The sequence below is a fragment of the Typopeltis vanoorti genome, chromosome 2 (genome assembly GCF_054136105.1).
Source record: "Typopeltis vanoorti isolate ZY-2024b chromosome 2, IOZ_Tvanoo_1.0, whole genome shotgun sequence".
NCBI classification, from domain to species: domain Eukaryota; kingdom Metazoa; phylum Arthropoda; class Arachnida; order Uropygi; family Thelyphonidae; genus Typopeltis; species Typopeltis vanoorti.
In genome coordinates this window covers 92603467-92747645 of record NC_143550.1, presented here as the reverse complement: position 1 = coordinate 92747645, position 144179 = coordinate 92603467, and the positions used below count along the sequence as shown (strand labels likewise).

General features: G+C 34.2%; 1 protein-coding gene across 1 annotated transcript; it reads left to right on the top strand.

The window, feature by feature from the left end:
• The first annotated feature begins 53825 nt into the window (after positions 1 to 53825).
• LOC150109253 (uncharacterized) lies at positions 53826 to 134053 on the top strand. The gene is made up of 4 exons (XM_090406716.1): positions 53826 to 53880; positions 78436 to 79484; positions 95207 to 95324; positions 133540 to 134053. Exons 2-4 carry the CDS (start codon positions 78495 to 78497, stop codon positions 133641 to 133643), a joined length of 1212 nt encoding a protein of 403 aa, XP_090262842.1. The 5' UTR covers positions 53826 to 53880; positions 78436 to 78494; the 3' UTR covers positions 133644 to 134053.
• The last annotated feature ends 10126 nt before the right edge of the window (positions 134054 to 144179 follow it).

Below are 144179 nucleotides of genomic sequence, written 5' to 3'. Positions count from 1 at the left end.
GGTCATTGCATAATACTTAAAATGTTAAGGATTAGGAATAACATAATTTATTATTATTATTATTACATAACGCCTCCAGGGAGTCCAAAGACTCATCAAGGGAGGGCATCTACTCTACAACTCTCCGTTTCCACCACTTCACCAACCGCAACTACCTTCATCTACAGGACCGCCATCTACCGCCGACCACCACCACTAGTATTTTCACAGACAACGACAAACATCCATGCCTACGGCGGGATTCGAACCCGCAGCTCTTTAGCTGGAGAGCGGATACGCTACCACTCGGGCGACTTATGGTGCCTGGGAGAGTAAAATGTTTACGAACATTTTTCGATTTTGTGACTCTAATAATAAGAAAAGTAAGTCTATGTATAGTAGTGCAATTGTTTTTTTTTTTCCTTTTATAGTTCAATATGATGTACGATGAAAAATCTGTTTGAATTTCTATTTATTAATAGAAATTTGCAAAAGGAAACACGAACATTCCCCGAAGAAATCTATTTTATTTCTTTTGATAGGCGTGTTTATCAAGCGATGATCAATATTGAAGCAAGAAAACTATAACGGATAAACATAAAGAGTTGCAACCTTGCAGTCGGAAGTCCTTTCAGAGAAAACACAAAAGAAAACATGGACATGTAAAGCAATAAGGTGCATCGCAAGAAGAACTAGTATGCGTGGGATCAGACTGTCTTCATAGCCTATGGGTATAGGCTATTCACTAGAGTGGAAGAGAAGTTTTCGTGAAAGAATGGAAAGTATTTGAATTATTTCTTAGTTGACGCGCACACTTTTCAGAAAAGCTTAATGGATATTGATGGCGGTAAAGAGCAACGATTCACTGATACCCTTGGGCCATAAGACTTCCTAGAAGCGTCTTGTCTCTTCTCTGTTTATAGCGATAATTATTCTCGGAGTGTATGCAGTAACTACCTTCAGGATATTCTCGGATGGTTAATTAGCAGTTTTTTATCCACAAAAACAACTAATAATGTTTAGAAAATGATAATTTTTTAAAAAAAATCCTGCTACACGGTAAGAACTTCGAGTTTTCTTTGTATTCGCTTGGTAAAATCACTTCTAAGAAATGCTGATAAATAAATTCAAGTTTCGAGGGTGCTGAAAGCTGGCGACATGATTTTCTCAAAGAAGAAGAATCTATTCTAAAAGACTTATGAAATGTTGCCATCGTGTACAAAGTGTATGATAAAAATAAATATCGAATATGGTTATTTAAAACTCTTGTACCAGGACACAAGTAATTTATCTACTAGCGAAGAGGAGACATGAAATATTTATGTCATATTTCAATCCTAATTGTGTTCAGTTGGGGCTGAATATTGATTGCCATCTTTTGAAAGAGGATTGATGACATTGAACTAAACGACCTTTTTTTAGTGGAGTAAATATTTTAATTTTAGATTATTATTTATGTAATTCTGGCATAAACTTTCAGTTGGTTATACAGACAGTTAAAAAAGTTTTTGTTTTATTTTATTTGTTTAACTCCTCAGCAGATTTTACCGAAAAGATGGAATGGACAGAACTCATTTTACAGAAACAAAAAGGGCTGATCTTATCCATTTGAGTAAATCTGTATTTGAAAAGTGATAAAAACAAGAATAAAAAGTAAGGACCTCAGTGGATCCACAATTTTATATAATGAATCTGTTAATTAAAAGTTTAATCAATGCAATATTTATAGAACCAAAATTATCATTTTTACTTATATTATCCGATCCGTTCACTCAATTTAGTTTCATCTGCACATTCTGATGTTCTAGGTGATGCGTTTCATCACTTTTAGCGTTTCTATACCACGATAAGCAATGAAGAATAATGAAAAATATACCCTTTCTTATTTTAAACTTTCCCACAAGATGGCAGCATGTGTTATCAAACAATCACTTTGTGAAAACTGAATGCAGCTGAAAGCCAAACACCATTTTGCATATAATGATTTGGAGAGTCCAATAAATTGTACAAGGTCGAATTCATAGTAAAGATCCAAAGGTGCAGCACTTGAGCTTCGAAGATATAATGCGCTGGTATTAAACAGCAATATTTAAAGAATAGGAATAAGACAGGTCTGAAAGGATGAAAATTATATTTATTGTAGATATGTAGTATTTTGTTTGAAGTGGACATAAATACTTAACATCAACATTATTTTTGCCTTTCGGAGTGCACGTAGCTCTCCAGAACGAAACCTATTTAATTGTTCAGAATTCAAGTGTTTGCGTATGGAACTGAGACATGAGCAACGGCTTAAAAATAGGAAGCTAATCCATCTTCTATCCAAAACAAATTTAACGATATATGTAACAAAAATGGAGAGAATTAGAAATAATATGATAGAAGGATGATCCGCGAAGGTTTCACAAGCGATACTGACCATTAGCTAAGGACAGAGGCGATTAGAAGTTTATGGGAAGGGCTATATCTAGCAGTAAGCGGAAAAAAACTCAACAAAAACTGAGTCTCAATAAAAGTTAAATGTGCTCAAAAGTAGACCATTCCCGTTCTTTTGGATGGTGTGATCTATTTCGAGCAAGATTTAACATATGAGCAATTTTAATATATGTCAGTTTAAATTCACAACTGATGCAAATACAAATGTTTCAAGCAACTGATGCATTGATATGAATTCCGGTTTATAATTGTATTGGCTAAGGGAGGTGAGATGCCGAATGACTTCTCAAAAATATTTGAGTGCTCAAATTTCACATTTGTTTGCCAGATTACATCTAATTGCAACAACTCTCCTAACGCAATCGATCTTTTCTTCACTAACAGCAATTCAAGGTATATCGTTAGCTCTTGAGGTAACTCACTAAGTGCCCGTTTCCTCTTGTACCGAGCATCTTTCTCATTAACACCGTCGGATGCTGCTTAGCACTGTGGCAGTGTTAAATAGATCATTTCCGTCAGTTCCATTCTTGTTTTCTCTGGTTGGAGCGATTTCGATTTTCTTATCCAAATATTTACTTTCCTTGAACTGTAAAGCAAATACTGAAATGAAAACCATCATTCGTTATTCCACTAAGCTCTGTTTCCTTTACTCAAAGTTTTGGTTTTTCGAAAACACGTGCGGATAAGATTCAAAATGTTCTGTTTCTATTTAGAGATTCACTGAGGATGTCAATTGCAAAGTAAAAAAAAAAACTTGGCCATTAATAAATAATACAAAAGTTTTATGTCTCAAAAAAAAATGAGGAAACTCCACGTGTTGAAAATCATGCAGAGGAAGACACTTCACTCTAAAAGTTAATTTCGGACAGTAATTCCGTCCGAAACTTAATTAAGGTTACTCATCAAACTTCAGAGTAGAACCTTCAGTATTAAACGCTGCAGTTAAATTAGATTTCTCTAATTTATCTGCCGACGTAGCAGCATCGAAAATTACTTACGTATTGACTCATTAAACATTCTCTTTACAGTTTCCTTGACATTTTGGGGTGTATAACTAATCTTAATAACGCTTTGGTATTTTTACGTTTGTGACTTAGTAGAACAAGTTCATTGGTCTATTTTCTTTCTTTCTTTCTTTCCATTTTTTTATCTCTGTTTGTTATGGTTCATGTGTTTCACTTTAAACTAGATGTCGTATTTTCTATGGGTGGAAAAGGGTTGAATTTCGCAGCAATGCTATTCTGTCACGTGATGTGTCTCTTGAGTAAACATTTGAAAGTGGTTTTCTTTGGTATTCCAATGGGGGAAGCTACGCATCTCACTGATAAGACGTTCCAGTGGGTTTGCTGTAAGTAAAAAAAAAAAAAATACTCCAAATTCGGAAGCTCCTACCACAGAGAAACTTCTGCAAATATTGTCAATTCATTTTATTTGAAGGTTGAAGCCTTGCCAAGTGTGGAGTAGAAATAAGAGGTAGACAGTTCACTTGAAGGTGAAGGAAGCTGAAATGCACTTGCAGGTACTGCTCAGGTAATTGACAACTTTCAGGCAAAAACCACATATATAATAAAATAGAAAGAAAAACAACATAACAATCATACAGAAATTTAAATATCATGAAAAAAAACCATTGATATCCTCACACTTAGAAGAAATAAACTTGAAAACCTTTGTGATATTACTATCGAGTGTGATATTGTGATATTGCTACGACTTAGCCAATATTTTCGAAACTTTTTTTCCGAAAACACCCGCGCACCTACCCATCCAACCCCCTCCCCCAAACACACACACACAACATTTTAAATTAACAACCACTGATGATAAACCATATAAACTGGAGTATTCATGACTTAGTAGTTATTGACGATGCCCATTGGTTAGAGCCACCCGGGGTTCGAAACGTGAAGAATAAAATAACATAAAGTTCTTTGTATAAAGAACGTTATAAAGGAACCTTGTAAAGAGCCTCTTATCATTGAAGTAAACGTGAGTTAGTTCTCATATGGAGGTGATAGGGCTTTTCAGCTTCAAGCAAGAGAAAAAATCCCTACTGCGTCCATATGAGACAGACAAGAATGGTCACCTGCTGCATAAAAGAGGCTTGAATACCCTTAAAGGGGAGGACTAAACCCATTATCATATGGAAGAGATGGAGAAATGGGGAGCGAAAGAGAAAGGAGTTTTCCAATTTCTTTTCTACTCTTCAAAAATTCGAAACTCCCAATTCTTTTCTAAATTCCTAAAGATGTCTTCATTTCATGAAAAAATAAAAATTTCCATAATGAAAGAGAATGCTCAGTAAGCAAGTCTTACACGCAGAAGGTTATTGCTTCTAAAGTATTATAAAGAAACTTGCCGCAACATTTCTCAGTAGTTTATTATAAGCTAATAAATACGATATTTATACAAAAACACTTTGAATTTAATGATAAAGAGAAAGAAGTCTGCTAGTCCTTCTTGTCAATGGGGAAATCCAAATTCTTTATCTACTAAGCGTAGGAACTCAAAATTTTATCGTAATTCCTAAATATTACATGAAGGATTTATTTTGCGAGAAGGATCCCCTTTAGCTATTGTTTTAGATCCCCTTTTTATAGCAAGAATGAAATGCACTTCAGAAATATTATCAATGAGTGAGTGGCATCCATTTTTGAGCAAATATAGTAAGAGATAAACAAATAATCACTCTGTCTCTGATCAATATTCGATGCCACGTGGAAAACTAACATCGAAATGTGTGTATTTTAGTATGACTTATGTTTAACTTTGCTACCAGCTTCGTAAGTGTGGTGCCCTGCAGCCAATCGATACGTGGACAGCTACGAGATAGATACAGTACATGTCAACGTCACTGACATCAATAGTTGGGTGGGAAACAGCCATGAGGCTGCCAGTGCCAAAGAAATGACTTTATATCAAACTTAGTGACTTCTTGGGCATTATAAAAATATAACAGAACTGGAAGGGAAAGTGTGCGTTATGATTTTAAGTTAATGTTATTTTTTCTTCACTGTTACTTTAGACTTGAATTAATGTTTTCTTCTCAAGTATTGAAAACTTTATCGGAAAAGTAAGCAAATATTGACTTTTGTTATAAAAAGGGGAGCGTGTACGGCTGGAGTTTGATTGATAACACAGTAAGTAGTAACCACAGAAACAGAATAATAACATCACGCCTTTAAAATTTATGAGCAGACAAATGGAGGACAGGCGTAGAAAATTAAGCTGCATTCAATGGTCGCTGGCATGATTTTAATATGAAATTTGTTTATTATGTTAATGTAACGCAGTTGCGTGTATATAATTATAGCAGTACAATAATTTGTTATATGATGGATAATAAAGACAGACGAAAGCTTGTCTCCTTTGCGCATGCGCCACTACAAACAACGTATGATGCGCATACATTATTATTATCTCATGTCATCCCATCTTCCCCTGTACCTTCCTCAATGACAAGTCACGTACAAGTAACCTGGCATCGTAAAACTTAACGCTCTCATTCGTCACTTCACACTATCTACAAAATCTGTATATCTGTCAAAGGCTATATTCAATGGCCTGTTTTTTCTGTCTCTGCGGGATAAACACCCGATTTTCCAGGAGAAAAATTTTTCTGCTACTTCCCTATGAAACGGACTACCTCACCTTTGTTCGAAAATACCTGATAAAGGTTCTCGTTCTCAACAGAAGTAGGTCTTTTTCCACACAATGGAGTCGTCATTAACAACTGAGCTACTGTTAGATTATATATATATATATATATATATATATATATATATATATAATTTACATAAACTTATAATGTGAAAGCTGTGCCGAACAAAGCGGCCTTTTGCAGCTGCCCATTTTTTAATCCATCTAACTCGAGTGTTTCTAGATGTTTTTTCAATGATTTAGCGATGGCGCCTAAAGCACCTATTATTATGGGAACAACTTTCGTTTTCTTTTGCCAGATTCGTTCAACTTCAATTTGCAAATCCTGATACTTCGTAATTTTGTCATTTTCTTTGTCGTCAATCCGACTATCTCCTGGTACTGATATTTCGATAAACTTAACACCCTTGTTTTCACTTTTTTCAACCACTGTGATATCGGGTGTATTCCATTCCAAGTCTGGATTTTGTCAGACTGGATTTTGAAATTCCAAGAGTACTTTTGGCTTTTTCATTCTCAACCACTTTCTGGTGCCCTTTATGCTTCCAATAGTCTTTAGATACTTCAAACCCATACGTTTTACATAAATGCCAGTGGATTATCTTAGCTACGTTATCATGTCTCTTACAGTACTCAATTTGTGCGATTTTGCTGCATCCACTTATAATGTGGTCTACCGTTTCTTCCTTTTCTTTGCACAATCTACATTTACTATAGTCTTGAATTTTTTGTATTTTTGCCTTCATAACGTTGGTTTTAATGACCTGTTCTTGTGCTACAAAAATTACCGATTCTCTTTCTTTCTTTAGTGCTCCATTTCTCAAGCATTGCTAGGTCAAGTTACTGTCAGCGCTGTCCTCTATACTGTGAAGGTATTTTCCATGTAATGCCTTATTTTTACGTCTTTCGGTTCTCAATTTTACTTGGTTGGTTTTGTATTCCAATTTTGTCTGCAAGGGTTTAAATAAATCCTCTTTCCTTACCTCAAATAGAAATTTTTCCGTTGTTTGCTGCAGATAATCATTTATATTTCGTTTTTCTTCTTCAATGACTTGCTTCACTTGTATTAATCCCCTACCTCCTTTTTTGCGTGATAGATATAGCCTACAATGTCACTGCGAGGATTCAGGCCATGGTGCATTGTCATTAATTTTCGAGTTTTTCGGTCTAAATCTTCCATCTCTAGCTTTGTCCATTCAACAATGCCTGCTGAATATCTCATAACAGGTATGGCCCAGGTATTAAATGCTTTTATCAAATTTCCAGCATTAAGCATTGACTTAAGGAGTTTTCTTAATCGTTTTATGTATTCTGCTATAGTTCTTTCTTTGATCGTATTGTGCAGAATTTGTGATGCTTCTAAAATTCCCAAATATTTGTAGCTGTCTTCGAATTTTATTACCTTGATTATTTCACCATTGAGCAGCTCGATTTCGTTCATATCTTCAAACTTTCATCTTGTTATTCCAGCAATTGCACATTTGTCTAAGCCGAAATCCATTGATATATCTTGACTGAATATGTGCACAGTGTTAAGATGATCCGAGTTCATTCTCTGATTTTGCATACAACTTCAAATCATCCATGTATAAAAGATGAGATATCTTTGCACTCTTTTGCGCAGTTTGATAACCATGAGCAGTGTTATTTAAAATTTTAGTTAAGGGGATCAATGACAATATAAACAACAGAGGAGATAATGAGTTTCCTTGAAAGATGCCCCTTTTTATGTTTACCTCTCCAATTTCTTCTCAATTTAGAACAAATGTTGTTTTCCAATTTTTCATGCTGGATTGCAAAATGTTTTGTACGTTTTCGCTAATACCGAATAGTTCTGTGCATTTTAAAATCCAACTAAGAGCACCGAATCAAGCGCTTTTTTATAATCTATCCAAGCCATATGAAGGTTGTTTTTTCTACGTTTGCAATTTTAAGAATCATTTTATCAATCACCAATTGATCTTTTGTGCCTCTTGAATTTTTGCTGTTATCTTTTCGTTCAATTGGGAAAAGAGAATTTCTTTAAGATAGCTGTATATTTTATCAGCTAGTATGCCTGTGAGTAGCTTAAAAGTTGTTGGCAGGCAGGTTATTGGTCGGACGTTTTCTGGGTTTGGACCTTTTTCTTTATCCTTTATAATCAAAAACGTTTTCCCTGCTGTGAGCCACTCTTCTTTGCTTTTTCCTTCTAAAACATCATAAAATTGGTTAGCAAGTCTTTCGTGTAAGCCTGGAAGATATTTCAACCAGTAGCCATGTAATTCATCCTCCACGGGTGTTGACCAAATTTTTATTTTTTTAGCTTGCTTTTGAACCATTTCAGTTGTTATTTTCAGTTGGTTCATTTTTCGTTCTTCAGAGTCGTTCGTAATTTGTTCAATCCACTTTGTCATGTTATTGTGCCTCTTAGGGTTGTCCCAAATGTTTTTCCAAAACTTTAGTGTATTTTCTTTGTCTCAGGTATTTATATTTATATTTTCTTTAAGGTTATCATTCCTGAAGCAATCAATTTTCTTGTAAAACTGGTGCTGATTTGCGCGAAATATCGAGTTTTGCTTGTACTGTACAATGTGTTCACTGTATCTTCTTACTTTAGCTGCAACTGCAACTATTTTTTGCTTCACTTCCTCTAATACTTCATCAATAGGTCGTGTTCCAGTATTATATCTCATTATGAGGTTATTTCGGATTTTTGTGTTTTTCAGCTTCTTTTCCTTAAGGTTTTTCAAATTGCTCACGTCTGATCTGAGTTTAAGAATTTTATTCTCAGTCGATGCTTCCATTTTGGTTCCTGAGCTTTACCGATTTTGGGTTCACTAATCTTATGTCCTAATTCAGATGTTACGACGTAGGCTATTGAGTACATAAGTTGATTCGTTTGCCCTATAGTTCTAGTATGAATATCCCTTGCAGCTTTATTGGCCTCTTGTAGGAGTTCCTTCAGTTTTTGTTTAGGTACTTGTCTCAATACTGGAAGCCTAATTCGTTCCTGGGTGCTGTTCATTTGCTCGATAATTTTTTGCGAAAGTTAGCTGGTCTTGGGTGCAGCCAGAGTAGATTACTATATATATATATATATATATATATATATATATATATATATATATATATATATATATATATATATATATATATATATATATATATATATATATATATATATATATATATATAGTAATCTTTTCAAGCGAGCTTGGTTTTAATAGAGTCCTACGCAGAAAGCACAGCGGAGACAATTTATTGAGCACAATGGCATTATATGCGGCTTAATTAATCCAACCGTTCCGATCTCTTCCCCCCCCCCAAAAAAAACGATAGTACTCGGATAGCATGGTTCAGCAGAAAAAGGACCAGATGATGATTTCTATCTGGCTGAGATTGTTGTAACTATGTTGTATTCACTCCTGAAAGAAATCATTCATTCGTATTACAAGACGTGAGTCGTATCCATGGGCTTGCGAAGGAAATAGAACGTGTTTTGCTTCATATATAATCTGTTTCCGACCAACTTGACTACAAGCATAAAAGAGCTATTACATCACTGCGAATCTACAAATGGTATTTTGTTAAAGATTTGGGTGTTTATAATTTTATAATCTAAATGGATATTCTTGTTGATTTCCTGTTTCTAACTTATTTTAATATTTTATGAACAGATTAATAAGAAATATGTTTTTATAATATTCGCAGAAAGGTTTGAAAAAGAATAAAAAAATTGGTTGTCTATTTCTTTTTTAGATTACCACAGGGATATGATGTAAGATTTGGCGTTTGGAAAAATGGAATCACACTGATTTTCACAGACCTAATTATAAATGGATCAATATTCAGTTTACCAAAGGGAATCACCATTACTTTGATACGAGTACTAAATTTATTGCTGAATGTGAATTTTAACACAATTTAGGACGAATTTCTTTGGCTCATAGCTAAATCTATTCTATCCTTAATTTAGATGGGAATTATTTCCTGTAAAATGAACTACCAGTAATAATACAGATACCTATTCTTGAAACTAACTACCTTTAAATGTACTGTTGAAAAGTGTGGTAATGACGAGTTTTTCTACATGTTAGTCAAGGAGACCTCTATCGTGTTTTTACTATTATCTTAACAGGCAGGTCATCAGCATCAAACATTTTGGTCTGTGTTTATTTCTAGTTGGAAACTAGTGAACAATACAAAGGGAAAGTTGATGAACCTGACTGTTTTCCACCGCAAATTGTTAACAAAATCACCTATTCATATGGTTTCGTATGACCAAATTTTAGCTTGTAGTTTTTTTTTTTTCAAGTACTTTTCTAAAAGGAAAACAATGCTTTCTAAAGACGAAAGGAATTCAGTCCAAGACTAATAAAAAAGTAAAAAAAAAGTTTTAAGATTACTTAAGTTATCTTAAAACTTAAGTTAGAAGATTACAACTATAAATAAATGAATATGGAATCGTTTGTAGCGATTTCCGTCCCCTGCAGTTTCCAAAAACAGGGAAGAAAAATCCTGCTAATTTCCATGTAATACCAGCTAGCTCACTCACAATTGATGGGGAAGAATACCCTTTGATTTTATAGAAATGGAATTTATGAACCAAACACAGAGTAGACCAGTTCACTATTGACATAATCGCAAAGCAGAACTGTATTCGCCTTTGAATGCATGAGACAAAATGAGCATCAGTACACGAGAAGACATGCTTAGACTTGTTTAACTAAACATTTATAATGGTGACCTTGAGAGAGCATTCTGACATGTATTATTCTTACATATAGTTCGTTTTACATTTAGATGTCTTCCTCGTATAGCCTACAAGACGATCTCACAAATTAAGGATTCCTTCTTTAAAAGGTCAATTAAAATTTTAAACCTGTTCTTTTGTCTACGCTTGCGCGTAATCACTTACAGTTTAAGCACTGCCTGCTAAGCACCAGATTATGCAGAAAATAAGAAACTCGTTGACAGAATACAATTTCTGTAAATTACTCTTCGACACCTAGTGGAAAACACGATTATTCAAAACGAAATTAAAGATTCCTACCATGCAAGTCACGTAACGAAAGGCGTGGGGAGAACAGCCGGAGTGGAAAGATTTGCGGGCAGCATTTGTGCTTTGTTTCCGTTTCATTCGGTCTACGATGACACGATCCCGCTGCGGCCGATCGTATCCTACTGAGTTCCACCTCTCATTACGCATCCTGGAGCCGAGATTACCGAAGGATTGGGATTTTCTTCGAAATAATCTTCAGTCCATCAGCTTTATCAAAATGTCACGGAGTCGGGAGTGATAAAGGCGAAGAGGATGTTTCAAGCTGTGGAGCTGTTTAGTTAGCGAAGACAGGCAGCTTGTGTTCTGCGAAATAGCATCGGGGGAAGGAATGGAAAGGCCGAGGCTTTCCGGTGATTTGTAGTGTGACAGAGGCTGAGTACGCCCTTGGGTTCGGGCAAATAATCTCTTCCTCTTACTGGGAGGCGATCTCCAATGTCGTCGTTATCAATCACTAGGCAGCTGCCTGGAGGTGCAAACCTTTAATAATGAGTCAGGCGAGGGATGGAGGGAAGCACAAAACCCACACGCAGTAGGTAACGTTTCCTATTTAATGATAAAGATTCACCCCCCCCCCGTCCTCAACGCGCTCTCTGTGAAATGTTGGAAGAAAAGACAAAAGTTGGCAAGTCATTTGTTTTCTGTGTTGTATAGCATGGAGGCAGCTGTTGCTTAGCAACACAGCAGCTTCATCCGTGATCGCCGTTTAGCGCATGATTTGATCCGTTGGGAGGTACACTCGTGACAGTCGCTTCTCCCCGGAAACAAGACCCCTCTTAAGCAACCGATTACTACTAAGGTCGGGATTTTTTTTTCTCCCAAAAGACTGGAGTGATGAAAAAAGTACTCGCGAAAAAAAAAGCACAAGTTCGCGGATTAGATCCTAGCCATGTACATCCACTTGTTCTCTTCTTTCAATTACTCAGAAGCTCCATTCCTGAAAAATTGATATTTGAAACTTTTAAAATGGTTGAAAGTTATACATACCGCTGGTGAAAGTTTGAAGAAACCTTGAAAATTACTGCAGATTTTACGCCATAAATCCCATAGGAATTAATGACTATAAAGTACGCCATAATTAAATGAGCATCCCAAAGGGCACTTTTATAGGTGTTAATAATGTGTGTGATATTTCCGCAACACCCAAATTTTGCATTTATCATTCAGTGTCTCACATGGACTTTACTCATCTGGCTACATGAATAATCGATGCAAGTCTATTTCTGTCTCGCATCCATCGCTTGCTCTTTGTCTCAGCAGTGCCTTTGAGACCTTCATCTGTCCGCTGCAATCTCAAGTAATAACACAAATCACTAGTATTCGTTCCTAATATCAGGTAGGGCATTGTAGATGACGAATAGTGATTTTCCTTAGAGCAAGTCTAGGATCCATAAACACCTGAGTGCAGTACTATCCGGATTTATATTGCTCAGGACAGAAATTCTCTGTGAAGTTATTTGTATGTGAAGTATATGTATTTAAAGAGATATGGAAATATAGTTGTGCTAAATAGTTTAATGCGCAACATTTTTAATAATATCTCATACAAAAAATCAGTGTCTCACACTTTACGTATTAGGCCTAGTGGCCTGTTACGGAAGTATTAGGCTAATGGCCTAATCTTTCCAACCAAAGGGCTGCGTCTATACCGAATGAGCTATGGAGGCTCTTGGGTATCTGTAAAACTGATAATTAATCTAGTAGAGAAAAATTTAGGGAGCTTGCAATATAAAATATCACTTGCTATGTGAATAACTTCGATATTTTAAAGACGGATTCCTTAGAACAACAATTTAGGTTATTTCTTTTTACCCTAACTTTAATATAAATTGATTTAATATAAATCAATTTATATTAAATGTATTTTAAGGCACTGAATCTAGACTCTTACTATCCATAAGCGCCTGAAAGTCAGAATAGCTTCAGATATGTACAAATAATCTCATATTTGTTGGGATTATCAACAAATATGGGTTTACCAAAAAAAGAAAAACAAAATATACCATTAAGAGAGAGAGAGAGAGAGAGAGGACATTGCACACAAGCTTTCCTTGATTTTTGGAATGAATAACGATACAAATATTTAAAAATATTGCTACCCATTTAATTTCTTATCTGCAGCACTTGCGTTGCAAGGAACTGAACAGTGATGGTTTGAAAACGCTGCGCGTGTGCGTGTGTGTGTGGGCTTGCAATTTAATTAACATATGAATTTAACACGAAAAAAAAAAAATCTGAGATTGCATTCGAGCTTGGAATCTGCAATAACACCAGTGTCCCCTTTCCTATCACTCGAGATGTAGCAAAAGCTACACCATCACCAGAAGATATTCCGTTACTCTGAATCTCGTTCTTCCGAAGTAAACAGGAAGTTCAGACTAAAGCATTTAGGAAAACATGAAACTGTCAACAAACCTCAACATCGATTGAACAAAAAGAATTAAACAATCCTGTAAGAGATGTGAATTTATTTAAACAGCAATCGAATTTCCTGGTAGCTCGTGATCAAGAATGATTATTAACTTAAGGAACAAATATGGGATTACCAAAAAAAAAAAATACACCATTAAGCTAGAGAGAGAGAGAGAGAGAGAGAGAGAGAGGACATTACACACAAGCTTTTCATTGATCTCAAGAAAATATTTCTGCTTCCATTGCACTTGAATGACCACTTGGTAGTACAACACCAAGTGGTCATTCACACTTGGATTCGCCGATAGTTTTTCGGTATATATGAAACTCATAGATTCGTAGTTCTCGATCTTAGAGTTTTGCTTACTGGCAGTTGAACAACAAGGGATTTGTATCCCCTTAATTATTATGAAGAAAAAGTATATTTAAAAAATAGTTGATTAGTTGAACTTGTAAAGTACTGTTCAGTGGATATTTTCGCATAATCATAACGAAATTACTTCAGGTCTACTTCTTTTGAATTTCCTTAAAAACAAGATATTTTTTATCAGAACAATTTGCCAATAAATTAATAACATTCCCTTCCACACACACACACACACACGCGCGCGCGCGCGCGCGCGTCCGCATGCGTGTGCGCTTAGATATCAAGTTTTAGGTATACATTAAACAAATATTATTTATATTTTTTTATCACGTGCTATTTAAAGGAAAATTAACATTTTTTCTTCATTTTCCTTCGTAGTATTGATTGCCATTAACTGCAAGATTCAAAACCGTTTTCTTTTGATTATAACCTTAATAACGGAGAACCGGCTGCCTGCTAAAGAAAATATTGTCAGACAAGCTAAGACCCTTTATTTGCAGGAGGCTCTTTTAAAGTGTCAGGCTTCCTTCATCCTTTTCACTATCACCCCATTAAGTTGATAACTTGGCGGTCGCAATGCTTTTCAGTTGTGAAGCACAAATGATAAATCAATGGGGGCACTTTCCTTTACAGCGCTACCTTTTTTTTTTTTTCGGCATGATTGCGCATCATTTTTAATAACAGTTTAACTGTTAAAAGGTGCTCGGTTCGCAACGGTCTGCAGTCGGTATGACCTTCTAACCAACCACACAGAATAACGGTGAGATGAGGTGTTTTGTTACAGAAGATGTTCCTTTCTTTTCCATACTATTCTTAGGTGGTAGTTAGTCAGCGCGGAAAACAAAAAAGGAAGCAAAAATGGAAACAAAGAGCTACATTGTATGCGGTAAAACAATGAGCGAGGAGAACAAAAAACGATATTGGTGATAAATGAGAAGAAAGTGAAAGAAAATTATATATATACAGTATATATATATAGACAAACATACACAACATTTTCCTGACTGCGTTCTCTTCAGATGATAAACAGTAATATTTCGTTAGTATAACTTTCATTCTTTCAACAATAAACAACTTGCTGCTTACATCACTATTAGTTTGCCATTATTCCCTATTGCAATTGTCAGTTTGTCATAATAATTTTCACACCATTGTTCTGCGATGATCGTTCACTATTCTGATGTTTCTAATTTTATTGGAAACAACAGAATATTTACTTAAAATATCTTAAATTAAGAACATGTTAAAAGTCTACTTCAAAATCAATTTTAAACATATTTTTTAGGTATTTGAAGTCTTGTTTTCAAAAACTTGTAAAAGTTATAGTGAATTTAATATTTATATCACTTACAGTTTCAATAAGGCACTTCGATATGGTAAGAATATAAGAATATTATTATCGTTTTATTTTTATGTTTATGACATGTTTTTTTTTTTTCATTTGGTTTGAGCAAAGAACATGTAACCATGATCTGAACGACAGACACCCCATTGAGATTGTGGTGAATGCTCCAGTAAAAAGGTACTATACGCAATAAAAGGGCAGCCCAAGTTGAGACACTAAATATACAGGAGCATTGTCATGGTGAAGTTTCTAATCAATGAATGTGATTTTCTATGTTTAAGCAGAATTCGTGCTTCATCCAGCTTCCTTCTTTATTCACCGCATCTTTCACTTCTTTTTGAGCTTCTTTCTTTATATCGGAATAAAGGACGTCTTTGAAACTTGTTTATATTGTTCTCTAATAGCGCAATCATTATTACATCTTAAGTGGCATCTTCGTATTGAAGAGGCCCCAAGAACCAAGTGCAGGGGAAACGTTCCCTATATATTTTTGACTGTAGATATTGCGGGTGTTCACGGGACCGGTTTTCTTGTTCTGAGGGACAAACAAACCCCAATTTCCCGGTGAAAAAAAAACCCTTTACCGCTGTATGAGACCGGTTAACTCACCTTTAGTCAAAAGAGACCAGATAAAAGTTCCTCACGTCATAGACGGGGAATCGAACAGAGGTCTTTCTGACCAAAGGGCTTCGTCTATAACGACTGTGCTACGGAGGAACTAATAGTGCAATAATGAACGAAAATAACTTGCAGATGGTCTGGCGTTACTATGTGTTCAGTAGAATCACCTTTCAAGAAAGAATGGAGCATTTAGAAAATGCATAAACTTTATATTCTTGATTTCATGGATAATTTCATAGAATTTCAATGTGGTTTTATCTTAGTAGAAAACAAATTTTGCCGTACAGGTAGTCGCATTTACATACACACCACAATTTACTGTATCGCAATCAAATGTATGCCATTCTTTTTACACATCAAGCCATTGTGGTGTGTAATAACGGAACTTTTCTCCCTTTCCCTTCTAGAACATGAAGACTCTTTATAAGGACTTTTCAGACGAAGTTGAGTTACTCGGTCTTATACGGTGATGAAGGATTTCCTTCCTGGAAACTCAGGTTTTATATCCTACAAACAGGCGCACATATTGGATAGACGTTATATATTAACTTCATACTCAAACAACAACATCAAGAAACTCCCGCTTTATTGAATCCTCCCTGCGACTATTGGAAGGACAGCCTTCTCCTTGACTTGGGTCTGAATATTCAAAGACTCAATGATCGTTTTCTAAGCAATTCAACGTAAGACGAGTTTAGGTTTCAGGTTGAGGCGAATTTTGATTTTCGTCGGGAAACCGAGACGTATCCAAGAACAACAAAATAATGAAAAAGAAAATTATCCATAGCAGACGGACAAAATTCATTACATCTGATTGGCGTTAGCCGTTTCGACGGTAATTCTAAACTTTCATCGAAATTCAATCCCTTCCTGTTTAAGTGATTCTCCGTAACATAAATAGGTAAAATTGCAGTCTCATATAATCTCAGTTTCGATGATAAAAATGGCATCTAATCACGTTCAGTGCGTCAGCAGCATTATTTTGAGTTTCTTCATTGGAGCCGTCGAATTAAGTTCTCGTACTTGTCATCCAATACTCCCGAATATAGCGCAAACCAAGCCAGTCAAGTCACTAAAGTCTTATCCCAACGACAAATTGTTCAAGGGAAAAGGTTCACCTAGAACGACACTCCTGTATCAAGTAATTAACCATCAAGCAGGTTTGCATGTGATTAACGTATGACGTCATCAGCGTAGTGACACCTTCTTGTCGGATTACTGTAATTTATGTTACATGACACTTTCCTGTAGGATGCGGAACTGAAGGTTCAATCCCTGACAAGACAAAAGGATAGTTAGAAAGAATTAAACCGCCGCCTACTTCTTTTCAAAAAATTTACTTCCTGTCTTCTGGTTCTACAATTTCACTTGCCTTTTTTTTTTTGAGACTAAAATGAATTATAATTAATTTTTGTCCTCTAAATATGCGTTTCCACTTCTTAGCTTCTTTTTCACTCACTCATTTGTTTGGACTTTCCTTGTATTTTTTTTTATTTTCTTCTCCCTTTTTTCCCTTTTTTTTTTTCCTTTACTCGCTACTCTTTTGCTGTTCTCTTTCTCCCCCTTGCCAACTTTTTCCTTAGCACGTCATTTTTTTCTAATATATATACATACTTAAACATCACTCTCTGTGTACAGAATATTTACAGTATTTCTCTATTCTGGGATGCTTCTGTTATTCACCATCGATTTAAACTTTCATTTAATATTTTTCGTTAACCAAACTGCGATGTTAATCGGATTCCTTGCGTTGAACACTCATGATATTCTTAATATAATTGCAGTTATCTGTCTATCGTTTCATACTATTGTTGTGAAGTAATGCCAAATATTAGAAAGCTTCTCTCTCTCTCTCTCTCTCTCTCTCTCTCTCGTGCGAAGAAAACATCCACGAGTTTTTGTGTTTGTTTTATTTTAATTTTACACAGCGGCGACAAACAAAAGGGAAAGAAAAAGTTCAGTTGCCGAAATAGCGAATCCACAGGAGTAATACATGCAACCTTGAGATAGCAGAATAGAAAGGTCTCCTATCTGTGCCACCACTAAAGATCAATACCGAGTTCTGTCCGTGGTTATAAAAAAGGAAGTGCAGTAAAGAAATTCCGGCAGACCAAGCGGAAGGAAAAAATACTTTCTCCGTTTAGAGCAGGCTACGAAGGAAGAAGTGGCGTCTAAAGGCTCTTCTAAAAATAGCAACAAGGAAAGATTCGCTCTTGGATGTTCGGGGAATAGTTCAGAACTGATGAAGATGGCTGAGAGAGAGAGAGAGAGAGAGAGAGAGAGAGAGAGAGAGTCATCCTTTATCATCACGTAACTTTAACACATTGTTCAAATAAGCGGTCAAAGTTGATACGCCCTGCGATAAAACAAAACAGGCATGCATTTTCTGGGCAATATTAAGTTTAAACAAAATCCTGACGCCTAAAAGGATGCCGGTAGCGGTGAGGTTACAGTTTAAATTTAGTAAACAAATGCCGTGCTAATGAAACCGAATTCAAAATTTAATTAATCTAACACACTCATACACGTATGTTTATTACTGTACACATACGGTATATATAAATATACGTACGATGCTAGTGAGAAATATATAACAAAAGCGTTTGCAATGCCAAAAAAAATGAAATCACATGGCTTACCGTATATGACTGCAATAAGATACATCTAACGTTGATTGAAAACTGCCATTACAACAGAACAGTATGGTGACATTCAAAGTTATACAAAGTCAGTGTTCGTCCGTCGTCAACCTTGGACCTTGAAGAGATTGCTTATGATTAACCGAGGTGCAGATTTATGAAAAGATTAATACTATTATTAATAAGATTCTTTGAATCATATAACTGGATCTCTGAAAGAATAAAAATGGTTAGACTTAAATTAAATAAGAAATTTATTACAATCATAGGAATATATGCACCTGAAGAAAGGGAAAAAATCGGAAACAGAAGAATTCTATAAAAATCTCCAAAACGTAATTCAGAACACAAATAAACAAGATTACTTAATCATTACAGGAATTCAATTTCAATGCTAGAATTGGATCAAATACATTTAAAGATTTAATTGGTAATCAAAGAGAAAACACCATACATAATAATGGAGGAGAACTCAGGGAATTTGTGGCCTATAATAATTTGAAAATCACGAAAGCTTTTTTAAACATAAAGATATACATAAATAAACATGGAAAGCCAGAGGATACAAAGGCATCATTTACTATATAATAATGGGTGAAAAACTAAAGATGATGCTAAGAAATTGCAGGGCATACAGAGGATTCAATATTGACTCAAAGCATTATTAATCAGTACTATTAAGATCTCAAAGAAATAGAAACAATACAAGAACACAAAAACAAAATCAGGAGCAATTTAAGATAGAACTGTTACAGCAAGATAGTATCAAAGAACTATATCAAAGAAGACTTACAAAATCATACAAAGAAAATAAATGAAGATAAGATACAGAAAATGAATGGCAAAACATTAAACAAATAGTAAAACAAGCAGCATATGAAGCCATAGGAACATAACGGCGAAGAACAAGGAAAGGACTCAGAACCTGAAACCCAGAAATAGAATATTTAATAAGAAAGAAAAAAGAAATGTACCTTAAAGGGTTAAACAACAGAACCATAGGAAATGAGATAGAATATAAAAGAATCAGAGTAATAACAAGAAGAGAAACTAGGAAAAATCAGAAGACAGGACAGGGAAAAATTTGTATCAAGATTAGAGCATGACATAAATGGACCTCAACTAAAGAGCTATAAAATAATAAAAATATGACTCAAGAAACAAAGGATAATCTACAGTTAGAAGGCCCCTCCACAAAATAATGGACCAATCACTACGCCCAGTTTCTAAACAATAATAATCAAATTGAAATGAAACAAGTAATAAGTCAAAAAACAAATGAAGAACTAATACAGTTAAATGATCTAAAGAAAATATTGGAAAAACTAAAAAATAGAAAAGCTACAGGAGAAGATGGAATAAATTCAGAACTATACAAATACAGCTCTAAACCATTTCAATTACGATTAACATGCAAGTCATTTCTAAACAGAATATGGGAAGAAGTAAACATCCCACAAGAATGGAAGACAGCAATAGTCATAAACATATTCAAAAAGGGAAACAGAAAGGATTGCGGAAACTACAGAGGAATATCCTTATTAAATACGTGCTATAAAAATATATATAATTAAAAGTAAATTAAAACCATGGGCAGAGGAAATTATTGGAGTAGAACAATGTGGCTTTAGGAAAGGAAGATCCTGCACAGAGATCCCACATTTACACTCAAACAGATTATAGAAAAAAATAATATAATTTCGCCTGCCAACATATACGACCTTTCTGTATTATGAGAAAGCATACGATCAAATCAACAGAACAAAATTAATCAATCTACTGTATGAATTGAAAGGTCCACCTCAAACCACAAAAGCAATAGCAAATAACGGAAGAATTTCCATATATATATATATATATATATATATAAACTTTCAAAAGAGTGGAGGAAAAATAAAATCATAGAAATTAAAATAGGAAATAAAGAATTAACCAGCCTTTTGTATGCTGACGATCAAGTTATTTTTGCTGAAAATGAAGACCAATTACAGGAACATCTGCACGTATTGAACAAAACAATAAAATAGTATGAAATGAAAATCTCAATAAATAAAACGAAATCAAAAGCATTTCAAGGTAAAGAAATTAAAAGACGCAAACTAGTCGTCCACAACAAAGTAATAGAACAAACGAACAAATTTAAATATCTACGAAATTACATAAGTCCCAATGGAGAAATCGACATTGCATATAAAAAGCAAATGCAAAAATTCCTAACAGTAATCGGAACTTTGAATAGACACTTCAGTAAACAAATGTCTAGAGCAACCCAAATAAAATCATATAAAATAACAGCCAAACCAATTTTGAAATATGGTCTTGGGGAGAACGAGATAAAAGGCAAGTGTAAACTGCAGAAATGAAGTTCATGAGACCGCTCGCAGGCTATAAAAGAATAGACAAGATAAGAAATAAGAAAACAATTATCCATAATTAACATAATCCATAATAATAATATGGATAATTATTGGCATAATGATCCATAATTAACATAATTCTGTTATCCAGAATAACAGAAGACATCACAAACTATAGAAAGAACTGGAAAACCTACGTAAAAAGAATAATGATGACAGATGGCGCAAAATATTGCCCAGAAATATAAACCAAAGGGACATTGATCAAGAGGAAGATCCCGGAGGAAATGGACTGAAGAATTTTTAAACCCTTCACAACGTTACATCCAAACAATCGCCTAACACGCGAAACCAAAAAGAAAAAGAAGAAGAAGATAAAATTCTTACATTCAGATATTTCTGTGTAATCTCTCTAGTCTCAAATAATTTCGAACATAATCTTGAAAACCAAATATTTGTACAGAAATAAAACGGAACTGGAGCATTTTAGCGAAAGAGAGACCTTTCTGTTTACAATTATAGATTCTGAAGGATTTTAAATGTTAATAAAAGTAACTTTCATTAACATCGATGAAGCAATTATTGAAAAATATGTATGGAGACTTATACGCAAACTAATTTCTTGCATTCCGGTTATTGTCGTTGGAGTGCGTCTGTGGTCTGGTTTCTATATACAGTCATCCCTCGACTTACGTCCGGGTTCCGTTACACCCGGCAGGACGTAAGTCGATACATTAAACCAACAGAGTTATAGGGGTTATGGACTTAACAGTAATAAGTATACTGTCATTTTAATTTTTAAACCTTATTATAAGACTGTACTGTGTGATACTGCCACTATAAAACAGGAGAATAATCACCCAAATCTTCCTCTACAATCACATGTTCATTACTTTCCCTGCGTGAACGATCAGGCTGTGGCGCTTTTGGTGTAATCTTTGTTTGTTTGATTTTTTTGATGAAAATACCCAAAGTGCTTTGCTTATTCCTCTTCTTTCTTTCATCATAAATTTGTTCATAGCAAGCAGATGCATCATGTACTTTCTTCGTTTCTATTATTATGTCGCTTTCGACATTGGGATACATGTCTTCAGCTATTTTGAGAACATCACTAACTGCAAAGAAAATTTCCGCAAGACCCTTCACTGTAAATTAACTATCTCTTTCTGTTTCTCTTTTCCCTCTTGATTTTCTCGTGTTTTTTTTTTCTCTTTCCGCAACAGTTGTTCCTCCAGTTCGACCAATTCTCTGTTGGTCAACTCTTCAGAAGAACTTTCTATGAGTTGAATTATGTCGTCATCATTCACTTCGACATTTAAATAGTTTGCTAGTCTCACTATTACAAACTTCCAAAATCATGCAGAAACCTTTTTAATTTATTTTTCCATATGCCACTCATACATTGAGGGATCACTTCGTCCCAAGCCACGACAATATTTTTAATAGCATGATAAATATAAAATGTTTTCCAGAATTGCATGAGAGTCTGGTCATTTCCTTCAGTAGCATAAATGGCTTGTGAAAAAGTTCTCCAGAGAAAATAAGCTTTAAACACTGCAAGAACAGCCTGATCCATCAGTCGGATCAATGAAGTAGTGTTTGGAGGGCAGAAACATGACCTCGAACTTGATGAAGATCACTGCTATGTCATATAAGACGGATGACCTGGAGTATTATCTAGAATTAATAAAATTTTTAATTCCACATTTTCTTTCACACAATAGCGTAGCTTTTTATTTCACTCGCATAACAGCTGATTAAGACATCTTCAAACAATTTTTGAGTCATCCACAACTTCTTATTGCGCCGATAATGAACTGGGAATATGCTTCCTAACGTTTTTGAAGATTCGTGGATTCTCACTGTGCCATATCACAAATGGTTTCAGTTTACATCCAGCCATTACCCGTAACAGAATCGTAATACGGGCATTAAGAGCTTTGAAACTAGGTATAGATTTTAGCTTTTCGTGGATGAATGTCCGCTCGGGCATTTTTTTCCGAAACAAGGACTTCTCATCCATATTAAATATGGATGAGAATAATTTTTCTCTGTATTAATTTTATCCAATTTTTCCACAAACTCCTTGGCAGCCTTCTCAGCACTTGCAGATTCCCATTATGCAGCTTAAAACACTGCTTGAATCTCATGAACTAACCGGAAGAAGTGTTGAATTCGTAGTCATAATCGGGTTCTGCTTTCTCCTTCAACACATGTTGAAGAGACTTAGCGGTTATGGGAACAGTGCTAAGGGGTATGCGCTTTTGGTTCAGGTCCACTATCAATGATGCAAGTAGCTTTTCTATATCACCGATAGGACCTTGCCGTTGCTTCGTCAGTATCGTCGACTTAATGGAAGCAGATCCTTTCACAGCGTCTACGATTTCATCCTTATTTTTCAAAATGGTCGTCGCTGTAGAATGAGACCATCCGAAGTCATGTGCGATCACAATGACGGGCTTACCAGCTTCATGTTTTGCTTTATAACTTGCAACTTCGTTTCAGGTTCAATTGCTCGCCTCTTTTCCTGTGATTCTTCACTAGGTTTTTTGATTGTGCATGTAGGGCCATGTTGCACAAAACATCGCGAAATATTTAATGATAAATACACGAATAACCTATTTCTCAAACACAAAATCAACAGCGGAACTGTTGAAGACAAGTGCCAACTGCCGAGGAAGATTGCCGCTGAAAGCGCTGTTGCCATTGTGCATGTTTTACCTTACGCTCGCTTGCGTCTTGTTCGAAAGCATATCCAAAAATGTTATTTATTCCCTTATGGGATCACGGACGTATCTTCCAAAGGACGTAACTCGAACGGACGTAACGAGGCATGACTGTAATTCATTTCGTTTACATCAGCGGTGATATGTGGCCTCTCTCGACGAATCCTTGACTTCCTGAAGGTCTTTGGTAATAATAATAATAACAATAATAATAATAAACTAGATATAACCAGTTGATGTATATATAACATGAGAATGGGCTGATAATAAGTTGCGATGTTTTCAGCTAATTTCCAAATAAAACGTTTTGGATCTTCGAATTGGTGACAGTCAGAAAGAATTATATTTTTAGTCGAAGATCCTCATTGCTGAGAAAATGAAGTAGACTTCTCCTAAATGTTACCGAAGTTTTAGTTTGTTCTGTAGAAAATTACTTAGGAGGTTCTTTCATTTACTTCCATTTACTTTTGTTGTTGTTGGTAACTAGCAACAATAATTGCTCTTTCCGTCTATGGAGATTTTTGATTATCAATTAATATTTAAAAATTAACGTTTTTTTTTTTTTTTTTCATTTTAGAAGATGCGGTATAAAAACTTCATAATGTATCAGTTTGATTTTCGCCTCCTTTTTCTGCTTCTGTTGTAGTTAATATTATTTATGAGCATTTTTGAGTGCGAACATTGTAGTTCAATTACGTTTTTTTAATTCTTTTAATTATAAATAATAACTCTTAATGGATAGATTTCATCGGAATTAACAGAAAACCTAAAGAACTGTACATACTTAGTGTGTAATTTGCTCCGTTTTACAAATTTAAGAGACTAATGAAAAGAAGACTCTCCGCGTGATATTTCTTTCTGCATCCTACTAGACACTGATAGTAATCCGCTATGATGCTACAGTTCTTCATCCTTAGCCATCATTAGTAATTTAATTCTTCATCACAACAATCTTGTCGTTGCGGATGGCTATGAGAGACTTGACAGAAATTATGCTGGAAATAATTTGTTTAAGTTTAATCTTATTATCATACTCCTTCCTGTAAGTGGCATAATTTTTTTCAATATCATTTCAATATATTTTTTCAATATTTTGAAATTAAGATAAAAAAATGAACTTTTCGAAGCTAAAACGTGAAACAAAAAATCCTAAATAGAATGCTTTATTCTAAATCAAAATTTATTCTATGGAAAAGTATCTGTTATAATTTTATTTATAAATTACATATGCATTGAATTACAAAATACATCATACTCAGAAAATTACCGTATAATTAAATAAAATTAAACCACGATCAAGTTATATAAAATATGAATTTTAATTATAAACGTTACAAACATAAAAGATTAAATGTAATTTTTATAATTAGTTACGCGAGAGACTGAGCTCGCTACAATTAAGGGGTCTGGTGTGATTCCATGAAAATTCATCGAAAACCGTTAATCGAAAGAGACTTTACCGAATGGCAATTCATCGAACGTCAGTTCACCGAGAAAGCAATTCGTCCAATAAACAATTAATCGACGAATTGCGTTTCGACAAATTGTGTGTTCCATTAACTGTTGTTCGATTAACTGTGTTTCGATTAATTGTTTATTCGAGTAATTGTTGTTTTTTTCTCTCGATAATTTTCCTTTCAGTGAATTATCATTCAATAAATTGCCTTTTTCGATGTATTTTTGGATGAATTTTCTGGATGCCGTCTAGAGATGGAAGAGAAGACATTGAAAAATAAATAAAACTTGAAATCTCTGAAGCATAGGCTACGTGAAAACCTAAACAGAAAACTAAAATAAAAAAAAGATTTAATAAACTGATATTGAACTTTTCTTTATTAATTTCTTCGGTGTGATAGTGAAAACAATCAAACTGTTATACCAGCAGTAGACCTACCCGATTCCTACACTTCTTATTTGAAACTTAAACCAGAATATATCTTAATTAAGTGAGTTAGTTGATCTCTAAAGAACTAATTTAGTAAACATCTGCAATTATTTTTGTGATTCATTTGAAACTAAACAGCCTGCGTTAATTTCTAAAGGTTCGTTAATTGTTGATTGAATTGTTAATTGTTGCATTATTAATTGCAATAATAAAACTGAATAATCTAAGAATAGAGAAATCTAACAATTAAGCGATCAAGCTGTCTTTTGTTATGAAGGAGAGGTAAATAGGGCAAAGGGAATTAATTATAAACGAAGTACTCGTCTGATATTAAAAGAATGAGACGCAAAGTACGAGCTACGATGAAGTTTAATTAAACAAATCGTCCAGATTTCTGATAATTGAGTTACTTGATGTGAAACTTCTACGTGAACGTTTTGTTAAAATCCCCGATGACAGCTGTTAAGAATACCGTGTGGTGAGAAAGGTTATCTGTTACCATTTTAGATTATACTAGTAGACGCCTAACCAATCTTCGCCACGTAATACATTTGCATGCTTTGTTCTTATACGGAAAGTGATTAAAATTGCAAAAAAGAGACTTTCAGACTTCTGACAAACAGCAATTTATTCCTAGTCAGCCGCTCGTGAAGGTATCTCTCTCTCTTGCCATGAATAATTGAAAGCCCTTTTATGTTATGCCACTCTCACATTATTCTGAATTAGCCAAGCGTTTTAAAGGGTTCAAGGAAACGAAAGCGGCTTCTGCAAGAATGCGTTTGTTTGTTCATTTAATGAGTGCCGTCAATGTGATGTTTTTATTTCGGTCTTGTTTATTCACTTAATAAGAAGATACTTCATGCTTCGACATCACTGCTCGTTAATTTCTTGAGTATGTTCTTTATAAATAATAGATCATTGATTGTTCCACTTAAAATGCGGCATAGGTGAATCCTACACTGATTCACCTACACCGCATTATTGTGTTAAACTAGATCAACCGTTGATTTTCCCTTTCAAATAAACAATTCGCATTGAATTGTTACATTGTTACGTCCACCGCTTTAGTAGGAAATCAATTACAATTGTGGGTCCGCACGGTTAGCCTAGTGGCTATGCGCTTCGCAACCATATGCCTAGGGGAGTGTCCTGGGCTCGATTCCCATCGCCGACGTGAGGAGCTTAAGGATTTTCCTCAGCCATAGCCAAGTTAGCCGGTCTTGGGCCTGGACAGCAGGGTTCTCCCCCTTCCAGTTTATCTGGGGTTTTTCATCCCGCAAACAGGCAAACCGGCCCCGTGAACACACGGATCTACAACCAGAAATACTTAACCCCCCCCCAAGAGGGGGGGGCTCATCTCGCCCCAATAGGGACGGAGGAGAAAAGGGAGGAATCTCCATACGAATAAATAAATAAATTACAATTGTTAAGTTGACTGTTATTGGTAGGAAATCAATTGTTGCAATACTTCTAACAATACAGAGTAGCATTGAATTTCTATTAGTAGAGATAACCTGAAACAGTAAAACATTATTTTCCAAATGATTTTGCTAAACATGGTTAATTTCGACAATTATTTCGTGGCATACAAAAAAATATGTAAAAAGTGTATATAATCGAAGACATCTCAAACCATATCATATTACTTAACCTTCTGCCGGTCGTGAGAGCGTCGCTCTACCAAGCGAGCATCAGGTTACCAGACTACCATTTCCCACAGTTTCCAGTTACTGATGAGCCTATTTTTATAAGTAGATGAGGGGCACTAGCACTGACACATTTGATGGAGCGATCAATGACGTGACCGAAGCTGCATCATGGTCAACATTTTGGTATTTCTCCACGAGTTGTTTGAAGTATACTTCAGTATCCGAGTTTTATTTTTATTTATTTCCATCCCTATACAGTATTAGTTTTTTATTCAATACTTTCGTACTTAAAAGTAATATTTAATTAAGCAGAACCTAGACACGAATTATATTGAACTGACAGAGAGAGAGAGAGAGAGAGAAATCAGTTTTCATGCAAATACAAAAAGTGTTGAAGATTTAATTAATATTTATTTAAATATCTATGTTACATGGGAATCTCGCTGGTGTGTACATCAGCGAGATTCCCTTGAAAATAATTGGCTGTTTAACCTATCCACATTCGCTGTGTTGCTAAGATGACTTTAGTGTCACACATGAATTCATAGAAACATGCTGATTTACGCGTTGTTGAAAAGATAACTTCACTCATGAATTCAGACAAGCATGATGTTTTATCAAGTCATTAAAATATTTGAAATTTGATTGTACCATACCTGATATTATACAATTCACAACGGATTTGTGCATTTATGAATTAGCTAATATACAATAAATAAAGACAGAACAAAATTATGAAACTGAAGGCTTTGTAAAGGAAACCCAAATGTGAAAGGAGATACGATAATGAAGCGTGCATTAAAATATTATCTTCATCCGATGTTATTTTGTCATACTGCTTTGATCTTCAATCAGATGCTTCGATCTATATTGGAAACTAATATTTTTTTCACCTTCCCGTGGTAGTCGAACTTTGGCATAACCAGCAGTTTTTTTTCTCAGAAACTCAGCTTTTAATCCCGCAACTCAAAGAAAAAAACAGTGACATTCATAATATTACAGACAATAATATGATTGTTAGGACTTAGGACCACGAGATGGTTAGAGGCCCTGATTCGTTAATAACTCGGATTCACTATCAGGTAAGCCATGATGGATGGGGCTGGCTGTACTTTTATCTTCAAAATGTTAGTTAAGGCTTTTAAAGAAACTTTGCTTTTTCCCATTTGGAAAATAAAGGACATTAACGTATTTATTTATTTATTAAATGAATTATTAAAACATAAACTATAATATAAAAATAAATATATAAGTTATTTTTAAATTTACTGGTATATTTTTATTATATTTCGAAATAATAAAGAATGAACAAATTGTTATTGACACGAACAAAAATTATTAATAGCATATTCTTATTATTTTCGTTTTAAATTTGAGATTTAAAACGAAACTTTTCAATTTTTTCAACTTTTCATTCATTTAAACATGAATGAAAAGTTGATGCTTCTTTTGTATCTTCTGTTCTTATTTTCTGAGAGTTACAACAACTCAGAAAATTTACAGATCAATGCCTTTGAGACGACTGGTAGTCTACTGATCAAATGCCCAATATATGGTTGCTGCATTCGCCATTATGGTGTAGTTAGGTTTTATTTAACTGCATTATAAAGATTAATATTTTCGCTGTCACTTTCTACTTTTTTATGCTTGTTTTGTTTTGATTTACTCTACAGGAAATGCTTCTATTGATATAGCTAAAAGCATCAAAGTAGTCAGAAATAACTTTGGAAAAACTACACTAGAAGGTCAAATATAGCGAGTTCCTACCATAGCCTACGGTCCATGTACAATTTGGCGGTGATTGCTAAAACGGCGCAGTTTTTATAACGCTCAAATGGATAAACAAGCAAACAAACAAAAATATTTCTTTTTATATACACTTGGGACTCGTACTTCCATAGGAAGTATCCATTGCTCAACACTACCCTCAGGCTGCGCAAAAAAAGTAGATCTAGACAGTGAACAGGGGTTGAAGATCGTAATTTATTTATTTATTATTATTATTATTATTATTATTATTATTATTATTATTTTGAATAACTGAAGGTTTCTTAAGAAACGCTGTGTAGAAAAAAATATTCCATAGCATAGAGGTAGAAAGTATGAAAAAGGAGAATAAGAAGTTGGTTAGTATGTTTGGAGCTGCACAGTGAGTTGACCAGCTGCTGATCGTGTGTTTATATGGGTTTCAGGGAAAGTGGAGAAATGATGTCATCCAGTTTGGCAGAACAGTAGCTATGAAAATGCTTGTTGAAGAAGAATAAAACAGAAAATGTCCACGAAACAACGGCTGGAATTAGACTAAGAAAAGAGTCACCAATTAATAGGATCGCTCTTCTCGAGAGCATGAAGCAGTTTTAGAAAGAGAGAGAGAGACAGAGAGAGAGAGGAAGTGATGGGGGTAGGACTTATTAAAGTTTTGAACAGTAATTAGGAACTGCATAAGTAATAAAAAGTGGCTTGATCAGTAAAACGATATCTGGTATTGGGAGCTATGGCGATGATGTGCTTATAGGAGAGACTGAGAAAAAGTAAATCAGTCCAAGAAGGGATATCTCATTTTTCATGACGATTTAAGTATTATCAAAGTTGAAGAGAAGTGACGTACAGTCTCTCTTGAGAGAAAGAAGACAGTTTTGCGTTTTGGTGGTATTTAAGTTAATAAAGGCTGTCCTTATTGAAATATAGTACAGAGTTTAAGGCATTACTCATGAAATATCTTATGGCTTGGGATGATACGTGAGCATCAAGGTTTATTGAATGAAAAACACCAACAAAAGGTTCTGAGTGTGCTGTTCTGAACAAATGACACGGTGTGAACGACCCAAGAGGAAATTGGTGATCGTATTTCAAACGGTGGAAGATAGACAATCTGATGGTAATACCGTATCATGTCTTTGTGCCAGACTTGATTAAAGAATCTTGGCAATAGCAAGAACAATCACAAGGATTTCACCGATCCTTTCAAAAACCACATCTTGTAAAGTGGTCTGAATTTTTCTTGGAAAATGTAAGATGAATGCCTCCATTACAGTAAATATTATTTCAGTTTTTCAGAAGGAGGGAGTCTCTTTATCAAGAAGCAAAACAAACCATTAAAAGTAATCATGTAGAAGTGATGAAAGCTCCTACTCAGTGCTAGAAAGAGAACTAGGTGGACACCGCTCATTCTTGTACATTTACCTGCAAAAAGATCAAACTTTACAAACCTTTTTATAAAGTTTTAACTATATGAAAAATGCTCTAAATTTATTTTCCAAAACGTTAGAAGTATCGCAGCTTTAAAAATAGAATGTAATTCATTTAGTTTCTCTGAAAGTTTATGGGATAAACGGACATCATAATATGATGCATGCAATACTTCCTTTCAATAAAAGAGGGGGTGTACTTAATATAATACATTAACTGAAGTAAGATTTTTTTTTCTTTTTGGTCCTGTGGAAACACTTCCGTTAACATCCTTGATTAAGTGACTTGAAAGCGAATTCATCGGTTACCGGTCGCTATTCCACCAGGAGAGAGTCGCTTCCGTTAATGAGTCAGCTTGTTAATAGCAACACTTTTCATTTTTTCCAACTTTTTTTTTCTCGTTACTTCTACAAAAGCTTTTCTATTTTAGTTAGAAGAAAAGTTACTTAATTTCCATATATCGCTTGGTGATCAATCATCCGTTTTTGCAAAAGAAAAAAATAGGAAATTGAAAGTAAAAAAAAAAGAAAAGCACAGCATGAACTACAGTTAATTGACAGACCTAAAATAACTTTCGGATCATCGACAAGTATGCCTAAAAAGGTGGAGTGCACGGCCATCAATCATCGACCACAGTTAAAACGGAAAAGTGTCCCCCGGTATGGCTTTAGGACCAAATATTTACTGATTGAAATTGCCATATGAGCCTTCTAACTAGTGGTCACTGACAGTCCATTTGCAGATCATAAATCGATTCATGAAACTCTTGTAACGCAATATGTTCTACTCATTATGAGTATATATTTTGTTAAAAATAAATCTAGAACGAAAGTACTAATGTAACTTTAACTGCATCATAGAAAAACAACATATTTTTTTAAGATGTAATTTTTATAAACCTACTACTCACGAAAGGCAAACTTATCGTTTGTTTCCGCATTAATTTTAATATTATAATTTCGGTATTGAAAAGAGATTTTCTTTAGAAATTTAAAGTTACTTAGCATAAATATACTACAGGTATAATATAAGGCATAAGAGAAATGGCATTCAAAAAGCGCCCTCTTCTCTTACTTAGAAGCTACTTCTTACCCTTTATAAAAGTTTCTTACGTCTGTTCTGGAAGATGATGTGAGTTTCATCGGCTGATTTATGTCTCTCCTCTCTCTCATGCTAAATCATTTTACTCCTGACATACATTTTCAGGTTTATTTTTGCTTATTTTGCATGTATAGTATGGCGAAAAAAAAAACAATACTCAGTAATTACAACGATATATGTTATGGAGTAAACGGGTTTATTAAAAAAAGAAATATATGTTTACACATGATGATATGTACATCCATAACTATCGGTGGAATCTTGATTCGAATAAAGCATTAACGACGGTAGATTACGTGCTCGAAATGCGCACCTTGTCTTTCAAGACAGGTTTCGTAGTGCATATGAATGTTCTCTGTCATATTGCAGAACAAGGGTTGGACATTTGCTAGACATGTGGTGTTATTTTATCCCTTAATTCATCAAGGTTTCAAGGCGGGTCATGGTGGAATACCCATTCCTTCAACATACCCCCAAACGAAGGCATCAAGTGATGTGAGATCAGGAAAGCTGGAAAGATCGGGAATTCTGTACGTCGGAACCTCTCGATTAAAGCCATGATGACATTGTTGCTTAGGGCACGCTTACTGAAATGACGAACGAGATGCTCACAAACATGTCGTAGGCTTGGATCATTTGCTCTACCAGCTCCGTATGAACGAAAATAATGTTCAACAGTAAACGTCTTTTCTTCCAACGTCAACGCCATTGCAACAACTGAATGCAATGGAGTAGACTCTACACGTGCTCTTCTATTAAAGTGCATACAATCGAACAGCATATGTCATAGCGGGTGCACTGAAGGGGTATTGAAGTTAGGTTTTTTTTTTGTTGTTGTTTTTTTTGCCTGCGTTATACCGTACTTTAATGACAGTGATTCATCTAAACTGAATCAGCAGCTCCAGTATTTCTAAAAATTTGGTAAATCTGGAACACTCAACAACACCAATTTACATTGTAGTGTAATTTCATATCCGATGTGATGACAAACAGTATTTCTGTATCTATGACCATTAGAATATGTTAATAAACTTCTCTTTTCTACTATACTAAGATATAGCGTGAACACAATAATAATATAATTCTGCGTTATGATTGGTTACAGAATGAATAAACAGAATATCATATAGTTCATATTAAAAATTATGTTACCCAAAGATTGGAGAAAGAGGACGTAGACCACAACATATTATTTATGGAATTGATTTTTCCTGCAGTTGCCATAATACTGTATTTAGACTAACACTGAGTAAAGATAGAGTGTTGGCAATTTGCCATTCTATACTCCTCCTGGAGGTTTAGTAGGTATTGTTCGTAGAGCCACTAGTATGATGCTAGCATACGGGAGCATGTAAAGAACTGAAACAGCGTCTTTTTTGTAAAAGAACTGTGCTTTTAGATGAAAGTGTAATTTAAAATGTCTTAATCATTTCAGAACATCTTAATCAATAAAAAAAAAACATTTTATTATGCAGAGAGAGAGAGAGAGAGAGAGAGAGAGATTATAACGCTGTTCACTACCAATTTCATTCGATGAAGTTGGAAACTATTGAGAGGCCGCAATCTATAAATAGTTTGAGTTTGTTCTTCTGCTGCACTTTTCTAAAATTCCTTTTTGTCGTAAATGGGAAAAAAAAGTGGTTTCAAGGACATTAACATTAGCAGCTGAGTGCCATTAGTATTCATTTACTTTTATGACTTCGTCTAATAATTTCGTAATACAAACACATCGATTTATGTCAGTGCACTTATCTCTTGGGAAATATGAAGTCAGATCCTTGTTGTTTACTAGTGAAACGCTAGACAACCGCGTGCTCCTGTTACACCCCGTCCATCAGGTGGTGGCATTGTTGGGAGCTGATTTAGTCGAAGGAACTTGCGCTGTTTGAGAGAAAATAAAACTTGCCGGAAAGTTTGCATTTCGAGCATGCAGACGACAGCAACCTGAAGCGGAATTCGGAGCCACTGTCAACGAAGTTGTTTATCGATCTAATCACGACCTCTACTTCCACCACCCCACTCACCGCTCACCAACGAGTTGTTTAACGACCTTTCGATTTCCATTAAAAGGTAATGTTACATCGCTATGAACCTTTAATAACTTTCCCCCATCTAGAACGTCTACTGATTATTTCTTGTCTCCAGAACTGACTTTTTGAATTTAGAGTTTTTATGTCTACCTACTCTGTTTTTAAAACGGTAGAGATTAAAAATATATTGAGGATCAGATATTAAAAACAGAAATCAAAGCACAGTAATCGTACAATATATTTTTCGTAATCGACTTTGATGAAAATAAACTGAATTTATTTGTAAAAAAACGTTTTCCAGAAAATGACTTAAGTTTCTATGTTTATAAATAACATAAAAATATGCAATCCCTAATTCTCCATCTTCAGATTGCTTTACTTATTAATGAGTTAATCGAGTCCAAAGAAACAAAGTTTGAATTTTGAATTACGCGCTCGTCCGCAGTATGAGAGAAATTCGCTGTTTGGTCAAGCGATTTTATAGCGCAGTTTCATTGCATATTTCGTCTTTGGTTTTAAAGATCTCCGTTCGAATCCCGTCTGCGACTCAATAAACCTTTTTCAGGGCTTTGCAAGTGACAGTAAGTTAGGAGGTCTCATATGGGGATGTGAGGGTATCTCTCCAGGAAACTACTACAAATGTTACCTCAAAACATGCATATCGGCCAAAGAACATGCGCAGTTAATGATATAACTTATAACTTAATGATATATATATATCTTCTTTCTCCATGTCGTTGATTATTCCATACTCTTATAGAACCCTTGCAACGCTCCTTTTTTCGATTGCCCACAGCAGAACTCACTTGGCGGCAGACTCAGGTAAAAGCTTCCTAAGCCCGCTTCTCTTACGATTACCGACAACGGACCTCACGTAGCGCAGGACCAAGGAAAGAGAAGGTGAAAACTGTAAGACAAAGTCCTCCTCGACGTCTAGCCTTATATACGCCCGGACTTCCATTGTGGGAAATGTGCGCGTTTCTCGAACTTTTCATATATGATCATGTATTGATTTTCGGACATGATGACCTCATGCGCCACATTATTTTAACAAAAGCTCATCACAAGATTATTACAGACAAAATTAATATTTCTCTAAGTACATTCCTGTTAAAAAAAATGTAAAAGCGAACATAATAATGCACCAGTTTTCCAATGAGTTTATTGTGTTTTGTCGTGGTGGGGAGTGGGACGTTGGTAAAGCATCAAAGTATTATTAAATTTGTTAATTGTATGTGGTCGATTATCGTGGATATTTTATATTATTTTATCTCGTAAATATTAGCCCATGTTTCTGAAAGGGGAAATCTCCGTAATAAGAACAACACATGGTATTAATATTAATTAATTCCGACATCCACGCTTTCTAGCGAACCACTTCTTCCGCCACAAGAAACCACTGATTATGTTTGTTTGTGTTTGAAATTAGAAACCGCCAATTTTGTTTGTGGTGGTTGGCTGTATTCATTCATAGTCTATTGGTCTTCTATCTTTAGATTTTCTATTTGCGACAGTCTTTTTTGTTGCAAAATGAGAAAATATTAGTAAAAAAAGTATACTTTTCCAAGAAAAAAAACGCATTAAGATTTACGGAACATAGTCTGAAGTAGAATTTTCACTTGCTAACAACAGTTTACTTACTTTGAAAATTATTATTTATCACGCAGAGAGTAATTCAGTTTTCCAAAACGTTAGCTACTAAAGAAGCAGAAATTCAGGATTAATATCAAGTTCAGATAGCATCTCTATGAATGAAATCAATTGTTGTTTAAGTGTTGTTTTATTTTATTTTTATCACCTTTTAAAGAACAGTCTTGGACTTATATTCAACAATTAATATTCAGTATTGTTTGGAATCATAATTGGTCTCAGTTACAAGTTACTTTTTTTTTCCATATCTGTTTTTCTTTCACTAACTGAAAGGAATGTTCTTTACTTCAAGGATTTAATGAACAGCACTTTCAATATTCCATTAGATACCAATATCTAAACTTGTTTCCACTAGTTGCTTTCCTTTTTTAGAATATGCATGTTTTATGTGACTCCTATTCACGAAAGGTTATAAACCTTTAATATATTTGCTGTGGGCGGACGTTTCTTTATTAATTTTATAGTGTTTTTTATTATTTTTTATTCACTTTTATCTGATTTTTATCTGTCATTCATCACATTTTATCTTTATAAAATAAAAATGCACGAAGTTCAAGAATTTATTGCTGTTTTTATTGGTTACTTTGGTAGTTGAAATTTTCAGTGCGGTTCATTCAGTGTGTTCTAAACACCCTATTTTATATAAAAATTAAATATTTACATTAAAAAAAAATATTACACTATTTCTTTTCTTCAATTTCTTCATCCAATAATTAACGAAAATTAGTAGGAAACCATTTAAATTTCCGCAGAATTCTGTTAAACCTTGATATAAACCTCATCCTGATATAAAATTACCATCTCTGAATTATTACCGGCAGTATGATATTCTTCCACTTGTATAGCTGGAATCAAGTAATCCGAGTCGGCGATATCTAATTCCAGTGAGTCATTCATTAACTATGAGCATCCCTCTTGGGAGTGAAAGACACATGATTCACACCTTCATTATATGTTTCCTGGAAAACTAATTTGTGGCCTTGGATATTATATTAGACTTGTCGAGGAACAGGTCTAGCTCCGAACATTAGAAGGTAGGAACACAACTGGGTGGCGATGCTGTTTGGTAATATGAATGTCCAGCATGGAAAGTGTTGTTTACGGAGCAAAGATAGATAAAACGAAAATTTTCTAATGATGGCGCTAGACTTTTTTATTAGCTTCATGGTCGGAGGTGGGATCACTGACTTGTTTATTATGCATTTGAAAAAGCTTAAAAAAAATCCAGGTTAGAGCAGGATCTGTGGATTATCCTAGCCCTTAGTCTACCGTGAATTCCGAAGTATAATTATAATGAACACAGATCACTATACAATAAAAATTACAATAATTAAATCACAATAATTAAAAAAATAATCAAAGATTATTCTCACTAAAAATGTTTCATAATTAAGGTTCCATCAAATATCCTACACTAAATATAGTATATGATCTTTGATCATTTTAAATCTCGAAGTTGATTTCTTAAGAGTGAAAGGCGATTATGACCCGGGTCGCATTTACACTTTTGGAAACCCTAGGTGCAACATCATTATGAGGCCTCATTATAAAAATAAGTCTATTTCATTTAATCAAATTCATACGCTTTTTATTTTAGTTTATTGAAAATAAAAGTAAAAATTTCCATAACTCATTTTAATAAAATAAAAATAACACAACATTGGCATCTACATATTGGCATTGGCATATAAAACATTGGAAAATGCATTTAAAAAAGTATAAAAATTAATCGGTTCAAATTTAAATTACAAAATATTAATAAGTATTTTTTTTCTGGCTTTGGTTTTAGGAAATATATCTATAAAGTCATCATAATTAATCGAGTCCATTACATCTGATTCAATGCGGAGGTCACTTGTTTCATTTTGGTGCAAGCTGCTTCTTAAATACGGGTGATTTTTTATTCGTTTCAACACTGAAAACGAGTGTTTAGCGCTTGCATTTCAAATAGCCAATGTCGAAAATATTTTAAAAATTGTTTCTATATTCGAAAAAGTAGTTTTTCGATCGTTTATTAATTTTGTACATATTTTAATTGTAGAAGTTTCTTCATTTATCATTATTAAAAATTGCTTAACTTCATCAATAAATTTTCTGAGTCAATATCAGTCCCATTAGTTTATAAAATTTTATTAAAACTAGTCTTGTACTTGTCTTGATCCATATCTTTCTTCAAAAAAATGTCAAACATATCTAATATGTCGAAATAGCTTTTTGTTCTTTCATGAATTTCCAAACTTAGCTTATTGCAAATGACATTGAAAGCATTAACAATGAACTTTTCTTTCCCGTTTAATATAATCACATCGTTAGATTGTGAAACTTCGTCACATATTTTTTTTTTCGTTTTTTCACTCTCTTCTTCTCATCTTTAATGTTGTCTCAGCTGTTAAATTCGCTTCTTCATTTAAAGCAGCAAAACTATTTCTTATATCTAAAATCAAACCAACTAAATACTGTAACAAATTATTAGCTAACAACAAATCCATGTCGGGATCTTGTAGAGATTTTACTGGTAGCATTTATTCGTTGTAAAATTTTGTCCCACACACCTGTTAAAATTGCTCTTTCTGAATTGTCAAAATGTGGCCAATGAAGCTCTCTAATTTAGAAATAGGTTCTTCATGAGGAGAAATTGATAGTTCAAGTAATGCCTCTTGAATTTCTTTATATCCACGTTTCAAAGCCAACATCTCTTTAAATTGTTTACATAAACCTTCAAAACCGTTTCAAAGCCAAAGTCCACAAGAGCTGACATTCCTGCGGACTATCTCGTTTCACTAAGTCTTTTAACTGTTAAAGATTTTTTTCTAAATGTTTAAGGAGTAGACTCCATCTTCTTGTTGAAGATGAAAAGTAATTATTATATATATTTTGAATAAAACAAAAATATTGCACTGCCTCGGTTATAATTTATAACAAAATATTAACATAATTAATATTATTTTTATCTCCCATTAAAGTGTTAGGTTAAGTACAAATCAAGACCAGGTAACGTGGTTTCATAGAAACTTTTAATCTAACCTACATTATATTCTATGTCTGATTACTATATTCTGTAGCCGGTTTGTCTCTCTGTATGTGGGAGGGAAAAAAATTCTGGAAGATAAAACCTTGTACCCTCAATATGAGACGGGCTACATCCTTCAGCTAAAAATCTTTCATAGACAGTATCTGAACCTAGATCTTTCCATCAAAAAAGCATCATAGCCTCCTCTGAATTTAATCTGAATATGTTTTACAGAGACTGTAATTTCAGTTTTATAGCTAAAATTGGGATGATTCCTTAAAGAACAATTGAATAGAGAGGATTTAATATTTTATCTGTTAATTTATGCACAGCCCGTGCAACACGCTCGAGCGATTTTCTCGATTTGAGCGAGATAAATCTTTAATTAATGCATTAGCATCAAATTAAAGAGATAGAGATTTAAACACAGCTCAAAGAAAAACTTCTCTATGTTATGATAAAGTCAACTAAATAATAAAACATCTTAATTACTAATCTACCAGTACCAAACGAAAACTTCTATATTTGCTTTCGTAAGTTTCCAAAAGTTAATTTTTACAATCGGCAGGCGGGCGTTTATTCAGAAAGGCTGCAATTACTTCAGTTTGCCAACAGACTGGAAAACAACTCGACCACTAACTCAGCGCTTATTAATTAGACTTCAAAAATAGACACTTCTGATTTCTCTTTGACAATCAGTTGGGCCACACCTAAGTTTTATATATTTAACAATGTAATTAGTTAATTACAAATTTAATTATAGAACACTGCCGAAAACTTAGAAAGTGATTATAATGATAAACATTCTAAAAATACTATTACCTCTCATATCTCTAAGAGTCCATACTGATATTGACGGAATGTGCTGTAAAACAATACTGTAAACTCGTTTCAGTTTAGAGGCCAACGTTCAAGTGAAAAAACGTGTTTGTATCCAAACAAAACTTGACAACAAAATGTCTTCCAAATATCAAAAAATGTTAATAATAAAAATATGAATACAAATAAAGAAGTTATATCAATAAAATTAAATTACATTAAAACGCCATATAATCATATAACTGGATTCATTAATCTATTTTATTTTAAACGATCTTGAAACTTTATAATTACTGCTTCGAAAACGTATACACCAAATGTGAATATCGGCATTTGTAAGAATTAAATATTTTTTGAATACTTACATTCATTTCGTTGGTACTTAAAAGTTGAAATGATTAAGGGCGGCATTTTCATGGTTTCTTTGATTTGGCTTTGTACAAATGCAAATATATTCTTGGGGACTGGATTACAATCGTTCACGAATTGCATGAGGGTCATATGATGAACACGCCCTAAAATATAAAATCCAGTTAATACTCTTATGTGTAGCGGAAACTGTTGTGGAAGGTTTTTAGCTTGGTTAAAATAATTATATTCTCGTTTTAATCCTTAATCCAGTAATCCGTGTTAGCTAATCTTACTTTTAGCTAATCTTACAATTAGCTAATCTTACTTCGTTGAAGGAACAAAAGCTGTCATTTCGTGCCGATTTCCCTTCGCATTCTTATATTTCAATTCCTTTCGACCTTAAAACTGACAAAGTTTTCCAAATAATACTTGCGAATAAATCTCACACATAAAAGAGACTTGATTATTACCTTTAAGGTTATTTAGCTAGAAAGCATTACTCCAAGTTCTTAAAATAAACTTGAAAAATATTCCAGGATAACAGAACAATGCAGATTAAAACTCTCTGTCAATAGATAGATAAAATTTCTCATCATCTTCGGTGTTACATTACTGAAAGGTAGATGTTATCTCAGCTTAGCCTTCGTACAGTCAAACGAAGCAATTGTCGTCATGGCAACAGTTTTAACAGCTTCCTACTGCTATAGCAGTATAGGTTTTTATGGGTATTGCTTTAACTGTCTTAAATCCTGGTCCACGAACTGGTCTGACAGAGAGTTGAGCTGTCAGGGAAGAGGAAAGAAGATAGCACACACGCACACACGGGCTGACAGAGAGAGAGAGAGAGAGAGAGAGAGAGAGAGAGACGTTTGTTTAATATTTCACGATTAGAGTGACACTCAGTTATCAACTAAAATATATTTTAGATCGTTTAATATCATTCTAAGAAAATCCGAACATGAAAACATATTTTACTTCAACTAGGATTTCTTCTAGGAAAAATGGATATTTTCCTTAAAAGAAGTATTAGTGTGGACCATCCTCTTATAAGAAGAGATTACTATGTTTTCACAGGTTGCTGGTTGAATTCCCTACGGGAAAATCTTTGAATTGCATGCGTTCAGTATTTATAAAAGCAACTTACGTAAAAGTAAAAGAAAAATAAAACTTTCTCGTAATTCAAAGTGAGTCTCACAGAGTAAGTCGGAGTGAACACACCTGTGTGATTCTTTAATGGAACCTCTGCAAAGAGTACTCCAAATGAAACCAGAAAAATCTTAAAAATGAAATCTGACAGCTATATTACTACATAAGACAGGAATTGACAGTTAGTTTAAAAGAAAAAGAAGCGTACGGACATTGAAATTGTATCTCTGGGGTTGTAATTTGTAAGAAATAAAAGTTTCCGATGAGCTCTTTGACTTTTCGATAGATATGGGAAGGAAAGAAATACTTCGCTGAATATGAAGTTCAAAAATTGATGGTTGCTGATTTCTTAACAATGTTGATAATGTTTACCAAAATGTGTAATTATGAAAATAATTACATAGAAAAGGAATACATGGGAACCTCATCACGCATTTGGATAGAAAGGAAGTTGGTAGAAGCAATAAATAATAATTGAAGTACATAATTAGCTAAACTAATCTGATACGAAAAAAAAGTAATGAATGAATTGAAGTAATTTTAAAGAGGAATTTTGGAACTCCAATCACATCCAAAATAGATATTAATGCAGTCTCATAGGGATTAGTGTTTCTTCAGTTATTAATATTTCATTATTAAAATAATGATCAGAGCGAAAGAGAATGTAAATAATTCGATGCAAACGAAGAGATATTCCAATATATTACTCTGAAATAAATTAGAATTCTGCAAGCTTTTTGTCTAGGCTTAACAGATTGACTATAAGCAGAATCATCTTCTTGGTTGGAGAATAATTGATTTACATGTGGTTCTGAAGTAAACGATTGTGAAAAGTTTGATGCTTTATAACTCTGTAATATTTCACCTCTAAAAAGGCACGCAGAAAGCGATGAAAAACTTGATAATGATAATGATTATGATAAAAGTACACGAATGAATGAACATCATCTCTTTGTCGACGAAATATCCTGTGTGTCATTCCAAATGTAGTTTAGGTAATTGTAACCAGAATTTCCCGCTAATTGCAAACGAAAATAGGTGGACATTAAAATTGATCTTAAGGTCTGCATAATAAATTGAATGAGTGTATCTGAATTAGAGGATCAATCACTTGCGAAATGAGAAATTCCCAATGGAATACAGAAATATAAATGATGACAATATGTTGTAATCTATATATATATATATATATATATATATATATATAATGTAGAAAGTATTTTACCTTCGGTATAATAAATGTCCTATCATACATCTCCTCAAGGAGATGGGCTGTGCATTAAGGGTAAATATTAAGAATAGTGATCAGAGCTTATTCTATCTTTACCATGAGTTGCCTTGACTTGCACTATTTTGAGGGTCAGCTAGACTCGCAATACGTGCAGGTGCAAACTTGACTTGTTTGTCTGTTTGCTTACTTGGGAAATGGAGTGTAAAACCAGGTTTAAAATTTAAAATGTTAAAGATACCAAGCTATTTTAAGTCTAGACAAGTAAGTCAAATTTGCGCCTGCAGGTCGTGCAAGTCTGGGTAACCCGCAAAGTAGTGCAAGTCAAGACAACTCATGGTAAAGGTGGAATAAGCTCTGATCACTATCCTTAATATTTACCCTTAATGCAAAGAACATCTCCTTGAGGAGATGTATGATGCATTGAATGCAAGGGACCACTACCCAGACTGATTTCGACCTTTATTGAGGTCTCATCAGTGGGAGTCAGGCTTAGAAATACCAAGATTTAAGTAATACAGAGCTTACAAGTATTTTACCAAAACAAGTTACCATAAGATGTTTTGACCTTATTAAATAAAACTCTCAGGATGAGAGATAGATGTAGAAAGTTTTTTTACCTTGAGTATAATAAATGTTAAAGATACCAAGCTATTTTAAACCTGGTTTTACTCCTTTTCCCAAGTAAGCAAACAGACAAACAAGTCGTTTGCGCCTGCAAGTCGTACAAGTCTGGGTGACCCGCAAAGTAGTGCAAGTCTAGGCAACTCCTGGTAAAGGTGGAGTAAGATCTGATCACTAGGGATCAGAGCTTACTCCAAGTCTACCTACTCTATCTACTTTCAAGTCAGGTCTACCTACTGATGAGTTCCAGTTCATGATCCAGTTTATGACGAGTGCCCGATTCAGCGAATCTGAAAGAGAGCTTCATGTTCCAGTTCTACTGCCAGAAGCTTCCAGCCTTGGTGAGAACTTTTTTTTAGTTATTTTTGTCCTTTCTTTTTGCCTTGTGCCTGCTTGTAGTCTTCCGCCTCTACCTAGTGTAGAAGGAGATTTCTGCAAACGGGGAACGCTTTGCCCGGGTTTAAAGGTCTATGCACTTTTCTGGGACTTAATTCCTAGTGAGATATTTTTCTCTCTTCCAAATGACTTCATTTCTGCCGCAAGTGAAGACCCTCGGTATATAGGCAGGCGTCAACGTACAGAGGACGTTAGCGAGAGCTCTCGCCGACATAGTAGGGGAACAAAAGATATTTGGTTTTTACCCCTTATGGAGCAGGTAGATACCAGGTAGTTGTGAAAGATATAGAAACCAGGAATAAGTTAATGGCAGGTGTAGAATATGAAGGGAAAAAGATCTATCCCTTCGTAGTAGGAAGTCTACTGAAGACACTACGAATAGAAAGGTTCCCTATAGAATATCTCGAGGAAGGGAGTCAGATAATAAAAAAAGTTTTCTTAAAATGAGGAGACGTACGGGACGTCAAAATCACCAACGATGCTGACTACCCCGACTGGAAGACTGGCGAGGTGACCTTCCTTATGGAGATGAAGGCCGAGGTCCCCAACTTTGTATTTCTAGGCTCTGCCAGGGTAGTAGTCAACTACCCTGGTGTAAGAAAGCAATGTTTTCGGTGCGGATCACTCGAACACCTAGGCGCAGACTGCCCCAAGAACAAATGCAGGAACTGCATGGCGGCAGGACATGCCCTAGCTAAGTGTGAGGCACCTTGCCTGAAATGTGGACACACAACCCACAAGGTAGACGTTTGTCCCAACAGGACACAAACAGAACGAATAGGAGGTGCTATATCGCCAACCCCAGCAACCACTCCAGTAAATAAACCTGAACCCGCAAAAAAGGACGACATTCTAGCTATAGGCAAAACAGCAGAGGAGCCTAAAACAACGGAGCCGGAAGAATCTCCAGTCATCCAACCCCCAGCTATCGTGATAGTAACAACAGGAAATCAAACCGCCACCACGAAAAACTCAGAATGGAAAATAAAGAAAAAAAAAGAAACTTAACGCAAGGAAAACTCGCATCTAGACGGAAGAGACCACAGAAGTAGAAGAAATGGAAGCCAGCAACAACACAGAAAAAAGACCAATCAGCTCTGAAGGAGAAACGAAGAGAACAAAACCAGATAACAGATGCCCAGAAGAAGTATCTGACTCTGAGGAAGAGGAAGAAAGGGAGATCAGAATAGAAAACCAAGAAGAGACTGAGGAATCAAGAAAAGGCAATATTGCTCCAACCGAGGAATCGGAGGAAGAATCCATACCCGCTGTGGACGCCCAAAGGGTTCTAATGCGCTTAATCCCAGAAGACTCCGAGGTAATCCTCCAAAGGGCAATAGACAAATAAGGGCACCTATACTCCTCCGCACATGTCCTGAGACCATAAGCTTCGAATGGGGAGACCTCTATATAGAAAGATTAAGTGAACTAAACCCAGCACAGATAAAAGGAATCCCTGAACTAAACGAAGAAACGGAAAGGAGGCTGTATAAAGCTCTTCACCAAATAATAAATGGCCGGGAAAAACAGTAGCTTCTCAAATCTTACAGAAGCATATAACAAAAAAAGAGTTAAGGGCAAACTAAAAACTTGTCCTCCTTTCAGGATCAACTAAATACTTAATTATATTGTACAACTTATTGGTTCGCTAGTCCACTAAGGAGGGGGTAGACCTGAGAACCCGGGCTGCGAAGGCTTACGTCGAGGCGGTGCAGCTCCTTGTGGGCTATCACTCGGGACGGGTTCTCCCCCCAATTCTCGGTTCTCTGGTTGATAAAGTCCACCTTAATACGAATCCCGCTATCGCAGTTTTTTTTTCAGTTGTAAGGCATAGTTTAAGAATAATCTAAGTTTCAAATTTTAACAAACATTTTTCTTTTTTTAGGGGTTACGAGATGACGTCTCCAAACACCCAGATTAATGTAATCTAAAGTTATGTTTTTCGGGTAAAGTGAAGTGTAAATTTTAAGTTTGTTTTAGAACAAGTGTAAGGAGATTATGTTTTACAGACCTTTTAGCCACAACCTCTGGGTTATACAGCAGGTTGACCGAGGCCTCTTTTTACCTCCTACTATCCTACTCTACCTTTCTTTAACTTCCCCTATTAATACATGCTGACCCTTAGCAATCCTTATACTCCAAAGGCCGATGATAAAAGACGAACTCCCATTCTACCTCAACAAAAGTTGAAACCGGTCTGGCTGGCCCCTTGCCTTCAATGCATAGCATCATACATCTCCTCAAGGAGATGTGCTTTGCATTAAGGGTAAATATTAAGAATAGTGATCAGAGCTTATTCCACCTTTACCATGAGTTGCCTTGACATGCACTACTTTGCGGGTCACCCAGACTTGCACGACTTGCAGGTTCAAATTTGACTTGCTTGTCTGTTGGCTTACTTGGAAAATGGAGTAAAACCAGATTTAAAATAGCTTGGTATCTTTAACATCTATATATATAAACATAAGTTAAGCTCAGAAGAGGACCAGGACGCTGGCATCTCTTGTACAGGGATTCCAAAAGTTTATATATTTGCGTTTTGTTTGAATTCAAAACGGGTGCTCATGGGAAGAAAATAAACAGACCGTTCTGACTGCAACGTAATTGGAATTCTCTCTTGAGAAATCTCTCTGGAGATTTCTCAAGGAGATTTCTCTCTCTGGAGATTTTATTTTATATATAAGAAGATGTGAAATGAGAGAGAGAGAGAGAGAGAGAGAGAGAGAGAGGGAGAGAGAGGGAATGTTTCTTCTCTCTAATTAACTGATCATTATTAGTTAGTCAAATTTGGTTAGATCATTAGTTAGATCAAAAAAGTTCTTATTCTGGTAATGTTATACAATCCCATTGTTTAATTCGAAACTTTATTCTGTTTTGGGCAGTATGACTGAGGCTATGTAGAAGCAAATAATAAACATACAAAGTCTGACAGTTAAATAAGGAGACAATTTTTAAAGGACGTACTGTAAATAAAATAGATTGTTATTTTAACCGCTTGCGTGCTGTTTCCATCGAGCTGGTTGCAACAGCTTCATTACTTATCGAGTAATGAAGTTCTGTTGTTCACTGAAGTTCTGCTGTGGCCTTGCACCTCACCGTATGATATTCGAGGAATCATATTCCAAGAGGATCTATATCCACTATAATTCTTTTGTGATAACATCTTTCTTTCTTTATTTTCCTTTCCGAAAGTTCTATTAAGCCTACCGCGAAGCAGTTATTCTATATATTTTAGTAACCCTTGTTCGATCAAGTGGTTATTAATTCGTGCACTTCATTCAGACTCAATGAGTTATTCTCTTCGAGTTATTATATATGCTTACCAAGGAAAGTTGTAATATAATTATATTTCACGGTAGATTTTCCATATGAGGTACAGGTAACCCTCGTATAACGCGGATGTTAGGATCCACAAAAATGCGGCGTTATATAAATCGCGTTATGCGAGACTCAGATCACACAGAAAAAGTAGGGTTAGGTTTCGAAATCGTTCTTTTTTTTAAGATTATATAAACAATGACATATCCAACAAAAAAATATTTTTATTTAATTCAGATAATTCATGTAAGTTAAGAATTATAAAAAAAAATATGAATTGTACGTAAACTTCATTGGACATAATACATAAATATTTTAGGCAAAATAAAATAAAATACATATTTTAATCGTCATCACTGTCTTCAAAAATAACATTTTGTAGATGTTCTTTATTTACGAATGGCCGAAAGTCGTCATTACTTGAAATCTCTTGGACATCATTAGTATATTTCTCATTGCATCCTTCGGCTGGTTTAGTTATCAGGAAGTCAGTAATAAGACCTCGCTTACCACTATGCTGCAATTTTTAATTAAGTTACGGAGCTAAACAAATATCCAATTATCTCGTGAATTTTCCGGAGACCTCCATTGAGAGATCATTATCCATAAAATAACTTTCTTGTCAAGTCCAGTTCTTCTGCTAATTTCTTTAAACTGAATTCTTTAACAGATTCATCTCAATCAGAATCTTCGGCAGAACTTACCCCGCTATTTGGTTCGACGTCATCTATTAATTGTACCAGTTCCTCCTCATTTAAATCTATTTACCCATTAATTAATTCACTATTGAAGAGATTGGAGCATTTATGAAGAAGTTCGCGAAGGTTGAGTCTCATGTGCTGATCGAAACCGAATGTATCTTCAGTCTTGTTCAATTGTTACCTTGGCACTTTACAATGGGTGGGTTTATCCCTATTAACAAACGCGTATATCGCAAAAGCTCTCGAAGTGGCCATTACTATAAAAATATTTTTTTTTACATAAAAAAAGCATTACATATTGTATGTAACTCCCCAAAAAATAAAGTGCTCAGCTTGAGATTAACAAACTTATGATTTTTAATGGGCTTTCCTGGCAGAAAACGAAGACAATTTTCAATAATAAATACTTTATACGGTAAACAATTGACGTACATGCGTGCTAAATGGTATTTCCCCCTAATATAATTTTGCTACTTATAACTACATGCACGATACGGGCAGACGGAAATTTAACGAAGATAAAATTTGATTTTTAAGTCGCGCATTGAAAAATATATGAAAAGATAAAGGGTTACTACAGTTTGTAGACCGTCTTATATCGAAACCGCGTTGTATAAGTACCGCATTCAACAAGGGTTACTACAATTTGTAGACCACTTTATATCGAAACCGGGTTGTATAAGTACCACGTTATACGAGGGTTACTTGTATTTCCTTTTTACATGGTGGATAGTAGTTCCACAGAGGAATAGTTTTGAATTTCACTGCAGAATCAATGTCTATGAATGTCTTTTGATAGAAGATGATTTTTATCATCCAATATGAAACCATAACCCAGCTTATTGAAAGTTTGAAATGGCTATAAAAAATTCCATGTTTGATTTATAGAGCCCGGTTTTCAAATTACCTAACCTGATCAAGATCAGAGTTAGATCGAGGGATCTGATACACTTCCAGATTAATAACTCTCATAGGTGGGATGCACATAAAAAAAAATTAGAATTTTAATTTTGTTCTCTCATTACGTTGATGTTATGCGAGTATATACCATATTCATCATTTAATTCGCTAATCGCACACTCGTTTTTATAACCAAACAGCAATTAGTTGATTGATAACTTTATATCTGGCACGAACAGCATATTACAAACTTGATCAGTCGATTACACGAATGTCATCGACAGTATGACAAAAAAAAAAGTTGTAATGCAATATCTAAAACAAACAAATTGGATTTTTATTTCATTTTTATGGTGTAAAGACATCAAGGGTCATATTGTGTCAGGATAATCACAAACCTCCATGCTCTTGGTGAGATGCGAACCACCAGCCTGAGAGGCGGAAACCCTAGCCACTCGGCCGCCCAGGCGGGCAAAGAAATGGGAATGATAATAATCCGCAATTTGGAATGTATCACCTTCATTCGTTATTTTTTAAAAATATATTTCAAATTATTATAGTTTACAGCTACTTTTCCTGAAGGAAATTTCATAAATTTCTGGAATAGCAAAGATAAATGCGTGCCAAATTTAAACGAGATAAAATTAAAATATAATGTGTTAAAGTACCATTATTTAGTGGTGGTTGTGATACACTACACTGGACATCCTATACACGATGAATCAGAAATAAAGATCATTTGAATTAAAGATCCCTAAATGACATCATTATTATATAGCAGCAACTACTGGTTTCACTTTAAATGTAATTAAGTAATATTGTACCCGCATGTCTATGTTATATTTTACATAAATTATAAACTGAAATTGGATTTAAACTATTCAAATCAGGAAATTCAAAATGACTGAAGTCAAACGAGACTTAAATAGAAAGCAAATTTCTAGGATATCTTCTTTCTGTCACTCAGAGCATTAAGATCACTTTGTTAAAGAAATAAGAATTGATATTATTGTAAATTCTCTGGTACATATTGGAATAAGATTAAAATGAACGTTTCACTTCAGGCTAAATTTAACCAATTTTATTTCCCTTGATAATCTTAGAAATCGATCTAATATCCAGCTTACTCAATATTGAGTAAAAAAAAAAAAAACTTTCAAAAATAACTGTCTTATTAATTTTAGTTTGCAGTTAAAAATAAGATAAGTGAATGCATAAATTGGAGTTAATAAGGTACTCCGGTGCTCTTTGGATTAACACTCTCATTAAGGAACCCTAAATAGTCCACATTGTGTTTCAAGTTGTTGTCTAAGCAGTTATATCGATCTCCTATTGCATTGATCTACCCAGAGACATTTAATACAATGCACAAAGGGAATCGTTAGACAAAGGTGCTAGACAATAAATTTAATCAAAGGAATTTATCTGAACACTGAGGTAATCAATGGAAAGTTGATACGTCGGAAAGCTTATACACCTATATTAAAGCTGTCACTTTAAATATTTTGGTTTATGTTATTCTAGTTAATTGATTTAATTTTACATCATATTTGTTGCATTCTGGTTGATTTCATTAACTGGAATAATTTGTATAAATTTTTTTGTTAGTTCAAATAATTTATGTTAATTCTTCAGCTATATCTAATAATTTGCTTTAATTCTTCGCTAATGATAATAATGTCATCAATAATATGATTTGGCTCTTTGCAGGCTCCTTTTGCGACATCACCTTATAATCTATTTCAAACTAGTCAACTGTAACTTTACAAAATATTTCTAAAATGAGAACATGAAGTGCCATCTACCGGCATTTCGTTGTACATTAATTGATATATTTGTCCAATACATTAGCAACGATATTACAAATACGTGAGAGATTACAAATGTTCAAGTTATAATGATGATCTTTGCATATTAATATTCTCTTTGGCTGTAGAATGAGTTAAGTTTAATCCTTGATGTATTTTGCATTGAATAAAATTTATCACTCGTGCAAGTGATTATACAAATAATCTTTATTTAACTACAGAAATTTTGTGATTTTAAACTATGTTATGGTTAGTAACTTGAAAATGGCTGTCATGTTATGTTCCTGATAGATGTCACTGTTTTCTGTCTTATGAATCAAAAAGGTAAGAGTATTTTAATACGCTTTTTATATATTTTGTAAATTATTTATTATCAAAGTTTAGAATTTCAGATATTAATTATAATAGCATTTGAGTATTTATTTTATTATTTTATGCAGTGTTATAATTTTCAATTAAGTGAGATGTAAAAAAATTAGAAGGATTTATTCAACAGCGCTAGATGTCAGGCGTGATGATTTAGTCTTCTGAGTCAGTTTACAGATTCTACAAAATAAATAATCCTGTATTATCTTTTAATGAATGGTTTCAATATCGGTTGGTCAATATAAAGAATTCATCAGACTGGGATTCCATATATTTTTTTATATATCTGATATAAATGAAAGTTGTATTTAAAGTTAAAAATAATAACGTATATTTCAGCAGCACTAAATATAATATTACTTCATATGTTTAGTTGCTATATAGAAGAAATTAGGATTTTATAGTCGTTTACTACTTATAATGTTTGTTAAAGTATACATTGCTTATATTTACGAGATGAAATTGTCGACATCTGCAATGCTATTGACATTTCGTGACCTTAACAATAGTCATCCCGGTAGCGGTGGAGAATAAAACTTGCTCATGCTTCGCAGTTAGATGTTTATGGATTTTATAGACGTTTTGACTTAGAAATGGTATAAATAAAAGATAGAGCTTAAAGAAAATAATAAATCCCTCTCGTTCTTTGGTGATTCGAAATATGCTTCAAAAAATATAAGTAAAAAGGGATCATATTTGAAACTGAAGGATGCGATAAGTCTGCTTGTTCACAGACTATAGGAACTAATTATGAGTTGTTACCAACAATTACCAGTACAAGACATTTCCAAATGTGGTTATGAAAGTATGATTTAAAATTAAGGAGAACAGTTTTAATTGCAGTGATTGTCGTAAATTGAATGGGATTACCAAGATAGCATCTGGGCAATAAAGAAAACAAGTATTTTGTCTTTCAAATATTTGCTAATAGTTATAATAGTTATTTTTTTCTTTCTTTTCAGAAACAAGAACCAAAGTGTCTCTAAGTTTGGATAAATAAAAAGAATGTGTTTTGTTAGCTTTTTAACCGGATTTGGCTTGTAAACCCTACTCTAAAAATTGCAATAAACAGTTTGTTTTCTTTTCACTATCCAATCACTGTCCAAGCTACGCTTATATTTCAATCAGGTATTACTATTCTGTGTTTAATATTTACAGGTTCGCTTGCTATTCACGATCATCCCTTCAAAAATTTCCACTATTCTTTATTCCGATTTGTTGCGTTTGTTGTGTTTCTACTTCTAATCCTGCCGCATTTCATGTTTTCATCGAAAATTAGTGCAAACATAAGCTTGGAAATCATACAGTTATTTCTTTCAAAAAGATGACTAAAAACACAGAACGTCCACTAGTATTATTGATCCATCCCCACAGACATACCCAGACGGCTTGTTTAACGCTGTTTCTTAGCTTTGTTTTTCTAGAAACATAATCTTCATATATATAATGATAAAATTATTATAAAGTATTTAATTAACACTTACGATAAGAAAAAAATATATATATAATTTTTAGAATTTTCCACTAGGCTTTCTAGACATTGTCAATACAATTCAAAAGATATAAGAACAACACTTGTAAGCATTTGACAGTATATGCTATCAACTGAAGGAGGATAACTCCACGTACAAGTATTAGAATTCAGAGAAAAAATTTAAAGAATTGTAATATTAAGAAACACAGTAACGAGGAGCGCTACTTAAAATGACTTCCTAAAATTGGGAAAGTTTAAGGCAATGGAATTGTAATTCGAGACGTTCTTCTCGAGAAAGATTAAGATAAAGGGCTTAAGTATTTATTATTTTATTGGTTATTTTTGTATTCTAATCATTACAGATTTATGATAAATTCTGATAAATGATAAATAACAATAAATATTTTAAATAATGATAAATAAATCATTATTTAAAAGAGAATCAATAGGACATAGTTCAAGTACTAAAGTTTTAATTACCTTTTTTTTTTTTTTTTAACATAATAAGTTGGTTTCTTGTATACTGAGAATTATAGACTGCGATTAGGTTGGGGTAGATTAAGAATTCCAGAAATGGGAGACAATTGTTACCTTCTGCTTCAAGTGTAAATTTAATTCTTGAGTTTACTGAATTAAATTTTACAAGAAACTCATGAAGTTCAGACAAGGAAGCATTTCCGCAAAAACATCGTGTTGGTATAATCAGTATTGCATATTATGTGTTTCATCTCTAAACACCTCAAACTGCAGTGACCTCGGTAACTAAGCTTGTCTGGTTGATCGAGTGGATATCATCACTGCTATCCAACCAACTGCCTGTGGGTTCCAAACCTACCTTAGGTATGGACGTGTGTGAATATCATTTAGGTGGGAAATGTATTTAATATCCATGTGATAAACCAACGCTTTATTCACTGGAAGCATGAAGTAACTTAAATAATTCCATGATTGATCTCCAAATAGATGAATCCGAGGATCTAAAGCATAGTCCACCAACAACAAAACATGCAAACTTTCGTGTTTTTATTCACAGAATTAAAAATAATATTTGATGACGATTTTAATATTTCAAATTTTCGTTATGGTCGAAAAATGGTAATAACAACCTGAAGAAAGTAATAGAAGAAAATAATCATTTGGGAACTGCTGCAGTTACATTTATGATAAGCGGCCACTCCGCAATCTGTATAGCAAAAGGAATAGACAGTCATAATTAATTTCGAAATCATAGAAATGGAAAGTCTCATTTCCACATACTTAACAATTTCTGAAAGCACTCGTGCGTGAAATTGTACTTGCAGAAATTAAAAATCCCAACCTCGAAAGAACAATGCACTCTCGTTTTGAGGACCACAGTACGTAACCGTAAGGATTTTTCGGTGAGGAGAGATTTTGCTGTCAAAATCGCCTCAAGCACTTTGCTTTTCAGTAACTGATCTAATGACTGCACTTTTCTGAAAAGCATCTGCAACTGTGTGCTCAGTTCCAGAATAAAATCATTTGCCGTGTTATTTCTCCCCCCCCCCTTCCCCGTCTTTTCCGGTCTACTCAACAGCAAACTAGCATCAGATATACGAAAATTGTTTTCACGTCGATATTTGATTGTATCAATTCACTTTCTCCCGTGAATCAATTAATTATAACGTAGATTTCGGCAACCCGACGGCACACATCAAGAGCGGGAGTGTGTTGCCGACGGCAGTGCGCATGTTCTGAAGAGAAACTCCCGCTTGTTCTGGCAATAAGAAGTGATTTATAGGCATCGTTATCGAATGCCATCGGTGACGTCAATACAGCTGCTTGACATTCGGCTGCATGATTACAGACATATCCTGTATGTTGGCAAAGTCCCTGGGGGAAGAAGAGGTGGACTAACATCGCACCAAGTGGACGAGAAGTTGGCTTTTCAAAAATAACCTCGGGAACACGCGTTATGCCGCACCAAACTTCGCATTAATCATCGGCTGCCAACTCCAGACTTTTTAAAGCAAGTGCGTGGTTCTCAATGAAGATGTGAAGACAAACCCTCATCACCGAGTGCCCTTCTAAACACATCTGAAATTTAAATATATTAGAAAGAAAATGAAAAAAAAATCATGTTCCAGTTTGCAAAGTTGTGCTCTCGACTTTTTTTTTTTTTTTTTTTTCCCTACTTCTAGTTTTCAACGAGAGAGAGAGTGAGAGTAGTTGGTATCCGCTCGTGCCTACTACATAGCTTGAATGGACTTCTCGTGGCTTTCGTCTTGGGGAAATGAATGAAGCCCTTTCCATTCGAGGCGCCTCATTCATCCGCGGCTGTAAATGAATGGCCGACTTGCGCCTCCTAGCGGCGAGCGTGTGATGTGCAACCGTGTGCCAAAAAGGAGGAACAACCATGGCAGTTCTGTACGGTGGAACCAGCTACGTCAGCCGGCAACTAGACGACATTCGCTTCTCGCGCGATTGCGTGGGTGGTAAGCGACATTACGACATGCATCAGCGGCTGGCGGTGGACGAATTGCGGCCGGCCGCCTCTCAGAGAACCGCTTCGCCCCGAATAATATTTAATGCAAGGTCTGGAGCCAACCGACCAGTTGCTTCGGTAGGAACGTGCAGCGACTCAGTCTGGACCCCGTGGTATTAGCTTTTTCTCCCTTCTCTGCTCCTCCTCTGTTTGTAAGTGAATATTTTTTTTAAAGAAAATAAACTTATTTCGTCCCGACAGACCTTATTGTAGTTCATATTCCGGGATTATCTGTTTAACTTGAGATACGGATTCAAAATTTGTATCGGACTTCGTTGGTTTGATTTAGGCCGAGTCGTAATTTACTGTAGAGTGGGGGGTGGGAAAAGCATCTGAGGACTGTTGCAGACTCGTTGTTTATAAGCTTCTCGAAAATATACCAGAGTGAAACTAAAATCAACCTTAAGGTCATAATCTGCAAAATGTAATACTCTGGCGTTTAAATTTTCTTCGGTCTAGTCCGAGTAAATGTACTGCTGATGTGCCGATAACTAATTATCACGTTGTTTGTTGTGTTTGCGGATTAATTGCAATGCTGTGATATTAATTTGAATTACTTAAGATAGTAATTGTCCCTGAAGCATGCAACGCACAGCTATTGTAGTTACTTTTCTGAAAACTTCTAAACAAAGTGATTAGTATTAATTAAAAGTCTGTCATGTAACGCTAGTTAAGCATTAGAATATTAGAGACTTTAATAACTGGAATTAGCAACTCATCTGCATTATGTCTGAAAATATTTTATTTCTGCATTGTTCATTTAACAAGAGATAACTGTTGAAGTTAATGTTCACTTCAGCAATATGATTTCCAGTATGATTACGAAGTGTTTTATTTTTGATATTTTTAATTCCCTGTTTTCAATTGATTATTGTAATTCTTTTGGATAGTGAATTTGATTCTTATGTTTAGTTATTTTTCAAATATTGGTCATATTCAAATATTAGTCAAATATTCGAAAAATATTTGACTAATATTGGTGTAATTTTTAAATGAAAATTTGATTTTCGTTTCATCAAATTTTAAACGAATTTTGATTTTATTTTGATCAAAACTTTTTGATAAAATTTTTATCACGTCTCATTTGATATCGAGTTTGTCATGAATTGTCATCTTCAGTAAGATGGGGGGTTGATTCTATCAATAAATTTTCTTGGTGAAGGCTGACTTTTCCATGCAAGAATAATTTATAATTTTACCATACTAAATAACTTTACCATTACTTAGTCAGAAACTTTATTTAATTTAGTAGTTTATGAAATTTTTCTATTGAATGTTGTCTGTGTTGCATGAAGAATGAAGTTAATTTGCTAGGCAACTTAATTCCTCGTACATCTTTGTTATTAGAACTTTTCTAGCTGATGAACTAATCCTTTCGTGTCACCACAGCTTTCTACTGGAGCAACCACTTACTTACAGCATCATCGATCATTTATAAATTTGCAGTTTGACCGCTAATAGCGACCAGTCAATTCACTACACGATGCCTTTTACTTAATCATTCCTTTTTAAACGAGTTTATTTCTGGAACAACGATTTCCTGACTGCATTAGCATCAGTTTTCAGCAATGAAAATTGTAATTGAGTTTGGAATGATTTAATATGAGAATAATCATTTATTGATTTCTTCTGGTCTGTAAAATTAGAATCAGTAGAAAGGATGGCGATTAAAAACTGATTATAAGATTTCAGATTTTAAGACGGAAATTGACATCCGAGTTTTCATTTTATAACTGCTTACTAGGAGCCTCCCTAGTTCAGCCAGTTTTGACTAAGCCCTTTGGGTGGAATGACTTGGGTTCGAATCCCGTCTATGACGGTAAGCACCTTTATCGGAGATTCCAGTTGAAGCGGATTTATCTGGGCTCACACGGATGTGGAGCGTTTTTTCTCCCGGAAACTCGCGTTTTTCATTCAGCAAACTGGCAAACCGGCCTGTGAACACATATATACACAGAGATAGAATACTTACTCTTAGAGGAATGCAGAAGATGGGCAAGACAGCTGCATTAAATTGCCTAAAACTCTCGGTAGGGACTTATATTCTGTATATTTAATACCTCTGAAATGGAAAATAACCTTATTTTGCTTCCACGAAAACTTAACGAAATATATAATTTAGTTTCCTACGAAGCATAAATAGTTAAGATGAACAGTGCAAGTGCAAGTAATGGAAAATTAATTGGCGACAGAACGAAAGGTAAAATTGGGATGGATATTATGCAAACAGCTAACCAAATGTTTTCTATTTTGATGTCTCAAAATCCTCTCTCTCTATATATATACATCATAATCATACATATCTCATGAGAATTCTGTTTTGTCAAATGACTCCTTATTTCGACATATTAATAGCTGGACAATAGTTTAGGAATTTTCTTTTGCTCATAAGAGACATCTTCTGAATACTGAAAACAGTATTCAGAAATGAAGATCGCATTTCTATTTCTCGAAAATTATGTTTTCATATTATTCCTTACACTAGATATTTAGAGACATATTTGATTTCTACATGCTGGAACAATGCGGAATTATTTTTCTTCAACCGGAACTATTTCCATGCTTTCTTGGCTAGGTTTGATTAGAATTACCTGCCGTTGTTGTTAATAGTACATGTTATCGGAAAAGTTTGTCTTTTTTTTTTTGGGTGATGAAAAACTCGGATAAGTCTTTCCTCTTCTTGTCAACCCTCTCAACTTCAATTGAGAATCCCTTATAAAGTTTCTTCGTCTTTTCAACTGAAGAAACAAATATTGCAATGTCTTTGCCAACGCGCTACAAAGGAGCTACTCCGTATTAACCACTTTGTTTACAATATGTAAGTCAAGAAATTAATCCGACAAATTATATATTATATATATATATATATATATATATATATATATATATATATATATATATATATATATATATATATATATATATATATATATATATATATATATATATATATATATATATATATATATATATATATATATATATATATATATATATATATATATAATATGTGCAGGTTTTATCGTGTTCCCCTAATTTTCGATCCATCATATAATTTGGAACTTGTCGGAACATGTCTGAAACTATACGTCATCACACTTCAAGTAATCAAAACTTCATTTTTTTTTTCAGATATCATGTTTCCACCCCAGATGTTTCAGAATTCTGTCATGTTAACAACATTCCATAGTTAATTTTGTAATCCTTCAGGAAAACGTGTAGACATTAACAATCATATGAGATAAAAGTACTCTTAGATGGCAGTAATCAACACTGCATTTTGTAAATGGTATAATAGTACTCGAAAGAGTAAGAAGAAAATATTACTCAGATTACTTTTTTAATAGTAATCAAAGTTTTTGCTTTAAATCGGAAACTAAAAGCTTGTGTTGGTAGTTAAAAATAAATAGTTCGAATCATTCTTCTAGATACTAAAATGGAACTCAAATCGGTGTGAATATATCATATTTAAAGATTTGTTCATCGTTACCTCTTTTAAACTTTACTCGAATCGCTTTTTTATTATAAACATGATAGATTGAATCCTCTGCAGTGATAAAATAGTTGAGAATTCATGTTGGCTTACATATAGAAATATTTTCATGTTGCATCATTTTGCAGTTTGCTAAATACGTTATTTCCGGCTACCTTCTCTTCGGTCAACTTCAAGTATGTCAAAATTTTTTATTTTTTTTTTTTGCAAGCCAGCCTTTCAGTTAGTAAATTAAAGGACGCGAATTGCTAAGTAGATCACGCAATTAAAGCGATTCTAGTGACATTTAAAAATCATAACCTCAGCAATTGTTTACCTCAAATACTATTTATCGTTGTGGATGAATAGGCATTACTGTGTTAAGTGTAATATATATATATATATATATATATATATATATATATATATATATATATATATATATATATATATATATATATATATATATATATATATATATATATATATATATATATATATATATATATATATATATATATATAATGTGTTAAAAATCTTGCTGTATTAATGGAAGTTATCTTCTTCTGTTATCTCTAGATGGTGATTTGAAGTGTGATTTTTCATATCTGGCTTCATGGCGTCTACTACGGAACTGCACTAGTCGTCGTAATAAGATTCACATAGCCGTATACAAAAAACATATATATATATATATATATATATATATATGAGGAAAAGAAGAATAAGATGAGTAGAAAAACAGTGCATTTACCGAATAAATAATGACAAAAAAAGCTTATAAGGGTGAAATTTGTATGAATGAAAAACAGAGATGATCAGACCTTCATACGAAAAGGCTTTAATGTTGACCGCTATAGAAATCGAAACCCGGAAAAGTTTGTTACCGGATGGCGAAAAGAAGTAGTTATTCTTAAAAGAATAAAGTTGAAAGCTGCAAACAACGAAGTATGGTGAAGTATGATCTTAGACAGAGAACTCAATTTGAGAGAGAGAGAGAGAGAGAGAGAGAGAGAGAGAGAAACTGATTGCATCTCTAGTCTACAAGATTTAAGCACCATTTTCCATAGGATATCCAAGAAAAAAATAAAATGAAAGCAAAGAGAAGCTTCATTCATGAGTGCAAATAAACGTCAATGATTTTAGAAGTAATATCCTTTGAAACCTATTAGAAATGGAGCTTCCGGAAATATGAGCAAACAGAAAAGGCAAACGCTAAAGTAATGTGTTTCAATATCGAAATGCTAGCGATGCTGTTCAGGAAAGAAACTATTTCGAAAGGTTATTAAGTTCGACAGGCCTTTAATATTATCAAAATGAACAGAAAAGAACAGTTCAAGGAAAGAGATTGTGCGTCGCGATGCCACTAGAAACTCTAATATCAAATTGCCCCGAGGCATCTGAAAGAAGAGCCCACGAGATCCTAATATGCACCCGATGTATTTCTGTGTGTACGTACATCTATTGATTTCTCTTTCAGAAGAGTTCTTCTGTTAGGTCATAGTTATGGACTTCGAGTGCCCACTTTGCAAACAGGCTAGTCTTGCTCTTTTGCTTCTATTTCTATATTTTACTGATAGCTTTCTGTTGCGATTCAAACATAGTCCGAAAACTCCAAGCTCATAAAACTTCTCCGTTTTTTTGTTTTTTTTTAAAGTCGTATTAAAGTTTAGGGTATTAATTTTTTATAATTTATATCCTTCGTCTTTTTACGAATTTGGATATTTCTTTCTTATTTTGAATTGAATGTTTTTCAATGAAATTTACTTTTATATTCAAATATTCTGTGCCTTTCATTCTTTCTTTCTTTCTGATTTGTATTCGCAAGTTGACTGCACCTCACAGTAAACATGCCACTCTTTCCTTTACAATTTGCGCACCTGAAGTAGCACCCAACCAGCATTTCTTCGTTCATATTACCTGCGTTGACTATCAATAATACAAATTGCCATCTATTTACACTGGACGAGCAGGTTCTTCCTTCACATCATGACAACGATGAATGCGCTGAAACCTGTCGTGTCAGCAATGTTTGCAACTTGTATTGAGTTAATTTCCTCCACCAATCATTCACGAAACTGACAGGAATTAAGAGAATACATGGCCTTCCCTTTTAATAAACTATAAAAACATATAATTATCTTGAGAAGGAGTGGTTGTATTTCCAGCTCTTTCTCTCATCATCGTTTTGATTAAGTCTGAATGAGTCACCTAACAACAAAAGAGACCATTAAGGTGGATAAATGCTGAAGAATAGTTTCTGTGCCGAGAATTCTTAAGCTTAACAAGCACACAAGCTGATTTATTTGCACACACAAAGGTGCGGGTATTTAATTTCTTACTAGTGCTAAGCTACGATTTCTAATACCAAACTAAGTACATTTAGCCTTTAACGTAACTCGACACTTCCGATATTCACTACTGAATTATGTTCAAACAACAAAATGCAATATTGCTGGCGCCTGCAATAAATCGAGTTTAAAAATGGAACAGAGAATGTAATGCATTGAATCGTCAGACAAAAGTATCTGGTTAATTGTTTAGGAGTCATTTTATTTTCTACGCAGTTTGACTGCTAGACAAAATATTACTGTTGTTTATCTTGTATTACGCCTGCTTCTGTCAAAAAAAAAAAAAAGACAAAAATTATATTTACTGAAAGCCCCAAGCTAAATGGATCTCTTAATGGCGCTCTGGCAACATACGCTACTTGATGAATATGATATCTTCAATGCATAGCTTAGCAATTTCGTCACGACGTTATAATGACAGAAGTGAAAGATCGTTAAGCAATAGGCAGAAATTATGAGTATATTAGAGTTCTCCTCAACATCCTACCGACGTTACCTGATAGCAAGGCCTTCCGTTGTGACCATAAACACTGTTAAAGGTATTCAATAAACCATTTCATGGACACCGCTAAGGAATAAACTTTGATGAGAATTTCCCTCTGTTGTATATGCACTGTATAGATAACCGGATACTCGGTTAAAATGAAATTCTTAACGCCTCGGTGATAGAGAATTCGTTATGCATCAAGCATTAAACACGCTGCTATGAAATCTTAATTATTCGAATCTATATAATACAAGATCAGTCCTTTCATGAATCAGATGCATATTTTCATGCATGAAAATAGCTCTAGAAAATCTGTGGAGACCAAGTATATTTGTGCCGAACCGATATCGCAATTTTAAGCAATGAAGTACAATGTTCTGTAAAGTAATCTTAACATACAAACGTGATTAACTCTCCAGATACGTTTTCCACACAACACAATGACAGTCAGAATGGACTACGTACATAGAATAAACTATGAAATGGTCACATGTGTCTATGGTTGTTTTGCAATCCATGTTTTTTCATATTTTTTCCAATAACCATAGCTTCTCATTGAAATTGCCAAAACTATAATCTTTTCTAATAGGAAAGAGCCGAATTCAAATCCCGAAGAACCCCAGGAACTATTATAAGGGTGAGCTAGCCGATCTCATACAATGGTAAATTGATTATCTCCTATACTGAGAATTAGAGTGAGTTTTTTTTCCTTTATCAAACATGCAAACATACCTGTTTTGAAAGACATAGGTCTGTCAGAACAGGTTCATTTTATGAGCAAGATTAGAACAACAAACTTAAATAATGAATTTTTATCTTCCGACCGTCTCAAGAGAGCCATACCTGTCAATCCCTTTTAGTTATAATTTTTTAAAACTCATACTTTGCTTTGATTTTACAGTAAAATATTTCATGGTAAGCATGACTATAATTAGTTAATAAAAAAGTATAAACCTCAACTGACTATCCACCAATGTATGTGTATTGATATTAGTATACATTTTCCCATAACTCTATGAAATTAACGGAGACGAACTAGAAAAAATAATGATGTCTTTTTATCCTACCAGTTGTCATGTTTATCTCTTCTCCTTTGTCTTTGTTTCATTTTTGCAGCATATTAATAAAAGCTTATTACGTTCCAGTTGTAATGATTAAAATAATTACAACTCCATTTTCCATTTCCATGCAACACAAATATCACGCAATAACGTGTTCGTAGGATGATGATGATGATTATTATTTATCCCTTCAGTCGTTTTCCAACCCAAGGTGACTTTGTAGGTTTGCCCACAAAGTGTTCTGGTGAGAGGTTTTTACAGGACTGTTTATCATTGATTTCTCCAACCCCCCCCCCCCCCGATTTTATCTGAGCTCTGGACTGGCATATGGCTGGGACGTATTCATGAGTGTTCACGGGGCCGGTTTGCCTGTTCTGGGAAACGAAAAAACCAAGTTTCCAGATGAACCCCCCCCCCTTACCTTCATATGAGACCGGCTAACTCGCCTTTAGTCGAAAAAGACCAGATAAAGTTCTCTGAATCTTGGACAAAAATCGAACCCAGATGCAAGGAACTTTATCTCTTCGGTCTTTCCGACCAAAGAGCTTCTTCTATACCGACTGGGCTACGGAGGTATACTCAAAATAATACGACTTCTAGAAAACTTTTCATCCAATAACAGATTTCGGTTGAAATATCGTCCAAAACAGGAATCCTTATATATGCAGTTTTTTCGGTTGAAGACGAGATGCAGCTTTTAGTCCTTTACTTTAACATTTATCCATCTATTAAAATTATTTTCGCCAGTATTATATACCTTGTCATGTTTATTCCTGAATGGTTTCGAGAGGATAAAGGTGACTATCATTTCACTGACCTGCTCAGGTTCTAGATCTCAACGGAGAGGAGGAGTTGTGGGATGAAGTACATCGAGCTTTGATACAGAGATATAGTCCCCTTACTAAGATAGTTTCATTAAGCGATCGAGTTCCAATTAGTGTGGACTAATCGCAGTACGCATTCTTGTAGTTATAATGTTTATGGCCTCTTGTAGAGTCCATATTTCCATGAAATGAGAATGCTTAAGGAAATAAACAGAGGTTGCTACTCACTATTAAGTAGGCATACCTAACAACTGGCTATTCGGTGTCTATTTACTTAATCATTTTTTTTCTTTTCTTTCTCAATGTTTCTCTTGTCAAATTAAGAAAAAAATCTTCTTACTTAGTAGCGACGACAGACATATTGTTTTCAATATAGTCTCGCGTTTAAAAGAAAAACAAATCACTTTATAGTCAGCTAAGAACACACTTGACATCACGACGTGGTTAAGTTAAAGTTGATTTTTGAACTGTTATTCTTGAGAGGAGCAGGCAGCTGGCTGAAAGTGACAAGTTGGTGCTTAATTAAGGTCTGTGTCAGCTTGTCTGGTTTTAAATAGCTGTATGTATATTTGCATACGTTTTAAAAATAAAAATATATATATTTTATGAAACTCGCATTTTGTTTGAAAGAAAGTTGAAAGTACTGTACATATGTAGACAGTTCCAACAGATGATATTACTGAAACAGAATAAATGAAAAATTCGCTTTGAAAGAAATAAGAAAGAGATTTCAGCAATAACTTGAATAATTTTTCTTTACTAAAGTATTCCTTAATTAAACTTTCACTATAAGTATAACCGTTAGCGATGACGCATGAAAAACTGCAAAATGGAACATGGGAATGAAAATATATATTATCAGTTATAATTGATTTAGTTAATAAAAGAAGTATGTAATTTGTGTTTGTTTATTTATTTATGATATCTAAGTAGATCACAAAATTCTGCTTATATTAATATTGAAGTTTCTGGAAAAGAAGACAACGTGGACAATGGAATACAAATAAATAGTTCACTATCTAAAATTAATTGTTGCGTTATCCAAGGCAATTTAACACTACACCCTTATGTAAATTAATTTTCGATACTAAATTATATATTTTCATTCCAATGTGCACGTAATTTTCTTTTCCGAAAACTTCGACAAGAATATTAGCAACAACTACGGAAATTTAAACATGAATAAGCAAATTTTGCTTCTTGAATAAATCGTAGAGAATCATTATTAACTGATTATATAGATACTTTCCATAATTTGGAAACATTTTGCTGACTTTTTTAACAAACATATAGCTAAAAATAGACACAGTTTCGTATATAGGAGTTATTTTCTTGCTTATGCGGCAAGTTCAAGTTGCAATCATGATAAGATATATCATGATAAGTAATATCATGATAAGTATTTCAGAGTAGTTTCTATTATGTTATTTTAAGTGAGTGTCTATTTTACTTCTTTATTTAAAATTTCGTACTACAGCTTTATTTATAAAAAGTTTTAAATTAAAACTCATTGTATGAGATACTTAGAACAACATATTCTTCAAGTCCAATTTAAAAATCTCCCAATTCAGTAGGAGCAGTGGTCTGTAAAATATGACAGAATTTGATTTTTAAAGATAAAATTATTGTAGTGGTAGTTACTTCTCAGAGTATATTAGGTAAGGGTATATCAGAGTATATTAGGTCATTCTTTGAAAATGTGAACTTTTAATTAAAATAAGACAAATTTAAGAACATAGGACAAGACTAGTAAGGTGGTGCAAATTGAAGTGCGATTTCGAGCGACAAGTGGCGATATTAGTGAAATTATTGGAAAAATACTTTTTGAGATATCAGTATTTTAAGTCATTAAGCAAAAAGTGTTGCCTTTTTAAAACAAAAAAATCCGCGGATTTTTAGTAAAATTAAACAAAAATACCTTGCTCATTATGGCATTTTCACCAAGTGTTTAGATGGAAGAGCATACAGGCATAAAGAACAGTTTTTTGTAGATAATTAGCTTTAACGAAAGAAGAGATTTAAAGATGAGGTTTTAATTATATAAATTTCTATAGAAGCATTACCAATTTTAATTTCTTCAGGAAATGACCGTAGAAAATTTGTTTCGAAAACATAAAGTATTAAACTAACATTTCATAAACATCAAGTACTGGCTTTCAACCTTCAAGAACAAACCTGACACTGGAAATATTTCAAGAACTAAATTGAAATTTTTTTAAAAAATCCAGATTTTAAAATTTTAAACATTTATACTGAGATTTTAAAAAAATATTCCTAACCAAACTGACACTTTTAAGAATTTGATTTCAAGAACTAACTGAAAGGTAGAAGAAATACATAAAGAAAAATGATTGCCAGTTGCTTGTTCATAAATTTGGACGTGATCTGATTACGAACGGAAGAAAAAAAGAAAAACAAAACTACAAATATCTGAGGATAGATTTTGCATCATTCAATATGCCTTAACATGCAGTACTTTCAGTACATTAATTTTAGCTAACACGTCAATGACTGTTTTTCTTGTGTTTGTGATCGTTACCGTACAAAATTTTGCCTGATAACTTATTTTGCTTTCCCAAACTTTTTGCTCTCTTTTTATTTGCTCTCAACACCTTTTTTGCTCCACCAAAAGAAAATATTCATTAAAAGGTTTCTAAAGCTATTCAGATCATGTGAGAGTAGTTAAACTGAAAAGATATCAAAAACTTTATTTATCGTGATGCATAATCCTTGCAGCTATGATCAGTAAATCAGCATGTGTGTATAGGAATTCAAAAAATTATAGATTGAGTTGCACATTAATTGGAGTTTATGCACATATCAACATGTGTGTGTGTGTATAAACACCAAAGAGAATTCATCGAATATACATACCTGCATTACCTTATTACCTTTGCTCTTTTCTCCAAATTTTGCTAACTCACTGTTGTATATATAGCATCCCCCACCACCAAATTTCCTTTTTTTTTATGTCAGCTGCTTTCTGTAATGATTTGAAAAATACCCCTACTTCTTCCTTCCTTTCTTTCTTAGTAGAATCTTCTCTGGAGCCATAAGCGCCAGTGTCACATTGTCTAATCTTGAGATTTGTCCTCACATCACTCATCATATTTAGTGTTGAATGTTGTAGCTGCTGCTTCCCTTTCCTGACCATTGTTGCCTTAATATAACATCTTGTAGTGTTGCTATTAGAAGAGTCTCATATGTTTTTGTCCTCTTTGTTTAGATAACACGAATGATAATGAAATGGAAGGCCTGGAACTTTTCTGAGTTCTATTTTTTTTTATTAATATTTCCCATATTCACGGCGCTTATCTTGAATTATGCTGGTGTTTGCTTTGAGTTTATTTTCCCGTAGCTGCCTTCCCAATATTCGTTCTAGTTTTCTGATGAAAACTTGAGGGGGGGGGGGGGACTGGTTTAAATGGGCGACGCCCACTGTTGGCATGGCATTTCATCACTTGTTTGATCATTTCTCTCTGGATTAACCAATACAGAATAAATTTGGTCTGCTAAATCTCTAACTGCCAGAAGATCCTATTCGTTCAGCATCTGTGTGAATATATAATAATGGGACTATCATGAGTGAGTAGTCCCATTATTATTAATGGTGTATCAGAATATTCATATGTTCTGAATAGTGTATCAGAATATTCATATGTTCTGAATAGTGTATCAGAACTCTGGTCGGTTCTCTGTATTCTTTACAGAATATGAGATGTTTTCTCCCAACTATCTAGCACTGATCTTTAATTGACCCACTTATTCATATTCACATTATTAATATTATCATTATTATATTCATAAATAATATTAATAACATATATACACTCATCTCAAGATATTTAGACATCCCAAAACTAGAAAAGCGCTCTACAGTTTTCACCTGTCTATTCCCCATGAGCTGAAATTTTGATTGTCTATCGATGCTCAGATGAAAGTAAACAGCAGCACTCATTCAATGATAGTTTTGCTATTATTAAAGTTCAAATATACACTCTATGAAATGTGGACTAGTGGATAATATTTTAAGGCTCATATAATAATAGTTTATTCAGCTAACTCAAAATAACTGACGATGTTTACTACAGGTAAACTGTTTTGAGTTGCTTTCTTTTGCAAACGTTGCTAACTAAATGCTAGACTTCTCCTGGGAAAAATTAGCTTCAATACGTTGCTTCAATGCAACGTATATAAATGCACTGTAACATTATAAATGTTATCTCTTGTAGTGTTTATAACCATTAACCTTATTGCTGAGTCCATCCGATTCAGACTGTGAGATTTCGGAGTGGCGTGTGTGAGGTATCAAGCCCCATTTCGCTGTCCTTTTTATGTCACGTTATTTTATGTTTCTATCATAAATAAACAAATAAGAGCATGAAGAGGAAAAATGCATTTATATCTTGCAGACTGAATGGCAGCATTACGAAAATATCGTCCATATGCTTTATTCGACATTTCATTTTTTATTTTATTTTCATATTGTCTTTAACTTATCTCTAAGAGCTTTCATGAACAATAAGCAAATACAGGAAAGATAATAGCTTGATAAGATTGGAATCGTGTCTTACATTGCTCGTTTAGACTCTTCGATATCCTGTCTGTGAAATATGTTTAAAATTAAACAGCGAATCACCGTACGGTAATTTATGCGAATGTTTCAGTTATCTGCTTTCATGCAATTGTTTTGTTTTCTTCCTTTTTTTAAGTAATCGAGAGAAGGTCGTGCTGTAGCACATCAGCCTATAGTTCATTGTTTAATGTTTTCTTCTGGTATCTTACAGCATTTGTATACTCCCACTTTCCATGCTATCCTAAAGGAAGCGCAGTTAGAATGAAGGCATTTACTAGTATGAATCACGTATGTAAACATTTTAAAGCTTTACGATCCCATCTTAATTGATCTTTACATCTTAAAAGTAATCCAGAAATGAAAGAGCGTTGCTGTTTTATATCTCACTGTCATATTTATGGACCGTTTTAAGTGACTAAGGAAGGAAACAAATTCATTTAGATGTTGTAGACTTCAGGACAATATCATGAAATTATCGTCCGTATACATCATTTGACATTTTTACGTACTCTCCTTTAGCTGATCTCTCTAAAGCTTTACAAAACAGATTAGCAAATAATGGAAAGATAGATAAGAGCTCGACAAGACAGCGATTATGTCTTTTCTTTGAGTATTTGTGAAACAAAGTCAATACATCAAAACTAATAAGGTTATGGTAAGCTTCTTAAGTAAAGCCAGATTTTTTTAAGTTCTTTTTGATATATTTTTAGGTAATTCTTCCCACGGAAGATTATAAAGTTAGTTTAATTATAGCGTAGGTAGGCTAAGTTATCTTTAAATTAATTTATTTCTTTACTGTGTTTATTATTATAAACCTTTCTGTTAGAGACCAAACATGGAACATTTTGAAGCCACAGCAAGCAAACAGAAAGTCTGAATTTTATCTCCTACCTAAGGAAATCACAAATCCACTCCAAACGCGGATCAGAACCTTCGGCCGATTGGTCAGAGAACGAAGATGATATTTACTCGGCCAGCTAAATGAGAATGTATTATCCGTCTTATCAACCGCAACCACTCTCCTACACACACTTTGAATACGATCAAATGTTTGATCATATTGCAACTTGGAGATCTCTGTATTCCATACTCGATCTAAAATGAATGGTAAACTTGATAGGGGCTTTTAGCTGCTTACAGATGAAGACTTTATCAACCAAATATACATTCAATTTAAGTTTGATTGATAAATAATGTGAAATTTAATGAATTTCATTTTTATAAACATTCATTTTCAATTCACTCAAGATAACTAATAATAAACATTAGTCTTGCTGAAAATGAAGTTATTACTTTTAAACTATTGTTATAGATCCATTCATCTTTGTTTAGAAAATGATTAAACATTACTTATCACAGTCCTGTAAAGGTGCAATGCGTCATGACAGACTGATGCAGTCTTCACCATTGTAAATATATTCAGTATATGTTCTCAATGGGTACCCATGTTATAAGAAACTGTTCGTTGTCATCTTCTAAATAGAATTATAGTCAACAATATCCAATTAAGGGCGGACAATTAGGATAATTGTGACGAACACAATTATCCTAATTGTGTTCGACAGTCCACTGACTTCTTAAACCGGTAAATAATAACCAGTTACGCTATATTATTAAATTAAGAATCTATTAAAAATAATCCAGTTATCGGACCAGAGTAAATTGCTAAACTGTCAGATTAAAGCTAAAGAATAATCTCAGGTACGTTAATGATCACATAATTCACATTTTAAAATATTCTTGTCTGTACGAGTTCAATCCTTTTGTTTGTCACAATTTCACTCTTAAGAATGTGATAAATTTGTAGGACCAGTTTAAAAAACTATTATTTTTTTATTTAATTTAAATTTTATTTAATTTTAAATTAAATTATTAATTTAAAATAAATTAATAATTTAATTTAAAAAATGCATTTTTCGTCAAAGACAGCTGTAAGATATGCTCTTTCCGAGAAAAAAACAGTCAGAAATAACTTTTAGGCAATCGTTCTATTTTATGGGTTTATTGCATATAAAACACTTGCTAAATTTTATTAGTTTTCATTATTCTTAAGATTGAGTTTTAGTTTAATTACACGTCTTTATATTCTGCATAGGGAAATTATATTAATCTCTTTTTGTCAATATGTTAATATCGGAATCAAGATATACAGAAAGAAAAAAAAATTACTATGGTATTCCTAGATCATTCATTATTGCCAGGTCTTTTCATACTGTTACAGTGTTTTCCTCTAAAATTGTTTTCCTTCAGTTTTCCTGGATATAATTTCAATGTAAAATAAGCCTGACACAAAAACGAATATTCTTATATTGATCAATAAACACAAAAATATTTTTATAATGAGAAAGAGAGAGAGAGAGAGAGAGAGAGAGAGAGAGAGAGAGAGAGAGAGAGAGAGAGAGAGATGGTGTCCAATATGTAATGTATTCTTTATGACACTCTGCTTTTCATGAAAACTTGCTTTTTGAAGCACAAAATCAGAGCGCAGATCATAAAACACATAAAAGTGGCTGCGCATTTCAGCTTTTATTACACTTTCATTCTTTTGAATAGCATTCTGTTACTAAAGTTAATGCATCTTTTATTCTTCTTCAATAATGCCAATGAAAAGCATCCCCGTCCGCATGCTTCTGTACTCTTCTCGATGAGAGAATTAGTCGAAAATTTTTCATTCCATTCACTTCAAAATTGTCTTTTATTCCCAAAAGAATGCGCTAATGGGCATCATCTCAACAGAAAATATGCGTCTGCTCTTTACGGAGAATTACAAAATACATTTTTGCTTGCTTCGTATTGAAGGTTTAAAAAAAAAAAACACGCAACTTACAACCATTACGTATAGTGCTTTTCTTTCCACAAGCTGGTTTCTGTGTAATGCGTCTGTAATGGATGGATAAAATGATCTCCCTTTCATCCTGCATATAAAGGGTCGGCAGTATTTTAAAAGCCAAGTCACAAAAGTTTAAAATAGTGTGTGTGTATATATATATAATGTAATGGACTCGTTCCCTTACACACACACACACACACACACACACACACACATACACACACACAAAGCACACAAAGTAAGAATCGCGCTTTTTTTTTTCAATATATTTTTCATTCAATAATAGTGTATGCTAGGTTCATACCACAGCATCGAATCCCCGAGATCTCCGAGTTTCAAACAAAAATCCAACATAATGGGATGACATGGTTAGCCATTATATAAAACAGCCCAAATACTGTCACACTTAACCCTTGTTAAATAGGACGGCGCATTATATCTCCATAATATATCATATTCAATATATTAGTATGTTCTTTGGCTAGTTTTTTTTGCGGTGTCTTATAAAATTGCGATTAGTCGGGACGAAAAGCTCTTTCCTTTTTGCATGAAATTAGCTAATTCATTTTCATTTGAACTCTTATAAACATTTCTCGCCAACCCTAGACTCGATTCGAACTAGGTGTGTTTCTAACTGAATGACCTCCTAGCTATCAATGGCTTTAGAGAGGAAATATCTACTATATAGATGTCTATTTACCTGGATTTACACGACTGTTTACCACGTAAATTACCATACTTACATCTTAGACCAATGACCTTAGGGGCGGGAATACATGGTAGCAATTTTACAACATTGCGTGGTATTTGGGGGCTTATTACTATTTTCTACATGATAAATTGTTTTGTTTATCTGATGAAGGAACTGCTTTCAGTTCTGTTGATGTAAAGTGCAACGCAATAAAGAAAGCAACTTTAAAATATAAAATAATATAACGAAGTCAAATAAATGGAGATGGAAGAAAATAAAATTGATTAATGGGTTAGCAAAATGTGGAACTTTAAGCAACATTACCCAGTGAGAGTTATTTTCCTTTTTGTAGGATATTTTAGGGTTTTCAACGTAAAGGTCTCTTGGCGTTTGTTCCCATTGGTCATTACGCCTTCCCACACCATACATATTGGCTTCCTGTGATTCCAGTAGCCGTTTCTCTTACCATGATAGCATCTCCCATATAACTCCCACACTACACCTTTCCCTATCTATTTCTAACGTTATCTGTCCATCACTCATCTTGTCACATGTATTAAAAAATAAAACTAAACGAGAAACGATATTTGGGTTTGTGCACAAATTTCGATTTTTCTGGCACGCGCTACCTGGACGTCATGGTAATATCTGGAATTCAACTTTAATCGACTGTACAATCAATTGACGGAGACATTTTCGGGTAATTTTTCTTCGTCTTTCCCTCTCCATATCGTCAGATGCGTGGGCGTGTTACTTCCTCACATAGAAATTCGATATGAAGGGAGGAGGGGAGGGGGGTTTTAAAATTGCTTTTTTTTGCCACTTTAGTCAAGAAAACGTAAGTGGCTTTACAATATTTTATTGATTATGGAGAATACAAATGAGTAACTGAATCTCTATCAAAGTCCTCATCATAAATCTTCCTGCGTCTATTCAGGCGTTCCCTTAAACCTTGTAATTTACTTGGTTCAACTCTCTTTTTTTCCCCCTTTCCTTTTCTTTTTCTTCGGTTCGCTAACAGAATGTGGTATTCAACATGAATATGCTTTCGATGTACTGGAATCTGATAGGATATTATTGCTATCTTACATTTGTGTATTTTACACTTCATGCACACATCGCGCTTGACGGTATAATCTGATACAATCCACTATTCAAACTGGTATTTTAACAGTTACCCAAGAATTAGTCTGGTGTATTTAAGTAACTTCTATCAAGTAATTATCTCTTATTAAAAATACTTGCTAAAGAATTCAAAAACTGAGAAGCTAAACTATAATTCATTGTAACAAATACGCTTAATAATACACCTATTTTTATTACAACGCTTTTTACATATATCGTCGGTATTTGCCAGTAGTAGCGAAATTTTTACTGTTAATTATGTTACATTACAAAATCATTGATATTGTTGGGCGAGGCATGTACGATTGGCTAAGGGTGCTCATTGGCAACCCACACATTTTCTAAACTTTTTAGCTAATTTTCTAAAATTTAGACCTCTCCACTCTGTGCGGCGTGAAAGACTTTAGCTGAAATTGCATAAATCTGCTATAATAATAAAGTGAAATAAAGCAATCATTATTACTGTATTACATTAAGGATAACATTATTTTTTTCACTTATGATCATCTTGGAAAACTCTCCTTACTATAGCTATTCTGATCAACGTATTAATCGAGATGTAGGTCGTTTTCAATAATGTAGCCCAAGTTATTTTATTAATAAATAAAATACGTGCGATGCTTAGATATTGCAATATACTATATTAAGCTTATTGCAATACATAAGCACCGATATATATTTTAAACGTTTTGTGAGGACAATTCACAAACCGTTTGATGTGTAAAGTTTAAATGTTTCTTGGAGGTCTCTGTAAGAAACATAAGAGTGTGTTAAACGTTTACAAGAAGTAAAATGAAACTGATTATAAACCAGTTCACGTCAAGATGTAACCTTGAGATATATGTTTTAAAAAATCAGCTGCCAACTTCGATAATCTGATTTTGATATTTCATGCAGGTATTATTACTTTCTCTAGAGACTACGGCAAAATTCTTTTGCGATTATTTTTATTATTAGACCAAATGTACACAGTTAATGTGATTCACATAATATATAAAACCACATTTTAAATATATATTTCATTTTTAAGCAAGAAACGTAGGTAATAAAATGTTGTTTTGAATCATTTATCTCCCTCTCTCTCTCTCTCTCTCTTGAATATATAGAATACAAATATGTACATTCAGTTAAATAAAAGTGAAATGCCTAGATGTATAAATTGAATTTAGAGACAGGTGGATGTGGATGTCAGATTAACTAAATAAATAAGCGTTGAAAGAAACTACTAAAGTGTGTGATTAACTGGATCAACGCAGTAAACGAAAGCCTTGAGGCATCCTTATATTTAAATAATAATAATTATTATTATTACTATTTGTCACAATACGGCTTTCAGAAAACAACAAGCAACATTACTTTATTAGAAGACATCACCGACACAATAAACAAAGCTCTCGACAAAAACAAGTACGCCGTGCTTATACTGCTGGAACTAACCAAAGCATTTGACACACTCGAACATGACAAACTATACTCAATAGGTATAAGAGAAACACTGCGTACATGGTTCAAGAACTACCTCTCCAACAGAACACAAGTAAAAAAAATAGGTACATGTCACAGTCGGAATATACAAATAAAACACGGTGTACCTCAAGGTGCCGTATTATCACCCACTCTATTCAACGTATACAATAACGATGTTCATAACTTATCCATAAGAAGTCAAATATTTCAATACGCAGATGACACTGCACTACTAGCAATCCACACAGACATTAACACAGCTCTCTGCAAAGCACAATAAGACCTAAACGAAATCACAACATACTTCCAACAAAACTCAATTCTAATCAACGGCACCAAAACACAAAACATTCTTGGGTTGTGTTGATAATACACAACCCAAGAATCATACGCCCGCATCACTATTGATACATTGTCACACATACCGCTGCATTAACAACAAAAATACCTGCCAATGTTCCGAAATCAAACCTGTAACACACGCAAAATACCTCAGTCTCTGTATAGATTCCCACCTTAAATGGACAAAACATATAAAATACCTACACACCAAACTCCGGATCATCGCAGAAAAACTCTTCCAAGTTAAAGACATTATTCCACCCAACATAAAAAACTCCCATATCACATCTGCGAATCCCTACTCAGATACGGAATAACAGTCTATGCAAATACATCAAACAGCCACCTAACAAAATTAGAAACACTACACAGGAAAATCGTGTCAACAGTGATCTGGATACCTTACACGCAACAACCAATATCCGACAAGCACATGGCGATACACAGAATTCTGAGCATTAAAAACCTGAAACACTACATGACATTAACAAGGAATTACTTCAACATCACCTATCGAAACAACAGAGACACATATCGTATAACACGACCTACAACAACTCTCTACATCCCCACACCCTTCAACAACACATACGGTTCTTTTTTGAGATCACATCAGATACCCACGCAACTCAACAACCTACCAAGAAATTTAAAACACGTAGATAACTACAGAACATTAAAAAACGAACTCTGGAAAATATACCAACAAACTTAAGAAACCATTAACACTAATATACACATTATAAATCACTAGCATCCAATGCCTACATCCCATACATAAACAGTAGCAATACACAAATAGTGAAGGCTAAATCCCACTCCCTTCATAAAAGCTAACCCAAGCTTCGAAGTAGGTGGGATTAACTTGCCTCACTCATCTACAAGTAATCCTTATAAACAAATGCAGAAATTTATTGGTATAATCACTCTTTCTCCAGGGAGTCCAAAGACTCATCGAGGGAGGGATGGCATCTGCTCTACAACTCTGTCTCCACCACTCACAATCCACCAACTGACCGCAACTACACCAACGCCACCTACCGTCGACCACCACCACCACTAGTATTTCCACAGACAATCACAAACAGCCATGCTCACAGCGGGATTCGAACCCGCAATCTCTTGACTGGAGAGCGAATACGCTTACCACTCGGCCAGCCATCTGGCTAAGGACTAGAAAAAGTTCCTCTAGTCTGCGACTACAATTGAACTCGTGACGCTCTTTCTTCGGGCGGTTTAGTGCTGAGGAGTGTAAACACCACTTCAACTGAGCTACACAGGCGCTAAATAATAATAATAATAATAATAATAATAATAATAATAATAATAATAATAATAATAATAATAGTTATTCTTGTTGTTGTCAGCCTTTCCCAAAGACATACATCAATTGCAGAGTTAATACCATGAAGAAAATTACTTCATTCGTCGATTATATCTGTTCTTGCCACTTTTTTCTGCATTTTAAGGGAAGAAAAAAAATAGACGTATTCAGAGGGAAAACTCTTCAATATTATTGCCCATTTGTCCAATCATATGTATTTCCAACCCAAAAAAGGGGGAAGGAAGGAAGGGATATAGCTTTTGAACGGGTATCGATGAAGGAATGTTCCTAAGTATGTACATGTTGGCTCTTGTGGCTTTTGTATTCTTATATAACAAGACAAAAGCCAAAAGAAAGGACAAAAGAGGTAGAAAAACTAAAAATAATCTGGTGAAGCATATGCCCTTAGATATACAAAAACTAAAATTCAGTAAATTATAAAAACTATTTAAAAAAGAAATATATTCTTCAAATATATTCTTCCCTGATGAATTCCTCAAGAAATTAAAGAAATTGTAATTACACACCATTAACTCCCCAACTAACCATGATGTCTATAGACGTCCAGCTAAATCTGGATATGATTCTGTACCGCCCGTTGAATAACATGAATAAGAAGCGCAATTTGGTCTCACTATTTCATCCACCTCGACTGGTAGGGAGGTTAATATACATTTTCCCAGAACTGTAGGGAAGAATATATTTCAGGAGTCCAGTAAGTGAAATGGCGGTATCGACTTGAGAGATTAAAATCATTTACAACTAAAAGACATCGAGCATCAACTTTAGTGGGATTAGGACAAATTGTGTGCATGATAATTAGTGAGACACCACTCACTCAATTAGATAACTATTGCTAAATATTTTAAGAAGAAAGTATTACTCTTCGGTATCTAAAGAAAACAAATGCATGTTTTTCCTTAACATATTGACAGGAGGATATTTATGAACTTCTGATGGATTGGTCTAAAGAGACATGCAGCTGCTTTACAAACAGTCGTATATTGAATCGAAATGCATGCTATTTGAATAATCGAGAGAAGAAATTAAATATCAAAATTTTCAAATCGAATGGGATTCAGGAGATGTTTCCGTGAATTAAATATCACATGAATCAATACCGTTTTGCAAACCCTAAAATCTTCAGCATGAATAAATTACAGGTGTACCACTGATATCAGAAAACACATCTGGTCGCAGCATTTGTTCGCTTTTAATGGCAGGCGCTTACTAAAGCCTGCATTAAAACCCATCGGTCATGCACGCAAACAGAATATTAGAAAGTTTGGTCAAGGCTCTTACATTAGTACATTAGAAATATGATGGATGTGTCGTTACACTGCTTGTCTCTCTCTCGCTCCCACCCTCCTCTTTCAGATGCGAAGCGTGCTGTCTATCCCGCATTAATACAACAAAAAGCCTTCTGGAGTTAATTTTCCCGTTCAACATCCGTACGTAGGGTTTTATGTTTCACTAATCTATTCTTCTGTAGCTGTCAGTAGAAACGTCCGGCAAAGTGCATTCAATAGGACAGATTGTATCAACTGTCTTAAAATAGATACCGTCTACATCCAGTTGAGGAAACACAAAGCTAATGTGTTGCCACACCTGGTCCCTTCAGAGAACTTTGCAATCCATCTTCCTAATATTGCATCTTGCCAATGTCTGAAGTGGAGTAAATTATATCCAAGAGCTTTTCTGTCATTTTTTTTTTCGCCAAAGGAGCCGTTCTATTGATAGCGTTATGAGAGGGTTATTTATAGAAAGCAGGCGCCGCCAGATGTTGGTATTCATCGATTAAACTGTCAGCCAACCATTGCGTCAAGTTCCTAGGTCCCAGAACAGTCACTACTTTATCGCAACGTTGCAGACTGCAACTTTCATTCTTTTACTGCATTAAATAACGGCTGTAGTGGAGTTAGCAACAGTTGATACTTGAATACACGAAACAATATTAAATTCTTTCATTGTTGCCTTTCTGTCTCGCTGTGCGTGCTTCAGTGCTCGTGTGCAGTTCTTTGCGCTGCCGAACATTAATCCTCAGACGAGCAAGTTGTTTCATTCTCGTGTCCTACAGACAAAAAACTCCTTTCTTATGTCCTCAAATGAAAAGAATATTAAAGAAAATACCACAAGGTTTTCCCGCATAATTATCTCATAAAGCAGAAGCATAATAATGTGTTTAAGACTTAGAATGACATAACAACACATTATACACTTTTAAATACAACCCTAAATGCATTTTAAAATATATTCACATTCTAATTACTGAGTCAAATCCTATAAGTTTTAGCAAGCCGATTTACACGTATATTTTGTATGTGACACAGTGAGCCTGATCAATCCTGAATCAAATATCTTCAGCAACAAACCTATAAATTCCCAATGCTTTTATGCTCTTTCAGTTAAAAAAATCTCCTTCTATTTCTTTTTTTTTAAATTTTATTTCAGAACTTTGGAAATTCCAATGAAAAGTGTGCCTTTAAATACGTACAAAAATGCGTATGTGATAACTAACTCCAGGTTGCTATGGTGAGATAGGACTCTAGCACGTTGTTCAAATTAAATTCCTTCCCCGATAGTAATACAAATTCCTTAAAGTTTTCCTCCAAACAGATCTCATGTGAGTAACATAGTGACATATGCTCGTTTCGACGCATCTAGGCGGTAAACACTTTTCTACATATGTATTGTTTTCAGAACTCAGGAAGGACAAATGGAATGCATCTGGGCCCTGGTAAGCGTCAAGGTATTTTTACGTTTGGGAAGGAGAGCTGTATTGAGCTGGGAAAAGTGCAAACACTTTCTGGATTTGATTTATTGTTTTTAGTTTCATTTCATTTCATGTATTTTGTGCTCTCATCGTCAACACAGTTTACTGAACAATTGAAGCAAAAAGCTGACATCAATTGGTAAAAAAAAGTTAATAAAATTTTTCTAAAAGTGAACCATTAGGTTTACCTATCCATGGATGCAAAACGTTATCCTATTACTTCGTGCAAAAAATAACCTATCAATTGGTGAAAAACGTTAGCCTATCAGTTGGTGCAAAAAAGGTAACCTATCAACTGGAACAAAACATTATCCTATAAATTGGTGTAAAAAAAGTTACACAATCGATCGATGAAAAAAGTTAACCTATCAGTTGGTGCAAAACAATTATCCTCTCGGTTGGTACAAAACGTTAATTTGCATAAAAGTTGTTGCATTGGGAGTTACCGGCAGATTACTTTTTTTTCTGAATTTTCACTGTTTTCTCCGCATATCACAGAGACATCACAGGGAGAATCCGTCATTCAAAGAACCGTACAAATACGAGGCAGGAGGCGTAAAAGTTCCATGTACGTATTATTTGAATTGCTGATGGAATGCATGTTGAAATGCACATAACAAATAACTACTGCATAATGCAATTTCAATCATTGTGGATGTCAGATTACTGTTAGAACGGGGGAAAAAAGAGCATTTCATTGTGGTGGTAGTACACTTCTTTGCCTTTCTTTTCTTTTATTTTATTTTTATGTTGGTTTCTTTCTTTGCTTTTTAGTTGTGCTCTTACCGCAGTGTGAAATTATTTGAATGTTAAGAATGTTTGCTGTGTGTCTTCAAATTTCGTTAGCAGATTCCGTTATCACGAATGGCATTTAGAGTGAAAATTTCTTACATACCAGCCGGATGGATGGCTTCTCACCTTCCCTGTAAGGAACATTTCCACATTCTCATTTATTTCAAAGTGATGCTGGGATTCGTTTAGTTGATTCTGTTCTATTCTATTTTTAAGCGAGATAAAAATTTTGTAGATGTATTCCCCTGCAAAACTTTGTAAAAAAAGAAAATAAAATACTTATTTTAAAAAGTTAATAAATTGAAAAGGACACTGAAAAAGAAACAGAATCAGTCGATGTTAAAAAAAGGACACTTTTCATTTATTTAATAAAAATAAATTTTAAACTCTAAACTGTTACTTTTCTAATTGTTTAAGCAGCTAAATATAATATTTAAAACTAATTTCACTTTATATTTTGGTTGAATTTGCATTGACAAGTTCCAGCACATTCAATTTATGTGGGCCGGAATTTGGAACATCGCACTCCCTAAGTTAGATAATCTTTTCGCCAGCAATGGAAGCCAATGAAATTTGCTTTCTATTATTTCAGGTAATCCACGTGGCGGAGGTTTTAGTTCTCAACGCGCTCTTCAACTCCACCCAAAGCAGATGAAGATGTGCCCAGCAGGAAAGCTTTGGATCACCTTCCTCTTGATGATAAACGAAGCCGAAAAGATCTACAGCATTCACTCTTTCCTCGCCACTAACCACCTAGGGTCGCTGATGCTGGCGAAGAACATCGCTTCCAAATCGAAGGTGACCGGGTCCACCGGTGACGTTTCTCGTCGACAAAGCGAGCAGCTCCCTCGCCATCTGAACGAGGTGGTTGAACCTGAGCCATCATGTTCCGAACTGAGAGCGATGTGGAGGCACATGAATCGCATAGCCCGTCACAGTGAGCTCACTAACGAAATTCCCCAATTTCCTGTCACTTTTCCTGCTGCTGCTGCGTTTAGCTACGCCTCGCAACCACGTCGACCCTTCCGACCGGGTGGTGTTAACATGAAGCAGGCCAGCAGCCATCCGACTGTCTACGGATCGGCTACTTATGTGCCAGAGTATCCAGCGTTCGGTAAAATTCTTCGAAATCCGGAGGAAAAACAATCCTATCGCAGAGCGATGCACAAAATTTCTAGCCATTCCAGGAGCGGATTCTCTAGATTCGACGATAGTTATGATCCGGCAGGTCAGTACGGAACGGCAAGGAACAGTCCGAAGGAGAAATATCCGGGAAAATTTGCCAACATTCCTCTCTCAGAAGAAGCACTGGGTCTCTATGGCACAGTCATCTACAGTCCTGAAGAAAAAGATCTGTACGACAGGTCACGATCTCACTGGAACAGGGAGGACAATAATAGATGGACACAAGGCGAACAGTATAGAAACATTCCGGTCAAACCTAAAGACAAGTCTATGTACGGGAGCGTGATCAGCGCTAAACCGTCTGGGTTCCGACAAGCGCAACCTGTGGTGGTAGTTCCGGCGCAGCCTTATTCCCGGGTTTTGTTGAATGGTCAGCGGAAGAGCAAAGAAGCGGCACTGGCTTTCGCTCATGATGTTCACATGAATGATGAAATGACAGACATTGCGAAGAGTAAGGTAATGTCAGGCTTTTTTCACTTTTGTTTTTTCATCTAAGTTCAATGATATTTTAACTTTGTTTCCCATAAATCTTTTCGAAGTTTTACTTACTGGGACAAAATTATCCCATAGAAGATGAGGCGAATATTAACAGACTTCGTATTTTTACACAGGCATTTGTACAAGTAGAATACGTGATGTTATAATAACTTTAACCGCTCTTATACTCATTAGCTGCTGCATAAATCGCCAAAGTTCCGGTTTGGTTGCATTTATAACACTGAACACAACAAAACGTATCAACAGAGAGTCGCGCTCATTTTCTAAAAAAAAGGTAGGTCTTTCCTTAAGAGTTATAATGGTTGCGGTCTTCTCCACGTAGTGAAATTAGAGATATTTAATTTGTGGAGATCTAATTAACGTATCACTTGAGACTTAAGTTTCAGAAAAATAATACTATCTTTATCGTATGGGATGGAGACGAAGACCAGGCTCACTTACTTAAAAGAAAATGCTCTGTAGATATGTCACACATTACTATGAATTTAGTCTTGGTGCTTTTGTATCTCCAGCTTCCACTTCTTAGAATGCATTTTGATTTATATGGAATTTGTGACCGGTATACTAATGTGCAAAGTCGAATGCGACCGCTCAAATAATGGCTCTGTCGGGATTCCTATCCGCTATACACGTCCTACGATTACTCTTCAATTTATCCTGAATAAAATACAGTATTTGGGTATGGTGATGGTTTACTCAATTGTGCATTACATTACTGCTGCCGAACTTTCAACAATCAGCCCGAATGAAAATTGTAACATCAGGCGTCTGTAAAAAAAAAAAAAAAAAAAAAAAAAATGGAACGTTATTGTTACCATACTCCTGAGTGAAAATAGATTCAATCTTATTGATAAAATTAGGTAAGACAGAATTATCCATATATCGTCATCGAGTTCAGATCCTATGTCATCGTGGTAAATGAGACTCGAGTATTTTCGAAATCGCTGACGTAAACTTGCCACAGAATGCTTCAAACGGGTTCATGTGCTGAATACAATAAGATATTCTGGTTAACGTTTTTCTTAGAACCTGACATAAAATTAATACTTTGTTGGTTCTGCATCTGCTCAGGTTTGGGAATTTTGCCTTAAGATTGCATTGATATCACAAAAGGTTGTGTGATTACAAGGACACCATTGAATTTGCTGCGTTTCAATTGCCTACTTATCACCAAAATATTCTATTAACAGCAAATTTTGTAATTTATTTCTGTTTCAGTAATTAGATGTAAAACAGGTAATATATGTAATCATGGTTACTTATCCCATTACAAATCCTTCTGTAAAGTAAGCGCCTTTTATTCCAGCAAGTTCTAAAGGAAGAAATCGAATCATCGTCCAAATGTGACCACAAACAATAATCAGCTTATTTAAAACAAGTCTCATAGTAATGTTCTACGCTCTTCCTTCCTTCTTTACTTTCTGATATTTTATTAACTTGTTAAAATATACATTAGACGATAGGTAACAAGGACTATATACATATTATAAGTATATAAAAGTATATATATATATATTACAGAGAAAGAAATATTTTCCTTTCGGGTATACAATAGAGAATGCAATAAATGAATTCAAAATTTACAGTTCGGTTTCGGTCTGAGTTATCTTTCAGATGAAGCGTATTGTCGTCGTCAATCCAGAAGAGGGTACCAGTTGGATATCACTCCTCTATGAATTTCGCGACAGTTCTTATTTCTCTGAAGTACTCAAGTTCCAATAAAAGCCTGCTTTTTAGTTTCCGACGGAGGATATAGATGAGGGTTTGTGCAGTTTCTGTGAGAGATGGGTGCTGGTTATTTCTTGTCTGTTTTAGGTAGAAGCTGTAGATGACGGCCTTAGCGCAGATGAAGAGGAAATTGCATGTTCTGTGTCTGTTTTCTTCTGTGTGGACTAAATTCCAGTAGTCTTCTTGGCTGTGTGCGTAGTTACAGGTGTTAGACGCAGTATTCAGGGCATAGGTGATTATCACTTTGTTTGCGGGACAGGTTAGATATGTGTGTTCCAAGGTACCTGAAACGTCACAGAATAGACACAGATCCGTTTCTCTTAGCTGAAAATTGTAAAGCTTAGAAGGAGTTGGCAAGATGTTATGCCATATTCTCCACTGTATGTCGGAATCTGGTTTAGCACACTTTGATTTATATGGCAGATCCCACTGAGAACTGAGTGGCATATGCATCCTTGTAGATGAGAGAGTTAAGGATGAATATAAGGATGAGGTTGGAGACACTGACATGTGGAAGTGGTATATTTTCTTGTAGTTGGAGGGAAGAATTGGAAGTGAGGCTTCAGATTGTACAAGATGAAATATCGGCCGCGAGCAGTTTCTAGAAGGAATACCGATTTCCTGAGGTGTAGCGATATCTGGATAGGCTTTTATAATGGAGGCTTCTAGCTGTTGATATTGCTTTTCAGTTTTTGGGTTCTTCATTGGTAGGCTTGCGAACGCTTTCCATTTTAGGGTCTGGGTTAGGAGGTCCCCTATGACTTATTCCTGCCCAGTTCTATGTAGGGAAAAGAAAGGGCTGGCCAGTTGTGAGACTTGTTATGTTTCTGTTCGAAAATAGTGGTTCTGTAAGTACAGCTGACTCTGTTGATCCTATAAGTGTATGATGAAGTTCTGCGTTTTTCCACTGCTGTAGAGCGTCTTTGTAAAAATGAGGTAGTTTAGGAGGAGATGGTGCAGGACTGGCATTCGGAGGATTGTGGAAAGTCTAAGTCCTCTGGTAGATGATTTCGTGATGTAATCGATGGTGGTTACATGTGTGATTGCATTGAAGTGTCTTTAGGAGGAGGATTATCCTGAAGGATCTAATCTTGTTTTCAAGGGAAATCAGGCCTTAACCTCCCTTGCTGAGTGGCTTGCAGAGTTGAGGGTATGTTGTCCAGTGAGTTTTGTTCCAGAGGAAACGTTTGATTTCCTTTTGAATGTGGTAGAGAAATTCTTCAGGTGTGAGTACTTTGAGGGTATGCCATAAGACACTCGCAGCCATCTGGTTAACTATTAGTACTCTTCCTCTAAGTGAAGACATGGAACGAACGCTGTTCTATTTACCTAGCACCTGTTTAAAACGGTTGTGCAGCTGTGTCCAGTTCAGTGTGTTATATATTTTGGTGTTGCCAAGGTGCACACCGAAGTATCTTTGTCCTTCGCTTGACCAGGTAAATTCGATCGGAGAATCATTTCTAGACTTCCATCTGCCTGACCACAAGCCTGTGGTTTTTGCAGAATTTAATTTAGCCCCTAAGGCTTGTGCATATAATCTGTGTGCTTCTTCGGTTACTTTCCTTTCTTCTTCATTTCGGACTATTACATTTACGTCATCGGCATATGCTGATAGGGTGATTTTTTGATGTGGCTCTATTATGCTGGTTCATTTGGAGATGATGATGTCGTGTTCTCTTTTTAAGAAGCGGTTCCATGGCCAGTGTGTATAATTGTCCGGAAAGGGGACATCCTTGCTTGATCCCTCGAGAGTATGACAAAGTGCGAGTGAGCATGTTGTTGATTTTTAAACAGAAGTGTGCATCTCTGTAAAGCAATTGCACTGTTTCAATGATGAGAGGACCATAGCCAAATGCCTTTAGAACTTCATAAAGGTACTTGTGCTCTACCCTGTCGAAAGCTTTCTCCTGATTAAGGCTGACGAGTGCTAGGTTTTCATGTTGGCTGTTTGCGATGTGGATGAGATCTCTTATTAAATGGAGGTTATCATGTATTGATCTTCCTGGGACAGAGTACGTTTGATGTTGGCCAATAACTCAGGCAGTGTTGGCTTTATTCGGTTTGCTATAACTTTGGAAATGATTTGCAATCGGTATTACTTAGGGAGATTGGACGCCAGTTTCGGATATCCGTGTGGTCACCCTTCTTTGCTATCAATCGTGCTATTGAAGTCGTAACGGATTGTGGGAGGCCATTGATGTAGGCTTCTTGCAGTGTTTTGAGGAGAAGTGGTCCGAGTTGATTCCAGAAGGCTTGGAAAAACTCTGACGTGAGACCATTAAGGCCAGGAGATTTGTTCTTTGGCAAAGATGTGCATTCGGTTTTCAGTTCATCTAGCGTGATTTTGTTTTCTAAGTGGTTTCGATTTGTTGCAGAGATTTTTTTTTTGTTTCTTTCAGTATTTCGCGAATGGCATGTTGGGATGTTCCTGCAGTGCTGTATGCATTCTTGTAGTATTGTAGGATCTTGTTCCTTCCCCCGAAATCAATTTCAGAAACCTATCAGAGAACAAATGGACAATTGAGAGACATGATATACTCACCTAGTGGAGTTAGATGTTTGGGAAATGAATATAAGTTAATAATACTATTCACACTAAAGAGTATCGTTGTTGTTTTGAAACGTTAGACAAGATATATACGACAACTTAACTCTGTGTAAGGCATACAACGCGCAGCATGCATCTTGTACTTCACTTCTCAGATGACATCAAAATAATAAATAAATAAATAAATAAAACACTTCAAAAATTAATACTTGAAATATGATAGCTTTTTCATAGAGCTGCGATCATGTAAATTTTCTTACATGATCGCATTCTTTCATAAATGTTATGAAATCGACCAGATCAACCAGGAACATTACGAACTTACCTTGGCAAACATACCGTATATTAGTTGCATGCATTTCGTTCATATAGGTGAGAATTTCTGAGATGAAATGGGATCGGGTCTCGCCCATGCATAGCAATAAAATGCAAACAAATATCGAAGAAATAACATATTCTTGGATAAATTAATTTGTTAAAACATGTCGACATTTAACAATATAGTTTAACACTGTAGCAATAATCACAATGTAAAAAACAAAAATGGAACGTTATTGTTACCATACTCCTGAGTGAAAATAGATGCAATCTTATTGAGAATATTGGGTAAGACAGAATATATCGTCATAGTTCAGATCCTATGTCATCGTGGTAAATGAGACTCGAGTATTTTTGAAATCGCTGACGTAAACTGAAACACTATAATAATAATACTGACGTTATATAATAATACTCACGTCAGTGTATTGTACAGACGAATATGTCTCAAAAGGTTGTTACTCTTTTAATGCATAACGTGATATTATTATGTCCCTTGTCCAAGAACTGTTTTCTTCCAGTGTTATTTAGTTAACACTCAAATAGCTAGACGAATGAAACTTTTCTTTTGGCGATTATTCTAGTGTCAAATCTCTCTTGGCATAACCACACTACAACTATCTCATCCTCGTTATTCAAAAAATTATGACTTTTCTTTCTCTGAAGGTGAACCGAACAGCTATCAACCTTATACAAATCGCACGTCTAATTATTGAATGCTGCACTCATATTTAGTGATTTTCTTCATAGCTTTCTAAAACTGTTTGAAGTCAGAAAAAAAAACAATTCGATTAATTATCGATCTGTAATCGTTTCAGTTTTCCCTGAGTCATTTAGTCTTTGCTGCTTGCGTCTTCTACTTACAGCTATTGGTTACAAAAATACTCATAGTTACTGCTAATATATATGAGGTTTATATGCGCGATGTTATTTGTGTAAAATGTAGTTCCTAAGATATTGTGCAATTAAATGAACCATTGCTTAAAACTGTAATTCTAGTTTTTTATTTGTTCAGTTTCATTAGAGCAAAAGTTTGCTTTAAATTTAGAACATATGCTAATGATACGATAAAATCGTTGATCGTTGTGTGATTAGATTAATGATGACTGAATTAATAATATAATCCGAATCTGAGATTTAAGAGGTACGTTGTGTTCCTAAGAATCAAACAACTATTATGATAATTACCAAAAATCATTTTGCAGTGTTTTATAGCAACTGCAATTTCCTGTTGTTTTATCAAGTATTTTAGAAAGTAAAGAATGGCAAGCTGACATAACATCTGATAAGTGATGGAACTGACTAACTGACAAAGAAGATTTGTGTGTCGCGCTACATATTACAAGACTACGAAAGTGACAGAAAAGACAGCGATCTCATTTTAAATGGTAGTTAAAATATGAGTTGTCTTCACCACTTCCTACAACATAATAAAAGGTCTAATAAATCTTAGTCAAAGAACTCGTCTTTAATGGCACTACTTTAAAATAAGCGGAATAAACTTCAAATCAATATGACTGCATAAATCACGCAATAAGATTTTACTTCTTCTTTTTTTATTTGTGACAATTCATTAGTATATATTTCTAGTTGTTGTTTTTTTTCAAATGATATTATATATATATATTTTTTTGTTTTATACGGAGTTAAAATAATAAAAGAGAGTATGTCAAAGGTTAGAAATATTTTCTGAGCTGAAAATTATAATTCTCACTCCAAAATTCAACTGAAACCATGATGGTATGATTATGCATTTTTCAATTACACGAAACTCGATCTTTATAAAGTTAATTTCAAGATTTTTAATTAAATTATATCTTCAGATTTACTATCAGAAGATATTTTAATATTTTACATTAAAAGAATCCTGTATTTTTTTAAAAAAATTAACGGATAAAACAATTGATATTTTCCACCAAGACTGAAGGTTTGATGTGGATTGAGTTAGGCTGGTTGGCTGTACCGCAACAACAAAAACTATCAGTCGACGTTTATTCTGTCTGTTAATTGCATGTGTTCCTCTGACATGTCGTTTCGAGAGATGGAAAACCAGACCAGGAGAAATATTCCTGTCACCACCTGAAATGTCCTTATAAATTAGATTGGTGAATTCAAGTTCTATTAACGAAATCCTTATAATGCTTTCTAACAGTCTACAGGAATTTAAACTAGTACTTGTAGGATGTTGTAGGACTTTCCAACAATGGCATATAGCAGACGTCTTCCGGATAGCACGATAGCGACAAGCGTGATATTGTTTGTTCTAATTCTACTGAAAATCATAGCTCAGAAACTCTCGTCCACAATTTCTATAATGAGATTTTTTTTTTCATATCAAAACTTCATACGAAGGTCAGTTCTACTGTAAGCATGTTCATTTCTCTTCTTTAAAGTATAAAATATCAAAGAAATATAAATTTACATGAAATAGATCGCTAATTTAGCATCTGTGATAAAACATATACTATAAATTGTCATAGTAATATTACATTTTATGCAGAACGTGATAAACAAATGTTATTCGTCAGAATGGAGCAATCTATTAAATCGTTATATCAATAAAATTAGACTAAAACCCAAATTCCTTGAGTTAAGTTCCGGTGGATAACCATAAAGCGCAGTTGAAATAATGAAGTAATTATGAAGATTTGCGAACTCTTTCAGAATGCGTATTCTAGAATGGTATTGCCTTTCACTTAGAGTTTTGTTTTCCATGAATGTATAAACTGGTTGCCTATTTTTGCTAAGAATAAGGGTTTTGTTCGCTTTTAAACAGCGTATCATAAACCATCGCGAATATAAATTAATTGTCTTTAATTTGTTAACTAATAATCAGCGTGAAAATAGCAATTACCGTTACAAACGGGTGTCTTTATTGTCTATATAGTTAAGTTCGCTATTTAATAATGCCGCGTCAATCACACGTAGAAAGCCTTTTGTAAGGGTCACCACTCATGATAATTCATCAGTGGCTCGAATTATAGCTAAATTTTGGTATTATGTCCAACGAATTATGAAGAATGATTACTTATCACTGCTGATTACATCTAACTCATTCAGCAAATCGAGATATATCAATTTAACTTTTAATTCTCATTACCTTTCAATCCTTCCTTAATTTATTTTGAGCCAATGAACAGCGCTTTATGCTAATTCTGCTTCTAAAACTCATTTTGATCATTATAAATGTTTAAATCAGTATGTTATATCCAAGTAATTCTAATGAGTTGAGTTTTGGACGTTCCTGAACACCAAAATTAAAACTTAAATATAAGAAATAAATTCAACTGATCACATTCATTGTACAAAGCTATTTGCATTCAAACTTCTATAGAAATGCGACTTGTTAAATGTAATCCTCTATTTCATGAATCCTTACCATCTCCACTTTTAACACCCACATAAAATTACGATGATTTTTCCTTTTAGAATTTATGTACCCGATTTGAAGGCGAATATTCACTTGATTCACTTTAAATAAGTTGGAAAATTTAGTCTAGGAAATCATCAAGAAATATTTATATTAGAAATATAAATATATTTCTTGGTTTCTATCCTCTACTAGTAGAGAGTACAACCGAGAAAAAAATTTGAATGAATTAATTTTAATGTATATTATAAAACAAGTTATATACGTGTACGAAGATGTGCTTAGAAGTTGTGATAATCGCCATGAAAGGATTGAGGTAGAACCATGTTCTAGGTGTTTATTAGAACTTATCATTCCCCCATCCCTCGTAAACACATTTTATTTATCCCTCAGTTTATATTATAATATAAATTTCTAATATCATTCTAACTGCATTAACTAATGCGAAGTAAGTTGTGCTTTATCCTGTAAAGTTTGCAGCTTTTCACTAAATCGGGTTATTGAAACATTATGTTTGTAACCTCGTAAGCCATAACAATCATCTAAACTAAGTTCTATCTTTAAATCGATGCATTAAAAGGTTTAAACAAAAGTCATTCTAGTTGTACACATGACGTTCACTTCGATATAAGGAAGCCGTTGAAATTAGCCATTTTAAATGGCTTCTGCTAACGAGATTAAAACCAGAAATACTCCAGCTGACACGAAGACCATGGGACGATACTTATGACTTTCCTAGATAGGGTCCGACTTAATTATAGCTGGAGACTACTTGGAAGTAATAGGTGATTATCGTGGCTCGTTTCACATGATGCACCTCAGATAACAGACATTTACAGTATAGTGTATTAGGCTATATTGATAACCAGATGTTCAGAAAGCGCAGGAAGCCACACACACACACACACACACACACACACACACACACACACACACACACACACACACACACACACACACACACACACACACACACACACACACACAAAGTTTGATGAATGATGCTTCGTTATTTTATTTTAGCAAATGGTCCGTTAGGTCAGTCATGTGGATGTATCATCTCTGTTATTATCCAGCTACGGTAGGCTTCTAAAGATCAACACCGAAGTTATGCGATCTATACACAGAAATCCAAGAAATGATTGGTGTGATTAAAGGAGGATGATCGCTATTTTTTTCCACTGCATGTGGAAGTATGTAAAAAATGGTGTTTCTACCCACAGTACCTTCTGTTGTGGTGAAGGTTTAACTTGGCCATTGCGAAAGGGTGGGGGGGGGGGGGAAACGGATATTCACTTCATTCATTACCACAACAATCAATTGTGGAGATATTTAGGGTATTAATGTGTGACATCATTTTTGTTCCCCTCATTCTACCACTTTTCTTAAAATGTCGAATCGTCTTGTTAATGAAAAATGTTACAATTAGGGTGGCATGATTATCGTTTCAAATCATTTCGTCAATAAAAAAGCGATTACAGTCGAAAAATTCTTTCAATAAATAGTCTTCAAGTCCTCTTTTTATGACGAAAGTTACTGGATCATACCATAATAAAAAATTACGTCTAGCAGTATCAAGCATGCAATGCAATTTCAAATCGATCAGATATATGTTGTTGATAAGTTGTTTCCACAATAACTGCGAAGGAGAGATTTAAGTTATTCAAGTAACTATATCGAATAATGTTACTTCGTTAAAAATATATATATAATTTAAATTTAAAGAATTCCGTTTCGTTTTATGGTATATTTGCTCGTTTTTGAAATATTTATTCCGAAGTCATAATTTTTTATTTTATCTAATTATGCAGGATAATTTGATGTAGATTTTAAAGTAAAGCCAAAAAGATTTCACAAATATTAGAAATAAATGTAAATACCAAATAGTATTAAATTGTATCCAACTCGAGAGAACGGAAGTCATTGCAATCTATAATTTCAAACCATTTTCCCCATCTGTACTTCAACAAAATGGTAAGATTGAAAGAATGTCAAAATTCCAATTTGCAATAAAATCGGGTCACTTTTCTCACGGAAAAATTGCGTATAAGCTGATGAACAAAAAGAATCTTATTAATAGGTGCATACGGATTTTGAAACTAACATCTAGAAACTGAATACCTCAGTTTCTGAATGTTAGCTACGTAGAGGCGAATTTTACACAGTCTAATAAAACACAACACCCCTGAACACTTCCGGAATGTTAACTTACAATATTAATTTTGGTTATACTCGATGAAAAACTTCAGCAGAACTTTACACACGCCGATAATTTCGACTCCTTCCCTACGGGAACTTAGGTTTGAAGCACTACCTGTGTACATTCTGAAAAACACTCTTAATTTCTTACGTCATCAACTGGAAATAGATCAGTAGACTTTTTACAAGACAATACTTGTCCCTACTGACTGAGTTACAGAATTCTTCACTAACCTGATATACAGAAAATCGCGTTTTAACGACTTCAGATTTTATCAAACTTTCCTTGGGAAAACAGCCCTTTGTAATTCCTTTGAAGTTTCTATTTTTATACTTGCTTTCACAATCATTCTCGACTGTGTAGTACTCTTTTTGTTTGTTTTTATAAATCATTACCAGAGTATTAACTGAGATTATCCATGGTCAGAGATTATGTATGACGTTCCGACGTCCAATCTTCTACTTTCCCGAGTACCTTCCATTGATCGGTTTTGCTGATCCGACCTTCAGAGCTCCTGTTTTTCTCAAATCTTACTTGACAACGAGTTTCGGAGTGAAAAAGCAAAGTTTGTGGATATTTGAAGAGACAGAAATAAAACCCAAGGAATGTTAGGACAAAACATAATCCACACGACTTACTTTTCTATAACCTACAGATTAAATCTCAGATTATCCTCCTTCCTATTTTCAAGGAATCATAATTGTAAGAAAATTAGAATATAGTAATAAAAAGGTGGAGTGCTTATTTGGATAACTCTGACCTTACTTAAATAACATACTTTGAAAGTAGTCAAATTGTTGTTGAACAAAAAATATTTCAAGTTATAAAGATGTATTCAAGTCATTCCAAGAATCTGTGGAGTACATAGATAGAATTTGTCTACTTATTGAGTTAGCATATTTTCTCAGTAATACCGAATTTTCTGAGAAAATTCGGTATTACTGAGAAAAATTTTTCGTGTATTAAGAATTAAGAAATTTCGTGTGTTAAGTTCCCCTTAATACACGAAAAATTTTGAATGAAAAATTTTCTATACAAATACGGAATCTTATTAAAATCAGGGAAAATATCTAAAAAGCTTCGTATGGATACTGAAACACTACAAAAAAACAGCAAAAAACGACAAGCCATAAATGAAGTATTTCTATAATGACTATACAACGTATTTACTGGCCTAGTTGAGCCAGTGTATAACGACTCTTCGCCTTCCGATGCTGCAAGCAAACCTCAATGCCTAGTGTAAGATCTTAACTCTACTTATTGGACACGAGTAGCTATAGAGCACTTCAGGATTTCTGGATTAGGTTTTCCGGATTATCTAATCTCCTACTCACTGTGGTAAAACGATACAATGGGTTTATTACCTTTCGTGGGCGGGATGTTTATAAAGTATTCTATGGGGATACTCTCATAAAGATTATTAAAGGACTTCATTGGCAAAAACTAGGAATGCGTAATTGAAACTTTTCCAATTCTCGTATCCACTATAATTCTGAATATTTAAAAAAAATAATAATAATAAGAAGAAACAAAAAATCCTTAATAATAAGTTAGTTTATTTTAGAATATTATAATTTCGCCTGCATAAAGAATAACAGAACGATTGTAACATTACATCACACAGTGTCTGTCATTACCACCATCTTAAATAAACGTCTCTATGGCAATTTAGGAATTTAATTGTGATTGCACGTGTGTGAGTATGCCGATATCCATTTCTTCAGTAATGTCTTGGACAGCATCATTTTAACTTTACGGAAACCATTCTCTTTGGGTAAACACGAACGATTAAGTACGAAAGATATTGCCCACCTGGGACTCACCAGCTGTCAACAACTACGATGTTGCTTACACAGACATACACACACATTCATAGCCCATTACACATTACTCTCCCATTAATTACACGTGAGTGTGTAAGTGCGTGAGTTTAGGTAATTATCCAAGTATTTTGATCGCCCACACATCTGCTTCTGCGTGTGTTTTAATGCCCCTGCAATACTTGAATTTGCTTTTCACTGCCAATAGGCGCCTACACGCTTATTAAAAGAGTAAATTGAATAAGAAAAGGCAAAATGTTGAGCAAACTGGTCGCAAAATGGTGAAAAAGATGTTCGAAAAATATTGAACAAAGGCTAATTTGAGTTACTAAAGCTGAATACTAACAGACAATAATAATCTAAATGAATAGAATTTAAGGATGATGAATAATTGATATCAGATTTAAAAACAAATATGATAAAAAACCTCGGTATTTGCAATATTGGATTTTGTGAGCGTAGTAAGATTTTTTAAATATTATTTGTTTCGTACATGATAATATTATAACTTTTGATCTGATAATAGAGAAGTCTAAGATTCGCAGTCATTTGCAGTTGATTTATTATCTCACAGTTAACCATTAAAATTATAAATTTCTTCAAGAAATATAAATAGTTTGTCATTCGAGATCGTACACTTTCGCGTGTTTTTTTTTATTAAATAAATAACTATAATACTACATCTTGCTTTAAATATGAGTTACGGTGTAGGATAAATGATTCCCACCGTCTCGTTTACTGTACGACTTCTACAACTGTTTTCCAGAAACTATAGTTTCAGTAACTTTAAAAAAAAAAAAAAGTCTTTACATGCATGTGATATCCTTGGAAATGTGATTTTACTTCTCTTGCTTTAATTCTAGACCGTTTCTCTATTACATAACCTTTATCAAATAGTTTCACATATAGTTCAGTTGAATTCTGGTTTGTCAGATATTCCTACACAGAGTTCAATTACATACAGACACTTGATAATTAAAATCACAAACCTTTTCCAAAAGGGAACATCTTTTTGCTTGTAAATCCTTCATACAGTGTTCAAGGCATCATTTACAAGAAAGACTGATATTGTATCCAGTATGTTTCATGTGCAGCTATCTAAAATGTAACTATATAAATCTCAGAATGAGCATATGAAATATAATTCGGAGTGGTATTTTATTTTATTTATTTATTTTTGAAGAAATGTCTTTCATGAAGGGGTTTATTTAAAAATCACGTCCGGCCATAAATCATTTTCTATTTTCTTTTGTATGAAAAATGTTCCCATTATTTTTGTATAAGAAAAACCTTTCTGGATGAGAACGAGGTATTTTGTTTAATTCTTACGAAGAAGGCCAAGGGATTTGTAATTTGCGTACATACGTACAATTATTTTAGAAGATTTTTCACTGAAAAACCCGGAACAGAAACATACTTAAAGTGATTTGAAATATCTGAAGAATGAGCTGGTGTGAGCTTCCAAATCTAGATAAGATTGATAAAGATTAAAAACGTTTCAATTCAAAAACAAAAGAAAAATTCAGACAAAAAAAAGAAAAAATCAGACAAAAAAAAAAGATGACGAAAGAAGAGTAAGTCAACTTTTGATCACGGAATGATCGGTCCTTTGATCCTTTTTTTTTTTCAACTGAAGAATCTCAAATTAATGCAGAGTTTTTACGCATTTTTACCATTTTTCTCGTTTTAAGTTAATTAATAACCTTCAGAGCAAATTACCAAATTCATGGTCCTTCCTCAAAATAGCATCTATTATGTAGATCCTGTGAGCCTATTATATTAATGAATTTTTGTATTAATGATCTGCATCTTACAAATTTTTAAAGTTTTCGGATAAAATATAACAACAAGACATTAACGCTGAAGTTAGTTCCTCCTTTAACAAATAATTTCTTTGTGATTAAATACATATAATCCCATAAATTATAGTGTAGTTATGTTAAGACTTTATCATACACTGATAAGTCAAAACATTTATGACCAGCTACCTAGTAGCATGTTAGTTTTCTTTTGTCCAGGATAACTTCTTGCATGTGCTTTGGCATTGATTCCACTAAACCACAAAATGAGATCTGAGATATTCTGCATCAACTGGTCATCATGACATCCCGCAGATCAGCGACCAAGCGAGGCACTATTGTCGATTAGTGAAATCTGCGTTCCACATGACCTCGCAAATTTTCGATGAGATTCAAATCAGGGAATTAGGAGGCCAAGAGAGTCAGGATTCTTGGATAAAGCTTTTCTTACCATGACTGCACGATAAGAGCCTTCTAGCGCGGGCGTTGTCTTGCTGGAAGAGTACTGCTCCATCGGTCCGTATTGTCACCATGGTGTACAATATCTGGTCGGAAACAATTCCCAAGTAACAATTAAGAATTAGCGGTCAGGATGTTCTCAATTGGGGGACGAAAGGACCTAGTGATGCCAATGAGAACAACCCCCCCCCCATACCAGGATGCCACTACCAGCCTGTATCCTGCTAGCCGTGCTTTCTGGTTAGTCAAGGGCAGGCTGTTTGATCCTAATGTTTTGGCTCATGAATGTATAAAGAAGGTCGCAACTTCCATTAGCGCCATGCATCTAATTTTCTTATTCCTCATTTAAGTGAGATTCTTTCTTTATGAGTGTGCAGTCGCATTATATTGATATTTATTAATAAAACGCGAATCATTCCACATGGAATGATTTTTACTCCATGCAACACAGTAATTGGTGTAAGAAAATTCAGCCAGTGCATGGATTTCAAAAAACATTATATATTAATAGAATACAAACGACTGGTTTGGTTTGAAAATTGTTAGGAAATATCATGTAAATCATGATTTCAACTGTAAGGCTTTGAAAATTGTTAGGAAATATCATGTAAATCATGATTTCAACTGTAAGGCTTTGAAAATTGTTAGGAAATATCATGTAAATCATGATTTCAACTGTAAGGCATCGTTTACTTGCAACTCACTAATATTGAAATGCCTGCAGTTTCTCAAGATTACCTCCTCAGCGTTTACTTCGACGGATATTTCACTTGTATATAATAGAAATAGGAAAACATTGTGTAATTTCTTCATGTAATGAAAATGAAGTTTGGACCTTACTTTTTTATTACTTGACTCTAGTGGGAGGTTATTGTCAGACAGATTGCAGCAAAAGTGGTTAGGGAATAATCGTGATTGGACCAGGTGAACAGAGGAAAGTATTTTTTAAATCATTCCGCATAAAATCAGATTTATACATATGCCATCTTATAAATGATCTTTGTTCCATAGTTTTGAACCAGTTCATAAAAATTCATGAATTTCTAAGACTGTTGATTAAATTTTGAGTATTTAGGAGATTAAAATGGCATACGAAATGACAAAGAGGTCATCGTTAAACAACAGTTTATATATCAACTATGGAAGAAACAATTAACTTCAGTTTGATTGTCTTGTGACCTAAAAACTTGGATTCGAATTCGGTACAGTAGGTTAGGGTCATTTAATAATACTTTGAACTGCATAATACTGCCCCTTTATGGTCAAAGTATCCGCTTAACGAGCCCACATTATGCTTATGCTTATTGGATGCAATAACGAATTATTGAGAAGGATAAAATTATATGAAATTTGGAGAATTACAATGAAGCAGACAGAAATTTTATTTTATATGAAGCATTACTAGTTTTTCATAATTCAAATTGTTATTTTTCATCAGGGCGTGTGCTACGGAATAGAGAACAAGACTTGTTTTGGTGATTCTACCTGTTACTGCCCCGGAACTCCTCGACTTCTCTGTGTATCGGGTAGATGTCGCGTTCCAAAGCCAAAAAAATGTAAGTACAACATCGATGAAAAATTTTAGTTATTAAAAATAGTTTAAAAATTTTAAGAAAATAATTAAATATATAAAATGTTTATTATTTACTGATTTAACTCGGCGGGTAATGAAAATATCAAATCTTGCTAGAATTTTGGTAACAAAATTTTAGCCAAGTGTGCTTTATTATATATGAGTCTCCAATGTCAGAACGCAGGACTCAGCGACATTTACTGTTTAATTCATAAATATCGAAGCTACTATTCTGCATAGCACAATACTAAAATAAAGTAGATTATCTCGAATAAAAGACTACATAAATACGACTCGAATAAATAAGCCACTCCCAGTATGGAAAATTACGTGTTTTGTCTTGAAATATCAAAAATAAGATATTTCATTTTTGCATTTTCTGTTTAATGTAAATCTCACAGCTCTGCCGTATCTAATTTGCCAATGATGTAAAAAATAACGCTAACAATACTAACATTACTGCTCTTTCTTTAATAATAACAAACACCTATCTAATGAATTCTTGGAATTTGCCCTTCGGTGGGAAAGACCGAGCTTGACTCCCATTTCTTACGCCAGAAACGTTATAAGCTTCTCTGCAGAGAGATAGCATGTGGAAGAAAAAAGGGATCTTCCTCCCAGAAGTCATTCATACTTTTTATCAGAGAGAAAAAAAAAACAGGAACGAAGAACGCAAGTAATTAGCAGACATAATACGCTGACCGTAATTCCAATTGCTTCGAGCAGCAATTTCCACTAACCATGTATGCATTTTTATTACTAAAGAAATGAATGTCAACCTGTTAGCTTTTCAAGAGAGTTTTATTCAAGGCATCGCTGAAAGAATCTGTCAAACGCTAGGAATTTGATTCCCCCATTGCTTTTAAGAAAAACCTTTATAGGAATATGTCTTTAATTTTTAACCGAAATGGATATTTCTTTATATCACTCCCAAACGACAAGAGGTCGAAAGGCTTACAGCAAATAAGTGCTGTATATGGACTGGAGTCAAGAGCAAAATAATCAGTTGATACTGTTCATGAACAGTTGGAATTTAGTCCTTGGAGAATACCTTATGGGTAAAGGTTGTTCCGCAAAACATGTTTAATTAATGAAGGATAAATGAGAGCAGCAGTTTGTGAGTCAGCAGTTTGATTGTATAAGGACCTTGGAAAGCTGTTACTTATGTTAGTCTATGTTTAGCAGATATTTGAAGAATGATAGAGGTCAATTCTGCTGAACAGCTCTGTGGAAAGATGGGAATATATGTTGAAGAGAAATAATGCCGAAAATGACAGTCTGTAAGACGATAGCTGAAGAGGGTCTCTGAAAGAAGGGTCTTCCATCAACTGAACCGCTCCCTTCTGAACATCATCAAGAATTGTAAGAGAGATGTAAGAGGCTTCCCTCCCCCCTTTCCCGATCTGAGTGCCGTATTCCAATACTGTGAAGATATTGGATTTGTGCAGAAGACGCAGTTGGACAGATGAAGAAAAAGCATGGCAAAGTGTTTCGAAAGCCGATCATCCTATTGAAGTAATGTAATTAGGCCAGGAATTCCAGTACTAAATCTCAGGTTGTAAAAAAACTGGGGGGGGGGGCATTCCACTAAACATGAAATCTAGATAAGATACAATCTGATGTGAATTACCAAGAGGTACGGTCACTTCAACAATGTATCTGGAAGGTGAACTATATGTAGCTAAGAAAATATCGAGAGTGTTGGATGAGTGTGAAGATTTGTATGGAATTCTGGTGGGAGATAAACAACTTGCTTCAGGCTGCTGCTTACAGCAAATTCCTCAGCTTCTCTTTCAGTTGATTAGCGGAACTGAAAGAAGGGAGCCAGTTGGAATGGTGAATATGAAATGTCACGAAGGAAGATAACTTCACTGTTAGGGAATCTGGTTTGCAGAAAATCAAGCTTCCAGTATAAGAATTGAAATATATCAAAAAGATTTAATAATGAGACGCAGTAGATATAGCATATGTAGGATACATAATCACGCAATTAAATTTTAAGCTACAGAAAGTAAAAAAAAAAAAAAGAAAACACTCAAGCTTAGACGTCCTCTGGTAAGGACTATCGGATCGCTCATAAGCACATGTACTACCCGTGTAACGGAAATAATTACACAGCGGTGTAGTTTAGACATGTTAAGATAGGTTGTAGGTGTTTTCTCAGTGACTTTGGATTCGGTCAGAAATAAATCAGATTTGGTTGTAAGAAGGTGATGGTGCACATCATTTACGTTTTATTTCTTAAATTAGAGAATCAGTTATTTTACTAAATAAATATAAATAAATATCTCGTGTCTAGTTTCTCAAAATGTTTTGTACTGTTGCAGTTTCTTCTATTTCTACTACTGCGAATGAGTTTACGTGAAAGTAGTAGTGAAAGATTAACGTGTTCAGAAACGGTTTTAGAATGCCTTGTATAGCGAAATTATTCAAACGCATGTTGATATAAACTATTTTTTGCTTAAAATCACAGCAAGAATTAACACCATAAGTTTGAAAGATTCCTTCTGGGAATACTGTGTATCGCATTCAGTCAGCTATAAAACTATAAAACTTCTGTGAAATATTTTCCAGTTTCATCTTTTAATTGGTTTTAGTTACACCAAAACAAGTAACGCTATGAGTATAAAATGCGTGTTTATTATTTGTGCATGTCCTTCATGTCCTCTGTTTAGAGGAAACAAAATAATAACAATAAAGGAAATAATTTTCAAAGAAAAGAAAAAAAAACACTACTATCATACACTAACAATATGTAACAGCTTGTTAATTTCCCTTTAGTTACGTTCTTTTAAAGATTGCCTTCATCCTTAACAAAACACGAAGCCAGGTCTTTGTAACTACTGCTATTAATGGTTGTTGCTTTTAAAATTTTATAAGCAAAAATGGTGAACGGGTGAACACACAATTCTATTCACTCTTGCATCAATCCTTTTCTACGTGGCTGTATACACGTTTCAAATATTTTTTCTTTTCATTGTTTTTTCTCCATGTAGCAGAGTGTGCCTTAGTAAATGAAAAACAGTTACATTTAAAACATTGTCATAATGAAATCAATCTGATTTATCTGATTTATCTGATTTAATAAAGAACATGTAAACCGAAAGAGTTTCTAATTCATTATTAATCCGAATTCTGTCACAGTTATAAAGTTACTAAAATAATACATCATAAATAATGATTTTAATTGATATTTAGCGAAAGCTTCGATATAGTTGCTGTTTGTTTAAGTATAAAATTTTAAATGGCTACAGTTTTGATACTCCTGTTTATTATTATATTTTTTTTATTCACTCAATTATTTCTAAATTAGCTGCACTCTTCTTTTTACTTCTGTCTAATATTATATTTGGGTAAAATTCACAACGTTCCTTCAAGTGGAATAGCAGAAACCAGTGTTTTAAACTTTTAAGAGGATTTGAACCCTTTCAGCACGTTTAGAATAGTAATAATTATTATTTTGTTTTTAAAATATCGGTTGCTAAAGTAGATGTAAACGTAAAATTTAAAACATAATCACACACACAAACACACCGATGTGCATTTGCTTTGAACACCCAGCCTTCCAACCATTGTGCCATATCTCTAGCCATATTCAAATTAATCAAACACAGATTTACCAGGCTTTTGAGCCGTTGGATTGGCGCTGTTCAAAGCAGTAGCTTATGACTAACCGAAAGCTCTGTTGCAAAATTAATTTATTTATTTTTAAGAGGTTCTAATTTCATAATTCTAAATAATTTGTAGACTTTGTTGTACGTGTCGTTATTCTATAAGAGATTGCTAATATTAATTTTGTATTAATAATAATAATAATAATAATAATAATAATAATATTATTATTATTATTATTATTATTATTATTATTATTTAAAAAGAGACTCCAGGGATCAAGGAGTCATCGAGAGAGAGGCTAGGCTATATATTATCTCCACCAGATTTCTTTCAATTCATTCGCACTGTCTGCACTCCCCAAAGGAAATCCACTCTAGTCACGCACCACTCTATGAGAGAAAAATCTAGTTCTCAACCTAATATATCCTCACCTAAGTTCTCACCCTCACATATGCGTATATTTCCTAGTTATGTTTTCACAAGTTAAGCTATAGTGATTTGTGCTTCGATCCGGAATAAATTATGGAAATTTAGTTTTACGAAAGCCACTAAGCCATTTTGATAAGTTATTCAACAGTTCGTTATGCAAGTTTTATTTTCTTCAATTTTGAAAATTTTCTATAAAACTACTAAAGAGTAATATAATCAACGTATCTAAATGCCTGATGCGAAGAAGATTTACTCCTTTTTGAAGCAGCACAAATTTCAGTAAACAGTGCATTCTTAAAGCTTCGAAGGTGTGCATACTTTCAAACCTCCATAACGAAAATATCATGAAATACTTGAAAGCTACAAGTTTACAAACACGTATGCACTAAAACTCTTGAGTTATGAAAAAAATAATATTATACTCGTAAATGTTTTAAATGAACCAGTTTACACATATTCTGACAGGCTCCTCTCCCCTCCTGCATAATGCTACAAACAACGATATCCTTCTTAATCCTGCCATCACACGTTAATATTTATATTCTGAGGCTGTTATATATAAGAAAGCCTTCACGCCTGTCCTCTAATGAGTGTAGCATTGAAGGGCACTTCTTAATATTTGAGAAAGCAAAGACGTGCGTCTAAGAATACTGAAGTTTTGATGCTAACGATAGATCGAAGTGCGCAGATGGGAATGGGAGGAGGGACGAAGTGGGGAAAGAAAGCATGACTGATAAAGGCCGTCATGTTGTCACGGGCTGTTGGCCTTTTGGAACGTTGTGTTGAGAATGAAAGAAGGTGCAGTAACGGACGGTCTGCCAACTGCAGAATTCGATCTTCTTAGGGCAGCTCTTGATATGCCGAAATCATTACGAAAAGGCTTTTAGAGGTTGTCAGAATGGAATGATGATGAAATAGTAACGGATGACGAGGATTCTGCTGACGACGGAATGGATGAAGGACGAAAACCTAAGTGGAAATTTCAGACTCCGTTAACTTAATGGGTTGGATCTTAATTCAGGGTGGTTGGGTCTAATTAAATGGCTTCACATCCAAGAAACATACTTCATTATGTCACGTGGATTATGCAGATTTCTTCTTTATAATCAGGAGGAAAAATAAAAGGGGAATTTAGTTATGTTAAACAACAATAATAATTAAGCAATGTCGGGTAGTAATAATGTAAATAGCACTTACAGGCTTCTTATTTTGTTGATGATTAAGATGAATAACGTCAACTGAATTTTGAATTTTTGCTATGTGGAAACATGAAATATAAAATTAATAAAATGAAGTAGAATAAAATATTTGTAACCTACTGATTGCTTCGATTAAACCTTAAGTAATAAGAACTACTAAAATTTATTAAGTTGAATTTTCTGGCTGTCCCATTCAAGAGAGTTTGGAAACGAATTGCACAGCACTTTAAGCGAGTCAAAGGTACATAATCTAAGAAATCCTGTTCCATTAACAGTACAAACATTTTGTGGTGATATAGGCTACTGGTAAATAGCTGATGCTTCACTTACTCGGAGTCCAATGTGAGCAAACTTTTTGTTGCAGAACAGTTTTCTATTTATGCAAGTTTGATAAAAATGGTAAAGATTCCCGTAGCATTGGAAACACTTCATTATGAACCCTGAACTCTTATGATATTGTAAACTGACGTCTGTCCAATAGAGACTGTCAACACCAGTGAAATAATAAGGGTGATGTGCAAATTTTTATCATTGCAATACATGATATTTATCGCCATTAGACCCCTGTGTAAGGAGAGTGATGATGGTGGTGTTCAGTGACCGAAGTGTTGTTGAATCGACTGTGTCTGTGTATATGCGCGCCCGCATGCGTAGTTGGATGTATGGACACCAGGGTTTAAAACACGAGCTCGTCAAACCACAAATCATATTTAGATATGATTCAATATTGAGAGTGTAGCCAACAGGTATGAAACCATCTGGAGTGATACCCCAAAGGCACATCAAAATCATCCACAATCTGCAGTTCTCTGAAGAAAAAAATTCTTTCCCATTGGTATTAACGAATCCTCCGTGTCTGAAATTTTCGCGACGCTAACTGTTCACGTGGTTTTATAGATATTTTCTTATTTATGCAGAAGACCGTCTTCTGAAAGACATCACCTGGTATGATATTTCGGGATTAGTAAACTCGTATAACACTATGTTCGTCTTCTTCTGATTCAGACAGGAGAGAGATGGCAAAATGCCTGCTCTCCTTCCTTGGCCGATACATCATTAGTTACATAACTGCGAGTTCGTTATAATGCTAACTGACATTTGATTTAAAATTAAATCAAATGTCAGTTAGCATTCTCCTTTCATTTATATATTCTGAAATGTCATAAAACTATAATAAGTCAAAAAATATTGACCAAGTCTTTTGAATGAATCATCGTATTTTAAGAGGGAATCCGTTAAACATTAAGTCCACAAAGTTCGTGAGGTCCTTTAATGGCATTTCAGTAAAAGGATTAAGTGATCTATTTCTCATGTTAAGATAATTATTTAATGGCATCAAGAACATCATTATGTTAATACTTCCCTAAACACCAGTCACCAGTAACGACAGTGTTCAGGCCAGAAGGTAGGAAAACCGGTTACGATAAATGAATGCTTTCCTCTCAGATAAGGTGAAAATCTTCGTTTGGGAAGAAAGGGAGACTTTTGCACAGCGTTCAGAAGCCTACGATAAGTCTCATAATCCTTTTAATGTAAGCATCTTTGAACCTCGTCATTCAGCTGTTCATTCTATTGGTTACTTAAAGCAACCCGTATAAACAGAGCGAAAACAGCGATGAATGAAATTGAATTTTGTCTTTGACCAGTGGCGGTTTCAAGATTCAATACAATGCTCTTATCATGCAGAACGAGATGTAAAAGGAAAATATTTATTGGATATAATCAACGGTCCAGCAGAATCTTATATTTATTAGAACAAATCTTCTTTTTTCGTGTTACTTTTCCTTCCAATGCCTATGAATGTCTAGTATAATTTCCCCATCACCATAGTAAAATATCCATGAAGTAAAATCTCCTCAGTGTTCATCCACCATTCATTTTATTTTACTTTTTTTCCATGTTTCTAAATGATATACAGCAGTGTTCCGTTCAAATGTATTTGTCTCACAGATGTTCCCATGCCTGAACGACATGCGCGATTAGCACAACTGTAACAACCCTCGACGGTAAAATGTCTATGCCAAAGTGTAACCAAGGCACGTAAGAAATTAACGAAGCTTGCATCATTTCTATTTCAGCAAATAACTGTTTTGATTTCTCTAATATTTCACTGTGAAAAAAACTATTCAAACTCGTCACTGGTTGTTATAATCCAGTAACACACACACACACACACACACACACACACACACACACACACACACACACACACACACACACACACACACACACACACACACACACACATGTACAGAGCTGATGCTCTTTAAGAGTCTTTTATTTATTTATTTTTTCGAATTTCATTATTTTGTAGATGGAAAATAGGAAACAATTAACCAGATAGTTTGCATAGAACTAATATTTAATTATATAAGCGATCTTAAGTGTTTGAAGATCACAAATTTTCGTAATGCAGTTGATATCTTAATGCGTAACTGACACTTAGCTAACGCCTCGTAGCCTCAATAACTCAGTCGATATCAATGATGTCTTTCATTTGGAGATAAGAGTTCGAATACCATTTAGGACAGAAATTTTAAATGGAAAAAATTTAAAATTTAAAAAGACATTGATATAATTGAATACGAATTACATTCAGATTGATCACTAATTTAAATGAGAAAGAAAAGTAAAAAAAACGAGAATTCTGATAAATAAATAAAAAAGTAACTGTTCAAAATGAATAAAGAAATTCTGAGTTTCACATGTAACTGAAAATAACATTAAAACTAAAAGAATAAAAATGCTTCAAAAATTAAAAAAAAAACATTCATTTAACCGATTACTGATAACAGTTCTAAGACAAACAAACATTCCTAATATTCACACTTCAGTTTCTGATCTTCATTTACGGTTGCGTCGTTTCTTAAAATGTCGGATAGAAATCCGATGTTGAGTTAATATAGAAAGCTAAAGTGTCAGATGCCAAGCATTAACGTCTTTCGAAAGGTTTATTACAAATATTTTTCAAATCTTTTGCAATCTGACACTGAAACATTTTATTAAGTCATAGCAGGCAGGAAAAATTATCACATTTGAAGTACATTGAATGATCTTCAATACATGAAAAATCATGCAAAGGAATTGAGTCACTGCTCTGTAAACTCCAAATCTTAGTAACGCCAGTTGGATTTCTCTTCAACCTTTCAAGAAACGAAACAACTATAAATGAAGAATATGTGATCCCTGTTGAGATCACATATTCTTCATTTATAGTTGAGAAGTGGACATTACAGACATCTGCTTCATTGCAACCAGTTTAATTGAGTATGCTTTATTTTAAGGTACTCTTTTTGGAGAGCATCAAGAATTTTAAGAAGGTTATTGTTACGTCGCCGAAACATGTTGTTCCAATGGTAGTATATTAATCAGATATAGAGAGTAAGGAGTAGAAACTGTGATTATCCAGTTCGTATTTCTCTAATACCAAAGAACCCTTAATTGAGAGAGGCTGTAGGGAAAGGCCGTTTCATAGATTAAACTTGTAGAAAGTTATGGTCTGAGTCATAGCGAAGAGAAGTGACGTCTACAATATACTTGAAGAAAAGTGATGGATGTCCTGACAGGACACTCTGATATTAGGGGCTTTGCATTCATGACCTCTCAATTGCATTTCTTCATTGGTTCTATCTGTAACTGGAACTGAAAAAAGGAGGTCACTTGAAGATGTAGTCTTTAAATTCACCTAGAAAGGTGACTTTATGAGTAGATGAACACTGCAGGAAATAAATACTCAAGGATAAAAAGTAAAAGAGTACAAAGTGACTTTCAGAATTAAGAGAGAGAGAAACAGCAGATTAATGATACAGAATTAAGTAAACAAACTTTAAGTTAAGAAAGATAAGAAAGAAAGTATTTGGAATTCTCTGATACTTGCTATTAACCACATTAATTAATTTTACACTAATAAGGTTATTAAAATCATGTTTTGGTTCCCATTCAGATAGAAATTATGAAATAAAGTAAATCCATTGCTAAAGAAGATCTTTTTCCTTTGAGTGATTACTTTAAGGCTATAATCAAAGAAAGTATAAAGATTCATTTAAGACATAATTCCCAAAATGTTTTTACTGTAGTTAAGTCCTTACGTGCCGTATTTATTCTGCAATTAGTGAGGTGTCTAAAGTGCTGAGTAAGAGCCATCTTGACGTTTGAAGTACAGAGTCTTATTTCATTTTTAATCCTTCTGCGCTATTTTGGTCCAAGCTCTTTTCATTTCTCTTCTTTTTACTTGACTAAAGACACGTTTTAACGTGCGTTTTCTTAATCCCATCCCTCGCGTTTTCGATGACTGACTGGATATTTTCAAATTTTGTATTGATTCTTAACCTTTCATTTCTAACCCTTATCCATTTGGTTTAGCGTACGTATATATTGAGCGCCCTCTCGATACGTTCACCGACAGGCTTGCTGGTTGCAAAACTGGAGATAGATTAGAAATAGACAGAGAGAGAGAGAGAGAGAGAGTATTGATTAAATCTTGTAGCCACTTTTCGCCACTTCTTGTGGCCAGCCCGCTGCACTTGGCTGACTACTGTCGCTAGGAAACTTGTCTTGTCGGTGAGTGCCCGACATTGGCGCTTGTCATGACACACTTCGCTGGAATACTGACGTTAGGTTTCCATTTCGTCACACATAGCTTGAACGGCATTAGGTTATACGTAATCTACAAGAAATATATATATGTTAAGTTAAGATTTTGGTTGCTGAAAATTATTGTTGGTAACATAGGCTTAACATTTCGGCGTGGACCGACTTCAGAGAATTGCTGCAGATTGACCATGTCACATTTGCAGGATGGAGAAAAACGGTGATATGATTAAATGTTCATCCGATGCCTTCAGTGTTTGTCTTTATCCATGTTTCCCGTTTTCGATCCATCCTCATTGTACCATTGGATTACTATAGCGCCTAAGTATCATAGCAAATGATATGTATGAAAATATCCAGAGAAGTATTCAGTGCTAAAATGCTAAACAAGCAAATTGATCTGAAGAATCAATAAAAGCTGAGGTTTATGGTTCTGTAATGAACCTTAAAGTAATTCCTTAGTTAATAATATTCTGTGCTTAATGGTAGAAAATCGTTAAATAAACTCATCTTTAGGTACGATGGTTTATCTGAAATCCTTTTAGTCTAAACATAACAGAATGTCTGGTCTGCTGCTACTAACTTTGTCCATTCAAATTAATAAATATAACTAATTATGACCAGCAGCATTTAGTGGCACTGTACTACTGTTTATCGAAGGAGACCATTTTAATAGTCCTTCGATAAACAAATATTTCACTGCTTCACTTTGAAACTACTTTCTAGCTGTTTCATTTAACAGCTTTTAAATGAAACGCACTTCGAAGACAGGATGGAAGAATGAAAGGAAAATTATTCCGTTGCATTCATGCTTATCCACATTCGGAGAAAAGCGAAGCTCAGTGATTTGCCGCAGGCTTCAGATCATTAGGTAATGAACTGAACAAAATATCGCTAAAAGGATGCACACGAAGATAATAAAGTTTCCTCAAAAGAGTTGCGAATACTTTATCTTTGAGTACACCATATCAGGAACTATGAATACTGAGAAATACTTCGAGGCAATTAATAAAAGTAGAAAAATTCTTGGATCTAATTTTAGAAATTCTTTGCAAATATGTCTTTTGCTCAAATAATCAAACCTCAATTGGGAAACTTCAGTTCCCTACAGATATCGAGGAACCCCCAAATTTCATTTGGTTCATCATTGTCCCTCTCTTCTACCTTCTATTCCCTCGTAGCTTAGAATCGAATAAGGATTTATAGATGATCCTATAAGTCAGCAGACTAAAACTTATCGCTTCGGCCGCTGACTTTCGCCATTGCCGCTGACAGAGGATGGTTGGGGAGCATTTTATCCACAGATGATTAATAAGTCTCTGTTACGTTATCAGTTACAGACAGGTGCGTAGAATTTTGGGAAAGTACACTGGCTAAACCTGAACTACCGCATGGTGGAGGAAACATAAATGGTGGACATAAATTTAGCACCACTGGACATAAAAAAAGAAAAAAAAAAGATTTTTCTAAGATTTTTTTTTCTTTAAAGTTCGGGATGTTTTTTTTATTATTTTTTTATTTTTTTTTAAAGTTCCAATTAGACAGAAAAATGGATGACAGAAATCTGTCTCCAAATGCTAGTAATCTGATTCCCTATTATTTCCTTGTCAAACATTCCTTGTGTCCTGCGATGAGTCTTGATTCAGTTCAGCCTTTTTTCCCCCATTTATTTGTAATTCTACCAAATAATATTCAGCTAAGTGTACCGTTAAAAATGAATCTGAGAGAAATCTCATACGGTTTCTCTCTTTGTTATTATGATTGGTTCCATTGCGTGACAAAAAATATTATTTACGTCCATCATTCATCTTAACCTTGTGGAGAATGTAAGTCACGTCATACGGGACGCTTCTCACAGCTGCAGAATTCCCTTCTGTATCACCGTTCGCAAACGGAACACACTCTCTGATAGAGAAACAAGCGTGATGCTAACACTTCAGGGGATTACTTAGGTTGTAGAATTTGTTTACACACGGCATCGCTTCGTTATGCCCTGTAGCAAGAAACTTAATGGGATTTAAATGACTTTTGTAATTAGCTCAAGAATATGCATGCGTAAGCATCTGGCTGAAGTGCTTGCATCTTTAGAGAATTTAAACGTGTACGGAAGGCGCAATAATGAAAGTAAGAGCGCATCCAGTTCATAAAACACGCAGAAGACCGTGAACGGATATTTTTTTATGCTTTTTACGCATCGACTGGAATTTAGCTTTACCAGTGACTCATTTGCATCGCACTATGCCTTTTATTAGATAGCATTCATAATTTAGGCAATTTTGTCAGCATTTACTCTGGCATTGCAGCTTGAAATATGTGTGTACGACGATCAACAAAGTGAATGCGTACCAGTGAGTGTATTTTCTACAGTTCGGAAAGACTAACTTGGGGGGTGGGGATAACAAGTTGCTACTAAAACGGAGACTTTTGTATAGGAAAAACTCAATTTAAATTGCGAAATTTAGTTAGCCTATTCCTCAATGCTTACAGTAGAAGCAACAACATTACTACTTACATAAAGTTATAATTACACAAAATTCCAATCAGACTCGATGAAAGAAACAAACAAACAAATGCGAAGAAAATTTCTGTTATTGGAGTTGGATTTTGAAATCAAATTTTCATGAAGAGAACGATTTTATAAATAAAAAAGTTCTTTCTTTATTTTGTTTTCAAATTGCGGATATATATATATATATATATATCCGCAATTACACAGGTATATATATATTAAATATATATAAATTAAACAGGTATATATATATATATATATACCTGTGATTTGAAAGAAAATTGATTGATTTCTAACTGAATTCTGTCATCGTTCTCACACAAATTCGTATCTTAATTTTACAGAAGGCAATAACTTCTTGTGAAAATTAGACTCACAGAGCAGAATCCAAACTCCTGCACGTTAAGATGTTCATAGCAGAAAAATATGAGGGATTTTTTTTTTATTTCAAGACTATAAAGCTCTTTTCCTATTTTGTGCCAGAGTACTGTCAAATTTAACTGAAGCATAGTGATTGTTTTTATTTGCGTGAAATGAGTCAGAGCTGATTTCTGGAAGTTGAGGTGCACTGCCTTGTCCCCCTCTTATTGGAAAATGATATGAAGAAAACCATTTAAGGAGATTATTGGGAATATTTTGATATCTTGTTTTTTCTGCATTGCCGAATGTTGTCTGAAACAAGAACTCGACAATGAAGAAAAATATAAGGAACATAACGAAGAGAAAATTAGAGTAATCTGAATACCTGGGCCTTCATGAAATTCCTCTGGTATTAAAATAAGCGACCAATGAAGAAATTGTAAGTTATAAATGCTGCGAGATAGTTTTAAATGAGAAAAGATTAACAGAAAGTTTTCGTGTCATACCATTCCACTCAATAAAAGGATGAAGAGGTACGCACTAAATTATGCCAAATCTTTCCCCGCCACTTGTTCAAAGGTGGGTAAGTTACATAAAAACATCTCTTGCATAATGGAATCTGTAGAAAATGCGTTTGTTAGTTGTAATTTAAAAATAGAATTTTACTAGCAAGTTCAAAACTTACTTTCCAACAAATTATTTTTAGCAATTCGTAATTTCTGAAATAAATTTTTCTAAAGAAACAATTCATTGGTAGTGTGATTCAGAACTTCTAAAACTTTAAAATTTCGAAATGAACGAAGGTTGAACAGCGTACTACGAAAAGAATTTATTTAGCACAAACATCTCGTCGTTATAAGTGAATTCGCATCCGGGCTAACACAATCTTTCATTAGAATATATTTCAAAATTATTTATTGAAAAAAAATGCCCAAATAAAAACTGGGAGGTTTTTAGTAACTTTATTTGAAGGGTTCTAACATTGGCTGAACAAACTTTATACCCTTTGCTCTCTATGAATACTTTCAAATCAACGAACTAACAGTTCAGATATTTTACTACGAGAAACATTTCTTATATTCTATTATTGTTCTATTTCTTCATGAGAGAGTTCTGTTTGACTTCCATCTAGTTAATCTTAAGAGAAATCTGAAGAAACTTTACTTTTTATTCCCTACCCCTCTCTGAAGACTTGTGACTTATATTCTTTAAGTTATTTTCGCGTAGGCCCGTGAGAAAAGTGCCATAAAGAGACTTATCAGCAGGCAAATTTCTACTATCCATCCCTTTCCTGTAACAACGTACATGTAGGAATTTCCCAGCATTCTATTAACGCTGCAGTTCTGTGTCAGTATTTTAAAAGGAAAAAACAAAAAACAAAGTGGGGCTATAAATCATGTCAAGAAAAACAAAGCGGTACAGAACAGATGTTCCTAAGGCCTTGCCAGATAAATTCCTTACTCGATTGGCCAGTTCTTATAAGTGAGCGGCGTGGGTGTGTTATGATGGGCGTTCATTGGTCGCCTTCAGTGGCCTGGAATGATTGTTGCTGCGTTAGCGTAATAATGTCCTTGAACACTACCTGCAGGTCGCTTGGTTCCATAACATGTACTCTGTAGGATATTCTAATTTCCTCAGTCAAGTGATTAGGTAACCAATGCCAATAAATTGCCTCCGTCTCAGTGAATGTCCGCTTCAATTTAGTGACTGCTCATCTGCAACCAAAATCTCATCATCACTCTCCCACGCTTATGAAATCCAAATGAAGAGGAAAGGAAATGGCCCACATCTTTCCATATAACACATCTTTCTCTTTATGCCTTTGTCTTTCGTCTTATCTCGCTCTTCTGTATTCTCTAGCATCTCACTTCTGCTCAGACGTAATATCTCTTAGTCTTGCCAGGAACTGAACGAGTTGCGTCCATTTCATTCATGAAAAGGCTCTCCTCCTCCTCATTCTCTTTGCAGACGAGCACCACGCGCGGATGAATGGATGTGTGCGCGCGCGCTGACTGTAGATTTCGCTTGGCTTCCCTTAGAAGCGTCCATTGATTATTTTGTGCCAGCTGCTGCACTTCTCTCTCCCCGCCTACAAGCGAGCATCTCGAACTATACTACATGCTGCGCATACCACGATCTCTAGCTTCTGGCTTTACGAACAGACTGCACTCTTTCCCCCTTTTCCTTCCCTCGCCTTTTCCCTTTCTTGCCCCCCCCCTCTTGTGTTGGTCGATGTCCAAGAAGAGAAAACTGGAAAGTCATAAATCCACCATCGTTGTTTCCCATCCTGTTGTACAAAAGTTAATAGGGTGAGTAGAACTGCAACTTAAAATAAATAAAAAAAAAGAAACTGCTGAAAGAAGCAGCGATTTAAAACAGCTGTTAGACAGGACCTGTACTTTGTCGTTATCAGCCTTCATTCATATTTTACAACAGAGAACTGAATTAAAAAGAAAGGAAAATCATTTGGAGAACTCTGTAGAATAAGAATCATTATTCCAGGTTGTAAATATTTTATATTTAGAATTTTCTTGAATGATCGACGAAACAAATTTACAGCATGCTACACGCACAGCTTACTGAAATCACTGTGTAGTTGAGTTTGGTTATTTACGATTGTATATTTGGGAAAGAAAACAGTGATTCTCACTAGAAGAAGAAGAAATTAAAATTGTTTTTGTACATATCGGGTTATTTCAGGTATATCGTACACCATTTACAATGAGAAGCAATTGTCTCACCCAACGGGATTTTAATGCTACCTAGGGGAGAATCTTATTAGCTTTGTTAACGCTCTTCATTCTTTAAGCATTTTGAATTCTCATCTCGAAGCAATCTTTTTTCAACGCTTCACTGATAACATAGACTGCCTTAAATGTATTCTTCTCTGCTGGACTATTTTTGGAAACCACAATACTCATTCATACTCAGTTATCAGTGCGATCATTCAATGATAAATTGGGTGAATATAAAGTTTTTAATTAAAGTTCTAGGTTTTTATAAGTCCCAGACACGAGAGGTTACAAGCGCTATGACAAGACAGAGAAGTATGTGGGCTGTAAGTGAAGAAACAAATGATTCTTCCCAACTAATGAGAATATGTTTATATATATTATAAGCAACTTCTCTTATTTCTACAAAACATTTCTAAAATTTTTCTTTAAGAAAGATATATCGCTTTTCATTACAGGAATATTTGATCAATTCGGAGTCTCATCAGTTGACTGATGAGACTGCACTGAGCAATGAAGATCATCGTCATCTAAAGGATGATTGCAGATTGCTAAGGATAATTAATACTGGTCTTTTTTTATCTAAAACCCCATGGTTCCATATTTTCCCTATATTATACAATAAAGACCTATCTGATGTTGAGTTGTGAATAATATAAACCAGTGCACTTTAGCGATTGACTTCAAAAATTCAAGGAGGCGGGGATGAATTAATAACGTTATCAACAAGACGTTTAACAAGCTCCACATTAGCAACTGTAGCTTGTTCAATTTCTTTAAAATATGAAGATTAATAAAGATTTATTAAAACGCATTCATTTCTTATAGGTATGGTGTAAATATATTTTCAAAATTTGAAATATTTCGATTTATAATTCAATATTTAGCCATTTTATATAACGATTCGCGTTGTTATACGTTTCTTCGAAAAATTAAAAACAACATGGAAAGTTAGAATCAGTTTAAAATAGGTAATCTTTATAGAATAGGAGAAATAGAAACAACCCACTGAATAACTTGCAATCCGACAGAATGATCACTCTATAGCACGTAGGTTTCCACCCACAATTCTCGTTATTTTCCGACCTGCTCTTGAATCGGTGCTAATCACTCTGAGCCATGTACAACGTTGGAATCTATCACATAGTATACTCTTTATGAAAGCAGTCGTCCCGGCTGTCGCCTTCTGGAAATCAAATACGTCTCATTGTCAAAATTCCAAGCACGGTCTCTTTTTTTTGCAGGATGAACTCACAGACCGAGCACAGTTGCGTAGAAATGAATTGAATACGTTCGTTATAGTACAGCATTACACCCATTCAATTCATGTCATTACAATCTTGCTGCACTTGTGTTACTCTTACACGTTCACTCGGCGCTATAAATATCCTTGACGGACTAAATAAATTGACACTGTGCCTTCTATATCGAGGAGTCCTCTTTGTAAAGAATTCGATTACTGCTTTAACCTCCTAATATTAGTAAATACAACAAAACATCAATTTCACACTCCTGTGTTTTACTATTTCTGCGAAGTTACGCAATGTTTAAGGTCCGAATCAAATTCCCTTAAAACATGTTAAATTTCAAACTGTTTTTTGGCTTCCCCAAATCAGCTAAACGTGATGATAGTTCGATTCTCAGATTTCCTTATCATTCTAGATAATAAACATCCTTCCACTTGGAACGTCACTAAAAGTTCATTCTTATTTCATCCTGGAGTAGCTCAGTGAGAGCACTTCACCTCTAGAGTGTTTGAATAATATTTGTAAAATTGCGACACTTCAGCTATTGCATTTTCATAAGGGAAGTAGTCAACAGAAATGAATAAAGTTATTACATTTCTATATATTTGTTTACTTTAACCACACTTGGATGCTTTGCTCCTGATATGAATTATGTAGTGAAAATTATTGACTCAGCAGGTCAACGTGAAGTTTCGTAAAAATTACATTTTGCTGTAGACTAAGGCAATGCTTACATTTATACTTCACTTCAAATTTTCAGTCTTTTGTTAGGTTACTCACAGCTTTATATTTCGTCAATCCTCTTAGTCTCCCTAATTATATATTTCTCTAACTTGAGAGAGAGAAAGAAAAAGAGAAGGTGGGAGAGAAACTATATAAATCACATTTAAACTACTGATTATGTTATAAGTGACATTGCTGCAGTGACAAGTTACTTGGCCATGTTAAGCCACTGATTTGGCTGTACAAATAAAATACGTGCAAGTAGAGCAGCATTACATTTCCCACAAACTGATATCACGAATTTTTCTTAGTATGGGCAAATAAATCTCCTAAGTAGATAAATTTTTTGATGTTATATTTATACGTAATTTAAATAGACTGATTGGTCCAGTGGTTAGAGTATCCATTTTCTAACCAACGTGCCGCTGGTTTGAATCCCACCTTGATCGTGGATGCCTGTGAGTGTCTTCAGATGGTACACAAATTTCATCGCCTAGTGCAAGAAAATGTCCAACCTTTACTTCGGGAGGCCTGAAATGGCTTGAAAAAAATTTCATGTTTGGTCTCTAGTAAAAATTTATTTGTAAAAATAAAAATAGAGAAATATATAAATTTAATAAAGAAAATTCACAGTATTTATGCACTATAGGTTTACTTTTCGGAGATGGGAGCTACATAAAATATGACCTTGTCTTCAGATAAACTCACCTTTTCTGAATGGTATTCATAATGATTTATAATTTCAGCCGTAGCTGAAACCTCTGAATTTAATTAAGTTTTGAATTAAGAAACTGGTACTTAAAAGACAATCACAAAAGACATTGTCATTGACCAAATTGTATTCTAAAATTGGATTTCTAGAAAAAAGAAAGAAAGAACGAAACAGTATACTTAACGAAAACGAAACAATCTTTCGAATTCCGTTTAGAATGCAATATATATAGAATGAATAACAGCTGTTTTAAATCGTTTCTTCTTTCAGCAGTTTCTTTTTTTTTATTTATTTTAAGTTGCAGTTCTACTCACCCCATTAGCTTTTGTAGAACAGGATGGGAAACAACGATGGTGGATTTATGATTTTCCAGGTTTCTCTTCTTACGAACATTTCTTATAAATGTTTATAAGAAACTTTTACCCGTTAAATATGCAAATAAATTAGTAATAAAAGACACTCAATATACACACGTTTTTCAACAGGCATATTTGGCTAACAATCTAAATTGGACGCATCTGCCGAAGTTGGCGTTTTTCTTAAATATTTCGAACCTGAGTGAGAGTTTCCCAAAATTAAATATACAGTGAGTACTAATACACTCAATGTGCTCGGTCCATTTTTACTTGATTAGAAAACAAATAAATAATGGTCCAGTTAAAAGTTCTTCATATCGCATCACAAAACTGTATTATATCAATAACATAAAAAGAAATTATATAGCTATGAACTATTGTATAATTTCACACACACACCCACCCACCCACCCACACACACACACACACACACACACACACACACACACACACACACACACACACACACACACACAATTATATAAAATTAACAACACCCGAACTTGTTCATCCCAAATAACGGCACCCAAACTGTCCATCTGGAAGTGATATTTAATATTATCAGGAAACGGCCGAATAAATACTGCCTTCCCAGCATTATCAGTTAGTCGTGCCGGAAAGCGCCTTTTAACGGGTAACTGCAGTTAATTTTAGCGTGCTTATTGGAATTCACTCTTCATGGAGTTGTCTGCATTAACACATTCGAATGATGTTTCAATTAATTGTAGTAAATCTGTTTAATTGTACCTGATATCGATTTCATAATGGCATATTTCCCACGTTTATAGTATCTTGCAGTTATTTCCGCTATGCTGCATTTAATTTAAAACAAGTTTAGTCAGCTTTAACTGAATTCAAAGTTTATGTACAGATCTAATTTTTATAGTTTTGCAGAGTTTTCATACCAAAAAAAAAAAAAAAAAAAAAAAAAAAAAATATATATATATATATATATATATATATATATATATATATATTTCACTGCGAATAAGATACATGCTGTGGTTTTCTATGAAACGTTAAAGGCTGAACAGAATTAAATTTAATACAATTAACGCATAGGAAGAAATTACAAAACTCATTTAATTCATGACGATAGTGTGAAAAGCAACAAAAATCTATAACGAACGATCCTGAACTTATCTTCAGATTCCGATTTCTTCTCTTTAAGTGAACAAGTAAGAAAGATACGTAGGAGAAACTATAGAAGAAGAAGAAGAAGAAGAAGAAGAAAAAGAAGAAATATAGAAGTTACATTTGTAGGATGAACATTATAAGAACGGTTTACAGAACACAAGACCGAAAGCGTGAAAGGAAACTTGCAAGGAATATAACAGCTAAAAACCCATCAAGATAGTTCTGATAAATTTATAAGTACTATTGGAAAGTATCCTTACAAACATCAAACGATTGGTCACAAATTAATAAAACGTTATAATAAAAAATAGTAACTGAAATTTAGGGAATCTCAAAAGAATGGATACATTATTGTAAATACGACATTCAGGATACCTCACATTTATAAAAGCAGAAATTCGCGCGGGAAATATAAAGAAAGAATCGATTTCTTGGAGATGGTAGAATTGTAAATCTGCAACAAAAAATAGAAAAGTGAGAGTACAGATGAATTTATCCGAGAGGTAATTAAATATAGTTGAAATATTTGTAGCATACTCGAGTAATACTAAAACGCGTTTATCTTTCATTATCTTTTAAGAAGAGATAGAAATGTATGTTAAAGCTAATATCATAATGTCATTAGTCTGTTGATTACTGGATATAAATGCATAACATTTTAATAAAATCATAGAAAAGGTGAAAATTAATTATGTATGCGCATTTTTCAGTATTTAGAATATGATTTAAAATTTTCTATTAATAACGTACTATTTTCCAATGATCTGATATATTTTAAGACGAAGAACAAAATATACGATAAGAAAGGAAACACAATTAAAGTTTTGCGAGGACAAGGCTGTACCACCCATCTTTTATGATCCGGAAAGTTGGTAAGTAGCTGAAATCAAATTTCTTCAAGTCCCTGAACGATATGCTAGAATGCACAGAATATCTAAAAACAAAAAGAAATTAATTGCAAATAAATGCGAATAATGATAAAATAAAGGAAGACCAAAAACAATATATGCAACAAGTAGAAGAGTGAGGACTACCAAAGGAAAGAAATAATTTATATAAACTTAAAGAGAAAAGTCTATGAAATGAATAGTACACTTCTTTAGATGAATGAATTAAGATTATAGCTAAATACTTAAATAGAAGAAGAAGAAAAAACGGAGATCTATGCATGTCATATTGTGTGACGTTAGGATGATATGGGACCCCTCATTAAATAGACTACATTTTTCTCTAATCGAAGTAACTAGTAAAGGGTGTCCCAAAATTCACGCAAGATTTAAATTTAGCGCCATTTGTGCGGTAAAGCGTTGCCAACGAGGAAAAAAAAAAGACAGCGTGACAGCTCACAGTTCAGGGTTATTAAAAATGGAGCGCTACACGAAAGAACAACGCATTTTCATTGTTGAGCAATATTTTAAAAATAATGAAGGTTTGGTAGCTACAGTTCGCAATTTTCGTACAAAATATGGTCGGAATAGTGATTTAACTTCATCAACTGTGAAAAGATTAATTAAAAAATTCAAGAAAACTGGATCAATTAGTGATCTTATACACTCTGGCCGTCCTTCCTTCAACAAGTCGTTCAACAGAAAACATCCAAGCAGTTCGTGAGAGTGTTGCTGAGAGTCCATGAACATCAATTCGGCACCGTGGTCTTGAATTGGGCATTTCGTGAAGCTCTCTACAGCGTATTCTAACGAAAGATTTGCATCTTTATGCTTACAAAGTTCAATTGACTCAAGAACTGAGGCCTACTAACCACACACAGCGAAGAGAGTTCGTTGAATAGATTATGGAACAACAACAAGTGGATGCATATTTTTCGAACAAAATCATCTTCAGCGATGAGGCTCATTTTCATCTTGATGGCTTCGTTAATCGACAAAATTGTCGCATTTGGGGTTCAGTAAATCCACGAGTGTTTGTTGAGAAACAAATGCATCCACAACGTGTCACTGTTTGGTGCGGATTTTGGGCTGGAGGCATCATCGGTCCATTCTTCTTCGAAAATGCGGCTGGTAAGGCAATAACAGTTATGGTGCTCGCTATCGCGACATGATAATCCAGTTTTTTGTACCTAAATTGCAAGATATGGATGTGGACGACATGTGGTTTCAACAAGACGGTGCCACATGCCATACAGCCCGAGAAACAATTCAATTACTGCATGAGTCATTTCCTGGTCGTGTAATTTCCCGACTTCAAAAGTCTAAGGTTTTGAAGTCTAAGGTTTATGCCAACAAGCCCAAGACCACCCACGCCTTGAAGGAGGAAATTGAGCACTGTATCAACGAAATTCAGCCACATTTATGCAAAACGGTCATGGAAAATTTCGACAAAAGAGTGCGTATGTGCCAGCAAAGCCGTGGAGGCCATTTACCCGATATGCTATTCCATTCATAACCCTATACTCTATACTTTATGAATTAATAAGAAATTACAATTTTTAATTAAAAACCTGTGTTTTCTATCAAAATTACTTCTTGCGTGAATTTTGGGACACCCTGTATATAATATTTATTCGTAACTGAGGTACAGCAATGACCAGCCAATAATATGTTAGTGAGAAAACTTTCTTTCATTCGATTTGGTTTTCAAAATACTAAAAATAAAGCAAAGAAAGAAAAGGCAGCTTTTTATACTCTTTCTACAAAATGAATACTAACAAACAGTAATACTTTTGATAGAAAAAAATATGCAGACACACTACATGAAAAGAAACATTCTGCATCATGCGTTATTCTTTCCTTGAACTGCAAATCAAAGCTAATGACGACCGTAATCTGTCATTATGTTATTTTATTACCCGTAAGGTGGATTTGGTTCGGACGCGCGCTTTTGATTCAAAAATAAGGTAATTGGCGAATAACTCTGAAGTCACTGCACTCGTATTAACAAAAGTATTACTTGATGAACCAGTTCTATTAATCGTTCGTCATTCACAGAATAATAGGGCAATGCAGTCATGCAGGACAACATTACATAAATGAACCTTGAATTAAATATTGACAGTTCTTACATTTGATAAATCGAATTTAAAATAAAAATAAAGGAAACATCGTATTCGTTTATATGATTATACAGAATTATTTGGCAACTAACAACAAAGTTTTAGGATAAATAATGAAAAGCTTATCATGCTTTCTGATCGATAAGAAATACAATAATTGATAAGGTTTTCTGCAAAAATACACTTTCTGTTACAGTGAAATAAATACTCGGTTAGCTCAGCTAGTACACGCCACATTCAATGCTCGTTTATTCTGAAAACGGGGATATATCTGTCGACCTGCCGCGGTCAATCGCAGTTTATGATAGGCCTAGCACAAAAAAGTCTGACGTGCACAATAAATGGTCGAAGGAAAATCTGTTTCTCCAGAAATAGCTGTTTCATCATGAAACTGGCAACGAGCTGAGTAGAAGTGAATCTTTTGTGCTTCTGATTTCAGGCAACGAGTCTTAGATGATCGCATTTCTTTCTGAAAAAAGACAACAAGTGACGAAAGAACAGCAAAACAACCCACCAAAAACTTGTAAAACTCTGACCGATATAAACCATCGAGTTTGCTCTTCTTGCTTGGTAAGATAAAGAATCCATCCATTGACTGTTCTATCCGAAGTGAAGTAGAGTTAATCTCAAAAGTCGCAGAAACATTTGTAATTTTAGTTCCTTCCCCAACTGGTCAAGGTTGATTTGAATTTATTTTGTTCTAGACATTTTTACTTTGCACCTCCTTGTACCACAACGGAAAATGTGAGTGTCTCAGTTATTCAAAGCATTAAAATTTGTTAATAATATAAATTTAATTTTGGGGTCATTTGAATCATCGAATTTATATTATTTATTTAAAATAAAACAAAACAAATAAATAATTGCATAAGTTCTCGAGATGAAAGTGTCTGAATGATTCTGATTGTTTTTTCATTCCAAAACTGACATTTTTATACTAGCAAACTATTTTTTTCTGAATGACAACAATATCTATTACTCGAGCTGTCAAGTGATACAACACATTAATTTTTTCCAACTTTGTACTGCTACGACATTTTCCATTCTGTGGACAAATTCCACCAATTAAAACCCTTTCAAACCTGCAATATCCTCTTTCAAATGGAAAAATGCGAAACACCAAAGGCACGATCAAAACATTTTATTACCTCGAATTCATAAATAAACTTCGGTATTTTAACTTTTATTTGTACAAAGTAATCGACGGAGTCAGTCTACCGTAGGTAACTTGTCGAAGCCTGCACTTCGCTACGGTAAACAGAACTCGGTGATAGCTGATGGGAAAGCGTTGTAGAGTGTTTTTTTTCTTTTCTCTCTCTCTCTTAAGAAAGAACCCATGCATGGATGGATACGAAATTCTGTTAGCCTGAATGCATTTCTAGGTCGCAGAGCATTAGAACAACTGCCAGTAAAAGTTTCAGCTTTTCTTTTGACGTTTCGCATATTCTTTAATCATCTAGTGAAAGTCGAAGCGATCTGCTGGATCAGAAATTCTCTTTCACAGTGACGATTCATGTATTCACTTACAACGAGAGAAATGACTGCTCATTTACTCTATAGAAGATATCTTTGCCGCGGTAATTATTTAGGCAATTAAAATACATCCGTTTTACAGAAATAGTGAGCACTATTGAGAACATGGTGATCCGACCGGGCTTTACTTAACAAGAAGGCTTTAGACTCAATAAGAAGCTGTATGTAGAAATAAATCAACATAAATAAATAAATTCAATTAAAGATTGCACTTTGCGAGTGTTACTAATGAATATTTAGAACTCAATAGAGATTCAGTTAACTCAGAATAAATAATAAAGCCTTCCATTATTTATAAGTCAGTATAACAGAGAAAAATAAATAAATCTGATGGAATTGTTGAAGGTATTTTATGAACAAAACATGCCTAAAGTAGGGAATTAGAAATGGACCAATAACACATTTATTGAATTCACAGAACCGCTCACTGCATTAAAGCGCCGTATTTTCAGAAGTAGTTATGCCGTTATTCTTCAGAAAATTCAGAGATGAATTTCATCACACGATGTGAGATACCCAATAATAATAATAAGAAGAATAATACGTTTAAGGATGCCAATTCATTTTTATATTTTATAATCTCAGTTGTAAGTCAGATTAAACGAACAAAATATATGCCGTAACCGACCCACTATATGTATAAAGGAATACAAGAGAGCGGATTTAAAAAATAACAGACGAAAAACAAAGGTATAAAAGAAAGCGTAGACGAAGAAAAATATTAAATTATATGAATGAAGCAATAGATATAAAATTAAGTAATTGAAAAAGTAATGGTAAATATGAAGTGAAATAAGGCAAGACAAAATGATGTGCAGAGAGAGTGAAGTAAATTGAGTCAGAGATGAAATAGATAATATAGGCTGTTATTTCTATAATATGATTGTACCTTGTAATTAATAGGCTTTTATGAAGCTGGGGGATTAAGGTTTTCTATTTATAGTTTGGCATGCAGCATTTGTTCTCTTTAATCTTCTAGGTAGTTGTCATTACTACAGTTTAGCCATTCTGTTTTTTTTTTCTTTTTGGATTGTGCTGCTCTAATTGTGTTAGTATCACTTCCATGGTATGCTTGCTTTAGTGATTGGTAAATTTTTAGGTATTCAAGTTGTGTGAGATCTTTTTGAGAAGAGTAGTTATGGATACTCTCTCACAGCTTCACCATATGAGTTGCTATGGAACCATGTCCTGTTTCGGGCAGTGGTGAGGCTGCATTATGCTGCGTGTGTGCGTGTATTTTTATTTCTATAGCAGGTAGTACTGAAGCAAGTGCTTAATATAATTATATAGGTTATCGGATTTGGGGTCCTTAGAATGTGACGTGTAGCTGTTAAAGAGTTGTTCAGGGACATTTTCATAGTAGTTTCATAGATATAATGACAGATAATTTTCTTGAGGGTTGAATTTTATCATGTCTTTTTACTTGGACGGTTTAATGGCAATGATGATCTTTATGACCAGAAGAATTGTTTTTTTCTTTATGAGTACAGAGTGTTAATGCAAAATTTGATACCAATTCAACAGTGGATAAATTTAGGCTAGATCTCTCCAGCACTAATGAAAGAGCATAGAAATAATAGAAAACAGAAGAAATAAGGAAAAAAAAGTAGATATTAATACTTAACGCTTTAATGTGATAGACGAGCTCTTTCATTTCATAGAACAAATAAACTTTTTTCTTTCCTTCTCGTAATTAAGTTTTGAAGTCCGTAGAAAAGAGACTGGCTTGCACTTAAGTATTTCGATCATCTTGATAAAGATTGTCAATTCTTTTAGATATCAATCAAAAAAGCGAGCTTCATGTTCTTTGTAAAGAAATGTACGACGAGTTAGCCGTATATTCACAATACATGCAGACGAAAACTTTTTTTTTTGTTTTTATTACTTTATCGCATCTCTTCAGGTTTGTCGTAAACATCCTTCAAAATACCATTAACGCTCTCGACGAAAGTAGATCTCACATTTCATTACTAAAAGAAAGAAGAAAGTTTTTACAGCCGAAGGAGCTTAGTCTCTACTAGTGATTGCTGTCTGAAGTTTTCAATTACTCGAACTACTCCAAGCTGAAAAAAAAAAAAATAGAATGCAATGAAGTTTCCTGAGAAATCTTTTAATTAACAGTCTTTAAGCAAGAGAACGGCTAACGTTCTCTTTCTTAAAGTACGTTCTCGTTCTCAAACTACAACTAATATTGTGTTAAAGTGACGAATCGGCTGAACGCCTCCCTACGAACGAAATGAAATGAGGTCGGATAAAAAAAATCGAGCACGTATAAACGATTATTGAGTAGGTCACCTTCAACAGGTTCGACAACATCGTCGATCAACAGTTAAACTCCATGACGTCATCACGTGTGCATGCATTTGGTTAGCCGATAGTTTTGTTACTAATTATCAATCTTCGGATGATGATGAATTGCTTAGCGACCCGAATTGTACCTAATATTGGTATATGTGGGCCAATAATTTCACATCTCTGAACGGAGCTCTGTCCGTGACATATCTGGCACTATTCTTGCTGCTGCTAATGATTCGTGTCGTTTGTGCGGAACCACAGAAACGTTTGTAGAATCGAAAGTTTTATGAGTATTCGAGTAATTTGTTACCGCACCATCTTCCGCTACCTCTTCTTCCTCCCCATGTTTCGTTCCCACCCTACTGCACCGCATCGTTTCACAAAGCATCCATAACGGTTTGTTAAAGGCTCTAAATGGCCCTAATTAAACTCTTCGTGGGCGGGCCACAGGGGTGTACTTAGACGCGAGATATTCGTTAATGTCATCTGCAGACTCCTGCCAGTGGAGAAGTGAATTCAGCTAATGATCCGCATCATCAGTGTCAGAAACAAACCAGGTGCGAGAAATAACGTCACTTCTCGCTAAACAATCCGCAACTTCCGGCTAACACCTACCGCTCTTCTGTCGAAAACTGGTAGCTTCAACAATCCTACTCATGTATCAATATACGGTGTGAAGTTGTTCATCTCATAGAGGGGTTTTCGGTTTGAGAGAATTTTAATTTGTTTATGTACATTTATCTTAAACATACCTTTCTTATTTTTTTCATTTTTCTGTCAGACGAAGTACAACAATTTTGGCGGCAGTTATGAATAGAATGTAAAGACAGAGGGTTTTATGAGAAATAGTGATATTTGAGCCAACTTTAACATACAAATCCATCATGTGATAATAAAGTCTGTTGAAAATTATAATAACAGCATTAATTGCATTCATTATTATTTCAGTTGTTTTTAAGTATATTTAATAATAGTTCTAGCCATAAAACCAGATCATAGAACGGAAACAAGATGTTTGTTTTTATTTTTTCAGATTTGTGTAACAGCCTGCACAATTTTCGTCCAAACATATAATTGACCCCTTAGGTAAAACTGACAGAATTATTTTCTCGACATTTAGGTATCTAAATTCTTTCTTTCTATATAATATTCTATTTTCTTTCATTTCTACACTCGCTTCTTGAATTTTTAAAACAATAGTTTGCTCATAGATTAAATCCCATCAAGACAGCTTGCTTTACTTTTTCTGACAGAACCCTCTAACAATATCTTAATACATAGCGAGGGCCAATTGGTGCGCCTTTCGAACAATGAGATGGCAGTTGCCAGGGTAACCCACGTGCTGGTGACAGCTTGTTTCCATGTGGAACAATAAAAGAGTACTACGATCTAATTATAACTGAGATAGTAATACTATAGGACCAGTTTGGTTCCTTAGTTACTGATAATGGATAGCGATGAGTCCAAAACTATGGTATGTTCAATGATTAGAACTTTTTAAAGAATATTGTGTAGCAATTAAGTTTTTCTTGTTAATACCGATTTTCCAAAGCGCTTAAGTAATGAATGTACATTATCTGAATGCTTCTATAAATACCCCCTGGGGAAGAATCGATTGGGCTGTCGTTTCCATATTTGTGGAATGTTTTATTATGGTTGTCACCATTCGTGTTATTGATCTACTAAAGGCTAGATCATTACAAATATTTTGTTGCCTTCTCTCTCTCTCTCTCTCTAAGTATCGTAACTCGCGAGTATTGATTGAGACACTTACTTGTGTTTTCAGATCTTAGTACATACGTTGCTTTGATAAATCTAAAAAGCCGCATTATGGTATAATTAAAATTCAGTGTAATAAAAACAGATTAATGACCTTTCCCCTGAAATATTTTTTAGGATTATTAACTAAAATATGTACAATAACACATGCCTAAAAATAAAATTATATTCATTACGCATACATAGGTGTATATGGAGAGAGAGAGAGAGAGAGAGAGAGAGAGAGAGGTGGGGGGGAGGGTATTTTATACATCTAAATACTTCATGTGAGCATCTTACTTTTAATTCACATTTCGAAAGGGGATCTTTTCCTTCCTAATGCATTCAAAGAATGATTTGGAAGGGGGAGGGGAGGAGAAGAGCTGAATATCTGCAAACATGCATTTCTCTGTTGCTTCTGCTAATACTTGCATCATCATCGATCGCGTGTCCAACTAGTAAGGCAGCGCTTGCAACGGAAGATGCCCGTTAGCGTGACTCATCCTTACAAAGCTCTTTGATACGCGCCCTCATGGCACAGCCTCTTTCTCTACCCGTTCGTAAATGATTCCATCGAGTGTCACGGACGCCTCGCCATGTGCGTTATTCCGAGATCCAAGGAAATGTCAGGACTGGAACTGATGTACATTTTATTATCTCATAAATATGAACCACAATGGAAAGATTCAACACTTCCCCCGCTCTTTTTTCGCATCCGTATTTTTCCCTTCAAACTCTCGTTATAAAGAAATTAAGGGAAGTAACTTTGCTTTCCTTTCAATGAAATGGATTTCATTCAAGTAAGGGAGGTTTCATTTCTCAATACTCTACTTTAGTGAGAGCGCGTTGCGATACTCTTTATTCTTCATCAATATGAATGCTTAAACTAGAGTAGTTAACTATGCAAGAATCAAAACTTATGGATGAGGATTTGCTCGTACTAATTGATTTTATAGACAGTCTATCTAAACAGGAATAACATCTCTGGATTTCTACAAAAACAAGTAAACACGCGAAACTTAGAATCTACTATAAATCTAATGTCCCTTACCATGTAGATCTTTCAGCACAAAATGCTCTACTATCACGTTATGTCAGATACTGTGATACACAGAAGGTGAGGAAATTTTGGTTTCCGTTGTGATGTAGCCATTACCATTCGGATGAAAACATTCATGAAGACTTGTCCACAGCTCCATCTGACTGAATAGAAAAAAATAAATATTCCTGTTGAAAATTTAAACATTTTTCTAATTTTTCTAAAATGAAAGAAAGAGTAGAAAACACAATTCCCTCTTTTATTTGAAGAAAATATTCCTGCCACGACTGCATATCAAACCTGGCCTCAGAAGAAAGAAAAAACGGTTGTTAAAGTATTGTAAAAAAGAAAATAACCGGCAATCCAGCCTAAGTATGAAAATTTCAAAAGTTTAAAAATCTTAATGGGACCGCCGATTTCAAACGAGTCAAAATGAAAATAGAACCTGTATTTATTGGAGTTTTATGCGTTAAATAATTTTTAACATTTTTTTTTCTAATATCAATCTTTTAACACACACACACACACACACACACACACACACACACACACACACACACACACACACACACACACACACACACACACACACACACACACACACACACACACACACACACACACACCCGCAGGATTGCAAAATGTTATAATACATCAGCGCTACGAGTTAATGTGAAAATAGGAATCTTTTGATTTGTTTTTGGAGCCATGACTTTTGTTTTCTTGGGAAAAACAGAATGAGGTTGGATGATCCAAACGATAGACGTTGATAGAATGAAAGATAAAAATGATAAGTCTGTTCATGGTTCATTAAGTTTTGTGACTTGACAGTAAATGGTTATTGACCAGCAGTTCTTTGTGCTTGTTATAGTCTTAGAAGAAAGTCTGGATAATACCTGCCAGTCTATTGGAACACTCTCCACTAAAGTACCTGTAGGAAAACCATAAGATACTAACTTGTCTGGGAGAAAGTGACTGGAATGAGTATACGTGAGATATCGGTTAACCAGACTCCGCTTATTAGGAAAGCATAAAGTCCTTTTACGTAGATTTGTGATCTGCACAATTCTAAATGTTTAAGCATTTATCTAAACTGGGGAATTTATACAGTGGTATCCGAAGAGTGTTTCTGAGCTTAAAACGCTAATAGTTGAGACATGTTTATTCCAAGAAAGCCTAGAAGTATAAGTTGGCTCAAAAAGAGAAATCTGATCCGATTGCGAGAAATAGGAGAATGCGGCCTTTAATAGCTTTGAGATAAATAATCTTATCCTTGATCAATTGAAGAACAGATGATCCGATCTGTGTATGGATCATTTGAGCACAACAAGCTTTGTTGAATGAGAAAGAGGAAAGGAATGTACGATTATCGGCCATAGAGAGGATATGTGATTAGTGAGAGAAGATTGTTCAATACATATATATATATATATATATATATAGAGAGAGAGAGAGAGAGAGAGAGAGAAGAGATGATGAACTCGATACTCCAATACGGGATTTGTGAAGAAATTGAGGAGAAGGTACCGTCTACCACGACATTTTAAAGGGCATAAAGATTTATATAATTTTCTAACTGCAAAGCTGGAAGGCAGGTCGTAAGATGGCTTGATTGGCCTATTTCTTGTATCCAATCGAATAACCAAGAAATGTTAGCAGCGGTACACGTGTCTCCAAACTCTGCAATGACTTGTATCTAAAGCTGGTTATTAGAAGACTAGCTCTAGATCAAGAATGGTGGAATCTACATTATTGATCACTAATCAGTTGATGTGTTTCAAGGTAATGAAGAGTGTGGCTGATGGTGGCGTTTGTGATTTTTGAGGAAATTGAAGTAATAAAAATGAGATTTTGTTTATGTTTTGCTATAATTTGTCTTACTTTTTTGAACAGATGAATCTAGGTTTTGTTCCCAGATGTTATACTCGTCTATCTATCAATAGAAGAGTATAACGGCTGTCAGGTGGCATATAGAATGGGTGTTCATTCTGGATGGAGCTCTAATTTGAGCGAAATTGAGAGACGCTATCAGACCATAGTATTGGTTTACCTAAGCTCTTCATGGCGTTTTTGATTTTTTTTTTTCTGCTGAAATATCATAAAAGACATGAAATGAGCTGTTCTTGATATTGCGGGAAGTAATATGGTATGGTCATTTATTCAGGATCTGAAGGAGAAGAATGATACCATTAAGCTAACGTTTCGTTATTGTTGTAATCGTGTATTCAGAAGTTACGTCCACTGCTACTGGCTGGTAACAAGAAGACTCGCCTTTTGTTTGAGCAACAGAGAAGTTTCCTATTTCGCGCTTTCAAAATCAGCTGCCGGTTAATATTCTTGTTCTGACTTGCACACTAATTGGAATTATCTTGATCACCTATCAAAAAGTAATAGAAGATTATATTGCTGAAGATTTACTTCGTTCTAACCAGAACTTATTTTCTGAAAACCTTTGGTATAATAACCGAAGAGCAGAGTAAGAAGTAATAGAGCAATGATACAAGATATCTTTCTCTTATTTTTTTTCTTACATACTTCAAATAGTTTTAGGAGCCTCCATAGCTCAGTTGATATAGATGAGTCGTCCTTTGGTTGAAAAGATCCGTGTAGGTTTGAATCGTGTCCATTACGTTACAGGACAATGTCGTCTTGTCTTTATCAGGTCTTTTCATCCAAATGGTTAATTAGCGCGCCTTATACGAAAGTAGAGAGTTTTTTCCTCCCAGAACTGGGGTTTTCCGTCCCTCAAAACAAGCAAACGGTCCCCATGACCACATAGTTCTACAGACAAAAAACACTTATCCGTAAAGTCTATAATCAAGGAACTCAAACCCGTCTTTTATGGATGAAACTCGATAGATTGATGCACGTTTTTGAGTTATGTCCGTTTATATTGATTTAAAAAATAAAGTTTTTCCACTTAGAAATTATATTTTTATCATTGAATAAAAACTAATAAAATTTATATTTCAGGATAATTGTAACAAAAAATCCTGGAGTGCAGCAAAGTACTTTCAATTTTTAATTCGACTCCTGAAACTACATAAATTAAATCTGTCTTGATCCAAGTTGCGAAATGCTTGATGAACAAAGTTTCTGTTATACAGAGTGGCCATAAAATAACTTTCCTTCTTTGGATGCATCTGTAGCTAAAACCAATAAACGGAATGAAACCAATTTTATATCGAGATTTTTGAAGGCATGGGGAGACGATTTCCGCGAAAAAAAGATTTAGTACCAAACGTCGCCGATAGGGGAAATTTTGGCGCTGACGGAGCCGAAAACAAGCAGATAATTACATTGAAGGCAGATAAAATGGAATAATAACATTTCGACGGTGTATGCGACAGCCGCGTCACTCATTCCAGCTGGATTATGTGGCGCGTTACACATTGAAAATCGTGTATGTGGTCCAGGGGGACCCTCATGCTGATGAATAACACATTATTTCCTGTGAGTTCAATCACTACATTAATTTCTGTGTCTCTCGCAAGTTGTTGTTTTAGTTTAATTATTATTATTATTATTATCATTGTAACGCGCCACATATCCAGCTGGAATGAGTGACGCGACTGTCGCATACACCGTCGAAATGTTATTATTCCATTTTATCTGCCTTCAATGTAATTATCTGCTTGTTTTCGGCTCCTCCAGCGCCAAAATTTCTCCTATCGGCGAATTTTGGTGCTAAATCTTTTTTTCGCGGAATTCATCTCCCCATGCCTTCGAAAGTCTCAATATAAAATGTGGTCTCATTCCGTGTATTAGTTTTAGTACAGAAACCTCCAAAGAGGGAACGTTAATTTATGGCCACCCTGTATTTCCCACAAAGATTTATCATTCAAAATCTTGACCTATAAGGCATTATTTCGGGTATATTATTCAAAAATATACCTAATAATAACTTTGAAATATTATCCGATATCTGTTTTATTTTTTTGTATTGAATAATCGTTTATTTCGCTCAATCCAAAAGTAGGCATGATTTATTTTTTGTTGCCCACTTTAGTAAAACTGACAGATATTAGAAAATTTCTTATAACGCCGTATAATTATTAGCAAATTCTTAAGACTGTTGAGACAGAATCTAATGCTGAAGAAAAAGAAAAAAAAACATATAAATTTAAAAGTATATCGGGTTATAAAAAAATTCGCTGAAAACCGAAATGCTGTGCAAAATTAAAGAACACTTTCATTGTAATCCCATTTTCGAACTTTTGTGAAGATTCTACCAGTTTATTAATTTTGAAAGGAAAAATCATTATTTTTGGAATCAGATATTTGTAGGTAATAATAATAATAATAATAAAACATTAATAAATAAATAAATTTCGTGTGACGATACTGCGTTCCCCCTTTTTACGGGAGTTCACAGTACCATCTAGTCCCCCCAAATTTTATCCAGGTTCCGGAACCGGCATAGGCTGACGAATCAGACCTATAGCTGGGTCAGTATTCCTGACTGTAATCCGTGTGTCCTCAGACCAGTTTGCCTGTTTGCGGGATGAAAAACACCAGATAAACTGGCGAAAAAATCCCTGCTCTCCACGCCCGGCTAACTTGGCTATGGTTGAGGAAGATCCTTAAGCTCTTCACGTCGTTAACGGGAATCGAACCTAGGACACTCCTTTCCCAGGAATATGGTTACGAAGCGCAAACCCACTAGGCTAACCGCGCGGACATAAAACATTGATTAATTAATGTTATCCAAATTTCTGGACATTGCTCCTGTTGATAAATCTAATCTACAGTCTTTTTTTTTTTTGCATAAATATATTACAAATATTGCCTGCTCTGCATTCTGTAAGTTGATCTTCCTCTTTGTCCCAGCATTTATTTTTCCTGCAGTTGTAAATCTGTATAAATTAGAGATCCGTTTAGTCATGATATACTTTTCTCACTTGGGGTAGAGGCTCAAAAATCTTCTTAAAAATCCTGAGTTTTATGCAATTCCTATAGAGCACAATTTGTAAGTCTTCGAATTGATTTTTAAGAAGTTATTGCTTTTCTTTTTCTACTTTCTTCTTAGTTTTCTTCCCATCCACAGCGTCCACGTGATATAGATTGAACAACTTCTCGAGTAGAGGCTTATACTGACATTATGAGATTTAAGAAGATATTTATTGAAATATTTTAAACTTTAATTAAACAACTTCCGTTTTTGATATTTTTGAAGTACTTTAGTTAAAATCTCGACATATTAATGTATTATTTTACATTTTCAAGAAAGCTTTGAATTTAGGGGAATCAATTCATAAGCAATAACAAAACTTCTGATGCTTTTGCCATAAGATAATGCGGGATTAAGTACTCTTCATGAATCCAAAACAGATTTAAGAGAAGAAATATATAAATATCGTTCTGTTTTATATTAAGTTTACAAGTATGATTTTTATTCCAATGAAATTCCATTTAAATGACTGATATTAATTGCATCCTAATATTGTTGGGTGAAATCAAGACTGCGACACAATTATCGGAGCGAATGAGGCGCCCCCAAGTGGTTTATTTCCTTACCCAGTAGTTGTTAATTTCCCTCAATCGTTAGCCATGTGCTACTTGACTAGGGAATAACGATTATGGAACAAGGTGATTCCATGCCGCCCTACTGTAAGTATTTATGACTGTCAATCCGTGTGTCGAAAACACCTGAAAAAAAGTTACTGGCGTCATGGACAGGGATCGAACCCAGGTCTTTCGGACCAAATGGCTTTCTCCATACCTACTGAGCTACGGAGGCTCGGCTTTTATTCATTAGTAGTAAATACATATTACGAACAGATGCTCAACAACATGCCGGCAAAATCCGAATAAATCTGAAGTGCTTCACTCATAAAAATAATGCGATTTTCCTCTCAGTTGCAGGAAATAGTCCTGTACTGTACAGAATCACTTTAAAAAATATGAAATGGTTCTTCTTTCCTTGATATCAGGCATAATAACATTTTTCTGACTACCACCGAAAAGTTCTTCTCTGCAGACAACTTCATGCATTTAATGATAATTGCTTTTCCAATTGTCTTCAGGTTCCACGTCAAGTTTAAAAGCTATTCGGAAGGACGACGAAATAATAATAAAACAACAATGTCTTTAAAATCCCTAAGGTTCATTTAAGCATTGACATCCACTTTTGTGTATACTGAAAGATAAAGACATGCATTTTTCAACGGTGTCGATATATTCGCCTTCTTAAATAGCCCAGTAATTACCTTTCATTGTTTTCTTTGCAATCTGTTATTAGGGTTTGTCAGCCTGCGAATCACGGGACTTTTATTATGATTCATCAACCAATTTGTCCCAAGTTTCTTCCCATTAGCACATTTTTCCATCAAACAATGGCACTGATTTTACCTCCAGAGACGTTTCGAGCGTTAATATGATTTTAACCAATCAATAATGAGTTCCGAAAATAGAACATTCCTTTCCTTTTTTTACTCCTTGAATCGCTTCTTCCAACAGCAACAAAATAACTATTGATGAGCTTCAACAAATGCTGCCATCAAACTCCCATTTTCACAGAATTGGACGTGACGGGGCCAGTCGTTAGTCGCCGTGCTACAAACAGCTGCTAGTTTTTTTTTTTTTTTTTGTTAACTTTCTTTGACGTGGGGTGTGATGTCATTGCGATTCCATTGTGAAAAATATCAAACCTTGAAAAGAAATCAATCGTGTAAATGGCATCGATTTGTTCTGCATGCATCAAGTATATATATACACCAAGACATAACCATTTTCTACTCTAGAAAACACACCCACATATGCGTTGGAAGTAAATGTCAAATGCTTTCACCGAACCAACAATAGAAGCGTCATAGTAAAGAAATTCAGTGAAATATAGCACATCTTCCAACAATAAACGTGAATCAAAGTCAAAATCCTCAAAAAAAAAAAAAAAGTGAATATTGTTAACTGCAACAATACTTTCCAAACGTCACTTTATAGAAGTGTCGTAACAATGCAGACAAACTGTAAATAATGAGTACAATATTCGAATAAAGTATTTCCTAATAGATAGCAGGCGATAATGCAAGCCTGGAATTAGAAAGTTCAAATTACTTATGAATCGGTTTTAGCAAACTCGTTGTTATCATTATTTGAAGTCTGTTTTCAGAAGTTGAAACAATTAAGAACTGCTCATTCAGGATATTAATTGTTCATTCGAATATCTTTATTTGCTTCACGAAATAAAAACATCACAATTTCCAATATGAACACTACATGGCTGAATGAAATTGTTGAGTTGTATTGGTCTGTCCATATTACAGGTACTTAAACTTTATGAACACCACGTCTATTCTCCATTTACCATGCGATTTAGTGGAATGAAGTAAGTTGATAACAGTGTAATAGATAACCCAGCTTTACATTTTTAATAGCCATCCTTCGTTCCATCCCCTCTGGACTCGTTCTCTTCATTAAGGATCGCGAAAGATAGCTCGTCTTTCTTTTTTATTGGCTATCTTAGTAATTAAAGTTCCACGAAGCGTACACAAAAATTTCCCTGTTCTTGAGGTTGCAATTCACAAAGCTACGCTTCAGTTCTCCGTAAAGCACTAGTGCTCCACACTCATCCCTGCAATAAAGAAAAGTAGAGTAGATTGATAAGGCAATGTTCTGTTGACGCAACAGATTACAACATCCTAAATGCCACATGCTTTCTTCCCAACAGATTTCGCTTTTAATTTTAATATTCTCTCCTTGTAGTACTGGAAGCGTGAATATGAATTTTTAGACTAGCTAATTGTTCTGCAGAGAACAGGGATGGAAAACATTAATAATCATAAAAAATTAAATTTTCTAATTAAAGAATCTCTTGTCTCCTATGAAATCCAAAAGCAGTAGAGAAAATTTAGACGTTTCTAAACAGAAGTCATTTGAAAACTTTTATTTTGTCGTTTCAAAAACACTTTTGTCTTTTTAAAAATTTGCATTTTCGAAGTTTTGTCCTTTCTTTTCCAAGTTTTGTCTTTTACAAGTTTTTTTTTTTCCAAACGCACTTGTCTTTTCAAACCTTTGCCTTTTCAAAGTTTTGTCTTCTTTTTTAAGTTTTTTCTAACTTTTATATTTTTGGCTTTTCAAAGTTTTGTCTTTTCCAATTTTTTGTCTTCTTTTCCAAAATTTTTTTTAAACTTTTGCCATTTCAAAGTTTTGTCTTTTTTTTTTCTTATAGATTTTGTCTTTTCAAAATTTTGCCTTTTTTGTCTCCCAAAAATACTTCAAATGCTTCGGCATGTGTAATAAGTGTTCCATGACTCAGTGAGGACACTTTTGTACTGTTGTAAGGAAATTTCAGTAAAACCTAAAGCACAACCGACGCTGACTCTACGGACAACTTAACAAGACACAATTAAGTGACAGTGCATTAAATTCTACATTTGAGAAGGAGCAATGATAAGCCAAAATAATTTTCATAGGAAATACGCTGCACTTCTGACGTGGTTACCGAGATATTTAACAGATAACAATCAGAGGCGTTACACTTTTCGTCGTCACCATTTTCAGATCGCTTAAATCTGGCGGTAATTTATCTACATTTATAGCTGCTTGGTTGCTTTGTGATGAAAACGATTATGAAAGCCTTTTGTGTTAATAGAAGGTCATAACTGAAAATTTTCCACCTGCGTCTTTAAATAACGTCACCATTAATTAACATCAATGACGTCATTAATGAGATCATGTTGTTATTTAAATTGCCTCTTGTCTAAATAATCTGATCTCCATTATTCTGCTTAAAGCTTTATTTGAATTAACGCAGCTTTCCAAAAATAGACAGGAAAGACTAAAATGGTTTTCGATAAATAGGCATGCAATAGAAATATAAAGATGTTTTTGATGTCGTGGATTGCTTAAAAAAAGTTAAATGCTCATTATATACCAAATGTTTACTCCTTCACTTTATTTGTGCATTAATATTGATGACGTAACTATCTTTCTTTTGTTTTTCTCTTTTGCAGATCCTAAAACCAAGGAAGGTTTCTGGAATGGAAGTCCCCCAGCTATGTATGCTCCCTATGTTTCTCGCTGGAAGCGTCAATCTTTCCCATCTATAATCATGTGAAACTACAAAGTCCACGGTCGTCGATGATAAATATTCATTATAAGCGCTGTGAGCAGAAAAAAAAAAGTCACTCAACTGAGTATATTCCTGAAATCCTTTTATTGTTGAGAACGATCTTGAGGTGTCTTCGTTCTTCCAGACCATCTTGAAAAAAGAAAGAAAAAAAAAAAAAAAACATTCCCGACTTCATCTGTATAAGTGTGTGTGTGTGTATTGTCCTGCTGTTCAGGTGTTGTTGCAAGTGTCACTCTGTGTATGTGTGTGTTTCAAAGTACAAACACTTTATTTATTTTTTTGTGCTGCAAGATGGCTTCAGCACTCAAATCACTACCATTACTGATGAGCGAACAGTATCTTTTATATGTATATCAGCTGTCTGGTTGCCTTTATGTACTTATCGGTGATGTACGGACCCGGTTGAGTAACTGCACACGTTTTAAAAGAAGCACATACAGAAGTGTTCACATGCTTTTAATATAATTAATTGTCAGAAGAACATATCAAACATTGGATTTTTTGGGTTTGAATTATACAAGAAAACCAGGGCTTCCTGATATTTTATGTAGTCCGTCTGTATAATTAAGAACATTTAATTTAGTATTACTAGAATCCAGTTTAAAATTCTACTTTCATAATTTCTTATTAGACAATCCACCGAAGTGCTAATCTTTTAAGTTAATAATTTATAGATATAAATTTTAGTAGTTTAGATTATGTAAGATTCATCGGTTTATCATAAAGTCGTTTTTAGAGATTTTGTTCGCTAATTCGGGCGCAAAAAAACAATTCACTGAGGGAAAGGTGTACCAGGGTTTGCCTGTTCAGATAGTTAAGATACATTCGCACTAAGTCATGTGATTATTATGTCTTCCATGAAAACCGATTCTTGCTATAACTAGACAGAGTAGAACAGTCCTATACATAGTGTCTTCTTCAAGATGTTCCACATTAAAGCTCTTAACCTGTTGTTTGTGTCATGGATTATATTTGCATCAATGTTTATATTCATTTGAACTGTAGTGTCTTTGCTCATGTCGCTTTTCTTAATGGGAAGAAAGAATTATCTGCCTATATTGATATCTTTTATTTACCAAAGGGCCATTTTCTTCATTTCTCTGACGTGATCCACCCAGTGCAGGTAGAGAGGTCTAGCTAATATTAACTAGTTACATCTGCTAACTAGTATTCCATAATGGCGATGTGCGAGATGTAAAATTTTGTTCGACAGTTGGTCAGCTAATGAAACCAACATAGCATCATATCCGTATCCTTTTGACGCAGCTAAAGCATATTTTTCTCTAAAGCCTTTCACGGAATGGGCTGCTATTATATGCACTAAGTAGATTCATCTCCTTGTGTTGCTGTTATTCATGGTAATCTCCTGTGTGCATATACTTAAATGGTTAGAAGTAATGTCATATTTCTGCTAAACTCGTTCAATAATAATTATTGTGGTCACCTTCCATTCCAATGTCTACCCACATATTAGTTTTCAGTCGGTAATATTATATCTACGTGTAATATTGTCTTAAAAAAAGTTAACTAGTTCTCAAAGTAGGCTTGCGTAGCCTGAACTACTGGAAAACTCGCAGCTAATAGATTGATAGACTCCCTTCCACCCGGACACTCAATTCAATATTCAGCTAATGCCATCTGTCTAAACTCTTTGTGGCTCATGTTATTCCTTAGCATTAGTTTTTGTGTCGGAGAATCTCAGGTTTTTTAAAAGAAGGACACTAACTATTTAGGAAAACCAATAGAGTTAGTCTTCCTAGTCACTTGAGAATGACGTACTGTTTATCCTCACGTAAAAACAGAAATGAATATATAGCCTTTGAATTATTAACAGCTGTTCAATCTACTGTTGGCCAGACACATATCAGTATATTTTCATAATTGCAATGGTCATATCGACTGTATCTTCATATCCCTGTCTATAACTCTAGCATACATATCCTTCGAATTGTCCTCACAGTGAACACAGTCTTCCTCAAGTCAAAAACTGCAAACTCGCGTAACATTTATTTTATATGAATTTGTATTTGTTTCTTATTATTGCTGTTAGGTAGATGGCATGCAACTTACTATAACATGCGCGCGAATATTAGTGAATTAAAAAAAGAAACATTCATATCTGGGTACGATTGATTATTAGGTAGAGAGACAAAAGGCTACTTCAATATTCATAGCTCTTAACTTTTTAATTACCTTTCATCAGCTTTCTATCTATAGCGATCTATTTTATCTTTGGAATTCGTTCCAATGGATAAATATTGCATAAGGAATAAGTATGTAAATTAGTAAATGATGCATTTTATCTCTGTTAATTATTATAAGATAATACTAATAAACTGGTTGAAAGTGGAAACAGCTGTTTTCAACAATCATCGTGTGATATTGGGAAAATAATTGAATGAAAGCTCCCGAATAATTCGTTTATAAGTTATTTTTCAAAGAAAATATATTGGACGGAAAGGATGTAAGAGTTGTTTTGATAACAGTTAGTTAATTTGTATAAATTAATCAGAAGTAGATAACTGCTAAGGCTCTCAAATTCAATACATAATGGAGTGACAAAATAATAAAAATATTCAAAGAAAATGAATTGGTCTATAGTCTAATAAGGTATTTGCATTTGTAGAAGAAATAGATATAATCAGTGATATTACTTCCATTTATAGGTAACAGCGACTTTAAAATGTGGCATGTGATAATTTTGTTTTACATAAGTATGAATATTGTAATAATATTATTCTAATAATTCGTTATTTTGTACGAATGAGTTTTTAAAATTTTTGGGAAGAATCTTTAAAGAAAAACAAATTTATTCACCAATTCTGAGCTATTTTAATAGCTTTTTCCGATGTTATGTTTAAATTATGGAAATTAGTTAAAGGTATTTAATAATTGTTCTGCAAGATGTGTCTTGTCCAAGGAAAGTAAATGAGCCGCATATCGATTCTTCAAATACAAACATATCGATAAATAATTGATTAACTGCCAATCTACATTTCAAGCACAAATGGCATTCGTGGACAACACATATGAACAGGAAAACTTAGTTGAAAATTTACTGTCGGATTTCAATATATTGTGAAATTCTAAAACAATATTTCTTTATGTTTTATTTATTTATTTTTTTTTTTTTGTGAATTTTTTCAAAGGTCAACTAGGGAACTCACAGTGGACGTCTGCTTATAATCATATTACTGTTCCGAATATTATATCTAAATCAAGAAAATCAAATGTGAAAAAAAAACTTCATTAAAATACTCCACGTATTCATTTGATATTTATCTGCAACAAAAACGGTTTATAAACCAGTAGAATCCCAGGAGTGTGGATGAGATGAAAACGCACGAAAATAGTAAATTTTAACATTTGATTCGAATATATACGTCACTCTCTATAAAATACGCATGAAGAAAGTTTGTTCCAAAGAATGAATGTAGAAGAGATTGTTTAAGTAGAAATGAATTCTCCAAATAGAGTTCGAGTTAATTTTTATGTTCCAAAATATTTAAAAGGTGTAGAATTTAATGAAACCATCAAATCATCGTACAGTAAAGTATTCTCTTCATATTAGCTTTGCAAAATAAAGCAGGCGTTTTCATTATTTCATGATTTCATATAAAGAACTGTTCTCTATGAGAAGATTTTAATATAGTTTATCTCTATCTGGAAAAATTAATATTTCACAATAACCTGGAGAGTGATGTAGATAGGAAAAAAATCCCTCTATGACAGACTCATTTATGTTTGTGCAGTGTTCTAGAAATGTTAATCCAACAGAGTGCCATTCCACAAGACCCTTAATCATTCAATGTCTCTCTAGCATCAGTGAGGGGCAGACGTATTGAGTGTTGTACAAGACGCTAGATGCTGTGACGTGTTACAAGGTGCTTGTATTGGATCAATTCAAACTATTTTACAAATAATTTACTGAGAATTGCAAAATAGTGTTTTCTGTACCAAATTATTATTTGTTTCTTTCCTACTTGTCTCAAATCTTCCTGTCAAGTATTTGACACTCTCTTGATAATTTTGCTCATAATTTTGTTATATTTTTTCTAAGCAGAATGACTTTATTTTAGAATATTATGAAGTTCATTCTTTATGTAATATCTGGAAATATTTCACTTTGTTTTCATGTAAACAAATTAAAATTTAATAAAATGTACATAGAAAGTCTAAGAAGTTGGGATTTTTTCGACTAATGTAGAAGATGCAAACTACAGTCTTCTTATTTTCTTAGATCAATTGAATCTAAGCATTTGCATACCACAAATACACAAAAAAAATCTCTGCACAGACAATGAATAATCTCCTTTCGAAAATACTCTCAAACAGAGACCATTTAAAAGAAAGGACAGAATAGCCAGTGTTCATCCTCCTACGAAAACATTTATTCTAAAACGTAATGCGATCCAGCAATTAAAAATTCATGGCGTAAGTCTAATAATCTCATTTAAAACAGGATGAAGTTTGCACGTCATTTATTAGAATTAATATTAGATATTAATAGCAGCACTTAAGCATATCTTAAGCAAGAAATCAATGCCATTATCGGTTCATTCCATTAATGTATTCTACTTACTGATAACTTAAACGCGCTACACACTATTTTAAACACCTTAATGACAACAGTTTCTTAATTGTTTATTTGAAATATATTAACATCGATAAGAAATTTAATTAATTATCATTTCTTAACATCACCATACTCACAGTTTAATTGAAATACATTTAAACATGTACATTTATTATAATTTCCAGGAATTTATTAGTGGATTATAAATTACTGGACTCAAAATTATAAATAACTACACATACCGGCCACGTAATTAGAAACTTTTATTTAACACCGTGTTGGGCCTCCTTTAACTCGAATTACAGCACATATGCAGTTTGTCATGGGCGAATTCTCCATGCTTGCTACGCTTACTGCGCAAGCTCATTACTTGAGAAAGAAGTAGTATTTATTTGTTAATAAATGCATGCATTTATTAAGCATTCCATTTAGGCTTTTATTTTTGTAGACAGAAGACATCTTAAGCTTGAGCGCAATAATTGAGCTTTGCGTTGTGTTTCGAAGGCCGATGATTGCTCGTCTAGTCAAAGCTACCCTGACTTGCTCGGTTGTGGGAACTTCCAGGTCCTCGCAGCAGTACTGTGATTTTGCTTGCGCGTAGCCATTTCTTGCTTGGGAAAATTAAATTACAACCAAATTTTTATGACGATGTTATTGATCAGTTCATGAAGAAGAACCGTAGGGTAGAATTTGTATTCAAGTAGCTAAATTGAAAAAGATAATATCATTTGTAAAATGAACGTTGTATTGGTATGGTTAAATGTACATAAATTTCTAAATATATAGTTTTAAATGGTCAGTAATTCATTATTCCGCTAATCAGACTTCAATCACACTTCTCACTCCCTGAAATTCACGCTTACAAGAGAAAGCGTGAATTTCAAGACCTGCAGTTTGACATAGATTCCAGAAGGTGTTGGCATCTGCTTCTACAGCACACCAAGACTTTATCAGACAGTCCTTTAACTGGCTAAGATTTGACGGAAGAGGACTTTGCTCCTGTATCTGTTTTACTGACATGTCTCATACATTCTCACTGGGTTTGGATTCAGGCTTTGTGGTGGCTAGGGAACATGGTGGAAGTTGCTGTCATGCTTGTTGAACAGTTCTTGCCCAATGAGCAGTGTAGCATTGTAATCCATAAAATAACCGTCGTCTGCTGGATAAAAAGACAACATTGAAGGATAGACCTAATCGGTAACAATGTTCAGATGTTCCTTTGGTGACCTTCCAGCAATATCAGGATACCATGTTCCACACCATGGCATCACCTCCAGAACCTTGAACTGTGTTTACAAGGCAAGCTGAGTTCATTGCTTCATGGGACTCTCGCCAAACTCTCCGCCTTCCATCGGTAGAAAATAAGGTGTATTGTGATTAGTCGGACCATATTGCCTTTTTGTTTGTTTTAGTCTTCCTGTCACGGTGTTCCTGACACCACTAGGGACTGCTAATACCGATCGCATGCGACTGTTAATACCTATTTTCTTCAATTCCCTGCGTAGATCGATGAGAGATGGATTGGGAACAGCCTTCCTTAAATGATGCAGTCAATTGCTGCACACAGGAAGTTGTTTTTGCTGTATAAACTTTCTTGGACGATGGCGATCTCATACCTGACAGGCTGTCTTAAAACCATAGTTACATTAGACAAGCAATGTGGGTTATTTTTTCACTGATGAAACTAAACCCGAGATAGCTCATCTTCGGAGAAACCATTCATATTTATAAATTTAGGGAAACAAAAACACACGTGTTGAACAGATTATTTTATTAATTACTAATAAAATAAAACTTGACGTTTCGACCCCTGTATCGAAGTCATCATCAGAAGGATAGAAGTCTATAAGGAACCAAGCTACATGCTCTAGTCCTGTATACCGGTAAACTAAATCTACGTAGTTAATTAATCCTTTTCCCTAGCCTAACCTCTAGTAATAAAAAATAAAAAAATAAATAAATTTTTAAAAAATTAAATTTAAAAAATTAAAAAAAAATACAACTACAATAAACTGCTAAAGTCCTCATGTATTAATATTCTTCTGGATTTGTATAGTTGTAATTGTTATAATATATTATAATATGATTCTTGTAGTGGGATTTTTATACGGCTAGTTTAGGTTGTTATATAGGTTGTAGATGGGTCCTCCATATTCTTGGAACGGTTAGGCCATCATTTTTGTTGAAACCATTTAGCTGTGCTGTTTTCAAAATCGTGGCTCCAATCAGACTGGCACCAACAAAAAGCCCTTATCGAACTCCGAAAGATCCTTTTGTATTTTTCATTGTGATCAAAACTAATAAAGATTACTGACAGCGGCATTCTGTTGCTGTGACCGAATATTTTCCATATGCGCTACGTATGTGACCTTTACTATGCCTTTCAAATGCATCATTACATCGTCCATATCAATGCAAATGACAAATGAACTGATTTTGATGAATCGTAATATTCAAGACTACGAATAAATTTACTCATTATTTTTGTTTTCTCATTGAATCTAATTATCTAATTAGTTTCAATGATGGTTTGTGCATTAATTAGATACTAATCACTTCAGTTTTTCACTTAATCACTCAACTTGATTAAATGCCAAAAGAAACATGACCGAAATGGTTGAATTGGTCCTAATAAAGTGGCCAGTCAGTGTATTTAAAGGCTTTTCCATTATACTAAAAAAGTAATTTATACACTAATAACTTGCATATTCTTCAAGAGCGCAACTTCGATATTCTTATTCATCTTTCTAGAACATGCTGTCATGCGGAAGTTGGGTACAATTCAACATTCTCTGCATGGATTAATTTCAAATTACTGCATGACCATCCGAAGCTCCTACTTCAGCATGAATTACCTTGTCATCTTCCATCATCAACAGAAGACCATTTGCCCGAAGCACTGCATTTTAAATTACCAAGAGGAAAATTCAAGATGCCTGTGTTAGATTTCCTAATCAACATACTTTTAGGAAAACCAACAATGTACGAAGTCAACAAATACCACATACATCTGTTACTAGTCGTGCAATATTTTCCCCTTTGGGTTTGTTCTAATGTTATCTATCGCTTAGCATTAAAAATATTAAAAATATATTTCTTATATATATATTCGATATTTCCTCGTTTGCTGGAACATTTTTCCATTAAAAAATGGAAGTGCTTCAGAATTTATACACTCGATACATTTTATTAAATTCAATCAGTTGTAGGCGTATGTTTTCTTGTTGTTTTTTAGCCTAAATTTATCCCTACAAATCTCCCAGTTAAAACAAACCTGAAAAAACTCAGTTAAAAAACCTGAAATTAGAGATGTCTATTATACATTTTAATAGACATCTCTAAATAATAAAATTTTATTAAATTCCACGTGGTTAAAATGGAATTAATATCAGCAAATAGTTTGACCAACAAATATGAGCCAGTTCCAATCAAATCTGAATTACATCGATATATTTTCGTGCGTGTGTTGTAAACCGCTAGCTTTATTAAATTCCATACAGTCAGACGGCTTTGGAACAATGAGTAATTTTGACAGGTTTTATTTGTTTGTTCTTTCCCTGTAAATGCTGTGAATGTGTGAATGAAATAAAAAAAGCGAAAAGGCCTAACAAATTTTTGTAAAGATTTCAAATATCAAAGTTGAATTAATCGAAGCAAAGTTCACATCATTGTTTTTGGTGTTTTTATGAAATCGTGATTTAAACGTTCTGCTATTTATTATGTTCTGCTATTTTCAAAACGACTGATGCGAAACACCAAAGATGTTGAGTCACGTTTTGTTTGAAACTCCTAAAATTTCTGTTAAGAAGTACATGAAATATTACAAGCAGGTTTTAAAGGTAGTTCAACAAGTTGAATCACCTCTTAAAAATTTTCGGAAGGATTTTTTTTTCCTTGTTATACAAGAACGAATATCATTTAATAATTCCTTCTGTTTTTTTTTTTTGTTTGTTGAAAAAACAGTTAGATAACATTTAGATGATGTAGGGAATGGAAATATCCCATTAAAAGAAATTAATTTTAATGTAGCTCCCATTTCCATGAAATTCCAGCTTGTGCTGTTTTGATATTGTAAAAAATGGAAGAAAAACATGATTTGAATTTCTATGCTTTGATCATTTCGATTAAAGAATAAAAATTTAATCCTTTGGATTAAAGTTAATCCTTTAAATAAATCCTTTGGATTAACTTCACTAAATTAATCTTTTGGATTCGTTTAAATGATCTTTAATTTAAGTTTGAATTACTGTTCCTGGTCTTCTGATAAAATAAAAGCTTTCCCATAATTAGCTTTCAAATCGTTCAAGGAAGAAGCGGCAAACTGATAGAAATTCGACTCCAATAAGTAGCTTTACTTTTGTTCTTTGAGAACAACTAACTAAACATATGTATTCAGAACCTGCTTCCAAAATAAAATTACTTAAAAAGCCCTTTTTTTGTAATATTACAAAATCATACAACTAATGAATGCATTTGTAGATGGGTTATGATAACAGATTTTTTGAAAGTTGACTGTAAAAGGTTTTTTTTTGTTTTGTTTATGTTAATTCTACCAACCCAAAGTTTTTAAACCTATAATAGATTACTGTGAGTGGGATAAGAAGTAGGAAATAATCTGAAAATCACATTCTACTGACCAAACACCTTTTAAGTCATTTCAGGCCTTCAGGAAGCAGGATGGCGTGGTGTCACACTAGAACTTACATTTACCACCTGAAAACATTCACACCACAGTAGGAATCCAACAGGAATATCAATGAATGTGAAAAATATAAAAATTCCAGTATACAGTTCAGATAATGTTGCTCCTTTTGACACTACGTATAATCCGATTTAAAAAATTGGAACAACTAGACCAGTGGTTCTTAACCTTTGTTTGACTGGCGCCCCTTTCAACTATTTGTATGGCCTGGCGCCCCCTACTCAATTTTACACTAGGTTAATCAATCACTAAGATAATTATAATATATTATTAGGCAAACCTAAATTATATTGGAACATATTTGAACTGATAGTTAATTAAAAATTAATGACTTTGATACAAATTAATTTTACTCAGAGAAGACGTAAACTTACTGTATCATTACTAGCTATCCTGAGCCTGATGAGATCCTGCACATTTTTCAAGATCAGGTTCAATGTTCGACAAACGAAGTCTCAAATCTCCTCTTTCACATATTTGCAATCTATTTTGCTGCTTAGCTAACAATTGCAACACGACGCTGAATCCTTTCTCCTCCAAGTATGAAGAAGGAAAAGCAAGGAGCAGTAAATTTCTTTCTTTCCAAAGCTGAGGATACTTGCATTGCATGTTTGACCAGAATCATTTATATCCACGCTGCTGAAAATCATCATCACATAAGCATGAACGTTAGTATAAAGAAAGTGCTGAAGCCCTACTACACAGACCAAATTATAACCGCAACGACGTTCTTACTATTCCTAAAGTATGGGAAATTGTCATACAAAATTGTGTAAAATAAGCTCTTTATGTATGTTATCTTTTTTTGTCCAGTTATATTTTAATTTAATTCTATAACACGCTACTGCACGCATATTGGGATTCCATTGTAATCATGCGCCCTAACTGTATTGTTTGAATTACTGTACTGAGGATGTCCCAAGATACTTGGGATGAAATATTTACGTATTAAAAGTTCTCACTGTGGTTAGTACGTGTGTTTTTTAGTGATTCACTTCAATATTGAAACACTTTCTTTTTTTCACACATTTTAATGGGCCACAGTGCTTCATAATATCAACAAAGTGCGTCACACGATAACTTCAGGCTAGATGTAAACTGCAAACTAGGCTTTTCAGATGGGAGTTAGGAAAAGTAGCAGTTAAAGCTTATAAATGTAGTGGATGCTGCTAAAAATAACCCAAATTAATTAGTTACAATGTAGAAAATTCAGATCCAAAAGTATCCGAATTATTTAACTTTC

What these genes read in the sequence shown, in the direction of transcription:
- LOC150109253 (XM_090406716.1), top strand. Translation starts at nt 78,495, where the DNA reads ATGAAGATGTGCCCAGCAGGAAAGCTTTGGATCACCTTCCTCTTGATG. An exon ending in CAGACATTGCGAAGAGTAAG is followed by an intron (nt 79,485 to 95,206) that starts GTAATGTCAGGC and finishes ATTTTTCATCAG; the next exon opens with GGCGTGTGCTACGGAATAGA. An exon ending in CGTTCCAAAGCCAAAAAAAT is followed by an intron (nt 95,325 to 133,539) that starts GTAAGTACAACA and finishes TCTCTTTTGCAG; the next exon opens with ATCCTAAAACCAAGGAAGGT.